Source organism: Lepeophtheirus salmonis, chromosome 8, assembly GCF_016086655.4.
Source record: "Lepeophtheirus salmonis chromosome 8, UVic_Lsal_1.4, whole genome shotgun sequence".
Lineage (NCBI taxonomy): Eukaryota > Metazoa > Arthropoda > Copepoda > Siphonostomatoida > Caligidae > Lepeophtheirus > Lepeophtheirus salmonis.
In genome coordinates this window covers 24,065,490-24,209,668 of record NC_052138.2, presented here as the reverse complement: position 1 = coordinate 24,209,668, position 144,179 = coordinate 24,065,490, and the positions used below count along the sequence as shown (strand labels likewise).

At 30.4% G+C, this 144,179-nt stretch overlaps 5 protein-coding genes across 5 annotated transcripts; 1 reads left to right on the top strand and 4 right to left on the bottom strand.

Annotated features, from left to right (window-relative positions):
• The first annotated feature begins 45,178 nt into the window (after positions 1-45,178).
• LOC121122371 (uncharacterized) lies at positions 45,179-90,937 on the top strand. Its single transcript, XM_040717343.2, has 4 exons — positions 45,179-45,480; positions 70,073-70,207; positions 88,302-88,518; positions 90,009-90,937. Exons 1-4 carry the CDS (start codon positions 45,421-45,423, stop codon positions 90,824-90,826), a joined length of 1,230 nt encoding a protein of 409 aa, XP_040573277.1. The 5' UTR covers positions 45,179-45,420; the 3' UTR covers positions 90,827-90,937.
• Positions 90,879-96,230, bottom strand: LOC121122370 (uncharacterized). Its single transcript, XM_040717342.2, has 3 exons — positions 93,656-96,230; positions 93,143-93,482; positions 90,879-91,512 (listed from the first exon to the last, which is right to left on the bottom strand). The coding sequence occupies exons 1-3, from the start codon at positions 94,089-94,091 to the stop codon at positions 91,026-91,028; spliced, it is 1,263 nt and encodes a 420-aa protein (XP_040573276.1). The 5' UTR covers positions 94,092-96,230; the 3' UTR covers positions 90,879-91,025.
• A 12,319-nt stretch (positions 96,231-108,549) lies between these two features.
• Positions 108,550-124,867, bottom strand: LOC121122369 (uncharacterized). Its single transcript, XM_040717339.2, has 3 exons — positions 124,423-124,867; positions 115,082-115,339; positions 108,550-108,917 (listed from the first exon to the last, which is right to left on the bottom strand). The coding sequence occupies exons 1-3, from the start codon at positions 124,522-124,524 to the stop codon at positions 108,831-108,833; spliced, it is 447 nt and encodes a 148-aa protein (XP_040573273.2). The 5' UTR covers positions 124,525-124,867; the 3' UTR covers positions 108,550-108,830.
• A 6,594-nt stretch (positions 124,868-131,461) lies between these two features.
• LOC121122535 (uncharacterized) lies at positions 131,462-134,704 on the bottom strand. The gene is made up of 2 exons (XM_040717553.2): positions 134,096-134,704; positions 131,462-132,449 (listed from the first exon to the last, which is right to left on the bottom strand). The coding sequence occupies exons 1-2, from the start codon at positions 134,178-134,180 to the stop codon at positions 131,677-131,679; spliced, it is 858 nt and encodes a 285-aa protein (XP_040573487.1). The 5' UTR covers positions 134,181-134,704; the 3' UTR covers positions 131,462-131,676.
• A 115-nt stretch (positions 134,705-134,819) lies between these two features.
• On the bottom strand, positions 134,820-138,830 carry LOC121122536 (insulin-like growth factor-binding protein-related protein 1). The gene is made up of 4 exons (XM_040717554.2): positions 138,536-138,830; positions 137,352-137,494; positions 136,655-136,955; positions 134,820-135,167 (listed from the first exon to the last, which is right to left on the bottom strand). The coding sequence occupies exons 1-4, from the start codon at positions 138,648-138,650 to the stop codon at positions 134,986-134,988; spliced, it is 741 nt and encodes a 246-aa protein (XP_040573488.1). The 5' UTR covers positions 138,651-138,830; the 3' UTR covers positions 134,820-134,985.
• Between the last annotated feature and the right edge of the window lie 5,349 nt (positions 138,831-144,179).

Sequence of the window (144,179 nt, the reverse complement as noted above, 5' to 3'; positions counted from 1 at the left end):
TCCTCGATTTTAAAATTTTCGGTAGATAATTAATAGTAATTGGTAGAAATAAGATAATTTATATATATTTTTACAGTTGCGATAGTATTACTAAATTACGAACAACGTGATTTTAATAAAATAGATAAAAGACAACGCAAAATCAATTTGTGAAATATTTAGAGGATATATTCTATATTCAATTTGTCCTCGTTCACAAGCAATAACAGGTTCGACAATCTCGTGAGCAAATTGGCAGGTCTTGATGATGAAGGCCGTGTCCATGAGGTATCATGCTGTCATGATGGCAGGTCATGGTGGATCACTATTTGGATGAGAGGTGAGGCATACATTCTTCTCTCAGACCCTACAAACTTCCAAGCCCAGGGGGTAGAGGTCAGGATTGGAGAAGGCTCAGATGGAGACAGACCAGAAGTAAGCCATATTGTTGCTGCAGAAGTTTTGGTACATCTTGGCTGAAGGGGCTATAATATACAAGGCAACTTTTATTCTTTACTCATCTTTATTATGTAAATTTTGAGTGGTTAAGAGTAATTTTTTTTAACAATGTTGCAATAAACAATGTTGTAGATGACATCATTAGCTATCGATTGTTCATAAAAATATTCTCCTAGTTGCCACCATAAGCACCCTAATTTGTGAAAAAATCGTAAAATTCTACAACTTTGGAGCCTTTGAGCCACCTCGAAATATTTCTTTAAACCGTTCAAAATTTATATACAATGTCTTTAGTCAAAAAACCAAACATTTCTGTCCAACGCATCTCAACATTTCTCAAATTAAAAAAAAAGAAGCTCAACCCAAGGAGCAAGCAAAACACCCTCCATGTGCGTCAACCACATGAAATAGGCCTACAAGAAAAAACCAAATTCCTCATTTGCTGACAAGTCCCTATCAGTGGTGTCCAGGGCTCTAAAAAAGGCAGTTGGAAAGTATTTGCTGCTTATTCTGCAGCCTTTGTTGACTTAACGGCTGAATAGGTCGTATGAAGCGTGCAAAAAAGATCTGGAATCACCTGAAGGTAACCTGGGGACACATTGTGATCTTTTCTGATGAGAAAACCTTTACTGTGGACTCTATCTTCAACAGTCAGAATGATCGCCTAGTTATATTCGACGATGTTGTAGAGGAGCGCCCATATCTCTCCACCGCCAGACACCCTGCTTCATTCATGATGTTATGCCTGATTGTTCTTACGGGAAGGCCATGGATCTCATGAATGGTTCCCTTTAGGATATAGGCTGAAGGCTGATGAGTACGTCAAAATTCTGGACAACGAAGTTCTCCAATGGATGATATTTATCGTTGGCAATTCTCACTGGGTGATCCAAAAAGATAGAGCACCTAGCTACACAACAAAGAAAATCCAAGTGTGGCTCCCCTCATCCCCAAAATTTTGAAAACAAAGTCTATAATCTACTCAAATATGTCTGTGAAATTATTGACTGTATGTATATATGAAGTAAAAGAACTTTGTAAATTATAACTTAAAATTGATATATTAAATAAACCAAACTTATTTACTATTGTCGATGCTTGTGAAATGAAATATATACCCATTACTTACTGTAGATCATAAATGCTAAGTTCTGTTATTAGTTTTTATCCATAAATTACCTATTTATAGTCCTACTTGCAAAACAAAACCATTAAACTTTTGAGATTATTTTTATAATTAGCACTATAAAATGGTTTTATAGGTATGTATGTACTATATGCAAATATTCAACGTCTTACCCTGAAGTATATTGTAAACAAAACAATAAATATATTTGCTTATAGTTTTTTTAATAATGAAGGGGTAATCTGGAATTAGTAGAATTGTCGATAAAGAGTGATACCCGGAGGTTACGCAAATTAAACTCTTACATTAATGACAAGGGTTAAAAATAGGAAGTTTGAAGATTGCACACTCTTTGTAATTGCTATCTAAAAATAAAAAAATAATTATAAGTGTAAGTCCTTGTTGGACTTGGAGTACAATTGAGGATCGACATCTCTGTCATTCCTGTTTATATTATTACTAGATACGGAGTAGGGTTTGTGTTTATTTCCTTCGCCTCATAGATACTCCCAGCTTATCAAATGAAACGTTTTGACGGCTAAGCTGCTCTCTATAAAAAAAAAAAAATTGTCAAGTTGATACCATTAATTTTCAGGTAAGGTTTTTAAATATAGCACCACTTCATATCATTTTAACCACTGATGGTAATCATAGAAATATAAAATACAGGAGCAATAGTTAATGAGAAATACATTTGCATTAATATGTTTGCCTAACGTTACTAACTGACAAGATTTTGAACTAATTGCTGTTTATCAAGCAATTCCACTTTTTCAGCAACTCTAGGGATTACGATCCTTGACTCTGCAAATAAATGTGCCAGAATCATAAGGACTTAGGTGTGATTACTCTTTCCATTTCTGAAAATTCTAGCCATCAAAAGTTGAGTTCATTATTTTATTATTTTAAAACTTTGTTACCCTTCTTCCAAACTAAAATGACTCTATTATAGAGGCTTTAATATCTTCATTGTAAAAATTATATACTCTCAAGCAGTGACATGTTCAGTGATACCTTGGTTAATATTCATATTCTTAATACTCATAGTATGGGCCAGCGTGTCTTAAACCTTGGGGCGAATCACTTAAAGAGAGTCTCGAAAATATTAAAATAAATAAAAATCTTTTTTTTTTTAAAATGGAAATGAGAGAATATAGATGTTTAAATGCTATTTGAGAGTAGTTTTAAGTTAAAAAGTTTAAAAAACACTGGAATGGACTAAAAAAACTAAAACGGCATAGGTAATAAGTTGTTTGAAATAATATAGAAATGAAAACACTAGAAACCTTGAGTATTACTCGATAACTAAGTACATAGTTTTCATGAATTAACCCTTTTATGTAAATTATGCAAACGGAAGGAAATGTTGTTGATAGAAAAAGGAAATTGACAAAAAAAAGAAAAGATAAAATGACGTCATCTGTGGTATAATTAATAAATACATCTTACATAGGAAAAAATATATCAGTACGACCATGAAGCTACTCATGTGTTTCGCTACTTTGTTGTAAAGCTATAGCCTAAGCCCTTAGCTTGGATTTAATGTTGAATTCATTAGTTATTAGCAACCTTGAATATTAATTGAAGTAAATATGTATAGTTCTGACCAAAATGATACATGCCCATAAAACCGTTTATTTGAGTTATTTAAAGTTATGAGTTATGATTTTAATTCTGTCTGTGCAAATTGAACACGCGGATAATCGAGGAAGCACTGCATCACAAATTGCTTTTAATATAAATAATGAATGCAATGCATAAAAAATAATTTTATTGTTTTCAAGGAGGTTCCTTAAGAATATTTATCTCTAATTACAAATTTGTCTGAAGTTCATGAAGAAAAATATACAACTAACTTATCCACAGCTAATTTTAATATTAATAGGTCTTTTATATATCACCGAAAACATGTTACGTCCCAATTATTGGTCTTTTTAAAAGGCAAATACTTTAAAGTGACATCTACAAATAATCATTTTCACTTATATAATAGTTGACTTTAACCCTATCTTTCATTCAAGTGTTTTCGACAAGGTATCGTTTTAATCAGTATTACTTTAAAATACATCAGTTTACCATTTGAATTAGTGTAGTAAACTTTAGGGATGTTTAAGACACGTGTATATTGTGCAATTATTCTTAAGTACTAGGCTGTAGTAATGAACAATTAAATAAACAAACTAATAACTCATAATAATACACGCAAGATCCCTGGGTATGTAAATAAACTACATATAAGTAAACAACGTTAATACCTCATTAGCTCAGTGTTTTCATGGACGTCAAAAATTCTTAATGGTTTTAGAATCTGATTTTGTGGGCATAAGAAATTGATGCAAGTAAGTTTTTAAGTCTAAATATTGTACCTTTAGTTTTCTAAATATTTGCAAAATCATTCAAGAAAGCACATTCTTGCATTTTGTAAATACATCCTTACTTTGATCTTGAACATTTTCCCAAATATCGTCAACTGACTTATAGTGATACTATCAGTATTGTCCCTAAATATTAGGTCCTCGGTATTACTCTTCGTTGTTCATGAGCTCACTCACCCTCAGTTAATCAATACATACATGATAGAGGTTCACCCCTAATTAATGAAACAATAATCATATGTTTCAGAGGAAATAGTTATACTGGGGTGTACTTTAGTCTGTATAGCTACGCACATTGGATGCCACATGAAAAGCTCCTGCAAAATACTATATATTTTGCTACTTTGTTATTTCTTAGATCAAAAATATGGATGTGATACACATCAGGGTGCATTATATTCTGTGCACCCTATACGGGATACACACAGTCGGTGCTACATGCACGGAAGAAATAAAGCCTGCGTTATGTTATCAATATGACTACATTCTTATTTCTTAGATAAAAAATATTAAGACATATAATATACATCCTGGAGCTCTATATACACTTTACCCTGTGACATTTCATTAATGAGAATTAATTTTTCTGTTTCTTTGGTAAAAAATATGCACAAGAATTGTGATATATTTCAAAAACATCGAAAATTTATTTTTTACTTACTTGATGGCTCTCAAGTTGAATCAATGTTACTTTTTTAATAACTTTAGCACATCAGTTATCTAGATTTTTTGCAAAGGAATATATATTTCACTTAATTTCGTCAAATTGTATCAACTCAATGAATCCTCAAATTCCTTAATTCTCTTAATGGGATATTGTTTCAGATTGAAACTGTAAGAGTTGATTTTCTTATATATACCCAGGAGTGAAACTTTGTTTTATTATTAAAATGATAAATAATTAATTTTGTATTTCATAATATTTGCGGTATTTCCATCCCAAATTAGGCAATCACTCATTGAAAATGTATAATTTTGGGTAATATTTCGACATACGAGTATTATGTTTATTAATTTTTTGTTTTTTATTTATTAATTAAGAATGTATTTATAGGTCATTTAAAGGTAATTATGTAATTTTTAATAATAAATATATTTTCCATATTAAGAATGAACAAAATAAATAAAAAAATGTATTTTCTTAAAAAAATACATTTTTGGCAAAGACTTCATCACCGCTGATTTGGCCCTCTCATACTTTGTGTAAAAACTTTGTGTAAGGATCACCTGTTTCAAGTGTCTCACTGCACTAAGTGTCCATATCAATTTTTCGAATTTAGGATTGTTACAAAACAGAAATTAAGAAACTATTTTAAGAGGTAGTATTTACCAAGTGGTAGCTTTTCAGTTTATCTTGCCTGACCGTTTAATGGAGGTTTTATTGTATGTCATTTGAAAAAGTTCGCTATTTTCTTAATCAAAATAAAATACAGGTTTTTATTCGATATGGTTGGGTATGCCCTTGTCAAAATGCCCCATTTTATTTTCAATGAAAATACTTACCAATCATTTTTGTACCTCCTAATTGGTGATTAATTTCTAGTTCGAACAAGAAAATGACATTGCCCTACAACCATTCTTACAAATCATAACATTAATTTATGACTTTGGCCCTCTATCGTTTACAAGAATACTTCTCAGAAATAATGATAAAAATGGATGGTATGTAAAGGGTTTTGGGGAGGGTAGATGGTTCGGAGATTGAAATACTAGGGCGTAAAAGGACTGAGGGTAGTCGTCCAGAGAGGTGGTTCTGTTCCCTGCGCCGGTATATTAGTGCAGCCATAACCTAATATCTCTTAATTTTAATTTGGAAAAAATAACGAAATAATTGATTAACTTGACTGTGGTTATCCCAACCAGAATTTTCACAAGTATATTAAGTACCTCCAAGTAGTATGTGGGGTTATTTGGTTATAAATATACATTGTACGCTTATGTACACATAAGTTTTATCATGTGTATTTTAAATAAATAACGAAGGAAATCTTGATAAGGCAATCAAGAAACGTATTCAAATGAAATATGAAAGTGGAACATTTGTAATTTATTCAATTATATATGTATGTACACATATTAATTCATTAACACATGTACTTCCGTGTAATTCATACTAATGAATAGTTATCATCAGTAAACAATAATGATTTAAAAAAACAAAATGGCCTCTTATGTAATACAAATTACAATTTTCTCACTATTACAAATCTGTGGTCAATGTGTAACTCCAATATGCAAAAAGAATCGAAAATACAACAAACTGTTAATCTAATACAGTAATACCTTGAGATACGAGTGCCAAGAAGTTTTTTGACATACCAGGTGGATGGCAAGAAAAAATTATTTTGACATCAATGCCGATGTAAGCAATACAGGTTAAAATAAATGTGCAAGGCTCTATTTTTCAAATGACTTTTTATATAGTTTTTTCTTTCAGCCAACCTTTTTGGTATAATATCTAAAGAATGTGGATATTCACAAACAATATGATTACTTAGGGAGGTGGTGGTAAGATCTAAAACCACTTTTATTCTGTTAGGGGAGGAGGGTTATAACTCAAAACCCAACAGACTTATATAATTAGCACATATGGCATAAATGACGTCATAGAGGAAACAAATTTTAGAAACACTTTAATCCTTATTATGGTGCTCCTCTTGACGCCAGAAAATCTCATGTACCCTTCATTGGCTGGAAATCAGATGGAGTCAGCAAAAATTTGGTGTTTCTGCATAAAACTAAAAATTTAAAAAATGGTACAAAAATAATTTCGACTTAATTTCTACTTAAATGTAAATTATTATACATTGATCAAAAATTATTTCTTAAGTGTTGTAAAATCCATTTTATTGACTCTTTAGCAGATAAATTGTGTCGTAGATTTCCCCTTAGAAATATCTATTTTCTTGAATTACCTATGTTCCAACATTTTGTTCTTGAAAATATAATGTTACCATCTTGTTATCAGATATGGTAAGTATATAAAAATAAACACTTTTCGGAAATACTTTATTTGATAAACATAGATTTTTGTGTGTGTGTTCTTAAAATAAGGTCATTTTATGTTTGGGGTGAGGAGTGGAGTTGGAAGTTACAAAAATCTCTACATGGTTCTAGGTGGAGATAAAGTAGAGAACCACTTAAGTCTACATGCGGGAACAAGGATAAGAACTATGTCAAAAAGGAAAATAACCAAGAATGACCCTAATTACTTCTTTTTTTAAGTTCCTTATTCACATTGTTGATGATATTTGTACATAGATTTGAAACAATATAAAATGTTACAAAGAATTTCGTAACTAAAAACATAAATAGACATTGTAGTTTAAAATTAGACCACCTCACCTAGACTTAACAATAATAAAAGTATCAAATACGATTAACTAATTAAGACCCAACAAATATAAAATAATGGATCGTTGATTTCATACTGCTGAACGATCCCCCTCGATGTAGTATAATTTCTTATGGAATCTGACATACAATACGTAATCAAATCAAGGGCATAATCCCAGGAGGAATTTGGGGATTTTTAGGGGAAATTCAGAACATATTGCAGAGGTAGATATAATTATTGCTCTCAAATCTTATGTACAAATTATTGCACCATTTACTTGCTTTGAAGCGATGAAAGCATTGGCACTTAAAGGAGGAAAATGTATTGTTCGACTTTCTTGGTATGATTTTCTCAATGGAAATTGTGGCTTTAATTTCCTTAATGTTCAATGGCAAGAAGTCTTGAAGTATTGCCATAAAAAGACATTCATTAAAAGAAATCCCTAACACTGTTAAAGAGCTTCCCATAGTATTTGCAAGGACTATTGAAAAAGAAGACAACCTGTTAAAATTTAGAATTGTGAAGTGAATTGATTTCCTTCCATTACTGCACGCACGGATTTCTTTATACTTATTAGGCAAGTCCCCAGTAGCTCTAATTCTACAATTACATTTTTTAGTTTTTTTTGAGAATGACCTTGTAGATAAATTGTGTAAATAATTCACTCTATTCAACGCGGGACCTGGTGCAAGTAACCCTAATTCCAGTCCTGATGATGTACGAATTGCTCGAGAGTTGATAAAGCGACGCGAATGCCGCTTTAATCATTATTTTTTATAATATACATTGCTTTGACTTATGAGCTTGGTTCAGCTACAAATTAAACTCGTATTCCAAGGTATTACTGAATACGAAATTATACTTTAAATGTGAAAAAAATAAAAATAAGGAATTATTGAACTCTGTCAATACAATTTACATTACGATGAATATTTGTTGAAAAATATTGTTATGCTTATTTTGATATAGGAATGTAATGAATTTATGGCTTGATCTATATATCATTTTCTGGTTAATGAACCCAAACGTTATTTGCTAGTTAAAAAAGAATTATAAATTACTGTAGCAATGCAGACACTCTGTCCAAGATTTTGAAGGATTACCAGTATATCCTATATTTTTTTCTGATAATTTACATAATGTAGATTTAGTTTTAGTTTTAAGATTACCAGTAGTCATTGGGTAGTTTTATTATCTTTCTTTTCATCCGAGTATTTTACTATCTGTATTTTCATTCCCTCAAATTTCCTCTACAGCAAATTCCATCCCCATATTATACATTCATTAAGATCCGAACAAAAGTTCCACCAAACAACGTTAAAAACACTAATAAAGAAAAGAGAATTAAAAAATCTACAGGTGATAAATAAATCATACATTAGCTACTCCTTTTTCTGTAGTGTGTCTTGTGACATTTCTATAAAAAAGAAAAAAAAGAAGTTTGTAGTTAAACTGTTCTTTATGTAATACCAAGGAATTGTTCATAGCTGAATAAGAGCTAATTCGAATTAAACCAATAAACGTTAAGTATTCTGATATGCGGGGTGGGGGAGGGTAGAAACATCGACAGCTGAACGCAAAAACAGTGTATATTAATGTGTTAGTTGAAAAATTCCTTGGAATAAACCAATTATTATTCAAATGATGTCAATAAATAGATGAAATTTTGTTTTCTAATTTATTACAAACTATTATTTTGTATCAATTGTAAAAATAACATGATTTTCCTCCTTAAAAAGGATATAATTAGTACATTTTTAAAAATATATGCATGTATTTTAAGATTTCATCATTAGGCTATATTGCTATTTCTTAGATCCAAATATGTATGTGATATACATCAAGGAGCATTTTTACGGTGTATCCTTTATACACGTTTGATGTTTCGGGAACAAGGTATGGAAAATTTAATTAATATTACTTGATAATTATTAATTAGGTCAAAATATGTATATGATTTAAATTAGGGTTCACTATATATAGTACACTATGTATATACGCACAAGCCTACTATACAAAACGTCCCCAAGAAGTTATTAATATGACTACAGGGTTGGACAGCAAAACGTAGACTCTCTAGCCTCCTGGCCTTCATAATCTCTTTCAGAAGGTAGTGTGGGGGTCTTGTGTATTAGGAAAACTCAAGGCCCCCCTCATGACCTTCTCGAAGGTCTTAGAATGCCATGGACAAGTAGGAAAAGTCCAAGCTAGACAGAAACTTGGGATCCCTTTTTAAGTTGTGCCCTCCACTTCCTGCTTTCCTGGAGAGGTCTTGTTCATCATTTTCAACTTTAACCAGCTGGAAAACCAGGCTCCTGAAGCACTTCACAATGTCCATAATCCTTGCTACCTCAACTTCTACATCTAGGAGATTTCAGATGTGCTTCCTTCTGGCTTTTGATGAAGAAATGATTATCATAGTTATTTATATACAAATAATGGCTGAGTAAGAATATCAAAATATAATCACTAAACCTACATGTATTTATGAGAAAATTATCGTTATTAACTGCCCACGTTTTGCTACCCAATCCTGTAAATTGTCTTATGTCAAAAATATGTAAATGATATACGTTAGTATATATATATATTCGATTATACATGCAAAACGCCTGCGATATTTCATTCATTTCACCAAACTCTTATTTCTTATTATCAAACATCTTTTTTCCTCTTAAAAATTATATAATTAGTCCAAGTATATTGTTAAAAAAATAAACATTTATGTAATATGAAAAGTATCACTCAAAAAAAGGTTTTTTTTTCTACCAATTATAATGTCAGTTGTTCCTTCTAAGAAGATAAAAAAATATAATTGATATCTCTTTTTTACAAATACTACATATTATGTATTTAAACGAACACACAAATATTATTTCCTGAATTATTCTTGTATAAAAAAAGCATATGTTTCTGAGATAAAACAAATATATTTTTAATCTTTTGCAGAGAATTACATAATTATAACTTACTCTAAATTTATTATTATTAAATAATTAATAACTTAGTTGAAAAAAGACTTAATTTTGTTATATTAATACTTTTATACATAATAAAAGTAGTTTTAAAATAATAGTAATTTGTGTTTAAATTTTCTTTTCTCGAAGAAAAAATAACGGTTTATGATGATTTCTTTTCTTTTGATCTTTCGAGAATATAAGAGTAAAGCTGGCATGGTATTTTAATCCTCCATTAGTGAATTGGGATATTATCCACCCCAAAATTTATAGAAATACGTCTTATTTTTTTGAATTTACCTTTTATCAGCAATATTTTTCAGTATTCTCCTGAAATGTTAAACATTATTAAATGCAATTCCTTAAATACCTTCTTTATTCTCTGTTTAAGATTTATACATATAAAAAAGCAATTTTTAATCGAGGTTTTGTGATTTGAATTTACTATTTGGCTTAAAAGGAGTTCATTTGTTTTTCCTTTTGATTTCTTGGATTCTTTTTTATTTAATGTGAGGGGTGAGGACTACAAAGGTAGCAACAAAAATGTAATATTGTAGCTGTTATTTTATTCAATACACACAACCTCATCAAAACTTATTGTTACTCAATAGGTTTCCAGTATTCGCTTAAAGTAATGAATATTTCATAAATTTTTTTAACTAATTTAACATTTTTACATCTTAAGAGAATAACAAATTATTACATTTCAACCCATAAACCAATTTTTTTTAAATGTATTCTATTCATACATGAGTTTCTTTTTATTTTATTTGATTTTTACGAGTGTAAAATATATGCAGTTGTTAAAGAAATGATTCAAATTTTAAATAATGTATTTTCAAATATTTTTAAGGTCATACAGATTGTATTCTTTATTTTGTTTACAAATACAATAATAAGCTATTTACATATAATGTGTGCATCGTCAAATCGGGATAAAAGAAAATGCTATTTTTCGGATGAAAAGTTGACTATACCTGGGTTTTTCATATATCCGAAGTATATTATACAATTCCACAATTTTTGGAAGTTTATGTAAATCAGTAATTTCGAAACTCCCCATTTCGAGGTAACTAATGTTTGATGAAATCATCATATGCATCTGTAATGATTGAAAAACCTTGTGAAATGATTTTAAATAGAAACATACAGAACAAAAATGTTGACGCCATGTTTCTTCTATTCGAAGTATTTCCGTTGTGGCAGCGGAATTAGCTGCAAGTGCATTTGATGTAGCCTTCTAATATGGCAGCCCATTGTTCTTTAAAATCATCAACTTTTGATTGTCGGATTTGCAGGCTTGGGACTGTACCTTTCCAGTATATTATAGTCAAAATTTTACTTTGCCACTGACAAAAATTAATATGTAATTGTGTTTAACAATCTCTTAAAGTACTCTGCGGATAATCAAAGTAGAATAAATTGCATAATAAAATCTATATATACTTGGAAATAAGGTTAATATGCTCTTTGGGATTATATTAAAACAGAAAACAAATGATTATAAGCACATTATTAATATAAATAATATACGAATATATTTCGTTTGAAAAGTCCGTGCAAAGTCTGAGAGATGGCGTGTGTTCTTCCAAGAGATCTTACTAACTAATCATAACCTCGATTCGCGCCAGTTGTGCCATCTTTCATACTGTGAACGTACTTTTCAAACGAAATATATTCGTATATTATTTATATTAATAATGTGCTTATAATCACTTTGCACGGACTTTTCAAACACCCCAGGTAAAAGGTAATTTATATGGAAAAAAAATCAGTGCTCGTTATTTTTGGTTACAATCTTAATTGTTTTATATCTGGAAACCTGAGACTATAAATAATTAATAAATTTAACAAATATCATTAATGTATATTGTTTTCGAACATATTCCTGTTCTAGACACTATGTAAAAGAATATTTTTACACATTCATGAACCTAGATAATGAGAATAGCAAGGTCCACGAAATAAATAAGGATGTGAAAATTGTCAAAATCCTTGTCAATTTATATTATAAAGATAAGTATATGTTGAAATCCTGCAAGATATTAGTTCGCATAATAACAATTTAATCTTCATTTTGAATATTCAAAAAGGATTAGAGAGCAAGACTCACTTTAATTTAATAGTTATCTTGCCAGCAGATATTTCGTGTATTAAAGTTGCCAAAACACAGGAAAGGACAGGAAAACGTGGACTCGAGAGATGGATTTGGAAATGCATCAATGATTTTATATTTTCAAAATTGGCAAAAAAATGATGTTAACAAAACCTGTAGACAATGTTTTTACAAAACTTTTTAACCTCAATATGGCAACCTTCATTACCAATCACAGCCTTGACACGTCATCTGAAGGTCATGCAGGAGTTGATGACAAACTCCTCTGATAAGTTGTTGTATGCAACTACTATGGAGGACCCCAGAGAGTCCACATTTTAGGTCTGAGGTCCTGTTGGTTTCCTTCTCAAAATTGCCCCATATACAAAAGTCCAGTGAGTTCCAATCTGGTGAGGAAGGGACCATATCACTTTGGACCCGAATTGAGCCATGTTGTCTGTGCATAACTTTTGGCACTTGACAGACGTGTGAGAAGGGTACCATCCTGAGTCCACACTTAGTTACCCTTAGTCTTCAGCCATAGCACGATGTTGTACTTAAGTGACTTACAGTAGGCCTCCTGTCTGATTTTCTGTCCATCCTTGAAAAAGAACGGAAGCATCTTCTTTCCACCAGAGGCCACAACACCAAGGACCGGCGTTGTTTTGGGTGGATATTTTGTGTGATAAGCTACTTAGACCTCTTCTTTTGTTTCCACAAGCCAGCGGTCGTTCCGGCGGTTGTAGAATAGATCAACTGGGAAAATCTTATTATTTGAGAAAAGTTAAAGAGGTGTAAGGTACATAGCAAAGAAACTAATCTCAAGTTGTACTATATAACCCTCCTGATGATCCTAGGAGTAACAAAGAAGTCATTGGCGTGGCGATTTATCCCCTTAGTGGGATCTTCTTCTTATAATCATCAACAAAATTAGTAAGAACTTCGTTAACCTCTTTAAATTATGCCCTCCCCTTTCTGACATCCTGGAGAGGTCTTCTCCATTTTCTCTTTTATCTTGGCCAACTTAAAAACCAGGCTCCTAGAACACTTAACAATATCTGTAATCTTCATCACATCAACTATACGTTGCCTTTATGTTTGCAGCTTGCTTATAATAATGAAAGTAAAAAATGATTTTTGAGTTTGTTAATGTAAAAGGACGGAGGAAACAGAATATCAAAAAATAATCACTAAACCTTTTATTAGTAAAGAGAAAAAAAACATTAGTTAACAGTCTACGTATTGCAGGCCGAAACAAGATATCTATTTCTTGTTCTATACAAAAGAATATTTAGAACATTTTCACATCCTTACTAATAAAGTTATACTGTAAAAAGTAAAATAGTAAAATGACGTCACTGAAGTGAGAAATTATGTTTATTTTTTAATGCAGAATATTGATTAGGAATGTAATATACAAAATATTCATTTGGGTAGACGAATATATTTAAATCTATTTTTACCCTAATAATCCTAAAATTGAAAATATATTCAGATATTTCCAACTTCTTACGGATGTCATTATATCGTAACACGAAATAACAAATTTGCTACACCTACTAAATGAATCATAGAATGATTGAAACCCCTTTAATTAGTAAATATTTTAATAAATACTATTGTATTTATCTTTCTTGTACCAAGAAATATTTACAATGCACCATTCAATTTTGATATTTTTCTTTAATCAGTAGTATCATTTTCCTTTTGAAATTTCTTATACTTATTACTTTCCGAAAACAATCCCTTTTTCTATAACAAAACTGACTATGAATACAATGTACACTTTCTCGTTCATAATCCTTTAGAGAGAGATATTTTTGATGTTTGGTTTATCCCCCTTTATTTATCAGTTCCATTTTCTTCAATCTGGATTAAAAAAAGATTTATGTGCGTATAAAATTGGATTGTATACGCCTTCCAAGATGGCTGACTTCAACCATTCTGATCTCACGTGAAAGTGCTCTATATCCGTATGGCTTAGGAAGTGAAAAAGTTCCATAGGAATACTACGACATCAAGAAACTAACAAAGAATTTATGGTCCAATATACTTGTATTCTACGTCTTGTAAACTAAAAACCAAGTAAAAATGTTTTTATCCAATTATGACATGAGGAAACTGACAAAAATGCATAGCTTCAAGATGGTAACCGAGATCCTTAGGCTATCCTGTAACAAACAACAAAGCAAATATTCTATAATTTAATAATATATTCACTAATTAACTCACAAAAACGAAGGATATCCCATTAGAAAACATAAATGTTACTTATATCTAATAGATTGAAAAATTATCGACGTGAAAAGAAAAAATATTGATGTGGAAGAAAAAATGTTCCTGAGAAAATATGATAATTTTTTAAAAACTTTTTTTCTTAAAATAGTTCATTTGATCAAACTGGCTGTGGAGCAAAAAATTAAATTTTTTGACATTAAACACTAATTAAAACTACCCCGCCCACCTTAAAAAATAAAAAAAATCCTGCATATACCCCTGAATATTATTAGGCAATTGAATTGAGTCTTATTGACTTATTGAATCATTAAAAGGGGAAAGTGCATCACACATGGGGAAAAAAAAAACACGTGGTTATGTTTTAAAATAATTTTTACCCCCCCCTTAATTTCTAAAATGAATATTTCATGTAATTTTTTTTTATTAAATATCAACTTTTTTTCAATATATGAATAACAAATTATATCTTTTTGAATCTTTTAGAAAAGAGCACTCGTTTTTCCGTTTATAATTATTTTTTAATCTGATCCGTATGACGTCATTTATGTCATCTTGTTATATTATTTGGATCTAAGAGGTTTTGCGTTGACCCCCTCCCCTTCCTTACCAACCTGGATAGACGTAGTATAGGCCTTACCCCCTAAATACCCACGTGGTTTTTGAATGTGAAATGTTTAAATTACTTAACTCTCCGTTAGTAAATATCATGTTTGTAACGCAATTAGTAAACTGAAAAAATTAAACCAAAAATAAAACGTATTTAATAAAATGATAAATTGTTGAACGGTTATATTAATCACGTTATTTAAATTTTGTATCAATTTGATAATTATTCCATCAATTTTTCCCTCGTAAATATCAATTAAAATGCTAAAAATAATTGTATGGATTAAAGACATCGTGAAATAATAAGTTTTTTTTTTTTTAAATAATGTTAATAACATAAATTTGCGTTTGAAAAAGATATAATTTGTTATTCTAACAGTAAAAAATTTACCTTTAGATTTTAATATAAATATATATTACATAAAATATAAATACAATATTATAATTTTGTAGCTACTGTTGTACACCTCAGTTCTCAAATTGAAAAAAAGTGGAATTCAAGACTTTGAAGCAAAACAGTTAATGAAATCTACTAAACCTCAATCAAAAATTTCTAAATATACAATTAAATCATTAACTAGGCATTATCAATAAAAAATAAAAAATTGCATATAATCTGATTGATTGTTTCAGGAGCATATGTTAAAGTATTGGCGATAAAAAGTTAATTCAAGGGAAATAAGAAACATTTGTAGGTCATTTTCATTGGCTGTAATGTTAATGATGTAGGAGAAAATCCAAAACGCCTAAAGGATAGACCTGGGAACTTTTTATGTCTCATTTTGTGCCTAACTATGGAACATGTATGTTATTTTATTGATTATATATTGAACAAGGCTATGTTGTGGCAATTCTTAGTTAACGACAAAATTGAAGATTTTAAGAGATTTGGAGGAGCTAAAAATAGTAAATAATGTTATTATAACGGAACAGGTATTGAGCTCATGTGCTTTATTTAAAGAACTATTGAAGAAATTGAGGCTGTGATGAGAGAAGAAGATGTCAAAATCGAAGACTACAAATCATACAAAATTATCATCAAACAATTTTTATATTTATATTATCAGTTATTATTATTTGTAATTTAAAATCTTATGATTTAAAGGATAAATCAATTATTTTGCTAAAATGCTATCAAAAAGTATTTTTATTTTACTAATGGAGGGTGAAAAAAAAAGAAACAGAAGGTATTGCCAAAGATGGTATTTTTATATTGTCATAATTCATTTGTAAAAATGAATTTCCAAATAACTTTTGTTCACCCTCTATTTACAATACGGATTGATTTAAAAGAACAATTCGATGTCTTTACCCTTAAGCTGGAAGACGTATTACACTTTCTTTAAAAACTAGAAATAGTGTTGATTTATTAATCATATACCTATGTGTAGGTTGTGAAATATGAAACTTTTTTTGGCGATGGATTAGGTATGATTTATTGTGTAATCAGAATTATACAATGGTGTCTTTGTATGTGTCTACCATTGAGGTCATTGAATTCCTGAGAAAAAATGACATGAAAAGGAAATATCTTAATTAAAAGACTTTTCAGGACAGGGGATTCTTTAGAGCATTGGCCGATTAATATATGATAAATTACCTCATGCTTGACTTTTTTTCTCGTACAAATTACAATCCGATTTAAGAGTTAATGTGATTCATATAGGGAGAAAGAAAAAAATTAATTGACACACTTTCTATTGTACTATAATTGAGTTTAAATAACGTTATAATTGAGTTTAGATAAAGTTTTAATTGAGTTTAGATAAAGTTTTAATTGAGCTTTTTTCCTTACGGCCATTTATACAATTATTCAGTAAAAACAGCTAGTTTTACAATATACGGTTAAATCACGTGGTCCTTCTGACTGTGATGACGCATTTTTTTGTACATAAATTAATCAAAATTTACAATTACATTGTAAGACCAATCCATACATAATTCTTCTTCAATTTGATCCAGACTGAACTACTTTAAAGCACAGAAGTATTTCGATCCACTCAAATCCTAACGATCTCAAACGAGTCTATAATTTCAGGACCAAAACTCAACAACAATAAATAAGATTATAGCATCAATTTGAAATCCTTTTATGTGCGAGAATTTTAGCTGGAAATAAGAAGTTAGGCCAAATCCTTGACGTTTTTAATTACCGCCATCATGCTAACAGAGCAGTCCTTGCCCAGTATTGAAATATACTTCGTTTCACACGTCTCAATTGCACTATTTAGTTCGCTCAGGAATGTCAAGGTCCTCTTTAAGTCGGTTTGAAGCTTTTGAGACCTCGTGGTGACTTATTTAAGTGCTTTAGAACATCGTAGATGGTCGTCTTATGGTACGGAGGATAATTGATGATAGGCCTAGTGCCGTTTCCTACTAGATATTGTTCAGCAATAGTCGTTGTTTGCGTTGCTTCTATGGTTCTATAGTGATGCCCTCGTTACTCATTTTGGTGAAGACAAACTATGTACGGATTTTTTTTTTGTTAGACCTTGTATATTGATTAGCGAAAAGGACATGAGCAAACTAACATTATATTCATAGCCACAAGATGGCGCAGATATTTGAATCCTAATAAGCAAACAACCTTCTAAATAACATTTATATCCTATGGAACTTTATATAATAAATCATTTTTATATATTTGCTTAGGTTTATTTACGTAGATTTTGATGGATGAATTTAAATATTACTAAGTATCTATCTTAATGATAGCCAATCCTACTTTGATGTGTAGTATGTATACATACATAATGAAGGAATGGAATATTCATTTTTGTGTGTCTAACTAAATCAAAATATATTTTACAGGGTGTACCACAAACTACTTTATATACTTTAAGTATATGGACTTCACACAAGACTCCTTGGTTTGATGGAGTAAATGTAATAATACTATCATGTTTACTTATACTCCATCAGTGCAACTCCATCTAACCTATTAAAGGAAAATTTAAATAAAAAAATGCCATGTGAAGAAATGAAAGTATCAGTATATTAAAATAAAACTTTGAAAATTGTACAAGATATACTAATGCACTTTCAAAATTTTCTTAAAGAGCCCTATGTATCAATTTAACGCTCCAACACTTTGTGAGAGACTCTAGAAATATCACATGTGAGGCTGGCATAGCCCTCTGTCAGTAAGCAAACTATTTATAACGCTGTAAATGTATAATTGGGTAAAATGGAAACCCCACAAATACAATAAACAGTTAATCGATTATTATAATTATTTTTAAATGAATATAAGACATTGATAAAAAATCAGTTCTTATTGTACAATAATCTTAATAACATAAGTTTGCAGATTTACCAAAATATAACTAGTTAGGCTCATAGTAAAAAAACATTAAATTTTTATTTGGATTACTATTTTGTAGAAATATTGATTACTTTATGCAATTTTTTTAAATTAAATAAGTAAACATCAGTTTTTCATGAGATTGGTTGTATTATATAAAATTACGGCTATAAGTTACATTTTTGTACCTACTGTCTCAGTCCTTATGTTGCAGCAGGAACATACTAAAATGTATTGGCGATGAAATATAGATTCAAAGGAATAAGACCGATTTTTATCAATATTGGGGTTGGTAATGCACCAGTTCACTAACGGAGGCTTAAGCAAGTTGAGGTTGAGTTGAGGGAAGCATTGACCTTTTCTTCAAGAACATCCAACTACAATTGTCCAACAAAAAGAAATATTTACTGTGGGCACATGATTTTTTTTTAAATCCACATTCTTTTCTATAATAGACGGATGCTTCTTTTTAACATAAACTTATAGCCCATGTCCTTCAAAGATCTTTGACTTGTGTCCTGTGACACATTTATCTTACTTGTGTGCTGTTTGCTTGAAATTTTGGGGTTAGCCCTGATCCTGGTCAATAAACTAGGAAATAAAATAATTATAATAGGCAAGCTCAACTTCTCATTTGTATCAGATATTGGATGCTAATATGAGGCTTAGTAAAAAGTTTGGAGCATTTTTCTCTAGATGTCTTTATTGAGTTATACTTCACGATAATTAACTTGCATAAAAAATCTTAAAGTATGCTTAAAAGTTAAGTGTACAATTTAAAAAATTAAATAACCTTTTTGTGTTCGGTGAAGCCAGTTGTGTGTTTCAGCATTCCAAAATGGAAGAAAAAAAAGAGAAAATTCGAAACATCTTTCAGTATCACTAGAGCCAATATGAAAAGGCAGAGTCGGAGGACAAAAAATGGGTGCTGTTTATCGAGATAATACAGGATCGAAAGCAACTGCAGAGTTGTGGTTCCAGAGATTCCGTTTCGGTAATATGGATGTCAAAAATGTCGATAAAATCATGGAAATGGTCGAGTTGGACCTATTGCCAGGAACTGAAGATTAGTCAAAAACCGTTTGGAAACATTTAAATGGTATAATCCCAACTATGTCAATTTTTTTGGAAGAATATAGCGAAAAAATTAGCCTAACTTTTTACTATATTTATTAGTCATTTTTATGCCATGTTTTTAAACCTATGCTACAAATGACGTTCTGTCATCTCTGCACTAAATTTTGGTCCCTTGCCAAAATCTTTATTGTGACTGAAATACGTTCTGCAGTTCAAATTTCAAGTCCCAAGAGCTTTGCAACTTTCTTTCATGGAATTTATCCTTAAAAAAGAACATCAACCTTTACGAGATTATTTTCTTACTGGCGCATTTTGGAATTAATTCTCTTTGAAACTAAAAAACCCAAAAAAAACCGTATTTTATTTATATGACTCAACCTCATATCGCTTAAAATAAGAACGTAAACAGAATTATTTCAACTTCTCTATTTTTGATTCTGATTTCTGTATACACTTAATACGAAATATCGAGACACAATGTATCGAATCATATACAAAGTAACTTTTATAATGTTTTCCGTTTCTCATTTTCCTCACTTTGCCTCAATCTCTAGAGGCATGAAAAAATGAAATCAATGTTAATGTGTATTGAAAATTATAAACAATGGTTTTTTAAGTACTAAATCCACTTATAATTCAACCATAACTTCCGCCTCTTCAAATTCTTTGAATAATTGTTTTTCAATACCATGAATAAGCTAATTAGTAAATAGAAAGTTAATTGTTACAAATTTATGTAACAATAATTAAGATTATCAAAATAGATATCTCACTTGGTACTTGATACTATATTGCCATATAAATAGCAATTTCACAGAAAAAGATAGGAATTTAGTGTAATTGCAACTGGAAACAGTTCCAATATGTTTTTGCCATCAGCTAATAGGCTCAAAATTAAATTTAAACTTTCTTAAATTTATCACAATATACAAAAAAAATCTTACCACACCCAATCGCCTCTTCTTCTGACACATTCCTTATTATTTAATTTATTGCATGTACTACTACGGTAAAGATTCGAACTACATTCGAATCACATGATTCTTTGCTGTGTTTACACAGTGATTATTAATGAATATAATTTAAAAAACAAAAAGATTTTTCGCCAAAATATCACCTACAAATTTATCTACATGTTCATATACAGCATATGAACAATAGCTATTTAGCATACAATCATTCTAAATTGAATTAAATATATCAGTATTTTAAATATGATTTTTTGACCAAATATCCGAAACAGTTTTTGCCGAAAATATTTCTGCCCAATTGTCCTAGAAACATATTTTACAGTTATATTGTAAATATTGTGGTGCTAGCTTTATATATGATGGAGAAAAATAACCGAACTGCGACTGTTTCTGGTCTCTCCCACTTAGCAAAATATTCATATTCTCAAATATACCAATGGGGAATTTAAAATTTGTAGCAGTATTTAATTACGGTTTTATATCCGTTATTTTAAATTAAAAAGGGCTCATTACACAACCAAACGACAATTGTAAGAAAAATGAAGATTTTTTTTTATCCCATGTCTCGAAATGTAAAAAATGTATACTATTTCTTCCTTCCGGAGTCAGTGCCAAAAGACTGCAGGGACATTGGTATCTCTATCCGGACTGCTTACAATATTAAGAAGTCCATTATAGCCCATACAGCCATGAATAAACAAAAGTTATACAGCAAAAATATGGCTAACTTTTGTCCTGTCTCCATGTGGCCTCCTCCAGGGATAATCACAACCCCTAAACTTAACATTTTCTTAGAGAAAAAATACTACTGCACTGCTCATCCAAATTTTGATTGGTTCCGAGCTGACATCATGCCAGCATGGTACACAATGAACGCGGCCTTCAGAGGTGCCAATCTACATATTCACCACCGTGTCGAGGCTGTTATTGCTTGTGAGTAAATACATATTGAATCGATTAAATATATAGTATTTGAAAATATCATAAATTGGTTTTGAGTTTTCTTTTCTTGATTCCATAAAAATGACTTTTTTCATAATTTAGTCATGTAAGTGCAAGTTTTGAGTCATCACCCTCTACAATGTACAAATATACAGCAAAATGTGTTATGAAAAGAATCTGTTTAAAGAACATATGTTTTTAAATTATGCTGCACTTTATTTTTCGCAAATAATTACAATGGTTACTATTTACCTGATCGTTTTTCATTAATTAATCATTTAGTTTCATGCATGCTTCATAGGTGGATAGGTATAATAATTCATCATTCCCTTCTTCATTATAATATTAAGTTATATATATATATAAATTGCATTAAAATGAAGATCACATTAATTTGAAACGAAGTACTAATTACATCAATTATTTCAAGATGTTTATTCAAAATGACTGATTTGACAAGTGTACATATAAAGATATATAATGTGCAATTGAAGCGTTTAATAATTATAAGTATATTTTATATTCAAAATAGGGTAAGTCGAATGCTCCGAATTTGACAAAAAAAATCAAATCTACTGTGTATGGATCTACGACAGCAGAATGTATTTATTTGTGAGTTCGAGGCCAAATTATAGTGACCGTTTACTTTATGAGTGTGGTATGAAAAGTTTTGGACCTCCACGAGAACATGCCAGCACTCGTAAATAAAAGCTAGGCATCTGTTGACTGTTACTCACCAAAATTTCAGCTATTTTTGACTCGTAGTCATTATACACAGTTCTTTGAGTGATTTGATGCGATTCCACTTGTGGAAATGGACCAAAAAAAAAATAAAGAAAAGTCATTGCCCGATTAGTTAAGGAAGTAAAGTTAGATACATCATTATACGCCTGAAACAAAAATAAAGTCCAAACAGTTGACTGCAAACATTTTCGCCATATGAGGAGTCAATCACCTTTCGTGAACAAACTTTTGCAGAGAAAAACATCGTGTATAAATAGGTGTATGTGTATGATAAACATTGGAGGGGAGGGGGGGTGCTTGAGCTAACAACGCCCCTGGCGAAGAACAAAATTGAACAAATAACATTTTCTATTGGAAAAGACAAATTGAAAAATTATATACTTCATTATTTACATTTAAAAGTTTTTAAACAATATGATAATTTTATATGACGCTAATTATAAATCAAGTTGGCCAATTTGGGGGATGTAGTGGCTTCTATGATTACAGCACCACTTGTATAGACCTAATAATGAATCTATCTGTTTAATTTCAATTATTAAATCAATATTTACATTTAGCACAGAGGTCATTCATTATATTTTTCAAGTAAAAGGACAAAAAAGTTTAAAAATTTGGATTTTTAAATTAAAAATACGGCTAACTTCTGGTCTGTCTCCATATCAACCTCCTCCAGGCATGACCTAAGCCCCCATGACTTTGCAGTTTTGGTTATCTAGAAGAAAAATATATAATGCGCCTCCCATTCAAATTTGGATTCGCTCCGGTCTACCATTATGACAGCGTGTTATGCAATGGAAACGGCTTCATCGTCAAGGGCTTTCAATCTATTTGCCTGCATGTTGAGGCTGTCAGTACTTGTGAATGAAGACATATTGAATTAAAATATATAACCATATATTTTATTGAAACATATCACAAATTCTTTTTGAGTTGTCTATTTTGATTTGATAAAAATTACGTTTTTCGTAATTTAGTCATGCACAATTTTTGGGTCCTCATTCTATATAATTTGTAAAAAATTATGAAGTACATTTAAAAACCCTGAAAAAGTGATATTTATAGTTGTTTGTCATTTTTCCAAAATTTGATGTTTCCATGTTAGATATTTTTTTAATCTTTATTCATATCATATATATGAAAAAAATTAATAGAATATGAAATTTCTCCGAAGAATTTTTTTTTTGTATTAACAAAAAAAAAAAAAAGATTTGTTCTTAAAATTAAAACTCCTAGCAAAGACCTACACCTAAAAACAATTAAACATTTATGTTGTCCCTCGATGAAATTGTTGATACCTCCCGACAATTGTTTTAAAGTAGTCCTATATGTAGTTGACTCTGACAATTTATATTTGAAAATGTCAATGGCATGGTCCAAGGATTCACCACCCATCCTTGGTATTTTCAATGAAACGCACCACTGCACACAAAGACTTCCCTTTCGTGTTAGTCCAAGATTCTGGTATCTTCAATTTTCTTAAGAAATGTTGACAAATCTTGTTCGATATATCAGCATATCAAGGCAAAAAAATCATCTTATAGTGCGGTACTGGATATAAATAATGTCTTCCAAATATTAATATACTTCAATAAAGTTAAACAGATGGGTTCATTAAGTGGCCCATTACCAAACAAAAGGCTAAGCATGTTACGTCAAAATTTAAGAATTTGTTAGAGATGAGTCTCACCCTAATGTACATAATATTCCAACCATATTTCAATAGGTTATTTAAATGTATGACTTCACATCTGGTCTACATGAGCATATTACAATACACTTATGTTAGTAAGTATTTATGCATGTAATGCTATCCCTTGTAAACAACTAACTCGTTGCCCTTTTCATTCCTAGAAGGAAGAAGAATTAAGCTTTGCATTCTTTCAACAATAAAAATAAATGGCAAACAGTGTCATTTAATACTTTTCGGATATTCATAGAACCTGATTGTTTGAATCCTCCATGGAGGTGGAAACGCCCATCCATTCACGTTTATAAATCCTGGAAAATGATGTATCGAATTCATTTAGAATCTTATTTATGGGTGGTACTTTTTTGTTTTTGTTTTTATGGGGATATTTAGTGTAACCTGGCTTAACGATCTCCTTATTTAAGTTTCTCTCAGCAGTAAGCAGTAGCATATAAAGGGTGATCTTTCAACTGTCAAGATGTGGTCACACAAATTATGACACTTGTATTACATAGGTTCATAGATTGACCGGCTTTTATCAGTCACATTTTTTTTGCTTATATAGACCGTTGAGTACAAAACAAAGAAAGAGTGATCGGATTTAGACTAATGAACCATCTATTGGTGAGTTAATAAATTAAAAATGAAGGTTGCATAATGTTTTCCTTTACACTTTAGTCATTCCCTACCACTTTAAAAAAAATAACTAAATAAATATAAATAATATTCATAGGTGAAGTAAAAAGGTCTGAGCGTTTTTCCGCTTTATTTTGACAATTAAATTAACATAGCTAGGATTATCCGATTTAGATGGTTCCATACGGATTTTTGGCTATTCTTCATTTTCTGGGTGATGGAATAAGTGCTCACATGCCGGTTCAGATTCAACTTGACGATTTCCATTATTTTATCGACATTTTCGACGTCCATATTACCAGAACGGAATTAATGGATCTGCCGCTTTTCTGTTGCATTTTATACTGTATTGGGTCCATAAACAGGACATATTTTTTTTGCCGCCTGCTCCACTTTTTCATCTTGGCCGTGGTAAAACGGAATAATGTATCGAATTTGCTCTTTTCTACTTCCATTTTGGTATCCTGTAAAAACAAAATTGGCTTCGTTTAAGATAAAACTGAAAATGAACTTTTTTTAAGCGTACGCTTAACCTTAAAGCATACTTTAAGCTTTTTTATGCAATGTATTAATTCTGAGATATAGATCCCTAAAGACATTGATCAAAAAACGCTCAGAACTTTTCACTTAATCTAATATCAAGTAAACAATGGAGTTTATATATATTATTTTATCAACCTTGAATTTATTTTTGTCCTCAAAGAATTACATTCAAATCGATATTGCAGCTGAACTAGATCTTCTAGAACTAAATAATATTTTAATTATTCATGCTTTAAGTAAATTCCTTTGTTTTAAAAACAATTGAAAACCTGAGGTTATATACAATTACAAAGAAAACCCTTAAAATATGGTGGTTTTACTCTTAAATTGTATTCTCTTAATATTGGATGATTATTCATAAAATATATGAACCTATTTAAATTAAACATACAATTGTTTAAAGAATATAATAATCTTCTTGTACATCATTGACTTTCCAATTTTAAAAAGTAGATTCAAAACCAATAAAAATGGTAAAAATATTCAAAAAAATTCAATCAAATATTCTGGCAACCCAATTTAGTACAAACCAAATAACTACTGATTCGAAATCAACGCGTCATATACTACTAGTATTAAATATAGAATTTAAATATTTATTAAAAGGTAAAATTTTGTAGACATGCGTTATTATTATTAATTCTGCATTAGATTGTAAATGGTTGTGGTTAGTACTTAAGTAATAAATTTGTACATCAGAACTAGGGCTCTATTTGTATATCAATTAATTCGGTCCATTTTAGGTATTCAAATAATAATCAGTTATCAGTCAAAATTATATAAATAGAAAAAAAAAGACAAAAATTAAAATACCAAAAAGACTTAATTTAAGAATGGCCATCATCTGCAAATGCAAAGTTAAGATTATTGATTGAACAATAAAAAATTGCTTTTAAAAGTGTTTTTTTTAAGGGTTAAATATATATTCATTTTAAACAACACAATTATAAAACAATGGAAATATTATTATCATGTATATTATACATTGTATTTTCGAGATGAGCCCCTCAATCTTCCACCTATCCTTATATCCTGAGGATGTTACAATGAGGCAATCCGAGGAACTTCATCTACCATGAAAATTTCTCTAGACTACTTCCTCCCTCATCTTAAAGTTTGGTTTAATTTTTAAACATTGGTAGAATAAACGAAAAGAGTTATCCAATTCTTTTTGGAAAAAATAACAATGCTTTCCTTAGGATCTTCGAGGGACTTGTTTATTTTGAATATACTATTGTAGTAGGACGAAAAGGATTTCAAGTTTTCAGGAGTCTTGGAGTCGATCCTTTGACTGAGGAATGAGACCAAAGAACATCACATCTCATTAAGTAAAGCACTACGCTTTTTCTTGTATCTACCAAAAACCATTACGTTATAATTACAGGATGAACTTAATAAGTATCATAGAGAGGAACTTCTATGTCATCAAATCATTAAATCCTGAAACAGAAAATTACTATAAACATACATGAATATAAATGTACCCTAAAAACTCCAATACTTGTATTACCCTACGTAAAAACTTATTTGAGCCATTGTGATCAATTTAGTCGAAAGATTCAATATCTCAGAGAAAAGTTGAAAAAGATTATTGATTTTGTCCGAAATATTCTGGATAATATTTTTTTATTTATGATGTAAAACTTAATAGTGTCTGAGAAAAAGGCATACTACAACTTTCTGTGTTCCAATTGTCCCGGGGTTCGTCCTCTCGCCGTTCAAATTACATCTATTATTAGTTATATTATCATATAGCTGATTGAATGAATGAATAATTGTTACAAATATTGATAAATGATTAAATATTTACATTAATAAAACATTTTCTCTTCTAAAGTAATGGAATTTAAATATTTGTATGTTTATTTGTTAGACTATTAACAATTATATTTCCAAATGATTGAGGGAAAAGTTAAATTTCATGATTTGTTTCTAAAGGGCAATCATCGACCTAATTATCCCATCATGATTATCTACAGCAATGTCTTCAATATTTATATTAGACTTGTTTCCCTCAAAGAAAAACAAACAAATGATGCAAAATGCATCACAAGTTACAAAATATATAAGGAAAAGAGACAAGTTCCTACATGTTTTTGCAAAGACAAGAATATCTATTCACAAGAACCGTTATGACGTTCACGCCCAATTGATAAATTTATAAAAGTATGATAAACTCAAAAAGTTCCGTCATATACTATATACATGTATACACGTACTAACCTATAATGGGTATAGTTATATATTATGCATGCCTTAAAAATATGTTGATTTTGGCATCAAACTATTACATTTTTTTTCATTTATTGTAAAGTGCATCCAGGTTCTACATCATACGGAAAAAAAAAAGTTTTATTAATGTATGTTGATCAAATATATATTAAAAATATAAAATTATGCAAATATGTCAGTATTCAGTCTGATTACAACAGGGAACACTTATTTTGTACAAATGAATTCAATCCGAAAAAGGAATTTATTTTTGAGATCAGGATCCCTAAAATGATCTCAGTTTTTCTCTCAGTCATCTGGAATTTTGTTTCATTTTGTATTTTTTATGTGATCCCATTTTGAAATTTTAAAATGATCTACTCTTCGTAAATGGACCGGTTTATCGTTTTAATCTTAGTATGTCATTCCCATTTGAGGTGTGAAAGTTTTTTTCGGATAAATTCTCATCCTGTTGTCACTCATAGAATTCTTAATCAGAATTCAAACACCTCTTGATATGGATGATCAAATTAGCATTATTTTCCTTTGATTGAATCATTCTTCCTTTTATTTGGCATGACGTCATAAAATTGGAAAAAAATATGATGATAATGTTAACTATTTGCTAGTATACACTCAATTTAAAAATGAGCTCTGTTAAATATAAAATGGAAAAAAAAATACTTTAAGATTATTTTTTAAATTGATTTTTTTTTTAAGTTATACATAAATATTTTTCTATAGTATAAGCTATGATATTTTATCACTAAGTATTTTGAATAAGTTATAAGGGTCTAAAGAAGAGAATTGTTTTTCTTCTTCATTTTTTTAGCCCAAAATATATAATATATCGAATTCAGAATAAGATACAGAATCAATAAAAACACTATAATATCATAAAAACACTTTTAAATAAGCTTTATTAATTTTACCTTTAACTTGGTGATTGTTTTAAGGCTAAAGAATGACTGAACGATAATAGTCCCGAATTACGATAATTCCAGATTGTCAGAATTTAGGTGACTGAGAAAAAAAAACTGAGATCAGTTGTGGATTCTGCGCTCATAGATATATTCGATTATTGTCTTCATTTATTTGTACAAAATCCTCCCCCCTAACTGTTTCCTTGTGTTATTGTCAATTTATAGTGTGGGAACTCTAAACTTGCAGTAGCATAAATAAATTACAAAAAACATGATTTTTATTGAATCAAGAAAAGACAGCTCAAAATCAATCTGTGATATATTTAAATAATATTTTCAACTATATGTTTCGTTCCATATTTCTTCCTTCACGGGCAATACCAGCCTTGATACGCCAGTGAATAGATTGGCAGCACTTGACGATTAAGGTCTGTGTCTGTTGCATACCACCCTATCATGATGGCAGCTTTGAGCAAATCGAAATTTGACTTAGAGGTGCGGCAGACATTATTAACCAAGACGCTCTAAACTAGCAAGTCCAACGTGTTGAGGTCAGGGCGGGAGTGACATGGAGGCAGGAAAGAAGTCTACCATACAACTGCTGCAGAAGTTTTGGTTCCTCTTGGCTGTATGATGCTCTAATAGTGTGATAGTGGAGGAAGTCCTAATAAAGATGCAAATGGGCTCAACAGTCTTCTTGTCACTGGCACCAGAGCAAAAGAGTTTGTACACGCGTTACCGTTTTTTAATTGTTGCTCGACATTTTTACACTGATCTAGAGACATGAGATAAAAAAGAAACTTGTTTACTATTGTAACAGCTTTTACTTAGTTGCGTAACGAAATCTCGTAAATAAAAATGACGGGATACCATCGTAATTAAATGCTATTGAAAGTATACAGTCTCCACTCTGTATATTTGATTATTATTTATTATGTACACTTGCCCAGTGATAAATAAAATATGACAGGCTGGTGTGTAAAAATAAAAGAAACCGAAAAATAACTTTGTAGTCCTGACAATTTTGAAGAAAAATTAAATATTTGAAATTTAAAGTATTAAATTTTTGATGAAGATTTTAAAAATCCTAAAAAAGTCAAACCAAAAAATTCAAATATTAAATTTTTTGGAAAAAAATTCAAAAATCAATAGCTATTTACAATTTTTTTAGTAAAAATCAAAAGTTCCTTAATTTGTAGGAGGCTACAGCCCCTCCAGTCCGCCCCCAGTGAACGCCTTTGACTTCAGAAAGACTCCAATCAATGTATATGAATACAATTACATCAAATAGCTAATAAGGATTTATCCCTTTATACCTTCATAAGGAAATATACTTGAGTTTTCACAATCATTCTGTTATATTGTTGGTAATATCAGAGCCATAATAGAATTACATATTCATATCTACCCACGATACTTTTGATAAAAGGATTATAAACAGCTATATTAGACTACGTAAATTGCCCCATCCAACTTTTTAATAATGTTTATTATGTACATTCATATCTCTCGGAATTTACAATTCAGATTAGATTAGTACTTTTATAGACCATAAATCATCGGTCAATAAAAAACATTAGGTGTATTCTTAATAATTTGTTTAAGTAGGTGCCCTGTGTTTTATAAAAAGATTATTTTTATATAAGGCTCCACATGGCGTACAGAAATCAAGGGATACTGTAAGTATTTATTAGTGTCCTTAATAAATCTTGTAAGCATTGAATTATATTAACTCGAAAAGGTTTCAAAAAATGATACAAGTTACAAGTATACTTTTGTAAATGTATATGATGCCCTCAACACAAATACAAGCTAGAATGATATTTCTCAAAAACTAATTTGGATCACATTTGTATTGTTTGACAAATTATCGTAAATTTCTGTCAACAAATAAGTCATATTCAGGGGCGTTTGCAGGAATATATATTATTTTTATTTCTTTGGGGTTGGGTTAGGAATTTTTTGCAAGAAAATCCAAAGATTTTTTTTGTATAAAAATTTAAAAATCCTCACTTTTTGACAAAAAATTGCAAAAATCTATAGCTATTTTCAAAAAATTAAATTTTTTCGATAAATATTTCAAAAATAAATTTCAAATATTAAATTTTTTTTAAATAAATTTCAAATATTACTTTTTATCGCATAAAATTTCAAAAATCCACAGTTATTCATAAAAAGTTTTATATACAGATTTATTTTCATTCATTTAAAAAATCAACAGCTATTCACTATAAGTTAAATATCTTTGAAAAATCAAATTTTTTGAAAAAAAAATTAAATAAGTTAAATTTCAAATATTAAATTTTCTAGAAAAATCAAAACTTCCTTAATTTGTGGGAGGGAGATACCACCCGCTGACACCCCTAAATATAAGCATATACTTTATGCCAAATGATTCTTTAAGTAGAAAACATTTATAGTCACTATAAAAGAATAATAATTGATAGATTTTTTTTTTAATTTTATATCTGGAGAAATATGTATTTTTCATGAAATGAAAGAAATCTAAAGGTAAAACTTTGTGCGACAACATAAGCGAAAATACTATAAAACGTTTTATAGATTAGAACAGTTGTATTTATAAAACTTGATAATAAAATTTCACATTTAAAGTTTTATTCTACACAGTTTTGAAAATGAAAGCATTGACCAAACTTCGGTAAATTAATAGCATGTTTTTTGTTTCATTTTTTGGTTTATCTTTAAATGTATTTTTATAGAAAGGTTTAAGAGTATAGCTATTATATACAAAAAAAAAATGGAAAAATTAAAGTTATGGAGGATTAGTTGATAAAACAATTAGTTATTCGCGATTCTACGAAGTTCCTAAAATTGTGGGTTTTTCCCGGAAAAAATCCGACTCCAATTAACCAACTTAAACAAATTGCAACAATTCACAATTTTTGCAAAACACCAGATTTGATTGCACTAATTCTACTTCATTAGCCTAATTATTTGCACTCAAAGAATGTTGAATTTTAAACGACTGAAAAAATTGTTTTTGTACCTTAAAAATTGAAGCAAAGAATTATTTTTGATAAATTGCTCCAATAAACCTAAAAATCTTAATTGGAATTACGTTAAATATGTAAAATATTCTATCAAGCCATTTTCAGAATTATTTTAGAGGACCAGCTCACGTTCCCCACTATTCCAACGCATGATAGCAACTGACTTTATTTACGAGAAAACTGTAGAATCTCCCCTGTACAATGAAACACTGTTCAGCTCTCTACTACTTCTATAGGCTGATTGCTTATGTATTATTAAAACAATCGGTTATGTTGCCGCACTTTGTATTAGGGTTGTATCTATCCTAAATATAGGACTTTAAGTAGGTCAAATTTCTGTTATCAGTCCTTCACAAAAGTCCCTTATCTTAAATACTAACTACAAGGCATATGTCTCACTAATATTGAATTAGTGAAGTAAGTTAATTTAACAAGTTTAGTAAAACTTTATGTATTTATGATGATTGCTGGTTTTATTAATTGTTTTTTATTCATTTAAGAATAATTTATCTATTTATTATTTCAATAAACATTGATTGAAATAAATTGATATGATGTCCTTTTGCAAGAAATTGTACTTTAGAAAATTGCCAGAAACCCAATTTCTAAGTTTGGAGATCCCAAAATGGTCAAAATAGATCTAAATCATTTAGCAAAAACAATTCCATGGAATGACTTTTGTGTCCTATTTGAATATGTCCATAAAACTTAGAAAGCGAGTCAGAATTTTCGGATTATTACTTCAAGGGTCTCAATTGTAGATATTAAATACTAAGAAATATAAGAATGTATATATATATATATTAGGGTCTACTGTAATGACAAAATTTGGGAATTTAGTATCGCCAAATATTTTTTTATTTTGTAATATATTCATCTAAACACGAAAATAACCATCAATTGTCCAAAAAAAATGGTCCTTCATGGACGCGTTATGATTTAAAAATCTGTAAAAGTTAATTATGGTGCCCTTTCATTAAAATTATCGATTTCAATCCAGTTACGGAATTTTTATTTCATTAAGTATTATAAATAAAACATTTTTTTTTGAAAATATACTTTCACAATATTTCTCTAATTTGCCTCAAAATATAAGTATTTTAGTTCTGAGATTGCTGCCAAAAAATAAAAAATATTATCTTTGGCTACTGGTCATAGCGCACATTTATTCAGACGTTTCTCTTCATTTTAACCACTTAAATCTCGTTGTTTTTGTATACCAAAAGTCTAATATATTATTATTGAATATACTTTTGTTGTTCAGTTATGAAAATAAGACATCTTATTTTAACAATTTATAATTTTGGACTACAGATTAGAATAAGTATAAATATGTTCCTCCTTCAACCATAATCAAGATACCTACTAAAACTAACTTGTTAATCCTCTTCCTCCTTCATTTACCTAATTCCCTTATTTGATTCGTATTCAATATATCGTTCCGTTACTATAATAGATCCTTTTTTTTGTGTGTACATCAAAAAAACTTTAAGATGGGAATCCATCTTGTTTTATGACAAAATTCAACTTATTAGCGGAAAAAAAACTTGCCTTCCAGGGCCCAGGAAGCTGATCAGAATGAAACATAGCCTTAAGTACGTAACTCATAATTTTACACAATTTTTATTTATGTCTAAAGTTCGTATCTGTCTACGTTTTTAAAATCCATTTTTATCAACGGATATACAACTATAATATTATATTAGAGTAGATTTGCAGAAATAATAAATTTTTGCCATGTCTTAAATACCTTTATGCTATCAATTTTCATGTTTATCATAATAAAATTATTGATATTATTGTTTTTTAAAGGCCTCGAGGTTCCTGTTTTTGTTTTGTTTTTAATTTCGTTACCTGATCTGACCTGCAGTAAAATAAGTAAATAATAAGTTATGAAAGAGCTAATTTTTGGTGAACAGGGGGTTGTTACAGTAAAATATAGATATAAAACGACCAGAAATCCCGGGAACCCGGAAGAGACATTCCTTGTTACATCTTTACCTTCCATATTTCATAAAAATAAGCAGCCTGATTGAATAATAAACTTCATGGGTGTCTACAGGATTTATTTTTTTTTTTTGGGGGAGGGTGTAGTTTGGACCAGATATGAATTTGATCAAATTACTTTTTTTTTAGAAAACAAAACTTCAAAAAATAATGTTTATCCGTTTCGACATTTCAACTATTGTTTTAGATAGAGATAACTTTTGTCTGGATTGGGGGCGGGCTAACTCCCATCCTGACCATCCGCTGATGATGCCCCTGAAGCTACTGTTCTGTCAAGTATTCAAACCTAGTGCAAAAATACATTCGTTTAAAGCAGTATTTCACGTGGCAAAAAATTAATGCTTTGCAAAGTTATTCAATTACTGTACTCATTTAACTGCGCTGTTATCTGTTTCTAATTTGATTCCAATATGCAAAGTATGAGTTGTAAATGAATATAGATAAATATATTTTTTTTTTTACTTATACAAAGACTTTTGTGTCTTTTTTGAAAAGACGGGCGTAAAATATTTTTGTTATAAATATTACTTTTTTCTTCTTTTTCTATCTAAAATGTATATCTATTGAAAATTTTAATAATATATATATATTATAATTATATAGATAATTTATATTAGGACTGTATTCGTCCCAAATAAGTAACATAAAAATACTTGTACCGGCTGCAAAATGTTATAAAGCAAGTTTTATAAATCAGAAAAGTCTTGTCTTTTTTCGCAAGGATAGTAAAAATTTCAGGTTGTTTTACTCAGTTTTAAAATCTCTTAACAGATAGATGAATTCCAATCACCGAAATACGGTAATTTATTATTCCATGATTTTTTTTTTTTGTGTTTTTGTTTCTCTTTCAATAACCTTTCATTAAGACATATTGGATGGATTGTTATTATATTTAAAAAGATATTAAATTGGAAAAGCAATACATCTTATGTGAAAGTTGTATATAATTGACTAATTAGTAATTGCCAATTTTGCAAAGATCTTAAAAGTGTTGGTTTTTTAGGAATAAACCCATTTCCAATTGCGTAATTTAGACAAATTGCTCTAATTTAGATTTTTGGAGCAACACCAAATCTGATGGTACCAATTATAGATATTTAACATCATTATCAAACTATGAAAATGGGATTTAAAAAATAGTAGTTTGTGTATTAGAAATTGAAGCAAATAACTGATTTTCATAAAACACGACCATAAAAACTCAGGAGCTTAATTACAATTGGTAAAATTTAATATCAAACCATTTTTAGGCAATATTTACTTTCGAAGACAAACACACGTATCTCACCACTCCAACGCATGACAGCAACTAAGTGTATGTCAAAGAAAAGATTGAAATCTTACCCCTAGAATAAAATCATGCTTACTCCACAACTACTTTTACAGTTTGATTGATACCCGTTTGAAAAAAGGAAGCTATATTTCATAAGCTTATTTTGGTCTCGGTTATTGGTTCTTGAAAAAGTAACAATTATAAAACACACCCTAAACTCAATAATGTAACTATGGAAAGGGAATAAGTACTTACAGCCCATGCCCCCACCCACCCTCTAGCTCAAATGTAACCATATCCATGATTTTACTATACTTGCGTAATTTTGAACACACATTAACATTTTTTGTTTAATTTATTCGTTTATTATGGAATGTGCACAGTCCAGACATAGGACTATTATGTATTATGTGTAATTATAACATAGATGTTCAATAAATTGTCTATCCTAAGCCAAAAATGTCACATTTTGCTCGTATAAAAAAAAAGAAAAACTAAATAAAAATGGCCTTTCAAGGCAGCCAACTAACAAAGAAAAATACTAGTGACGGCCTTGGGCCATCCTAGAATTTGGAGTCTTTCTTCTTAGATATAAGAACTGTCTACATAGCATCATTTTTACTCACATAGATTATTGTAAATGAATTCGTTATGTACCTCCCTACTTAAATATATTTACTTAATTAGTTAGTTTATTGATTAATGAACCTACTAACATCTCAAGTATTCAAAACCTAGTGCAAAAAAATTAAGATACACAGAGTTCTTAAAAAAAAATTGTTTCTAAATGCCAAAGTTTTTTATTTATTTTCCAAAACTGTTATCATTATTCTTAAATTTTAAGAGGAGATAATTAGTAGTATATTAGTCAATATTTAGGACCAGGGCCAGTTTGGTTTCATTAAATCTAGTTCCACTTACGGGTCGTTAAATAAAATAAACTTCATCCCTCGTGACGTCAACAAGAGTTTTTTTGACTTTTTTAGATTATTCCGTTTTATGAAAAAGAATAAATTATACAATGAACGTTGCTCAATGGACAACACGTCTGGAAGAAATTATTCTCTTGAACTCAATATGCGTAAGTTCGCACCCCGGTTGTTCCTAGAGAAAAAAATATACATTATTTTTATGGACTGCAAAGAAAATTCCTAGGTCAGATGGAAATATTGTAATACTGTCATGTTTACTAAATCAGTGCAACACCATCTGACCAATTAAAGTATCATTAAAAAAAACTTAGTAAAATTTCGTCAAAGGACAATTTGCTTAATGGACATTACGCAGGAGGACCATTTCTTAAAAAATAACACTAATTAATTTAGCTTATATTACATCTATAGCATATGAACAATACCTACTTATCATACTATCATTTAAATTGAATTGAAATATGCAATAGCATATTTCAATATATTAAGTATCATTTTTAGTGGAAATGTTCCAAAAGTTTCTTTGGTGAAATGTCTTTAGGGAAATTGTCCCTCCGCAAAAATGTTGTCGTCCAATTGTCTTAAAAACCATTATCATTATTCTGACATTTCAAGGGGAGAGAACATCTAAGTAAAAAGTAACTACAAGTACATACTCATGAAATGTGAGAGAGTAACCCACTGATGGCATGACAGCCAAACTACTCTCCTTCCAAACATTCATCAATGATCAGGGATACCTTGTTATTTTTTTTTCTACTTTTTTTTTTCTTAAAGGGTATATTTTTGACAACTCTAGCCATATAGTACGTTTTGATATTTCAGGAAAATAATGCACGTAGGAAACAAAAGAAACATTTGCAAAATTATTCAATTAATCTACTCACGTAATTGCACTCTTACCCGAATCTAGATAATTTGACTCCAATATGCAAGATAATATATATAAATGAATATATTGTTAAAATGTGGGTGTTGTTTTAGAAAAAAAAACATTAACAAATTGTACAATATATGACGATTGCTATACCGGTACATTACTGATCACAGAGTACTAACAATACAATACTAAATAAGTGTTAAAAATAGGGACTTTCATCGTCATTTATATATTTTTTAAATATTTATTTCAAGCAAACTAATAGCAAAATATAGAAAATAAATTAACAATAAAACTTATTAAAGCAGAACATAATTAACGTGATATCACAAATGTATTTTTATAAAATAAACTTTATTTATTAATTATTACTCTGATGATATAAAATTTATGGGTCATCCCAAAAAAAAGTGTTGTGTCAGTCCTTACTTACTCAGTCCACTCCAATATTATGACCAGTTGTATCAGTCCTTGGGATCGGTCCTTCAAATGTGTCAGAACTGGAACTGATTTAAAAAAAAGAAGAAATAAAGTTGAGTGACGTGATCAAGGAAAAGTTTTTAGGACTGGTATGCAAGACTGTGAGTCTTAAGTCGAAATATGGACAGATACAACACTAGTCCTTAAGATGTATTTCACATAATTCTTAAAATTCCCATTTTCATTTCATAATTTTATTCTAAAGAATCGCCCTTATTTTTTTTGTCGACTGAGGTAAAAAGGAAAATAAAAAAAGGAGTAATGTTTCATACACAGAGTATTCCTTGAATTATGTCGTAAAAATATTGGAGCAGTGATATTATAAGCACCCACTTTCTGAGCTTTACCTCAACTTCAAAAAAAAAATGTTATGTACAAAAAAAAAAAAAAATATTGAAAATATACATATATTAAAAATGATTCTTCAAATTTCAGAATGTGCATCCCATCTACCCGAAACAAACCAAGACACCCCTGTAAGTACATGTAAATTGTGCTTTCTAGATTTGAACTATAAGTCATAAAGATTCAGAGTGGAGACTCTCAACTTGAAGTAGAATTTAATTACAGTTTAATCCCATTTTTTTTTAATTGTAAGATTTCAATGTGCAGCCAAACGACAGTTGATACAAAAATAAACAAGTTTTGTTTTTAATCTCTTTTCTATAAGAGTAAAAATTTCAGACCAACACCTGTGCAATCTTCTCCACGCCTGTGTTATTGACGAGAAGGTCCCATTAACAGTTGGCATCTCTATCCGGTTTGACTACAACAAGAAGAAGTTCATTAACGATAGCAAGATTGATCTTCTTCCTATACAGCCAAGAAAACCCCAAACTTCTACAGTAACAATATGGCTGACTTCTGGTCTCCCTCCATGTGGCCCTCCTTTAGCTCTGACCTCAACCCTTTGGACTTTGCAGTTCGGGTCAACTTAGGGAGGAATGTTTATTGCATCTCTAATCCTAATTTGGATTTTCTCCAAGGTGCTGTTATGACAGTGTGGTACGCCATGGACACTGTCGTCATTGTCAAAAGATGCCAATCTGCTTGTTAGCGTGTCGATGCTGTTTTTAATTGTGGAGGAGTACTTATTGAATAAAAAAACACATATGTCAATACTGTATTTAAAGATAATAAAAATTAGTGTAGAGTTGTTTTTCTTTATTGCATTAACATCCCGTTTTTCGCAATTTAGTCATGCTACTGGGTAGTTCCATTATAGTTTAACTAATTTTCAAACAATTTCATATCCACTACGAACCACGAAATCAGTGATATATGTCTTTCAATATGTGAACGTCACCTAGTGGTTAATATTTTTAAAAGGATTATATCTCGCTTACCAGTTTGCCAATTTTAGATTTTTTTTTTTTGAAAGTGTACGTTTAACTGTATATATGCAATTTTGAAATATTTCCCACATAATTCAATTATGGGTATATTGTACATATTGAACTGTTATCAAAATACCCGACTGTAACTTTTGAGACCCCACTCTGAATGGAAAATATTGAAACACCTTTTTTGGTACCGGAGCCTGTAGGAAAATATTAGAATCATGACAACACTACAATATTTATAATAATAGAACACGGAGAGAGATCGTTTGAAATATAATTGTATTGGAATAAAAAAAAATGACAAAAGAATTCAAAGGTTCAACTTAATTATTCATTTTGATAAATGTCTTAAGCGTACTAACCTTGGAAAAAATTATTTCATATCAATGTTATGTGTATGACGAAAACAAAAATATTAGTCAAGCAACTCCTATAGATTGTTTCCCTGTTCATTGTTAAATGATTTTTTCTAGACTGATTTGTACTGATATTTCGGTTACCAACGTAATTAGAGACTCTAGCCCGAAATTTAATGTATTCTCAGCTGGTGAACCAAGTTTTTTTCGGTACCACTTTATACCAAACCAATTTTCTGAGGTAGGAAAAAATCCTGATACTTCAAGTCTAAGCCAAGTATTTAAGTCTTTGCTTGCAGTACAAAGTCCTTAAATATTTTTATAAAGTCTTCAGATGTATTTTGAGTTCATTTCATTTCCATAATTTTTTTCATAGTGTTAAGGTGTTTCTTGAGTTATCTTTAAAATAGCTTTCGAGTCCAAGTCTAGTTGCAAGTCTTAGCTATCGAGTCCATATCTATACCTCTGTTAATTTTCTTCCCATGCCAATTATATACGCTGTACACATACGAAACACTGTTATCTTCATATGACGTCATTGTATTGATGTTTGCAATTTGAAAAGAATGCCAATAACAATTCATCTGGTCGAGACTTATAATATGGAGAAAAAAAATAGATCGACTTTTTAGCCCGTTCTATACCAAACTCATTTAAAAGACCGAGTTCGTTCGATCCAAATAAACATAACACAGTCTCAGACCGGTGTAGGTTTTTCAAACCACAACTCAAAACTAGTATGTATAGAGGTCCAGAAAATATGACCTGGCGGTAGGCTAATAAAATGAAGACAAAAAATGGCATGACATCCCTCAAAATTTGAAAAAATGGTTGAGAAGAGAGAAGCTTGGATGTCCTAACGTTTTATTAGATTAGCTGCGATTATCTATGAGACCTAGGAAATAAACACAAATCTCATTCCGTATTTAGCCAGGACAGAGACTCGAATTACTCCAATATGCATCCTTAATTCTACTCTGATTCTAATAAATATTTAAGGTGGGTTATCGCATCTATCATACGTGCACACGTATGCGTGTATAGACAGTTTAGTTCTAACTACTATGCATATTGTAATCTTCAAACCTCAAAAACACACCCAAATCAAAATGAAGAGGTTACGTGATTTAAAATGTGTTGTGTTTTTAGGATTGAAAATGTCATGATAAATGATTTACGTAACATTTGATCTATCCCATCCAAGAAACATTTTAAATAACAGAGCCTTTTCATTTTGAATGGATAAATTGTAGAGGTTAGAAGAATACAATAAGGAAAGTTCTTAGAAATGAATTGCATGTACATGCACAATAGATGTGGTAACCTGCACTTACATGTATAACTACTAATAAATCATCAGTTTAACTCTCCGTCATTCATAAGCCCATGTACTAAACACTTCGATGTTCCCTCCTCATCAAAGCTATAAACCAAGTTGTTCATATAAAGTACACGTGAATAATATTTGTAGAAAGTAGTGGTGCCTGGGATACTTTTTTTGCTCCCTAGGGGCATTACTCTTTAACTCATTACAAGGCATCCATAAGTTCCTCCTTTTAAATGAATTAACAAGTTGAATTCTGCAAAGAGAAAAAAAAGTTGCATACACCATGGAGGAAAAAGAAAGAAAACACGTGGTTACCCTTATTGTATCACGTAACCTTTCCTCCAGAAATAAATAAAAAAAACACTGAAATCATTTAGTTATTAGTCGAATAAGTCAATCATTACCATTCCTATTTATTTCTTGAGTATTCCCAAACTATCATTGTCATATGATTTCTCCAAAATTTTATTATAACATGGGGTTAGTGCAAAAGTGACGTAGCTGACCATTTTCTCAATCTCAGATATGTTTATTAGAAGTTTTTTTTATTAATGTAAATAGAATCTATTTCGACGATTGTTATTATTTATCTCCAAAAGTCATGATACTCATCAATAATGTCCACAACACAAAAATTCAAAATGTTAATTAATTCAGGCCAAAGAGACACATATTCCTTCTGAATACTACCAATTAAAAATTACTGGGCCGGCTTATAAACACACCGGATTTACATTATTGAGCATAACTTATTACATTGTTTATTTATCAAAGATAATACATTACGAACGTATGCATGACGTATTAAGTAGGACGAAGGAAGCGACAGCTGAAAACTATATACATTAAGTATTTGTATGTTAACGAGGCAAGGCTGTGAAAATCAACAAATTGCCGTCATATATGTTATCATAAACAGCGACATCTTGAGCCAGAAAAAAAGATATTTGTATGTACTGGAATATATTTAACGTATTTTGCCATTTGTTTTAAAGATGTACTCCTAAAAATGAAGGAATAATGATATCAGCAAGGGATAATAAAAAAACACTATTCAAATTGCAACTACAAAAAGTAATTGCACACGTTTATGGTCATATTTCCTGCAACTTTAAGTATATATGTTTGTACATTCTAGGCCTACATCATTATTACGTTTATAAATAGTAGTTAGTGATTCTTTTTTCGCATATCCGGAACATACTCAACCACAAATATGCCACATATAACTATAGTAATAATAGACTCAACACAATTGATTTCTTTCTGTGTAGATATGACTCAAAAATATCTTTGTTCCTTTTGTGGGTAATTAGTATCAATTATCTTCATTAAAACTCGAGAATATAAACATAGAAGTATTATTAAATATACAAAAAGTATAATAGGTTGTATGTACATAGGCATGAATACAAGTTGTTAATGAAAAAAGTACATATTAGATTTTAATAAGAGTCACTCTCAAAGTAAACCTACTTGACAAAATTCTCATACATTTTGATGTCATGAAAGAAGGAAGGAAGGAAGATTAATTAAAACTGAAGAAAAGTGTAATTGATTCAAGATATACATACATATGTAGAACCTACATATTTTTGTCTTAGTTTTGGAAGCTATAAGGATGTAGTTCATGGCTAGTGAAGAAAATTATGTGTACTCCCGGCATGTTAAAAAAAAAGAGAAACCTAAAAACAACATGGCCACCCTGACAATTTGAAAAATGTGTTGGAGGAGAGGTGCTTAGCTGTCATTTGATCAACTGCGAGAATCTGTGAGATGAAGTAAATGAACGGAAATTTCAATCCTTATAGCGGCTAGTCAATTGAAAGAAAAAAACCTGAGATATTTAGCTCACGTACAAGTCGAGAAAATGACACTTGAACGGGATCCACGAATTTCCATTCGTGCACTCCAAGCAGTTGGAACCACTGTCTACGCTGTCATTAAGACCAAAACGTTTGTAGATGAAGAAGAGATCTATCAAAAAAAGTAAAATATCCTAGGCCAATCCCCTCAAATCCATGATTATTTCTTGTTGATGTTTATTTTTCAAAATGTTCATTTTTAGATAGACAAATAGGTATAGCAAGTACATAGAGACTGTAGTTACTCGTCAATTCTACTCAGAGTCCAACAAGGACTTATAACTAACTCTCCAAATAAATTCTCAGTGCTATTCTCAGTCATTCATGAGCACACACACTTTATTTTTCTGTTTAGTTATACAAATTTAGGGCACTTTGAGCATACTAAAAAAAAAAAAGAAATCGAAAATGAAAATGAATGTGGCCACTTTGACAATTTGAAGAATGTTTCGGAGGAGAGCAGCTTATCTGTTATGACGCTCCGTCAGATCAACTACAATCAGCTGTGACGAGGTAGGAGGGCGAGAAGGAAATAAAAATAACATTGGAAAGAATTTCTCTCATGTCTATCCTCAATTCTACTCTGAGTCCAACAAGGACTTAGAATTATAAATCTGCAACAGATCCCAAGGCTTACTTATATCCACTACACACAATCAGGCTTTGGATATAATTGAATGTAGTGGAAAAGGAATTTCACTCATCAGGAGTTGAATAATAATTATAACAGCTCAGAAAAAGAAAATGTATTCTCCAAGTTATAAATTCCATAAAAAAGGAGTGACCTAAAATTTACGTCACAATTCATAAATCGGACAAATTATTTTAACGCGAATAACTCCAAGGATACAAATGCTAGAGAACTAAAATTGATACTATCAAAAAAAAAAATGAATACCTCAGACATGGACGCTCACAGCTGCTCGACGGAGACCTTGAGCTAATTCAAACTTCGGTAAGAAGTAGCACAGGCTCTCTTATCAACTACGCCACAAATTGCGTACTGGGGAGGAGGGTGAACTGTTGACACATTATGCTTTAACTGAGTAAACCATTTATGGCCTCTCTTTACCCAGTTGGAATTGTTTGCTGTTCAAAGCAGTAGCTGATGTTGTATTTTTAAAAGGCCTTACCCAATCCTTCACATACATCGACACATTCCAATAACTGTCATTGAAAGCCTTGATATGCTGTCTATCGATTTGGCTGGAAAATCAATGTGTCCACATCCTTCATGATCCAGCGGCTACTGCTACCAAAGGACCTCTCAAGGCTCTGATCTGAAGTCACCATGCATTCAATTGTGTAAATAAGACTCTGGGAGCACCCTCGACACTTACCGGGGCGTGGAGTAAATTAGAAACCTCCTTTGTATTTTCCCCTCCATGCAGACATTTGAGGATTATTAAGAGTTTTTTATTATAGTTTAATAACCCGAATAGCCCCAACTTTGAATAACGCAAACTAGTATTTTAAAATATTCACTGTAAAGTCATTCAGATTGATTTAAAGTCAAGTACACAATTTAACCTCGCAAACTGTATATTAGTAGAAATAAGTTTGTTTGGATAAATATTTATTAATATTAATGAAATTGATCATCTTTTCAACACTTAAAGTTTTGGCTTTGCTCATATTTAATTTCATTCGTGAAGGATCTTGAATTAATTAAATGACTTACACTATAAAGTGAAAACATTCTTATTAAAAATGCATTTCCAGGCTTGCTATACATACTTGGTTGGTCATCATTTTTTGTCAATGCACATAGCACATCATTTTCATTGTAAGTTAAATCGTTAAAAGCTTTATCTGAAATGAATTACATAAGGAAAATTTATTCTATAGAACTATAATTTAATGTTATATTTCCCTATAAATATTTTTTCTCTGAAATTTTCCGTACGTGTAAAACCCCAAAATTTTTGCAAAATAAACTTTTTACACAAATATGCATCTCTAAACTCTGTATTTATTCGAGGAAAGGGGATTTTTCTAATTCTTCTTATTAAAATTCTGAATGTTGATTGGTTGAACTCAAATTAGCACTTATTAAGCAGTAAAAAATTCTCTTATTTTATTAAGGAATAATTAATTTCACAGCTGAGAAGAAGAATTGGCAAATTTCGGCTATTTTTTTATCCACATAATTAAGTGTACAATTAGAGATGATAAATAAATAAAGAATATTCAAATACTGTTTTTTCTAAACTTGTTCAATTCGATACGCGAGTAAAAATTTAATATTTCGAATAAAAAGTTACGTGAACCTAAAACAGTTATTACCTTATTCTAATTTTGGTACCGATACGACTCAGCAAATTGTATAATGATTCTTCCTCTGTATTATTAAGATCCTTTTTTGACTTGTTCCATTTTTATTTGTTGCTATGATACATCATAATTCTCTTGTACATTTTGCTTCAAAGCAAGTTAATCTTTGATTGGACAGTCTATAGAAATTTCACATTCGATCAGTGGTTCTTAATCTGGGTTCGATCGAACCCAAAGCGTTAGGTGGAATTCAAGACACAAATCTTACTTATATGATTTTTGATGACACGCTCTGCTTGATGAATCAAGAAGGATTTGGTGAGTATACATGTGAAACTTCTGGGATTCAGTACCTCGAACAAGGTTAATAACTACTCCATTAAATGGTTTGAGATATTAGTGAAAGATTGATCAATGAGAGATATTGCAAGTAGGCATAAGATCTTATGTTTGGAACTATTTTCTTCGGTACAAAGATAAGAAAAAGGCTAAAGAACTTAAATGTGATTAGACTTGTTTGAATTAAGGTCTTAAATGTGATCAAACTTGGTTGAATTAAGTCTAAAGTTCTGAAATTAAATTAAGGGTAGAGATGGCCTTTTTTGTAAAATTATTTGAGGTTGACTGACCATTCAAAAACTATTATATGATCGTTTAACGAAACTTAATAATTTACGATATCCGATCGTTTCATTTAAATGTAGATAAGTAAAATTTCTTTTTAGATCAACAAAAATTTGAAAATCACATTTCCATAATTATTTTTAAGTGTATTTTCTTTGTATGACATACACTATCCAGATTGTAAGTTCCTTGAAGGAAATAAGAATGTTGTGAAGGTTAAATTGTCAGTAGTTTACAATATATAAAGGTAATTGATCAAAATAAAATTGAATGGAAGCAAAAAGATTTCTTTAACAGGAAAATGTTGTATTGTATTAAATGCATATAATATCTTATTATACTTCTGCATACTAAACGATATGATCATTATTATTATATTCGCCGGGTGTAAAAAGTAACATGTACTCCCAAATGCTTGACAAGATTTTTACATAAAAAAATTAAACATTTTCATTAAGAACTTCCATGCATAGGTGACTAACTACGGATTTACGTATGGTCTACCTATGTTGTTGGTAATAGGAGGAACTTATGTATTGCACACGGGCGTGCTTTCATTAGTGAACCATCGGAGGAAAAAATGATTTGTTTTTAAGTTGAATAATATCAGTCTTGAACCATTCTCTACAAATACGAGGAACTATAAACTGTGAGAACCCCTCCTCCGCAACAAATCTCAATACTCATCATTTGATGAAGTGATACTTATGTTTTAGTTTTACATATTTTTATAAAACATATCCAAGTGACGACTATTTTTTCATTATTTTCATTACTAATAGTACTGCAACGACGCATCTCCCGAAAATAGAGCACAACTAACTCAAGAATCAAGATGCAATTTGCTACATATCTTCTATTGTCAACCATATTGTTTCACCAAAACCTTCTTAAGGTAAAAAACTACAAATTCAAAGTCTTACTTTTAAAAATAAAAAAAGGGATAATTAATTAATATCCTGATTTGGCAAATTTGATATATACCTTTGTAATTTTTGTTACACACATTTTTGTATAAGAAAAATAAAGTTTTATGGATTTAAAAACATAGGAGAGACAATTGCAACAGGTCTTCTTCCCTTTTTCTTGTACAAAAACTAAGCAATCATTACAAATGTACCATACATTTGTAAATATTTTGCAGATTTTCGATTATTTTTCTATCAGTATCTACAATTTTATAAAAATTCAAAAGTAATTGATTGAGGAACAATTTGACATATTGCCACCCTTTGTACGAAGAGGTACTTGCAATATGTGTTTCAATTTCCCTCGTATGTTATATCTTTTTTCAATTTATATCAATTTTGTATTACTCTTATATATTTAGACCTCACAGCAGGGATATTTTTTTAGCTGGAGTAGGGCTCTGTACAGGGTTGTGAGAGTGAATTTCTCCGATCTACATATACAACTGATCAGTGATCAATAATATATGTATGATTATATCCCAATCTGCTATAATATATTGTAAGTTAGTTATTCAACACCTTAAAAGATATATGTAGTTATATATATATAAAAAAACATTGGACATTTGCACCATTTGACAAGCTATATTCAGATGCATATTGTGGACAGTTAATAACTTACACCTTGAAAGGTCTAGTTTTTGTTTCTAAAAAAATATTATTTATTGTAGTCTAATTTTGATTATTTCTAGCGCAAACTCGATTATTTTAATTTTTATAACCGTATTTGTATTCGGGGGGGGTAGTTGCAACATTGGACAAATGCATTTTGTGGAAAGTTAATAACTTACATCTTGAAAGGTCTAGTTATTTAATCTTAAAAAATATTATGTAGTCTAACATTGTTAATTTATATCCCAAACTCAATTATTTTAATTTGATGTAACGGTGATTAATTATGGGGAGAGTTGCAACATTTGACAGGTTAAATTCTTTAAAGTTAATAGTTTAACTTTCCAGGAAAGGTCTAGTATTTTATTCCTTAAAAAATATCATAAAGTTGTTTTTTTTTCTTTTCTTGCGGAAACTCGATTGTTTTAATTTTTGTAATCATTCTTGGCTATGGGAGTAGTTGCAACAGTTGACAACTTGCATTTGATTGTAATTTTTGTTGATAAACTACTGAATTAAATCATTTTTAAACAGATGTTAGTATATTCCGTTAAATTTTGGTGTGCCTAATGCTAACTAAAGTGTTGCAACTAAACCCAGTCTCTCTCTACTTTAATATTGATCTATACTTACTCATTATTTTCGACAGTAGATAAGCTCATTGTATATCATTCACGTACAGGAAGGGACGTAAGGATCTCCCGTGACGTCATTGGCGTCAGTTATAAAATGGCGTCGGTCTCATTTTCTAAAGGGAAAAAAAAGGCAGGAAAATTGAAGAAAGAAAAAAAGAATTTTTTGTTTTTTTATTCAATCAACAATAAAACTGATTTCAATTTAATCAGGGTCGGGGTGGAGGGACTTTAAGGATTTTTGCTTTTTAAAATATTTTTTTCCAACAAATTTAATATTTCCTATTTTAATATCAATTTATTAACTAAGTTGTTCTTTTTGTCATTTGAACTCATTCACTCACAAACATATACCGGGTGATTCAAAACTTGTTTTTTTTTTTAATTACCTGGTATATGTATTGTCGGGCTTAAAATAGGCTGTGACGTCTGGTACGTCTATATTGTACATCGGTAAATCTTGAGTTTGAAAATCTATTATCAAAGTACAAAAGTACATTGTAGATACTATAGTATGTTTAAGTTAGGGGTAGTTTTTTTTTTTTTTCAATACTCCAAGAGGTAGATGATTCAGCTTTTTTTTACTTATCAAAATGGTTGAAGTAGGGGCAATTTTGTATGTATTTAACCATAAAGGTTCGATTTTCTCGCTTTTGTTTGTAAGTATAGAAAATAACTTTTCTACACAATGATGTCAAAAAATCTTGTTTAGAACACAATTAGATTTGTTAAAACTTTTTCGTATAATAAGGATGGAAAACTCTTCCATATGGATTTAATTATTTGTTAATTACTATCATTCTAATATATTAGTTATTATCATTTACTCGTTTTTGAATATAAAAAAAGATAATTACAAAGTAAAAACCTTGTTCTACAAATGTACAATAGTGTTAAAAATGGGGGGAAATTAGATCTGTTTATAATAAAAAAATTATTTTTTTACATTGCATTGAATAATGACTTTATAAATTCTTTAAACAGATAAAAGTCTATCATTTATTTCATGACGATTCGTTTCAGTATATATATTATATGGAAGTATTGTTGAAATATTGAATCTATTTTTCTATTGTAAAGTTTTAAAGAATCCTGGTTTCAGTTTTATATACAATAGTGTTGTTTGCATTCCCGGAATTATAGTAGTACCGAGATACTGACACATTTAAGACGTTACAACACTTCATTGATAGTGTAGTAAGTTCTTGCAGTGCCATTAATATATAAACAAATTCACCTACCAATGACGTGAACTCCCATATTACTGACCTAAAAGATTGCACTTTGTAAGAAATTAAAGTTCTGAGCCGGACCCCTTCCGACGTCCTCCTATGTGCATGTGAATTGCCCTTAACGACACTTTTAATATATATTTTTTCCCAAAAAAATATTAAAAATACCGATACTAACTTTTGAACCAGAACCGGACAAAATATGGGCATCATTACAATATTTTGCATTACTAGCAGACCGTAGAATAAAGAGCTTTGATTTTAAATTTTTTAGAATGCGAAAAAGTTTTCATATGGTCTGAAAATTACTAATAAAAAAGTATTATCCTACGAGCTCTTCTTTAGGTCATACATCTCGGTCAAAATATGAAAAGAGGCAAAAACTCTTTACTTTGTGAATATAGATCCAAAAAAGACATTTTTTGTTATTTTACATACAATAGATTTAATAGACATTTTTTTAAACTATAAAAAGTGTTTTATAAGTGTTTTTACTAAAATGGTCTAATGGAATAAAAAAAGGAGAAAAAAGTTAGGAAAGTTAGATGATCCGCTTATAACGCGCATCCTTTTTTCTACATCTTCAGAAAGAAACGCTCATAATTTTTGAATGTTATTCTCTCCTTTTGCTTCATAGTGTAGCTTTCATAGGTTGGAATAATATTTATCATAATTAGTTTACGCAAAATAATGCTCAATGCTGATTTTTTATTGACGAAGTAAATATCTGTTGTCTCCTTATAAATTTTGAACAAGAAGTGCTTCCTAAAGATGACATCTTAGAAAATGAAATTTTTCATATGCTTTTCCAAAGTAGTCATAATCGAAATTCAAAAAAAGTTGAAAAACAAACTGCCTTATTGTACAAGTTGTAGTACAAAAATGGGATATAACATAATAAATGTAATATTCGCAATGTATGTATGTGTGATGAGTATAATTAAATTTTGACTACTTTAATGACTATTTAATTTGGATTTTATGGACATTATATGGCCCACAGTTCCATCACTTTTTATTAAGTACGTATTCAAAAGTATCAGCACATAACTACAGTTCTTAACGCCAGGGGTGTCAGAACCAATTCATAAATGGATTTGGGAGAAGTGTTACAAAAAGGGCGTAACATATTAATACACACTATAATCCTACAACTTTACATTGCCATTTGTGGGGTAATTGACCCTTGGCTTCCTTTTGTTCCAGCGCCTATACCATAAACACACTCAAATGAGTCACCTTGGCATTATCTACAAATGTACCCAATCTGAAAATACATATTATTATATCGTGAAGGCATATATGTGGCGCTAAAGCAAGCTACTATGATTGTTCTCAAGTTTCAGTCAAGATTGCATTATTTGTATTCTTTGACGAATTATCGCCAATTTTATCAGGAAAATATTCTTATTATTCCTTTGAAAATTCCGCAAATTGCACATGAAGTAGCAAAAATGCATCGTAGCAGAGAATGAATTAGAAACTGATAGGTTTGATGTATTTAAAAGGTCATATTAGGACTAAATAAGTCTCATAAATCAAATGGAATTTCTAAATCAGGGATGTTCAACCTTTTAAGATTATGGGCTGCATTGCCATTTGAAATATTTTGATGGGCCACATAACCTATTACATTAAATTTCATAAAAAAATTTCATAAAACAAAACTATTTAATACTTATGTATTTCAAATTTAGGCCAAATATAAGAAAAAGGCCTGATCTAATTTTTCAAGGCCAATTTGGCAACACTGTACAAGGGAGTCTGCAGTATTATATATATTTTTTTTTTTCGGAGGCTTGGTGTATTGAATTTTTTTTAATTAAAATTTTTGCTCTGTTAAAAAATTATTCCCTTGAGCAATATTTTTTTTTTAATTCCTCTATTTAGGAATTATTCTTCAATTTTTGCACGTACTATGCACGTTTATGCCTTTTAATGATATTGTGACAATTTAAAAAAAATACTACTTTACTTGAAGTAAGAATTACTTAAACCGTTAAGCAGGCCACAAGTTGGACGTTCCTACTATAAGCTATAACTAACTTACTTAAGTATCTCCGCTTATTCTATAAATTTGAATACAATGTGTATCAATATTCAACACATTTTTCAAATTAAATTTTGGAGGACCTGCAAATTGCACTAGTAGGTAGCTAAAATTGATTTCACAATAAAAGAATTAGGAATTGATTGATTTAATTTCAAGGGGACTATAAGTATATAAAATCAAATAAAGGTTTTTAACTATACTAAAATTATTGGATATCTTAAATCATTCACTTTGAATACAAACTTAAAAAATTCACTCAAATATATCTATGAAATATTGAGCTGCATTAAATAAAAAATTACGTCGTCATTTTCTCCTTTTGTTGATCATTGATCAAGATTGTTTTTATGTTGATGCACTACATTTATATGATATAAAAATCAAATTAGATATTTTTTAAATTATGTTTGTTTGAAATGTATTTATAAAAATATTTAATGAAATTTAATATTTACTATTGTATGGAACATTCATTTGATATATGAAACTTTGTGGTTTGTTCTGGTATGACCTTTTCAATATGATTAATTTTATCTTTTTTTTACAAGTGATGAATAATTTTTACAATCTGTAAGAGTAATTTTTAGTTTTTACAAAATGGTTTATTGAGATAATTTATTTATAGAAATGTAAGGTAATTAGATTCAAAATAAAAATTTAATCCAGAGTCACTCTATAGGAATATTATCCTAGATTGTTTTGATACTGACAAGCTATATTAGTACATATCATTTATAGCACCTAATCTAATTAGAACATTTCACATTATAATTACCAACAATATATTGATATTATCACTTAATTTTGATCAGTAAAAAATTACTTAGTATTTAACTATGTATTTAAACTCTCTAAAGACATTTAAAAATTATACCATTAAAATATCATCCATTTAATGGAATTTCCACTATAGAGCCTTTTTACTGACATCATAAATTACATTATAATTGAAGAAAACGTCATCTTAGGTTCTCAAAGTTGATTATGTCTACTACATAAAATGTACTAATTTCCAATAAATCTTACTTAAACTCCATCAAATGGCTTTAAGAACAAAAAAAGACTACACTCTAGCATTAGTTTTTACTTTATGCTAATCATAAACAATAATATTTGAATTAAATCAAAGTTATATGTACTAAAAAATACATTAAATAGTTAAATTATTGTTATTTTCTTGATCGATTAGGGACTAGAAAAGTAGGATAATTAGAGAAAAATATATTATTCTTTCCAAAGTAATATTTCATTTTATCTAGAATATGGAAATAAGATTGTATCATAATGTAATTATATATTTTTATTAACTTTTAGTGTTAGATACATAATAAAACACGCCATTAGAGGGATAGATTGTTAATAGACTGAAAGGTTTAAGTCCTTTAATTTTAGGTCTCATTTTGACTTCCAATGGTCCGCTATTTTTTCCCTTAATATTAATGAAAAAAAGGGGTTTTATTATTATAAAACTTAGTTGTATATTGTATAGGCCTACAAAATGGCTGACATTAATCATGTTGACATCATATACATCTTAAAATTTTACACGACATGTAACTTAAAAAAATTTGTTTAAAATAAGTTAATAAAATAATGGGCCTTTTAAATTTATGAAGTAGAACAATATATTTATCAATTTCTTGATTATTGTTCAAGCCTTTTTTGCGTTGAAACATCACAAATTGTTACAGTTGTCTTGCAATTTCTTCACAAAATATGTGGATGATCAACATAATAGCACTCTGAAACAAAAAACAAGAAATCAAAATATCTTATTCTACTATTTTAATACATCTCAATATTTTATTAACATATTTGAGTCAATTAAACAATTTGTATTCAAATTTATGGGATGACTTAAGATACCCGAGAATTTTGGGGATTGTTTAAAACCTTTATTTGTTTTAAGAGTCTTATTTCGGTCCCTATATGATTCAATTTTGGCTACTTATAGTGTAGGTAGAGTGAGTTTCAAGGGGTCAATGAGAATAATTTATAGATATAAATTGACGATAATTATTCGTTGAAGAATACTTAAATAAATCTCTCTCAATTTTATAGAAAAATAATTCTAGCTTGATTTTGTGTTGACGAGCCACATGCTATATATGTGTTGAATATTCAAAAAATAAAAAGTATCTTCGGTTAATTTACCCACCTACATTTAGTAAATACATAAATACAATTCTGTGTTTTCTTTATTCATGACATTCATTTACAACTTCCTCCTGTTTGTGTAAAGCTCAAAACTTTACCGTTATTTCATTTCATTTCTATTACCTTCTTATTTTTTCGTGGGTATCTTTCTAAAAAAACAATTTTAAATCTTATTTACATAGACAAATAATTCAATTTAAATACTTATAAGTTGTTCTTAAATGCGTGTTTGTTCAATAACATTATTCTTATAGATTATTTTTATGCATATGATGAATTCGACTTTTCCCCGAAAAAATAAGATTTTGATAAAGGGCTTTTATATCGAATATAATATATACATATATTATTAACATCTGAACACTTTCTATTTTAAACTTTAACAAGATATAATTCACAATGGAATTTCAACAAAATTAATATAAATAGATGTGTATCTGAGCTCTAATAATCATTAATGTTATATCCCTTAACGACAATGATGGGTTCCAGGGGGAAGTGGAAGGCCTGGTACCCTCTGCAGATGTAATCCTCTGTTATATTGTCACAGTACTAGCAGACAGTGGGTTTGGGGCCATGGTATTTGGATGACAGATAATATATGCCTTCCCCGCAACATGCACCCAAATGTGTATTCAAGGGGGTAGGCATCAGGGTTTTAGAGGGGCCAAAAGTGTCAAAAAAGAGTTCAAAAGAACTCAAAAGAGTGTTGCAACGGAGGAGATGGGTTTCTTTCATTACTGCTGTCAAAAGAGGCCTCTCTACCTTCCTAACGCTCTTTTCAACCACTTTAATGATAGTTCTCTGGACAATCTGGTGTGAACCCCGAGATTTCTTGCAGGGGCCCTCATGGGCTTGACTGGATCGGCCTGGGCAGTATTTTTTGCTCTTCTAAGTCAAGTTTGGCCTTTCTGACAGATCCCCTCTTCCTCTCTAACGTTTCGGATTTGTTGACGACGTAGATGATGGCCCTGGGGACACCCAACTGCTTGGAGTACGCGAACTGAGATTTTTACGTAAGCAATGATTATTTGTTTATAAAATTTAAAAAAGGAGTTAGGTGGCTATGTATGTGGGTAGTTTTTCATTATTATTGGATCCCTCCATAGTGGATATTGATTTCCGGATCATCCCCATCATCTCTTGAGTAAATATTAAAAGATTACAATGAAATTGTATTTATGTGTGCATTACGTCCATACAAAGTGTTAAAAAAATAAGCGTTATTCATCAAAATTTAACAATTCGTTAGACATAAACTTCAACATAAGAAATACCCATTTGAATAATGTTTATATTAGCTATAGTGATTAAACTCCCACGTTGTTGCGTTTTAATATCTGTTTCTATATATATATTTTTTTTTTTTGCGATTCGTGGATGCTTAAATTTACGGATAATTACATATTAACTACGAAAATAAAAAAGTGTTTTCACTTTTGACCTCAAATGATTTTCACTCACTCTACAGAAGATATCTCATTTTTTCTCATATTCATTTCAAACTCAAATGATCATATCGAAATAAAATTGAATCAACAGGTTGCCCAAGCTACCTGTGCTGCGAAATTTTTTTTTTTTTCAAACGCAATTTTTCCTACGACTAGTATTCAGATTAAAATAATAGATAAGATTCTGTAAGCTTGATTGATTATTTTTTGGTTTTTTTTTTGTTTTTTTTAAATCACCTACAGACTCAATTACAGTTTCTATAAAAGGTGGAAAGCGCGAACAGGGCATTGCCACTTGGTTCCTTGGCAAATCCTTGAACTCCATCTTGATCCTACTGATAAGGTTTTCTTTGGTGTTGCAGGGGTTTGTTTGTTTTGTCATTTGATCGCACCCTAGACAAAAAAAAATCCATCGGATGTTTTTCCGGTGAGTTTTGAAGCCAAAAGTCCAGCGAAATAAAGTTGTCAAAATTGTCTGGGAATCATTTGACCTCATCCAACATTACTGTTGCCTCAAAATCATCTTTAGAGACCTCAAACACCCTCTTAACCTTGCAAACTAACGTCTCATTGAGTCCTAGAGGTCGATCTATTATTATGTCGAAACTCGCAGCGTGGATTCCAAGGAGGTCTGCATGTTTTTTCCAAATATTTGGGAAATAAATTCTCAATTGATTCCATTTTTTTCTAAGTGCTGCAAGTTTGAACAAGCTATCTGCCAAAAAAAAAAAAAAAAAAACAGCTGCTTCAGGGCTTGTATTTTTAAAGGAAAGTTCGCGAAAGTGGCGGCATAGATGGCATACACAACCTGTATGTACAATGTTCATGTTAACACAAAAATAATTTTGAATGTTGAAAAAAAAATCCAGAAATGTAGAAATAGACTATTTATATTGGAAAAGCATCAAATTGGACTTAAATTCGCCAAAAAAATTTGTCACATTAAAATAAGGAGAAATGGATATATTTTATTTGAAAGGGGTCATATTATGGCCAATGTCAGTATTTTCAATCAAATAATGGTTTTAAACCATAGTTCAAATTCTTTGATATATCTACTCAGCCCACAAACTTGAATACAAGGTCTATAATTGATTCAAATATATTTAACAAAATAATGGTATTTATTTATTGGGATTTTCTTTACTTTTGTTCAATAGTGTTTTTATGTTTGCTGCACTACATGTAAAAACAGCCCAATATTATATAGAAATAACTTTTTAAATATGTTAAATATATCAACTTCTATTTATTTTATCATGATTATGCATTTTTGTGACAATAAATGCAATTTGCGGCGCTTTGATAGGATTCATCAGACAAATTTGTTAATAGAGATATACGATAATTCGCAGAAAAATATTAATATTATCAATACTTCATTTTGAGAAAAATTATTTTAGTTTGTTTTTGTCTTGACTGGCTACATATATAAATTATTCTTATATACCGGATGGAGATTTAATAATGAATAATTATTATATATATATATATGGGGGGGCCTTTTGAAACGTTCTTATATTCTAAATGACAAATATTGCACCTAATATAAAGTTTGACGCTTAAAAAAGATTTGCTGTTTTAATGGTAACAAAGTATATTTGATAACATTTTTGTTCAAATGGATAGAAAGAGAAATATGAAAGCTGAAGAATTAAGAAATAAAGTCATGTCGCTTCTCATACACCGGATTTCCGATGGTGTGAAAATCAACAAGGAGGTATATTTAAATTTTTTTTATACAAGTCTATTCAGCGACATGGATCTGCAAACCCTTCCTTGCAAAGAGCTTTGCTTCAAAAAGGCTGTGAAATTTATTATTACATTCCCAACAATTAAAAATACATGAGTTTAGGGAAATATTTTACATCATAAATCAATATCAATATCAAAAAGAGTGAACATAATGAAATTAGAGAAAGAGAAGAAAAACAAAAGAACTTAAAATTCTCTCTTCTGGAGGATGAGCTTTTAATTTTATAAATTGGTGAATAGTTTTGCAGTTTCCATTGCATTTGTAAGTGGTGAATGGAAACATAAAATCAGAAAGACTTGTCTCTACTACATTTACACCCAGATTCACAAAAGTAACCTAATACACTTTAGGAAAAGAACAGCTGGTCTCTTCGTCACCAGATCAGAGCCCCCCGCAATTTTCAAGATGTAATGAGATGTGGACGATGTAGAAGATCTCGTCATAATTCATTGTCGTGTGAAAATGTGATGACACGCGATTTCTTGTGGCCTCCATCTCAGTTGGCCATAGTCTGATGAAGAATTGTTTGTTTTTATTACTCTACCAGTTGTATACCAGAAAAAAATCGGTAAATTATTTTGTAAGTCAATGAAATATTTCCACAGCTTCACTCACGATTTGCTGAGACACGTTGAACATAGATATGTGGATTGTTGTCAAATACTTAATCAAATCCAGATAAGAGTTCATTGATAAAGCAAGGGGTTCTTTTTCACATAATTTGTTCCTCCCTTCCCCTATCTAGACGATCGAGGTTTTAGAAAAATTGTTTTATTGTTAAACAAAACTTTTTTTAAAGCATTTTTTTACTTCTAATGATGTTCATTTTTTTATTTAAAGAAAAAAGTCGATCCTATTTTTATCTTTAAAAATGTGGGTCCTCTGTTACCTATCTTAGAAGCAACTTTTTCTAAGGCACAATTCTTTTTATGTATATCCGAATAATATCAACTTTTTTGTATTAAAAAAAGCAATTTCTCATATCCATATTTGACTGTATAATGTATATCCTAGATACTTTCTTGTCCTAAATATTTATATAAATATTATATTTTGATGTCTTAAAAAGTTTCACTTAGAAAATGGTGGATAAACTAATCACGTATGCTTGTGCCTTCTCACATGAGTATTACTTTGTAAATGTGGTTTGTCTGCAATTTTCTTTAAACGATTAAGGAAAGAATAGAGTCAAAGGGCTTTATCTACGTGCTTCTTGACTCAACCACATTTGTTTTGATAATTTTTATGTTTTATGATAGTTTTTTTAAGTTAGTTTCGTCCTGTATTTCGATTAAATGTGTTTTCATTTAGAAATCTTTTTTTTTTTTGTAAATACTCATATATATATCCCTAGAAGGACCATTGGAACATAATTGTTCCATTTCAAACAAATGTGGATATAAGCAGAAATAACTTGTTGAACAAAAGTTTTACAACTCGAGTATTAGCGATCTATTCCATATATTATCCCTCAATCAATCATTCAAAAAAAAGGCCTTTATAGATTCTTGCATTATTGTTTAAACTGTAAGAGTTCGAGGACAAGTTTATCTTACTCCCCTAATTTGTATACTTACTCCAATTTTGTGAACAAAAAAATAATAATAATAGGTAATAGTTTTCGACTTTTTTAGCCTGAGCTACTAATTGGTACGTATATGGGTCATTTGAAGGGAATATTTGTATCATCTATTCACAAATTTGTACACATACGTTACATTTCAATAAAAAGTGAATGATTTTGTTTTTGTTTTTTAATATTATATAAGACATGAGGGATATTAATGCTAAAAACATTGTAAAAAGTTTTAGAATTCGACAGAAAAAACATATATATCATTTTTCAAGGAAAAATGTACTTCTTTGTTTCCAAAAACACTTTTGAGTAATCTTTAAGATTAGATTTACGGCTAGTTATTAAGGAATAGCATTTATTATAATATTTCTAATAGGTCTAGTAAAAATAAATCCATTATTTTCCCAATAGATAGCTTTAGTAATGTGTAACTTGCATTGTATAAGTGGAAACAGTTAAAAGTAGATTGTGGTAAACAGATAAGATTTCGTACTTAAAAACTTATAAGACAATTTTGTGAGTGTTTGACTTAGTATTGTTTGAGCACCCGTCAAAGATGAACACAAATAAACAGAAAATACGTCATATTTTAAAATATTTATTCGAACAAGACGAAAACAAAAGCCCAGTGGCTAAAAATGTGAATAGTGTTAATGGTTTTGATACTGCAACAACCAATCACGCACAATTTTGGTTCGATCAATTCTGTTCCGCTAATTTTGATTTCAATGATGCATCACGGTCTGGCGGGCCAACTGTGAAAAATGTGGATAAAATAGTATAAATTGTCGAATCCAACCGTCATGTAAGCACTATTATGATAGCCAAGGAGATCAACTTTAATGTATATTTTTAAGTCCATTAAAAATAATAGATTTTTTTTTACAACACTTATTACAATAGTTATATTATATTAATTTGAAATCAAACATAAAAATGGTCCTTAATCTGTTTTTCGTAAAATTCCAACACTTGTCAGTGTCGGAACAAATAATAAAAATATTGTCGTTGGCTTTATTATATTTTCCTCTTTCCTCTTAGGCCTGAGTTCGTAGAAATGAAGCCCTGCATTGTTCTTCCTTTAGATGTTCCTTATTAGTAACATATAAAAAAATTATTTTAGTAAAAAGCCTTGTCTACTGAAGTGTATAACATCATACATAATTATAAATTAATTATAAGGTACGCAGGCCTCTTAATGTTGATAACTCCTACGTTTCATTACCATTTGTCCACAAAAATTTGTTGTCAATCTATTCATTTCTTTTGACAATCCCTTTCCCTGAAATTAATTTCTTTTAAATTAACAAGGAAGTGGAATCTTAAGATATTTCGAAAAAATATGTATAATCATCTGGAAGGAATTTTGTACTTGTTGTGAGGTTTCACTGTGTATATATATTCTACATAATGGCACAAGGCACACCCACTTAAGTAGTAAATAGATTTCAATAAGGAAGCATGAATTGAGACACTAAATTTTAAAAAAAGACAAATAAAACTAAAATGAATATGTACATAAATAAATATATTTGGTTTTTGTAGCATCTGTTAATGGAGTTCATTGAGTACATCAGGAATACAATTTTTTTAAATTTTATTTTTCCAAGTCTGTAGCTTAATTGTCTCCTACTAATCAAAGATGAAATTACATTGTTTGGTATGATGGAAATATATATATAACAATTATGTTTTTGACAGATAGTTTTTTTTTCTTTACATATGTATTTTTTTATTATACACTCAAACTAGATTGGTCCTAAAGCTAAAAAAAAGCAAGTGGTAAAACAAAGCCCCTTTGATGAATATTAGTCCGAATATAGATCTTTTTTATTGGCGTCATAAATTGCATTATAAATGAATGAGACTTCCTTTGGGGGACTATATGTTGATATTTTAACTACATTTAATAGACAAATTTCAAATAAACCTTGATTAAACTCCATCAAATGGCTGTATGCATTTAAAAAAGACTGAACACATGTGTTGAATACAACTTGATGCCAATAATATTTAAATATTATCAAAGTCATATGAAATCTATTGAAAATGTCTTAATTTGTACATTTTTTGATCGATTTAGAACGATGATAATTAAGATAAGAAGAGAAAAATATCGTATTCTTTCCACTGTAATAGTAAACTTATCGTCAGTAATATGGAAATAAGATTCTATAACGATGTAATATCATAATTTTAATAGATATTAAGGTTGAGATTTTTAATAAAAATAAATAATAGTGATTTAAACTTGATAGACAGTAAGGTATCAGTCCTTTTATTTTTTGATACCATTTTGACCTCCAAGAGTTTACTATTTTCCTTAATACAAAGTGAAAAAAAAAGGATTTTTTATTTTTTTTAAACTTGCTTCTTTAGATCCCCAAAATGCCTCACATCAACAATACTGACATGAAAACGCTTTATAGTTGTCTACACAACATTTCCAATTTTTATCTTCTAGTGGCATCGTTTTATATCAACAAACATGACACATAATTTACATATCATAAAGTGTAAAACACTTTTTTTTTTATGAAGTTGCCCTTATTTCACTTTTGAATTGATTTTGTCACCCCTGTCTAAAGTATTTAAATTATTTTAATTTTGAAAACTTTATTTACCAATAATATTAGGAAATTAGAAATTATATTTATGTAAAATTTTTGAAAACAACTCATTATGTATCATAAATTATATATTTTCTTGGGTTTGATCCCTCCAAGACTTTGTCTGTTCTTGATCTTGGATAGGTGGTCTTGACCACATATCTAGTCGGCATATTCAAGATGCTTAAACTGCAATTTAACCAAGGTTATTGACACCAATAAGGGTGGGCCAAGGGTAAATTTGTTCCCCACTTTTTGAAGGAAAATAACAATAAAAAGTTGTTTTATCATGTTGTCATCAATATATGACGTAATTTTTCTCAAAATGGTTATTGAAGTTATATTTTGAATTAGTCAATATTATAACTAATTGAGGCACTAAAGTGAAGCCCTCTTAGATAAAGGGACTGGATTTTATTTTTATTTGAATTGGTTTTGGCAACTTTTTACAAGGCAGAGGTGGTAAAAAGTCTTAGTACTCCAAATCCCAGTTGAGTCTTAAGTTTTTGCTCATAAATCTAAGTCCTTGTCTAATTTTATAGTCTTTTGGTTTCTTTTGAGTTCCTTTCATTTCCATAATTATAATATAGGATCCCCAGTGTTAAGCTGCTTTTCTTGAGTTCATTATACACTAACTTTTCGAGTCAAAGTAGAATTGTGAGTCTTAGCTATCAAAACGAGCCCTTGATCAAGTCATGTCAGAAGTACTCATGTCAATATGCAAGCCTCGAATCCAAGCCCCACCTCTGAAACAAGGTACACTATTATATTATAATTAGCAGAACTTGGTTTAACAAGAAAATTAGAAACTTTTTATATAAAAAGAAATTAAAAATCAACTCAGGATGGATTATAAAATATATATGTATTAGAAACATGGCCATGGAATCTCCATTTTTATTACTTGCACCAAAGAAGGATTCCACAACAGACGTTGCACGAATTGTAAGTAATAAAGTGCCATATAATAATCGAAATTTTGTAATAAAAAGTGAAAATATGTACTTTTTTAATTTATTTACTACTTAGATACGTATTAGTGTTGAGACTCGAAACAAGACCGAACTTTTTTTTGGTTTGGCCATGCCTGATTTTTCTAGACAACTTTGGACCGATATTTCCGTCCAGATGGTAGTCTAAGACCATACACCGAAATTTAATTGATTGCAAATCGTTGATCGATTTTGTTTCGGTAACAATCTATATACCGATTTTCTGTCCTTTCCTCATTTATGAGTTTTGCAAGTATGATTTATGCAACATATTGAACCTCATGTGACCTTCTTGTTTCAAAGTTCAAAGTTTTGAAACGCGCATGACGTCATCAACAATTCATGTATAGAATCAGTTAAGACAGAATTTGAAATCAGGCAATTTTTTTTGTATGACCGATCCACATAGAACTTCTTTAAAGGACCGAATTAGTTCGGTGCACTAAAAACCATAACGATCTCAGACCGATGTAGGATTTTCAAGCCGAAACTCAACAAGGATAAGTACATTTCGTATGACCTCAGCTGATGATTAAGAAGCTTTTGCTTCTCTTTTACAATATACATGTAAGACATTTGAGGGATTTGGGAAATTTCATCGTTTCAAAATCGTGGACCGATCTTTTTCGGTTGCAATTTTAAAACAAATTTTTTCCCTCATCCTCCTATATGAGTTGTAAAAATAAGAATTATGGAACAAATACAACTCAATATTACGTTATCGTTCGGATATTCACAATTTAGACAACACATTACGTCATAAAGAAGAATTAGTCTTGAAGAAATTTTGATTGAGACCGATTTTTTTTGTAAGACCGGTAAATACCACATTTTCTTTTGAAACCGTTCAAGATCAACTTTTTTTAAAAGTTCGAATTTGTTTGTAGTACTTAATGTCATACCGATCTCGGAACGCTCTAGGATTTTCAAATGAAACACAACACTGATAAGGACATTTCAATGTGGGTTGGCCTCTCAAGTGATAATGTGTTTTTTTTTTTTTTTCTCTTTTACAATATATATACAGGGTTTGAAAGCAAAATGCGGACTCAAAAGGTTACTTTAGAAATACTGTAATATCTTTTTATTTTCAAAAATAACAAAAAAAAATGACAAAAATTCTAAAGTAGGCCATTACAAACTTAGTCACTCAATATGGTAGCCTTCAGTTGCAGAAGGGCGTGTAAGAGTTGATGACAAACTCCACAGACAAATTGTCCCACACAGCTAGCTATGGTGGTTTTCGGTGAGTCTGCAATTGTGTGTCAAGTTTTGTTGGTTTCCCTCTCCAAAAATGCCACGGCAAAGTCCAGTGGGTTCAAATCTGGCGAGGAAGGGGCCACATCTCTTTTGGACCAGAATGCAGCTATGTTATTTTGGGAGAACTCTGGGAACTTGGCGGACGTGTGAGAGGAGGTACCTTCCTCAGTCCACATATACTTACCCTTCGGTTAGTTGGCTTTCAGCCATGGCAAGATGGTGTACTGTAACACTTTGTAGAAGGCATCCTAGCCAATTTCCTTCTTGCGCTTCTTCTGGACATCAGGGGCCAAGATGCCAAGGATCATTGTTTAGGATGTATGTTTGGTAGAGTACAACCCTTGGACGTTTTCTCTATCATTCTTCATTTAGACCCCCTTGAAAACCAGGCTCCTGGAGCACTTCCTAATGACCATAAACCTCGCCACCTTAATTTCAACATCTACAAGATCTGAGATGCAGTTTTTATCAGACATTTCAGGAATTTTGGAAATTCAACCATTTCCAAATGGTGGACCAATTTTTTTCTGTCTCAATCTAAAGACCAAATTTTTCCGGTATTTATGACTTATACAAATATGATTTTTGCAAAACATTTAACTTCACATAAATTTTGAAACACACATGACGTCATCAACCCTTAGAATTGTTCTAACCCGAATTTTAAATGAGACCGATACAGACTGATTTTTTTGTAAGACCCATCCAGGTATAATTTTTTTTTGACACAGTTCCAGAGCGAACTTCATAAAGCACGCTAAACTAAAAATCATAACAATCTTAGACCAAAACCCTCCACTAACTCTGGTATCTCAACAAATATTACCGAAAAAAAAATAATAAAAAAGCCTCAAAGGAAATATTGCATCAAACTACAACTGCTTAACTACTGTTTATCATTCGATGTGTGTTAAGACTTGTTTACAAGCCATCATTATAGTTCGTTGTTGTTGTTGGGATTCCTCCTCATGAGAGAGTTGCATAGTTAACAAGATTGAAATCTAATTTTGTTTCCTGCTGCCTACTGTGGAAGAAGAGTTTATTAAATAATTTATTTATTTTTTTCAGAAAAAACAAAAGTTGTGAGAACTTTTTTTTTTTGTCTTGATTTGTTTTTCTCTTCTTTTTTTTTTTTTTTTTTTTTTAAATACTTGGTAAAATAATGATGAAATTTTTGTTTGAAATTAACAAACAATGAATACATCTACCATTTATGTGCTCGATGCACATGCTTATTCATAAAAACTGGCATAGAAGTTGCAAAGTTGCAAATCCTCCATACATACAGAGTGTAGATCCAAAACTTGCAGTGGCGGGAATTATGACTAACGTGTTTTTTAAGGAGTCAAGAGACGACAACTCATAACCAATGTTTGATATGTTTTAATACTATATAAAGCTATATTTTTTATTCAATATGGCCTCCTTTACAAGCAGTAGCAGCCTTGCATGCCGGCGAACATATTGGCAGTTCTTGACGATGTAGGTCGTGTACATTGTGTACCGCGCTGTCATAATAGCAGACCGTAGCGAATCCAAATATGGATGAAAGGTACGGCAGACAGTCTTTTCCAAAAAATCCCAAACTGCAAAGCTCAGAAGTTTGAGGTTAGGGCTGGAGAAGGGTCACATTAAGGCAGGGCATCTACATCCAAATTGTTATTGCAGAAGTTGTGTTTCTCTTATTTGTATGGGACTGTGATTGACTTCTTGATGTTGAAGACATACCAAGATGCTAACGATGTCTGCAGCCTTCTCTGCACTGACACTGGTGCAAAATATATGGCACACGCGTTGCCTTTTTTATTGTTGTCTGACATTTTTATACTTAGAGACATGGGATACAAACAAAACTTGTTTTTTTTGTTTCAGCTGTTGTTTGATGGTTTAATGAAACCTTTTAATTTAAAAAAATGGCAATAAAGTTGTAATTAAATGCGATTTCAAGTTTTGGGTCAATATAACTCACTTAAATCTAATAAAGGTTCAAGAGTTATTGTGTATCTTAGATAATTCCACAAATTTGAATAATAAGCCAATGATTTACCGAAATATGCTTATGAACAATTTGCTACGTCTTAAAAAAATTCATCCGAATAATTTGTAAATAAAAATTAACGATAATTCATCAAATAATACAAATGTTATCTAAACTCAACTTTAAGAAAAACCATTCTAGCCTGCTTTTGCTTTAACAGACCACAAATCTTATTTCATACATAAATATTTCTTCTTTTCATTTTACACTTCTTAAATACATTGAAGAATAATATTTTGTTTTCTATTTCATCATAAATTATAATTTGCGGCTTCTTGTGAGATGAGGCAATAATGCCTTTACGTTTCAATATTTATTAATTTAGCAAATCAGCAAAAAAAAAAACACTTGGATATTAATTTATATATGTATACTGGTACTCTATTACAAGACCGATTTTAGAATGAGTGGATCCTGGGGAAAAGATGAATGTGTTAGGCCCTTTTTTTATTGTTTGTTTTAAAATTAGATTTTTTATTGGAAAAATGTTCATTGTCCTAACAAAAATAAATGAAGGCATTTTTTTCTTTTAATTTACATTTTTATAATGGAAAACAAAATGTTAAATTTTAATCAATGAATGATCATTTTTTTTTAAATCCCTAGATTTCTTCGGCATCTTTAAAATAATTTATGTGTTTACTTATCTAACTAATCAGTTTTTAGAAAATAATAATTATTTCTAGAACTATCTTTAAAAAAAAAGACGATCCTTCTTCTATTTTCATGTTGTTTTTATAAAAAATGTCTTCATTGTGCATAAATTTACAAATTATATCTAGCGCAGGGCCCTAATCAAGAGTGGGCCTGGAACAAGTTCTCTCCCCTTAAAACAGTCTTACTCTAGTGGTACACGAGTACTGGCATATTTAAAATTGAAATTATAAATGAAGAATTTACAACTAAACATGGACCTACTGCATGGCTAAATTACGAAAAACATTATTTTTATGGAACCATGAAAAGAAAACTCAAAACTAACTTGTTATTTGTTTCAATACTATATTCGGCTACATGTTTTTGTTTAAATATGTCTTCCTTCAAAACAATTGGCAGCTCTTGACAATGTCCGTGTCTATGGCACACCACAATGTCATGATGGCAGCTCTAAACTAATCCAAACCTGGATAAGATGTACAGCAGACATTCTTCTCCAAGAATCCCGAAACAACAAATTTTAGGGTGGTGAAGTCAAGGCTAGGATGAGGGCCACATGTAGGCAGGCCAAAAGTCAGCCATATTTATGCTTACATAAATATTGGATAATTAGATTCAGAATACAAATTTCTACAGTATTCCCATCCTTAGATGTTTGAATAGCCAATAACACTGTGATCTTTGACTGTTCTATTGAAACACTATTTTCTTTTTACTTAAGTAGATTCAAGAGCTCAAAGTTCGATCTCATGTAGATAAAAATATATATATTAGATAGCTTAAATAATACATTATTGAAAAAAAAATCATTTCTATTGTTTGTTACTTTGTAGAAAAACCCTAATTTAATGTAACTTTATTAAAATATCTTATTAGCATATTTGCTGTGTATATACTTTTTTGATTGAGTTACTCTATAAATAACAACTATTTATTTTGGATTTGAATTTTAACTCACTTTTGAATTTAATAGTTCATTATTTTTCTATTTTCTTATTTTTGTACTGAATAAATAGGACTAATGACATTCAAGTTCACCAAATATTTTCTTAGTCCTTTTCGTATAAATGAAATAAAGAAAAATAAGCTTTTTTTTTCCTTTAAAAATAACAATTATCCAATTTGGGTTTTAATTTTTAGTTAAATTGCTTTGCAGATATACAAATAAGTGAAAAGTTAACGAGGAAACTGTCATTTATCAAGTATAATTAACCTGAAAATACGCTCTTCTTATGATTTTAGTTTAACAGTGAATTATAACATTCTAATTGTACATTTGTGGTATGACAACATAAAATCAGCCATTAACAAAAATCTCTATTATATTTTCTAGTTCATATATATAGAGAGAGAGAGAGAACGAGAGAGAGTTTTATGTATAGTTTAGAGAAGTTGTTCCCAGCTTGTGGGTTGGTATTTTTTAGACATTCTCTTGCAAACACTTGAAATAGGTTGTTAATTGATTTTGAGACAATGTGAATATTTTATCAAACAAGGTGAAAAACATATCAATAGAGTTATAAAAATTCATACTATGACACTCATTGTAATAGTTCCTTAAGTCACTGAACTAACGTCTGAGCCTGTATTAAACATCCTAGATTTTTACTTTGTTTTGGTTGTGCCAACGCTATGTTGAAAAATAAAATAAATAATTCAGAGAATGTTTTCACAAAAAACCCTCACATTATTTCACTCAAACGACTGTTACATAACAACTGCGCTTCCAAGATGGCTGAAACTTTGGTGAGTAACTGTCAACAAATGTTAAATAGAAACAGCTATACTTCATTGACGGTTTTTGTCATCTGTAAGCTGAGGTCGGAAACTTTTCTGACTACCTCCGTAGTTGACTATAAACATATTTTTAAACTATCCGGATTTGATTGTTTATTAACTTTACTAAGTTTGTTTTTTTAATTTAAAACCAAGGTAGGTGATAATTTTTCTTTCAAAAAGAGTTGTTGACACCACGACCACCTATTAAATAAAAGCATAAAAGAGCAAATGATCCTACTGTTTCTCATTATTTAATCGCTAAACGGTGTTTTATATTTACGAAAATTCCAAACCCTAATTAAAACGTATTTACAATACTTCTACACTATATCCTTATTCGATAGTCCTTTTGTGAAATTTAGTAGTTCATTAGTTTTATTTTCACACGGAAAATATGTAACTCTTCGACAGACATATTATTCTCATTCATTAACTTTATGATTATTGCCTTTATTATGTAGACTGGACCGACTTCTTAGAAAGTAAAAGAAAAAAAAAGTTTGCAAATTTCTAAAAAGAAATAAAATATTTAAAGACACATAGATCACTTAAAAAACACATTTTTTTAAAGAAGGGAAAAAAAGTGAAAATTGACCAATTAAGGGATAAATTCTCTAATTTGGCATGTCAACCAAATGCACTATTTTGTATTTTTTAATTTACTATTTCAAAACAATGGTCTTGTGGTGAAAGTTTATGAAGATATATGTAGAAAGTTAACAACTCCAAAATGTGCACTAAAACATTTTTAATCATGTGGATATTTTATATACAAATCACATACGTAAAATAATAGCCTACATAGGTAATTGGACATGGATACTTATTGTCTTTTAGGATAGACAGGGGACAATTGCATAACTAATTTTTGTTTTTTGGCTCAGTTAATTGATTTGATCCCAAGGACACAATTGTTACCATGAAGTATGAGGGTGGAAACATTATGTCTTGGGAGTGTTTCTCTACTAAAGGATGCAGACAACTTTACCACATCGAAAGAGTATAGACGGGGGCCTTGTACCCCGGCAAACTTACAATATTTGCAATGGATCAAATAGTTATTTCCAACAAGGTATTTAGGGATTACATCAGTAAATAGTTTTTACACAAATTGCAAACCAATACGACCTATAAATTGTTTCAACTTGCCTATCAGCCAGGTCCTGAAGCAAGAGTTTTTAATAACTCATTTTTATTATTAAAAAAGAATTATTCTTTTCTTAAAATAATATTACATAGAAATATGTGGAAAATGAAAAAGAGATTAAGACCTCCAATTACATTAGTAGAACAAATTAATTGTATAAATATGGTTATAATAAAATTTTTACAATTATTTTAATTGTAGCCAATAGTATTTATTTGATATAGTTTCCATCCACTAAAAAATTAATCATCCAATATTATAAAAGCACTAACAAAACTTCATAATCATTCAACGGTTCGGTTCTCTTGAGACCCAACTTGGACTTGAAATATAAGTACTTTTTCCCTCTTCTGGGAAAATTATCTATTACAAATGTCTTCTGTACGTATTTCAGTTTTAAGCACTTGTGTAGAGTATTACAAACAAACATTGCAAAAACACGAAATTAATATTATATAAACGGAAGTCATTTAATTATGTATATAAATAGGACTAATGACATTCAAATTCAATAAATATTTTCATCATTTTCGTTTGTACTTTTCATATAAATAAATAAAGAAACGTTTTGAAGGATCTTACAAAAGCTGATTTCAATTATTCTTATATTTTATTATGTATGACAGCCTTGAAAAAGTAAGTCGAATCAAAAAGTATGCATATTGCAAAATGAAATACATGATATTCATATTGTTATACATATTCATACTTTTTATAGCCTGAGTGAGCAACAATGAGACGTAGAAATACAAGTGGCCTCGAAATATGTACAATGGGATTTGATTAAAAAATTCAAGGTTATGCTCACGACCTAAAACTTCTAAAGATACTCCAGTACAAGTAGTGATTTTGTACAATTTGTAATTTACAGACTATACAAGTACCAATTCCTACGTTTCATAGCGTCTTAAATAATAACATCCTCAGTCATTTTAATTATAAATTAGTAATATAAGCAATCACTTCATTTTGATATATAAATATTACTTAGCCTGCTAACAGTTCAATGCTCAACGCTAGCATGTAGCAAGCTAAAGTATACTCAACTTTTGAAAACTGTTTTATTAATATATATTTGATAGTGTTAAAACACTGAGCAAAAAAAGACTAACTACAGAGCTGGGGCCCAAAACTTGAAGGGGCATTTAATTACGATTTTATCACTATTATTTTTAATTATAAGGTTTCATTAGGCAATCAAACGACAGCTGAAACACAAATAAACAAGTTTTGTTTTTATACCATGTCTCTAATTTCCATGTGGGGTAACCTCTCTAGTGATGATGTTTTCATTATTTTTTTACACTATATAGATATACAGGGTTGATAACAAAACATGGACTCGTGGGGTTCCTTTAGAAATAATTCAACATATATATATATATATATGTATATATTTTCAAAAATAAAAGAATAAAATAATTTTGACGAAACTAAAAAAAAGGAGGCCCTTGCAAACTTGGTCTCTCAATATGGCAAACTTCCTCATCAATCAGAGCCGGAAGTCCTTGCATTAGTCGACAATAAACTCCACAAACAAGTTCTCACACACAGACACCATGGCAGCCTTCAGTGAGTCGATATTTGGGTGTGGAAGTTTGTTGGTTTTCCTCTCTAAAGTGCCCCACAAAGCAAATTCCAGTGGGTTCAAATTTGGCGAGGAAGGGTCACATTTCTTTACCTCTTTCCCTCTCGAGCCTCTGGCATTAATGGCCTCTGTCAGAAGGTGGTGTGGGATCCTAGTGTATGGGGATAATCCCCAGTCCCCCTTCACGGATCTCTGGATTGTGCTGGCAGCCACAGAGAAGTCGATGGCGAGACGATTCATCGATTTTTTGTTTTCCTCCTAGATCTTCTTCTCCAAGAAGGACAGGAACTCCAGATCCCTCTTTAAATTATGCCCTACACTTACTTCTTTTCTGCAGAGGTCGTCTCCATCATTTTTCATCCTGGCCACAAAGAAAACCCGGCTTCTGGAGTACTTAACATTTTCCATAATCCTTACCATCTCTACTTCAGCATCTAAGAGATCTGAGATGCTTGACTATGGCTTTATGCTCATTCATGATGACGAAATGATTATTTAGTTTGTTTATGCGCAAAGGATGACTGAACCAGAATTTCAAAAAATAATCACTAAACATTCTTATATTAATAGGAAAATTAACATTAATGAGCTATCCACGTTTTACGACAATTTGACTTACACCCCAGGTGATGTACTGCATACTCAGTTTTGGGAAAATTTACCTTATCTTATGAATGAGAACAATCAAATACAATGTCCAACACAGTTTTTACCCATGGAAATTAAAGATCAGCTCGTATAATTCACAAAGTAATACGTATATAGTTGGTCTATGTTATTTAAATTAGAAGGTGGAATTATATTTTATTGCGTCAATGTTTGAGGCCCTTCCTGTAAGATGCAGGATGTTACTAATTAGAGAATAATGTAAATTGTATGTGTACCATATAGGTATATAAAATGTTTATAAATGTATTCAAATGAATCCGAGTAACAAAATTATAACAAGTTGTATGTTTGTTTTTTCTTCATTGCAGATAGAAGCCAAAGAGTTTACTCGTGATTCAAAACGACTCGCAAGTCTACCCTTTCAGTTCAGGATCCCACGAACTGGCTTTACATGCAAGAATAGAGCTCCTGGATACTATGCTGATGTTGCTGCTAGTTGTGAGGTGAGTTGTTTTTCTTCAATTACAGTATTTTTGTCATTTGGTTCAGGATTTAGAGGCTTCTAAAGTTTTGGCCTCAACGCCACCTACCATATTTTTAAATCGCTGTATTTTGAAACCATTTAATAGATAATTGTTTTATTTTTTTGATTTGATTTTATTCTATAAACCAACTAAATTAGTTTTGACCCATAGGGTCATGAGGTCAATATTTTAACCTAAAAAAATCAAACATGTTCATTTCCAATTTCACTCAAATTTTTATATGTTAATTTGTAATACATCATAAACATATACAATAAGTTTTTAGAGATGCATTCGATTACACTCAAATACAACAAATGAAAATGTGTACGTAGGTAGAGTAAATTTCTGAAAATATGTACTAAATGTTATACTCGAGTTTTTATAATATATATGCTTGGTTTTTCGTCGTATATTTGGCATAACATGCCAACCCAATGCAATAACAACTCAGTTGGGTTAGTGCAGAGTCTCCTGTATCTATTCCTTTTGGCAACTTAATGCAATATCTTAAATACTGTATATACGCAGTGAATTTTGGGCTCAAATTATGAGTATTACCTTCTGCCAATGTCGTATACGTAAAATAAAACATTGAAAACAAATTTAAAGGGTTATTTTTATAAAACAAATTTCCCGATATTTCATTTACTTTGTAGTTAGGAATTGTTTTATTAACAAAGCTGATATTCCTAAGCGTGGAATATAATTTTCATTCCAGAACCAAACGATCTATTTAAATTATTGAGTAAAGTGCTTTGTGTCTTTGTGTTTTAATTATGATTAAACATATGGTCACTCAATACAGAGGTAAGCTAGAAGGATTATTCTCAAAATTGAGTCGTCATAGTATTTTTATTCTTCAAGAATTTATAGTCAATTCTATGCACAAATTATTCGATTAATCTTTTAAAGGTGTCTCAAATTGCACTTAAAGTAAAAAAACAACTCATTAATATGACGAACAAATATTATATTATTAATGACTTAATCTTAAGTACAATATGGGTTAGAATCATTTACTTCAGAATTCGCTGATTTTTCAACAGGATGCACATACTACTTTGGTATGATCATAATAAAAATTTGAAATCAATTTGTTCATTAATTCCAGAAATAAAGAAAGTGTTAAAGTTAGAAAAATTAAAAATATTTTTCTCAAAATAAGGCACCATAATTTGACTAGACTCTCATTCCTACAACTCCCTCAATATTTATACAATTATGTTAAAAATTAGTTAGTACAATAGACTATACGGGAAAAGGGAGTCATGTATATCAATCAAGAATGTTTTTTCTTATTTCTAATTCTGATTCGTCTAAAATTTGTATATGCGCTATTTTCATCTCTTGCACAGTTCATTGTTATCATGGTTTTTGACTAAGATTCATCTAATGTAATTTGATGGAAGTCAACGTTTCGAACAGGGTTATGTATTTTTCTTTAAAATAAGCCAGATACTTAAACCATTAATTAAAACCATAGTCATAGTATCTGAATCATAATTATGTTCTAACAAATAATCATAAAAGTTATTTTAAAACAAAAATATATAAGCCTAATCATCTACGAAGGCTATTTATATTCTATATTTTTCGATCGAGGTTACGTGAATCTTGAACATAATTCATATACAATGTTTTTGTTTGCTTTTTATTTGAACCATCTTGTCTCCTCTTTCCTTTTTCGTCTCTTTACAATAGACGAATTAAAAAATAGTCATACCACGAATGTAAATTCAATGTATGTTTAAGGAAGTGTTTTAGATGTACCTCAAAAAATAGTATGCAGTAATTTGGAACACAAATTTTCAAGGGCAATTTGAAGTATGTGGGAGAGCAGGGCAGAGATAGAAATTATATAATTTTCGAAAACTCAGCATACTCAGCTACACTATGACAAAAATAAATATTTTGGGATTTCAACCGCTAGAGTACTTATTACTAAAACAAAAAAATCCCTAACTCTGAAAACATGTGGTTAACTCGTGTGTTCGATTCAGAGTGAAATAACCCATATGTAGAGCACGATGAGAAGGAGGGAGCGAGAAATATGGTATTATTCAATTAAGACCATTGTTAATATCAGCTGCCTATAATAAGATCTTCAGGATAGAAAATGAATTACTGATATAAAGAGGAGAACCTTATAGATATTTAAAATACCATTAGTGGTGAGAAAATATCATAATTATATTTAAATTTATGAATATTTATTTGATTATGCATTACAGGTGCAGGGGAAATTCTTCTTTTAAAGGGAGATATTAACACCCCCAGGGCCTATTAAATAATGAACAAAAAAGAAGCACACTAATCCACACGTTTTTCCTTTTTTGAATCGCTGTACTCAGTTATTTCTTTACACAGATCCCTTCTTTGCTTGTATTTTATGTCAAGGTTCAACTACTCCCTTACTTTTAACTCCTAGATTGATATATTTGTGTCTACCTTCAAGTCATACAAATACTTTTTTCTCTCTATAGAGTTGTCTAGACAATACAACACATGAAATTTCAAGAGACCCGTTACAAGACATTATTTTTTTATATTTTCATCAAGTAGCATGAGTTTTTAAATTATTACTATTCTATAAAATGGACATATTTTAAGTCATTTAATCATTATTTTCGAACCAACCAACCAAATTAGGATTTAATGAGTTGGAATTTGTATGTACTGTACAAAGGTACATCCAAGCAAATACATAAGTACGTACTTATAACAGGGGGGAGATAATATAATCGTAAGTTATTCCAAGCAACATTTATTCATTATCTGTCACTATAAATATATATAAATACTTATGTATTAGTGTTAAGACGGAGTTCGACACTGATGTTCCCCTGGTTCAATCATAAATTTTTTTTTTGGTGCAAAACGTACTAGGGATACGACGGGTCTTGGATACGTATCCAAAGTACCCGGCTAAGGTATAAATAAACAAATATTCTCCGAAAAGATCCAAGACTCCCAACGGCTACGGGTACTTTTACAGATTTAAAAAAATGATTTGTTATATTTTCCAGATCTTTAAAAGATAATAGTATTGCCTAATACTTAGTCCTTCTCATAAAAAAAGTATTATCTATGTCGAACTTACACTTTATTTATCTTGATTAGTGCTAAGAGCGATATCTACATAAAGAGTTGTATCGAGGGACACTGATACGACACGGTGCTACTTGTATAGTATCACGTAACCTTTTGCCTGAAAACAAACAGAAAATAGGCCCAAAATCAGTTTGTAGTTATCCAATCCTTCCAGCCTGTGAAATATTGTTCAATGATTGTTGAGAATTATTCGGAATTTAAAAGGAGCTAAATTTTATCTCAATAAGTCAACGTTCAGATAACGGATTTTGAGAAAATAAGCAAAAAGATAAACAGCTGTCAATAATATTGAATGCATATTTTTGTTTTAGCGAGGTAACACACTGCTCACAAATATGCAAATCATGTACGCTGTATTTGGTTATCTGCTATTAAAGTTTATTTTTATTTTCCTCTGATCAGTATTCTTATCATTGATTGATTTTTTAAATAGACCGGTCCAGATTCAACTTCCATAAAGAACCGAATTATTTACGTCACTATAATGTCACCTTAATATATTTTAGCTTGCAATCTTTCACTCAAAAAGAAATAGAAAAAAAGTCTCATAATTAATTGGTAATTAGCTAATTATTCTCAACTACAGAATTATTATTTGAAGATTATTGTTGGGAGATTTCCACCGTTTGATAAGAGCTCAATCTAATTCAACTTTTACAAGATTGGTTAGAGGAAATAAGCAGACACATCGACAGCTATATACAAAATACAGTGTCAATTTTTGTGATAGTTGGTAAACGCAATTGCCTAAGCCGAATTTTAAATGAGAACAATTAATACCGGATTTTTTTCTTTTGGACCAATCCAGACCGACCTTTTATAGAGGAGCGAATAAATGTATTTGATCCAACAAAATTTATGATGGTCGCCAACCTGTATAGGTTTTACAAAATGCAGTGTCCCTTTTTGTGTTAGTAAGATCAATTCCGTGGTCTAAGCCAAATTTTAAATGATACCATTCAAAACTGAACTTCTATAACGGGGCGAATCAATTCATTTTGTGTCCCACAAAACTTATGACTCTTTCAAACCAGTATAGGATTTACAAAAAATAGTGTAAAATTTTGTATTAGTAAAGAATAATATTCTCAAACCGACTGTTCTTGGATTTCCATACCGAAGCACAACACTAATATTTATTTTGTATGTACATTGCTTCTGTTATTTAATACTTACCATACAATGACTTTGTGATTTTTCTTCTTTTTTTTTCTTTCATTTGTATCCATATAAATAAAAAAAAACTCAACGCTTGTTTTTAGAAAACGTCTTGCATGATAAGACAATTATCATTAACAAGCTCGTATTGATGTTTTTCTTATTTACCTTTTTTAGAATAAATAGAAGAAGAAAGATTAAAGTTTGATATATCATCATGGTTGATCCATAGTTGCATTGTAAATTTGTTATAATTAATCATATAAAAAATACGTAATAATTATGATAAAAGCCTCATCTATTTATTTGCTTGTGGACTAGACTCATGATATCTACGCCATCTTGCGCACTATTGAACAACATTCATTTCCTTCTTCATTACTTAGCTTATTTTTATTGTGCTGCAGTGACATTTTAAGCCCGGGGAACTAATCTAAAACCAATTGACAAAAGGACTTCCACATGATATTTTTTTTTTCCAAATGTCGTATGCTACAACATTGAGAGGATCGTGTAAAATGATGAAAATTGTTTGTATAATGAACATTTAAAAGAAAGAAAATCAACATTGTAACCCTGAAAATTTGAATAATATTTGGAAGGAGATCATCTAGAATCAGTTATGATAGGGAAGGAGGGGAGAAGGAATTAAGCAAGGACATTGGCAAGAATTAATCCGATGTCGATACCCAATTATATATTGCATCCAACCCGCACTTACAATTATAACTCCACAACAAATCTTCAAGCTTACTCTCCGTCTTTTATAAGAACAAATGAATGTTCAATGAGGTTTTGATTGAATCTATTTAGGAAGGGATATTCACTAATCAGGAATTATATAAAAAGGACAATGGCTAAGGAAAAGAAAGTTAATTCTTCAGATTACCAAATCCAAAAAGAAAAACGGACAACTAAAAAACACACATGATTGATATGACTAGTTATGTGTTAGTCTAGGTCTAACTAGGGTTCAATTTTTTTTAATGAAGAAACAAAGTTTAAAGATTAGGAAAATTACGGTCGTTGCATGTGTTTTTTCTTCAATTTTCCTGAATATTTAATAGGTCGTCGCAGTGTCAACTTTTTGCTCTGAAGAAAGAATCGAATATTCTTAAATTAAATTGTTTTTAATAATTCATAATAAATTAAATACGTATGAATTTAAATATAATTATAATATTTTCTCTGCATTAATGCTATTTGAAATGTAGAAGGTTCTCCTCCCAGGTGTATTATTTCATTTTTCCCACCAAAATTAACAAGATTTTTATTTTATACAAATATCTCACTCTAGCCATTTCTTTTTGTCCTTACAAAATTATCAACTATAGGTATAATCATGGAATTTTAAACACATGGAATAATAACTATCATACATGAAGAATTTATAAAAGAGATTTATATTTAAGAGATAGCAGAGATATTAAAAGAGAGTAAAATTGAGACTGGTCACTTTTTACTGTTTTATTTTCTAAAACCAGGGATACAGAAGCAAAAAAATATAGATCACTGCATTCCTTTTTATTGTATCGCAGGATTATCTTAATATGTTAATATTTTTCCACTTTGTCACTTTTTCATATTTTTTCTCATGTCATATATTAAATTAGCGTTTCTCAATTTTTTTTTCTGTCAGAACCCCATTCAAATGTGCTTAAAATCTCAAGGCACACCAGTTTAAAATATAAATAAAAATGCCACTGTATGGCCTAAATACAAATATCCTGTTTATTTAGACGAGACAATAATGCACAGAGCATAATACGAAATTAAAGTTATAAAAAGGTCACATTTGTTGAGAACTATCTCTGGGTTTGACCATTTTATTTCCCATATTTCTTCCATAAAGAAAGGGGACATGCTGCGTCCCCAGTACTGATGAAGACAAATTTGAGGTAACTGTCATTGTATGTCCTCTTCTTTGCCTTAATAGTATCTATCCTTGCAACCTTTGGTACAAACTCATAGCTTAGGGAAAACAGCTCTTATGAAGTAGGCTTAGACTTTATTACAAAGTCCAGTTCTTGTGGGGCTTTCTTTTTAGAAAAAGATCGATGATGATATCCCGTGTTCCTTACTCTTTGTGAAATCAAATGTATTTTCGCGGTTAAATGATGAAGCAATATGCTTCAAACTGAATCTGATAGTCTATTGCCATAACGCTTTATTCATAATGGGTACTTGAGACATATTTTTACAGTTAGTTCTAAATATTTATTTATCAAGGATTAATATATTATATACAAATTTATTTGACGTCTGATTTTTTTTTTTTTTAATTGGATGATAAAATACTTCCCTTTTTTGCAGCACCCCTGAAACGGTCAGGGCCCCCCTGTGTAGTACCGCAGTACCACTTTGAGAAATGCTGTATTAGAGAATAAATGTTATTTACTTGGTTAGACCATCTTGCAGCTATGAATGTTTTGTTACTCTTCTTAAAGGAAATCTATCTTTCCTTGGTAATTGAATGAAATGAACGAATAATCTTAACTTTTTATATTTTTATAGATTCATGTGTAAATATTACAATAATATAATTGATATCGAATCAATCTCTTTTAACTCACCCAATAATAATAAACCTACCTACTTAAGCAATATAATGAGTTTTTAATAGATGATAATAATAACCACTAACTGTATATAATATCCATCTTTTTTTATCTTACACCTAAGCACACAGGCTTTTAAATATAATTATCAATAATTAATATTTAAGAAAAATAAAAAAACAATTTTGTACCCTACAGATTTGTTGATTATATGAAGTTAATTTCATGGTAAGTTAATTGTAAACTCCATCGTCAATAGACAAGATTTACATTGAAGGATACACCATTTCTATTGTATAACAGTTCAAGTTAGAATTTGAATATATTTTATCATTTTAATGAATCAAACAAAGTTTCGCAATTGGGGATTCATAATAATATCAACTCTGACTTCCTTCAATCAAAAAGGATGTTTCATTTAAGGAATCAAGACATTTCATTATGTGACAATGAGATACAGCTTGAGTATTTAGTGAGTTGATACAATTTTACTAAATTCAGTTCTTCGGCAGAAATTCTGTCTAATTGTTGTTACAGAGTATTAAAAAAGTAACATTGATTCAACTTAAAGGCCATCTAGCGAGTAAAAAATAATGCATGGATGTTTATAAATATATCATATATATATTTTTGATCTTCGAAATAATTTTGTAGTCATACTAATGAAATCTCGATAGTAGGTATCCATTGAATATAGGATCGAGCTTGTATACAGGGTGCACTGCATATAATACTCCTTATATATATATATTTGATTTATGAAATAACAATGTAGTCACGTCAAAAAAAAAATGCAAGCGTTTTGCACGTAGCATCGATTCCTTTTCATAATTTGAAAATTGCACAATTCTTTACACTCAAATAACCCTGCAGATAAATATGTTATAGATCTAAAATTAATGCCTTCAGATCTGATGCCACAGAAAAATATTAAATTGGTGAGACTTTTCCAAATCCGGTAATTATAACCGTATATATTTCGGAAAGTAAGGCATTTTTAACACCTTCGCAGAATCGCAAATTACTAATTATTTAATCAATGAATCATCTACAACGATAAAGTAACATCTATTCTCTATAAAGTTTCAAATATGTAACATAATTATGAAAAAAAAAAAAAAAATCTGAAATATATAACTTCTTTTTTTGCGTTTTAGAAAAAGGAAATTAGGCATCTGCATCCTGTATTATAGAAAAGGGAAAAAAGGATTAAACAGGACTGGACAGGTGGAGTTTAATAAAGTCCATTTTAAAGACTGATACAATCCTTACTAACTGTCACGGATGTTATCTCTTTTTGATTGATAGGTTACGAGACATAATTAAAATGTGTACGTGTTTTATGTTAGTATGATGATGTCGTAACATTTTTTAAAAATGGCTAAAACTTAATAGCCATTTGGAATACTTGCATCAAGAATTTTTTTAGAGCTAGTTAGTGAAATATTTATAACAAATTAATTTTTAATTGTATATTCCCAATGTATAATTTCTACCATATACTTGTTTAACAAAAATAATTATTATTGCTAGTTTTGTGTCAAATTGAATCGAGTTGATCCATCGAATCTTACAAACACCCCCCCCACTTTGAAGAATAGGGGTTTAGGGGTACTTTTTTCTTTTCTAGACAGTCTCATGGATTTTTAATATTACTAGGCAATAGAACAAGTTTGGTCAGAGCAGCCTTAATGATATATTCAAGAGCTCTTAAGAAATTAAACCTTTATAGCTTTAAACCCTTAAATGTATGTATACGATTTTTAGCCCTTTGTTTTTGAAACTAACCCTTTTTAGAGCTATATATAGGCAATTTTGCTTCAACTCACCTAGCAACACTGGTCTTAGCCATCTTTTTATATAGTTAACTCCTAGCAAGGATTGAAGAAAATAGAAACGAAGAAAATAACTAATTATAGCTAGAACGTATATTATTTTTGTATATTACGTTCTAGCTACTCACCTCCTACTTTAAGCTTTTCTCTTTGATAAAAAAGATTATGATAAAACTCCAACACTTGAAACGATGTTGTTAGTAACGACGTCGTTTTAGCGGTTGTAGCTACCATAAAAGACCGATAAGGATAGGTCATAGGAGATACAAATTTTATTTGGACTGTAGTCTTCTTAGATTTGTAGACCGATCTAATGTTTTAATGGTCCTTATTTATCAGGTCTTGTCCAGTCCAGTCTTAGGACAGGTGGAGTTTTACTACTAGAACTGATAAGAAATAAAAAATAAAGTGAAGTAACGTCATCAAGGAAAGAAATTTGTAGGTTTTAAAATGGAAATTTAGGATTGAACTGGACTGGTCTGCGACTGAACTAGACGGGATTGCAAGGATCAGTCCTTAAATCAAATCGATACAACATTAATTAGAATGATTGTTGATACACGTTCCAAGGGCGAATTTGTTTTCTGTTAGGTATTAAGTATTTTTCTGAGACCGACAATAGATTTTTCTTAAAAAATAGTTATCCCCCATAGTATATTTTCTTAAAAAATGACATGCCACCGTACCAAAACAGATTTATTTTATTAGGGACGTTTGCAGTAATATATTTGGGAAATGGAGCTTCGTTTATGAATTTTTTTTTGAAAAAAAAACCAAATATTTTAAATATTTAATGTTTTTGAAAAAAATTTGTAGCTAATCAAAAAAAAATTTAATTTATGGCAAAAAAAATTTCCAATATTATTTTTTTTAAATTCAATTTCCCCAGCTATTCAGAAAAAAATTAATATATTAAATTTTTCCAAAAAAAAATTCAATAATACATATCTATTCAAAAAAAATTAAAAATCCATATGTTTTCACAAAAAAGTTCAATATTTTGGAAAAAAATCAATTATTTAATATTTTGTAAAAAAAATCAAAAATCTATAGCTGTTCACAAAAAAATAAATTTTTTCTATTGTAGCATAATTTGCCTGAGAGAAATAATTGAAATCTTTAAAAAAAAAATTTACCTCTATTTTTGTGTAAATTTTTTTTATTCTGACCAAAAAAATTCTAGTAAAAAACAAAAATCCCTTAATTTTGGAGAGGTTACAGCCCCTCCAGTCCACCCCTTGCGGGTGTTATTGTTTACAGAATGAGTTTTATTACTTTCCCGGTCTGGATTGAAGTCGGACCGAATTAGTTATAATAATAATTGTCTCAAATGGGTCTAAGATATTAATTAAAAAATATACCAACACTAATTAAAAGAACCCATGAATACAACTCATATGAAATATAAGAATCAATTATTAATAAAATATACCTTTTAGCTTATTAAAAAAAAAAATGTAAAAAACACATTTGATATTTGTTCTACTCAATTTGAAAATGTTAAAACATATGTATTGTAAAAAAAAAATTCTTTTGGTATTTATCTATAACCATAATTAATTGTCATATTTAATGATTCCTTAATCCATAAAACTTTTGTTAAAATGTATTAGAATTAAACACATTTGATATTTGATTTCATTTCAAAAACCTTATTGGACCAGCTAGAAAATTGTTAAAACATATGTGTGGTTGTGTCACACAACAATACAATATCAAGCTGTAATTAAGATTAAATGGTGTTGGTATTGCGTTAATTATAACAAAAAATTAGCGTGAGTAATCCTTTGAAAATGCAGCAAATTGCAGATGAAGTATTAAAAATGCATCGTCAAAAGGGAAAAATTATAAATTGACTGATTTTATTAGAAAAGCCATATCGGGGTTAAATTAAGTCTCATAAACCAAATAGAGTATTAAAATGATACCTAGAATTTTTAGATACCTCAAACTTATAACAGAAATTTGACTACACTGACTATAATTTGCCTGAAATATGCTTATGAAATCTTTGGTTCTATGATATATGATGTAAAAAAATTAATTGGCCCATTTTTCTCCTTTCTTTGATATTGATCGGTTTTGTATTAACTCACCACATATGTGATAATAGTATTGTTAACTAGTATACAAGTTATATTAATCAAAAGAAAACTTAAATTATCTTTATAATATCTTAAATGTCATCGTGGAAGTTACATTAAAAGTCGATTTACTTTCATAAATATTTTACAGTGTGTATCACCTAAAAAAAATTCAAATACCACCAGGCATAATTATGACCAAACCTAATATACAAATTAACGTATTTATGAAGTTCGTCTAGGCCCATGGTTCCCAAAGTAGGGGTTTCGATCCCTCTGGGGAAAAATTGTGGCATCAAAGTTTAAATAATGATGAATGTACATATTCTTTATATGTCTCTTCTGGATCATTTTAATATGTAATTTCCCAGAAGATAGTGATAGGCAAAAACATAGTTGTCCCTTTTAATACTACAATTAACCATTGGCCGTCCAACATAGAAGAAGTTCTTATCAATTTTCATATCAACAAACACTCAAAACAGATTTTGATTCTGAAACACCTGACGGATTTGGGATTTCTGTGATGAATGAGTACTCACTCCTCGCTGAAGCAGCTTTACATTTAATTATACCGTTTAGCTTAACTTATTTATGTGAGAAGATTTTTGTCGTATTAACTTGTATTCAAAGTAACTACATATTACGGTTGGCCAAGGAGGATGATCTTTGAGTTGTTTTGTCCAAAACTAAACTTAAAATAGAGCTGCATTGCTCAATGCACAGTGCATATACGTCTATTTAAGACCTTGATACGTTTATAAACCTCTTTGCACATCCAAAGCCTATAATGTTATTTTTTTGCAAGTCTCAATTTTGACTTTATTACCGCAAAAAAGAGAATTTATTTTTGAATTTGAATAGATTGAAAGTGATACATACCTATCCCAGATTTTGTACAATATATTCGATTATTTATTTGTTGTATTTCTTATATTTTACAATATATGTAGAATTGAAATCTTATTTGAATCAAATGCACTCCAAATTTTATACTGATTTTAAATTTATGGGGGTCACACACTGTTTAGCTACATATTTTAAAGTTCAAATTCAAAAAAAAATGAAAACCACTGCTCTAGACGACTAAAAGGAACTTACATACCAACATTATGATGGCGTTGAGATCATAACCCTGGTTAACAAGCTCCCAAGCAAAAATGTTCATATTCTAACAAGACATGAGCAAACCAACAAAATATTTATAGCCGCAAGATGGCGCTGAGAGTAAACAACAAGCACTAAATTCTAGAAATAAGTTAGAATAATCGGCCATACAGCTTAGCCTCTTTTTCTTTATTTCCCCTTTTGAAGGAATAGAGTAAAAAATGAGGTTGACTCTTTTTTTAAACCAATCACTTATTTTATATTCCCCTTATGTGGAAATAAATATTCTACGTGATTATTCAAGGTCTCTAGAATTCCATGACACCAACCAAGTAAAAAACTCAATGCTATCCAGATGCAACAATCTTGAAGGAAAAAGATGGTAGGGGGAGCAAGGTTAAGCCCTTAGTGGTCTTGAAGGTCTAACGGTTCAAGTGGTTCTGGTTCTTGAACCGCTAGAATTGGAACCGACAAAGTCGTACCGAGACCGGAACCGAAACAGCAATATATTGCTTATCGGTCTCGGTTCTTCTACTTTGTTCCTATATAGAATATATAAAGAAAATAAAATATGTATTATAAAAAATAAATTAGCTTTAATCAATAAGTCGATTTTCAGAGTTTTTGTTTTTTTCTGTGTGTGCAATTGCGCAAAGCCGTTTTTCAATGATTTCTTTGCGTTGCCAGGGTCTTACAATTGTATCTGATTTCCAAATAGCTTTTTCTCTATACCATTTAATATTTGAAATTTTTCTCCAAAAGTTTAAAATTTGAAAAAAAAATTCTAAAAATTTTAATATTGATATTTTTTCCCCAATCTTTTTTGGACAAATATATATTTAGATTTATTTTTTCTATAGAAACCTAATTTTTTGAGAATAGATATGGATTTTTCAAAATCAATAATTCAAAAAAAATAGTTTTTGTGAAGAAACTAAAGATTTTTTGAACTTTTTTACAAAAATTTCATTTTTTGCGAATACCTATGAACTTTGGAATTTTTTTTTCATAAACTTTAATGTTTTGAAAAAATTTCAAAAAAATTAATTTTTGAACTAGTTTTCCAGAAAATTTTAATTTTTGGATTTATTTTCAAAAAAATCCAAAAAACAAGCCCCTTCCCCTCCAAAATATAATCCTGTAGACGCCCTTGTCACTGAAGCTCAATATGGTTTCTTTTGGTAAGGCACCTACCTTAAATAAATAAGGTACACCCCTACTTTATAGCTCTTAAATAAAATTGTTTTTTTTGTAAGTCAACCTTAATTGACTATTTTCAGTAGTAATATGGATTAAGTAATCACTAATAGAAAAGAGATTCAGGTTATAAATGTCATTAGGATGGGTATCTTTGTATCCTTACTAGAAACGCTGTGGGATTTTTGTTTATTTAAAAGAGCTCATAGTTGCTTATAGCTAATCTAATGAAACCCCATGACAATTATGAATCATGCTTCTCTCCTCTCAAGCATTTTTTAAATTGTCAGGGTGACCACGATGATTTCTGGGTTGTTTTTTTTTATTTTTTTTAATCTATTAGAGTCCTTGTGTATGTTTGCTTGAACATTGAGAAAACTAACAAAATATTCATAGCTGCAAGATGGCGTAGAATGTAAAGAAACAAACAGGTAAATAGATTTATATCCAGGAGCAGAAATCTTGAAGGAAACAAAGGAACATATCTCTCCTTGCGATAAGCTGTCGCCCTATAATTATCGTAAGATCAGCCTAAACTTTTAAAAGCATCCTCCCCCAACTATGAAATAGGATCTCAGGCCAGCCCATACTCTTTTGAATTTTTACTGATTAAAAAGCAAGTATTACGAAGAATAGAAAAACATTATGTAAGTATATGGATCTGTGGCGCAAAACTGTAAAAAAAAAACATGTTGACCATTGGGCAGCATGTTGTTTTAAACTAGAGTGACTATATTTTAAATTAATTTCCACTAATGAGGACACATGGAATAAATGTTGAAAAGGCTTCTGATATTTTCAAAAGTTTATGTCTTTGATTTGGTCTTTCTCTCTTTATATTTTACTTATTTGAAAGTCGACATTCATATGTTTGTCCCAAAAAAATGCGACATTTCATGAATTGTATAAAAAAAGTCCGAGAAAAGGATATGAAAAAAGTACATGTCCTTGGAAAGAGAACGGTTTGTCGCCCTAAACCATTAAAACAAAAAAGGGGGAACGCTTTTGTTATTTTGAGTAGATTTCTTGTCTTACCGATACATTTTTATCACGCAAGATGTCGCTTTTTTATATCACAGAATCATATCACTTTATCATTGTCCTGTCCTTTTCCCTCGTGACGCATGCAACATTTTCTTCAAGTCACAGAATTAACCATGTTGATTCAGTTAAAAGGGTGAGTTAATGGAGGATTCGCTGTTGAGTGTTGAGTAACTTTCAAGTATACTCAACAACAGCTACATTTAAACAAAATACATTGGCAAAAACATTGCGCAAGTGATCTTCGTCTTGCCACTAGGGTTATAGCTTTTGATGCGTGATTAATTTTTAAGCTGTGGACAATTCCTTACAATTTTTGGATGTTAATTCCATAGTTGGCAAGAATTTTCCAACGACTTCCATCGGATTTTGTACATATTTTCTGTTTCTTTCGAAGAAAAGGTTCCGTGATACAATTAAGTATACCATTTAATATAACTCTTACTATAACTGTATTATAGAAAACTACTTTTCTTTAATAGATAATAATATTCTTTAAAGTATCTCATATTATTAAATTTTAATAAGGGAGAAGGAATGAAATACTACTTTGAATGCATTTGTCATTTAATGTAATTACATTATTACTTAAGCAATGGCTTATATAATTTCGAGTATAAATGCATAAATCATGTGTAATATAAAAGGGATTTGCGCAGATATAACGAGCAATACATATTTCACAATTATAGATTATTTTATTTGCATATGAGATAGGATTTTAGCATCATGGAACATTTATTATAGATTGCAAATAAAAGCCCTTATTTTTATATCCTCACTAATTTTTCAAGGTCTCAATCTCGACCTTTTAAAGCTTGTTCTTGGTCTCGACTCCAAAGTAATTAGATTATAACTACGAACAGATGTTGAGCTTTATTTATGCTTATTTTTGGAAGGAAAGGTTTTGATATAGGTACAATGTAGGGAACGACGTGTCTTACGTTAAAATAAATATTTGAGATGAAGATTTGATCTTTTAGAAATTAATATTTATAAATAACATTAATATATACAAGAACTAAAAATAATCTCGACTCGTTTTGCTTGTATATTTTTGCACAAGTTATAATATTTTTATTCATATTTTACTCATGATTTAGAAAAATTATCATTAAGGTTATTCATTATTTAGAAAAAAAAATTAATAAAATTATGTTATATTACAAAAGTCAAAAAGTGTGTTATCTCTATAGTAACATATATGCACTTAACAATTTCTTTTGATATAGTAAAATCTTGTAAGAAATTATTTAATCAAATACATATAGTTATAAAAAATATATAAACTTTTTATTAGTAGAATCAACGCCTTTTCATGAATATTAGTATTCCTCGTATACACAAAAGCAAGGGATAATTATTATTTTAACAAAACTATTTGGATGCCATTAAGTTTATTCTCTACCGAATTATCATCAATTCTTATGAGCAAATGACAGGTATAAATCCTTTGGAGTTGCCGTAAAAAGTGCTTAAAGTTGTAAACATTCATCGTCACAATGAAATAATAAGAAGTTGATTTATTTTATTTGAAATAAAGCATCATAAATCTAATGGAGCTTTGAAACTATATCTAAAATTCTTTTAGTATTTTCATGCCAACACCCTCGACCACACCTTTTGTGTACATGTCGAGAAAAAGGGCTGCAGTGTCCTTCATCCAAACGCTTAGACCCTCAAAGTCACTTTCATCCAGCACTGGGACGCCATGTGAGAGATTATATTTGCAGATGGTGCCAAGGCTTCCACCGCCGCCTGGAAGCCATATTGACTCTAAGGGAGGTTACATTAATGATTAAGAGAGCACAGACACATATATTTATACTATTAATTTTGATGAAATTCTATTGTTAAATTATTTCTTGTTGAAGTTTAAAATTCAAAGTGTTCAGATTTTAATTGACCACTCGGTATATTATGTTTTCCATTTAAGATGCACCTAATAAATTGATCACATTATCAAGACAAAACTTATTGCAGTATGAAAATGAATAGACTTGCATTGACATAAATTTTTTGTTAAAATTTATGAATGAGTAATCGTATATTTTATATTGCACGAGGAACGGTTTTACAATAAATCAAATTTAATATGAATTTATCTTTTACTATTCGAAAAATTGATATGAGTCGCATTTGTTACGAATAAAAGGAAACAACAGCTTAATTTATTTTCGTAATGAGTTATTCCACATCAAATTTAAAAACTAAGAATTTGATTAAATTTAGTACACTTGTTTATTTTTACATTTAAAATTAAACTCTAATTTTTGTTTCTAATTAGATAATTGGCTCCCGAAGTATAAAATCCTATATTTTTTCAATCAAAAGTAATACGAACTTCATTGTATTTCTACTCGTTTTAAGGTCACAAACATATATTAAGGCATTTAACTTTAAATTTGAACTTGGGGATCAAATTTTATCTTAAATAGCCCTGTGAACATAACGCAAAAATGAACAGCGTTCCATGGAACGTGCACTCAATGAACAGAACATATATATTTTTTTTTTTTAACGTTGAACTCTAAAAATAAGATTTTAGCGTTCCGTTCCAATAGCTCTTACATAAAAATCTAGAAATCAAAGTTTATATATTTTTTTTTACTTTTTTAAAAATGATTTAAAGGGATGATAAAGCAAAGACGAACGCCCGATTATTATATTAAAAAATCTTGAAATCTAGTTCTCAAATGAAGGCTCCATGAGACTATTTAAGTAGAAGTCGCGATGTACTGTCGTACAGTGTACCAAGACGTGCAAAATGGATGTACCACTAATCAATGTGAGTAAACTGTTGGTCCTCTTGAGTCTCAGTTAAGTCAGATGTGATAAATTACTTAAGTACATTTATTAAGCACACAATGACAGATATTATTTATGAATTTGATCTCCATTGATCTCAATGACAGCCTTCAAGCCGCCACCTACTTTGGCAAAGTAGTCATGAGCTTCCACTGCTTCTGTACAGAGGAATTCAGGTCAATGGATGGGATGCCCGTCCAACCGTCTTGGACACGTGGCGGAGGTCTTCAGAATAATCTTAAAAACAAACAAACCGATTGTTCTGCTCGTTGAAGACGGGGTCGACAGTGAATTTTTTTTTATCCAAGAAGAAGATCACACAGTTCCCATAATGCTTCAGGTTGTTAAGGAGGCGTTTGGTCCACTCCAAACGGATATCTTGTTACTGTCGAGTAATTAATTATCTTTCCACGTAACTCTTGGACTTTCCCTCTGGCGGGCTTGACCGCCCTGGACACGGTGGAGGGAGGTGCTAAATTCATTTTGGCAAATTTGGTCATAACAAAGTAAAATCAAACTCGTTTTTAAGCTATGAATGTTCCTACAAGTAATTAAACAATAGAAAGGATATAAAACTTCGTTTTGGCGATATTTTAATTTGAATTAATAATGAAATGCATTTTATTATACAAATAGTGTGAAACCTGATGGGATGAAAATGGTCTTCTTTTTTTTTTTTTTTTTAGCAATTTCATAAAAATGACACTTATTATAAATTTTCTTATCTTACAATCCAATCAACTTGAATAAATACAAAATTAGGGAATATCTCCCTAGCGCCGGAATGCATTTTAAAGTTGGGGGGGCAAATTATAAAATAGTGACGTCATAATTTTGTCCTCTTTACAGAATTTCTAAGAAATTTCTTTGTATAAGGGACAAAAAAAATTCCCAAAAATTTTAGATCTAAAATTTTTTGAAAGGTATAAAATTTGAACACATAATTATTTTTATGTTATTTCAGAAAATGATTATAGTCTGTGAAAATAGTTTTCAATATAATATGTTTCAAAGAAATACAAATGGTGGTCTATAATTCAGAGGAGTAATTTTAAAATAGAATGTTTGTTTATTTTTGCATTCCGTCTTAATTTTTTTGTTATATCATGATGTTAAGTAAGAATATATGATTTTAATAATTAAATGATATGATATATTGTTTCTCTCTTAGGTGTATCATATGTGTACGGAACGAGGAGGAAAACAATCCTTTCTTTGTCCTCCAAGAACAAGATTTAATCAAAAAACATTAGTTTGTGATTTCCGGAGGAAAGTTAAATGTACGGATTCTTCTGATTTTTTCCATAAAAATGTTGTGCTAGAAGAAAAGCCCAAGAAAAAAGTCGTCAAAAATACTCGCGGAAATAAGGGAAAGTTATTTAACTCACGTAAGAAAACATTGTTTACACATATTCTTTGAGCATTAGCAAAATAGGTGTTGTTGATTTTTTACATACTCGTTGATATGTTTTATTTTATTCAAAAATGAGGGGCTTCCGATGGTTGTTATTTAGGATGGGGTCTGCCTTTTGGAATTTTTTTGAAGGAAAATCTAATTTTTTGGGAAAAAATTGAATAATAAATTTTTTGGAAAAAAATGTAGAGAAGGATGTAGAAAGAGATACAAGGAGAAGAGGCGAGAGAGATACATATAATGAATGAAGGGAAAATAGATTTTATTTAAATCAAAAACAGTTTCTTAATGACCGAGGCCAAAAAATATTATAAAACATGGTTGGTTATTTTATACTTCTATTAGCTAATTTTCAGACTGATACGTTCGACTGTTTAGGATTCCATATGTGATAACACCAAAACTATCTTATAAATATATATAATATTCAATACTGGCAGATGTTGAATAGAAACAAAGAATGAAGGTAGAAGAAAAGAGAAAAGGGAGAGAGAGATAGAACAAGAAAAGGAAATTGAGATGTACTTTGGTCAAAAGCAGGCACATAATGACCTCAGAGGCCCAAAAAAAAATATCATATCAACATGCTTGTTTATTTTATACGTCTATTTGCTGAAATTTCAGACTGATATCTTCGACTGTTTTGGATTCCATGTGTGATAACATCAAAAACATACTTATAAATAAGATTAACCTATATTTGTAATTTCTAATGAAAAATGCATCGTGTAGAATGCATTTTTCCTTTTGACCTATAGATTTTTTTCTTCCCTGTGCTCAATTTACCTTCTTAATTCCTTTAGAAAAGGTATTATTGGAGGTTGTACAGTCATTAGTGTTGCTACGTTCCTTAATTAGGACTAAAGACCTTATCTAAACTATTCTGTTACATAATATGAATATGCCATTTTCTTAAAATTTGTCTCATATATCTTATTTGGCTTACTAAACCGTAGACATTATTAGGAAAAATTCAAGGACCCTGTTAGATCGACTGACATTCCTAAGGACAAATAAGACCGATCCTAAAACTTTCGAGGACTAGACCAAATAAACAAGGTCCTACACAACACTAAAAGTAATATTAATTGCAATCTTAATGTCTCTAGCGAGTAACAAAATTTTCATATTTGGAGAAATGTTGATCACGTGGTCTCCGTTTTGCCACTTGGTTTCAATGTACATATCTAATAATTAATTTCAAAATTATAATTCAGAATTGATAACAGGAAAAATACCAAAGGCTCTAGTTATACTCTCTTTTTTTGCTTTGTTTCCAAATTATTTAAATCCTTATTGAGTGTCGAGGTTGTAAGGATATAAAAAAGCTCGACGTCTAACTAATTTTCAATTTAATATTTTGTACGCTTCAAATGTCTTAACACATATTTTTTTTGTAAACTTTTCTGAGCATTAAATTCTTAATTTCTCTTACTAATATTGATGACAAATTTTTACTTCTAGGTGGAAGAAACATTCAAAAAAGACCTCGTCTCAACCGTCATTTTGAAAAATTAGGCCTTGTGGAGAAAAAGCCTCAGTACATTAAAACTCATGGAAATGGACAAATGAATTTCGCACCACTTTTCAAGGAGCGAAATCGCCATAACCTTGCACGAATCCTTGATGTGTCATCTACATTCAAACATACACAAACCAAGAAACAGGATTCATTTTCCATAAATGATCTTAAAAATCAGGAAGTCGCTCTCGACATTTCTAAAAAACAGAAGAAGCAGAATTCTCCAATAATACATGTAACGCCAGCCAAAAGCCCCAAATTACAATTACTTATCGCCCAAGATGCAGGCGAGTCTTTGGCTAAACTACGTCAGGATCCTGAACAACCCTCGCAGGAACTTTTACCTCCTCCCCCTCCATCTGTGAACCCATTTCAAATTGTGGGTCATGTTATGAGTTCAAAAGAGCTTATTTCATTTCCTGACTCTCCAATGGTCAATATATCAGTTACATCTGATGCTCATCTTGGGGGAGGAGATCCACTTCCAAGTGTTGTTGGAAATGGACGGGCATCAAACGAAGAGCCACATTTAGTTGGCAAAAATGCTTTAGGCTTACCTCTACAACTCAAAAAAGTTTCCCAAAACAGAAGTCCTCCTCTCATATGGGTCTCTCCTGCTAGTTTGGCCAGATCACCAATGGTGAGTTTGAGAAGGTTATGGGATCGAGATTTTCCTATTCGACGCACTCTTACTATGTCATTTCCTGACACAAAACGACGGGAAGTTCTTGGACTTGCATCCTCAAATAACTCCTTATAATTAGGAATATAAACATTGAAAGACTTATTCAAATAAAATGTGACCATAATGATTATATTATTTAGTATTAATGTCAAATACATTTATTTAAAGGTATGTTTAAATATTGAATACATGTTTGTTTTTTTAAATTTATAAAATTGACAACATGTAACATGAAATATGAGTTTTTATATTTAAAAAAAAAAAGAATTTTATTTTATAACGACTCCGTACTAATTGACCGCTTAAGTGACTCATTTTTATATCTCAGAGACTCTACTTCGTAGACAGGCTTATAATTTCGATTTAAACTATAAAAAACAGGATATTTTATATTAAAATCATAAGACTTTGTCCCTTTTTCTATTCGAGATAATGAACTAGAACTGACGAGGTCGACTATTGGGTCAACATGAATGGTATTTGATTTATCTGATCCCAGCGAAGAGAGTGAGTCCAGGCTTTTAGATCGCTTTAAATTTTTTTCCATGGAAAGTTGTTTGTTTGGATTAAGAACTTGCATTGGATCTGGCGGAGAATGAATGATCTCACTCTCTGAAGATGATGATACTCGGACACAGTGCTGTATTTTAGTATTGTTTCGTTGGTCAGAATTAGGTGGTAAATTTGTTATTCCATCATGTTCATCGGAATATTCTTCGGTACTTAGCTCTTGTATGGTATAAGGTATTATACGTTGATATCTGAAAAGATCAATAAGATTATTTGTAGTAGAGCTAGACTCATGGCCTTTGCCACGGGTGAGTGGGGTGCCTTTATTTCATATTTGATTACATAAAAGTTACTTTTTTTTTAAATAAAAGGCCGTTTCTAAAATAGAAAGAAATATTACTTTATAAAAAAGCCCCATAAAATTAGATATGGCACCATTAGTTAAAAAGGCTTGGCCTTTCCTAAAAAAAATCCTTCTAAAAATAAAATAAAGTAATTTGTCTAAAAATAAAACAAGGTATTTTTTCTAAAAATGAAACAAAAATGCTATTTCATAAATATTATTAAATTATTTATTTAGAAGTTCCAGATATATTATTTTCAAATCAAAATGTAATTTCATTTATAATTAGATAAATGGAATGTCCGACTGGAAACTTGGAAGAAAAAAGTATCCATCCCCTCCTTCCTGTATACACACAAAAAGAGAAATCTAAGCTACAGTTCTGATAACACTGTGTAACAAAATTTAGATCGTGTACAAAGTTAAAAGGTTAAATATAAAACATGGGATGAAAAGCTCGGACTTCACACATAGATGGCGCAATTTTTTATTATCTAACTCATTTTCTGTTAGTATTAACCGTCAAAAGATAGCTGTCGAAATTTTAGGTCAATCAGTTTTTTAGTTAGTTAGTTTTTGTGCTAAGTGCGACACTACCTTTGTTATTTTTAATTTTAGAATGTTTTTTGCTCGGGAGAAAATACCTTTTCAGCTAAGCAATGGCTTGAAAAGTGTTTTGTCGACTCTGCTCCATAAGGCAAATAAAAAGAAGAAGAATTATTTTCAAAAAAGCCAATTTTAAACAAAAAAAAAGTGTTTTTTTGTTAAGGCCCGGACTTTTCCGACCATATGTTAGCCTTCTTCATTCTACCTATTTTAAATCATTAGCTTCCAGGTTGAGATTTGTGTGCAGAAACTTCCTATTTTATATTGTGCGGTAATCAAGCTCTAGAACTAGTATCAAGGCGGGCGTTGTTTTGTTCAGAGGTGAGATATTAAAACTTTCTTAGAAATAGAGTCCATTGCTTTTATGCGTTGGAGTAGTGAGGAACGAGCGTTTGTGTCAAAAAATAAATAATGGCAAATAATTATTTGACATAATGTTTTATACAATTAAACTAATGGCAATTAGTTCTTATGGAGTTTTATGAGTGCCATTGGCTGAATGCCTTAGTTTTCAAAAAAATTGCAAAATTTCAAATAAACGCGAATAACTAAAGGGATAATGATGATAGAGAGCTAAAATCAGTGGCATAAGATTTGTTGCAATGTAATAATCCTTTAACCCCTTAAAAATCTTTTTGGAATTTGCAATAACTAGTTATGTAATCAAATTTAAATTTATAGATCTGTTATTTCATTCTCGAGGAGAGAACATCTAAGTAGAACGTGGCTCATGAAAAACAGAGTCTAAGAGTTAGGATTTATTTGGAAAAGTTATCTCCTATATTATCAATGTAATGTTCGTCTGTCTGTCGACGTATAAGAACCCCGAGTAATTCAGGGTACTACCGCTGGTTGTGTAATAAAGTTAATATCTCATATCTTAATACTAAAATGTAGGACTTTTGTTTTTGAATTAACAAAAAATAACTTACCCAGAGCTCAATGACATTTGCTTAGTAGTTCTTCCATTATCTTCTTCACTATCAACTTCACTCGAAGATGAAGTCGATGAGCTTTCACTAACGAAAGATACTTCCCTTAAAACTTGAGGGGCCATCATTTCATTAGTTATGTCTTTGTCCCATTCCACCAAAAACGTCTTTTTACGGATATTTGGAGGTGAAAATTTAAGACTAGGTAGTTCCTCAATGCTATCCGATGAAGAAGACTCAGCTCCTACAAGGATCTTTTTAGTATCTTTATTGTTCTTTGTTGAATCGCCATTTTCTTCTAATATGTTTTTGGATTTGATGCTCAGTTCTTGTATAGAATCTTTATCAAAATTTTGAAAATAGTAAGTCAAATTATGTAGATAATAATATCTTGTCTTGAGTGTGCAAAAATAGGTTCAAATTTAAATTCTAATATTTTTGTACTTAACTTTTTTTGTATAAATTTTTAATATAAAAAGGGCAAATCCAAATAGGATGCCCGACTTTCCCTACCTTTGGTTTCTTTCTCCTCGATTCTTGATTTTCCGAGGCTGTTATAATCATGCTCCATATATTTTAACCCACTTGCTTCATCTAAGGAATATTTTATATCCCTTGGAGCATTTATATCAACAGTCTTTATAAGTTTAAAATTGGAATGATCTGGAGTAGAATTCAATGTTTGTAAGGGTGATGTTTCCATTTGCATTTTAATTTGGGACAGAGGAACATATTTTGTTGACATTTTGGTTACATCCCTGTACATTTTCGGATAAGATAAGTTATCAACATGAGTGGGATTAGGTAGACTTTTGCTTTCAGTGCCAGGTTTTGTTTTTGAAACAAGTTTTGGGCTACTAGAGGAAGAATCGGATGACGAGGAACTAGACAGTGTTCTTGGAATACATTGTTTTATTTCAGTAGTAGAAAAATCATCCTTTAATTTCATTTCGGTAACGTGATTATTTGTTGCTTGGATATTTGTGAATGATTGAGGTGAAGTATCGTACTTTTTGGGTAAAGGTTTGGTGTCAATCTGAATTGGATGAGTTAGACTTCCGAATGAATGTACATTGTTTGTAGGGCTATTTTTGTTTTTGAAACAAGTTTTGGGCTGTCAGAGGAAGAATCGGATGATGAGGAACTAGAAAGTGTTCTTGGAATGCATTGCTTTATTTCAGTAGTAGAAAAATCATCGTTCAATTGGATTTCGTGAATGTTATTATTTATCGCTTGCATATTTGTGAATGATTGAGTTGCAGTATCGTTATTTTTGGGTAAAGGTTTGGTGTCGATCTGAATAGGATGAGTTAAACTTCCGAATGAATGTACATTGTTTGGAGGGCTACTTTTTGTTTTAAAACCAAGTTTTGGGCTGTCAGAAGAAGAATCGGATGATGAGGAACTAGAAAGTGTTCTTGGAATGCATTGCTTTATTTCAGTAGTAGAAAAATCATCATTCAATTGGATTTCGTGAATGTAATTATTTATCGCTTGCATATTTGTGAATGATTGAGGTGCAGTATCGTTATTTTTGGGTAAAGGTTTGGTGTCGATCTGAATAGGATGAGTTAAACTTCCGAATGAATGTACATTGTTTGGAGGGCTACTTTTTGTTTTCGAACCAAGTTTTGGGCTGTCAGAGGAAGAATCGGATGATGAAGAACTAGAAAGTGTTCTTGGAATACATTGCTTCATTTCAGTAGTAGAAAAATCATCTTTTGATATCATTTTTTTATTAATGAATTGTTTTGTCTGTTGGATATTTGTGAATGTTTGAGGTGTAGTGTCTTCATTTTTTGGTAGAGGTTGAGTGTCGATATGCGTAGAATTAGTTAGACTTTCAAATGAATGCACATTACTTGAAGGTATAATTTTTGTGTATAATGGGTATTTTTGGCTTTCATCTGACGAATCGGATGATGAGGAACTAGAAATTGTTACTGGAATAATTTGTTTTATTTCAGTTGTAGATAAAGTAGCATTTGTTTTCATTTCATATTTAGGATTTGCTGATATTTTTGGGTCTGATGGAGTATAGATTTTCTCGATGAATGATGAATCATTATTTGTATCCGAAGAATATCCAGGAATATATCCTATAGGTTCGTCGGTTTCGACTTTTTTGCTAACACTGCCTTCTTTAAAATTCTGAAAATGAATTGAATATGTGGATGTCTCAGAAATAATAGACATGTCTTTATTCAAATCGGAGATGTTTGTTACATTTTCCAGATCAGACATGTCCTTTTCAGTGTCGGTTGATGAATAGTAGTATACTGGTTTGCACATTTTTAACTTACCTTCAACTTTATTATAATTTTGATTACCATCCATTCGTGTACCAGAGATAATAGATTCATCTATACTATCATTGAAAGTATCTTTGTTGTCTCTCAGAGTAGAGGTTACCATTCCTTCATCTGTAATACTGAATCCACCATCCACACTCTCATATTTATTTTCAAGATTCCCTTTTTCATCAGGGTAATACTTTTTAATATTATTAGGGCTTGACATATCCTTGCTTTTAAAATTTAGGCGGACAAACTCAGGATCTCCAATGCTAGCTAAGTCACTCTCAGAGCTGTCTGAGTGCACAATTTTGATTTTTCTTGGAAGAGTATCTCGAGCAATAATAGTACGTTCACTCGTATCTGAATCCAGTCTTTTATTCAATTTTTTGTCATTAGAAACATCAGATAAACTAGATGCAGATGATATATTTAATTTATTCTTTGAACTTTCTGCAATTAAATCAGGTTCAATATTATTCAAAGGGGTTATTATTTCTGGAACATTTTTCAAATTCCGTTTTTGAGAAGGTTTCTGTAGTATTCCATATTCCAACAATTCATTCGACGAATTGGATAATGGGGTTGAATTCTTTGGATGGAATGGTTGATTGATTTGATTCATGTGGTTTTCGGAAGAAGTTGGATCATCATAAATAAATCCATCGGAAGGGGAAATACGGAGAACTTTTGCTTTAGATATCGACGGTGGTTTAGGAGCAACTTTCTTCTTTTTAAGATGGCTATTATCACTTATAGCATTAAAAAAATCCTGTTCTTCCTGAAGTCTTTCCCTGAAATATAAATTGGTAGATTTATTTATCAATTTTGTAAGTATGTATAATTAAAAGGTCAGTAATGTTATTACATATATAGAGCATTTTCAATGACTTCACAAATTTAACTATAATTGAAGGTTTGGGGATGAAATCATAGTAACAAATACTGAAAATCTCAATGAAATGGCTAAATTTGTATTTTTTTTTTTTTGTTAATTTATTTGGGCTGATAAAATAGAATAATTGAAGAGAAGTATTTTACCTTATAATTATATTACATAATAAATTTAAACCAAATTTTACTTGCTCAAAAAAATTATAATAGCTTAATCAGTTATAATATAGGTATGTCAAAAAATGTAGAGAAAAAAACTTGTAGGAGGCGTGTGCGGAAGTCTAAAATTGTTTTGGGATCTCCATAGAAATGCTGGATTTTCATTACTTAAGTTGGGAAATCAATGTGATGTCATTTATATTTAATGAAAATGAGTTCCTAATATTTCACTCATTGTAAAAGATTTTTAATAATTGTAATTGTTTAATCGCGCCATTTGCTGGAAAATAAGTAAACTCAATATATCTTTCGAAATCATAAATAGGGTGTAATGGATCAAGTAAAGTAAAAGTACATTAATTTTAAACCCATATTAACACTTTTAATCTTTATTTCTGCGCAATATGAAAGTAATTTGTTTTAATTTTCAAACTTTCCATTTTATTTTTTTTTTTCCAATAACTATCAATTAATGTCGGGAGAAAGTGGGAAGATATTCATATACTCAAATTTGATATTATACCATTCTATTGCAGGTATTTAAAGATATCATTCAATTCACTTGATGTTCCAGAAAGTTATGTTATTTTATGGAGTTACGATATTTTATTAGATCACAGATTTTGGTGTAGGTTATAACATAAACAATACGAAAAAAGGCGTGAAATTTCGATGATAAATTGGTCATAACGACCTTAATATTAAAGCGAGATACATGATTTTGGTATCAAAATGTCTTTTTTACCATTATCTATTAGATAAAACAGGTTCAAAACGGAGATTTTTTTAATTTTTTTTTTACATACCTACATATAAAATATAACTTGACGCACTGATTCCGAATCAATGTCGGATCTCGTTTTCGAGAATTTTCAATTTGAATATTTTGATTATTTTTAAAAATAGAGTTTAATCCAACTTTTGACGAAAGAAAAAAATCAGTAGTTTATATTGGTTATGAACAGAGATGCCACTCTGTGGGATTTATCCTAAGGTCTCGGGATATTAACGTTACTTTAGGAATCATTTGTATCTAAATGTGGAAATCTTGTGATTTTTTACATATAACGATAATTGATTACTTTTCTTTGATTATATTAATCATATATTCAAACTTTGTTTATCTAAAGCCTTAAGAGTTTACAACTCATTTAGTCTTTTTCAACTCGTTATCATTTTTACTGATTTTAACTGCGGCTAAATAATATATTAGAAAGAACGGTGTAACACGTTTGAACTGGCGACCACCTACAGTCTTAATAATCAAGCATGCACAGGGAATGTTGATCAGTGATACAAAGATATGCTTAGAACGCAAATATAAAAATATTATATATACTTATCAGCATATATTATTGAAGGTTTAAGAATAATATGAAATATAACCGATGTAATGTGAGTGTCAAATTATATTGATATTCTGTAAACTATGATTATTTTCATGGGATTTTAGTCTTGATTCTTGGGATTTGTAAAGAGAATCTAGGGATATTATAAAATCCTGAGAGGCATCCCCGCTTATAAGTATATTATTTGTAAGATTTTATGCAAATATAACATATGAGATAATATTTTTTAATGTGGGACAATCAAATACTGAGAAAATGCATTTAAATATTAAAAACATCATATTTTAAGTTTTTTGTTTGATGATTAATAACGCCTCGAGTTTTAAATTGTTTTCACGTCAAAGGAGTTTATTTACATTGTAAATAATTAAAATTTTATTTACAAAAGAACACTTGGTTCTAAAAGATCTAGTTAAACCGCAGTATTGATTTGATTGTAAATTTTTTGAGGCAGAAATGTATCTAGGTTATGTGATTCAATTTTTATAATTCCGAAAAAAATGAAAATAAATTAAATAATTAAGGAGTTTTTATATATTACTATAATATCAAACGGCGTTACCTCGCTAACACAAAGATCCCTACGTATTTTGTTGTCACCTGTGATTCCCTCGTCTTACTTGCTACGTCATGGCTATTTCATTATATATTCTGGTTGATAATAAACGAAGTAATAACATATATTATACATTTAATCCGTTTCCAAAAGTACAGAACACAATTTCTTGTTAATTCCTATTAGTCCTTTTATATTGAAATATAGTTCAGATATAAATAGCAGTTGATATGATTGACTTATTTGGCTAACTACCACATGATTTTGGCTCCTTTTTCGGTTTCTTTTTGGAGGAAAGGTTGCGTGGTATTTTGAAAGATAAATATGTTATGAATTTTTTCCTTTATAAAACTGAATAAATCAATATCGCAGCTGAACTAAATTTCTAAGAAGTAATCACCCTTTTGTAAATAAAACCTTAGTTATTTATGCTTTGACATGAAAACAATTGTAAACAAAGATAATAATATAAGCATACGCAAATGTTTTATCAGGTTTTGAATATAATTTAATGTAGTAAAAATTGGAACTTTATTACTCAGGAGCTCAATAATAATGACAACAGCTTCGGGTAGAAAAATTAATTCTTCAAATTATATATTTAAAAAAAAAATAGGCGAGCTAAAAAATACACTGGATTTTCCTCACTAGCGATTAGCTAACGTTTAAATTGCATTGAATCAGGGTTGGATGATCGTATATAAAATATAACCCCATGTATAAAATTAACATAATTTTTTACGATGAATATGATCATTTTTATGTTGATTTTTTTTTCTGACTCGAATGTTGGCTCAACCCTATAAAAAGTTTTAAAATACTCAAAAAATTCTGAAATACCATATATGATATAAACAAAAACTACATATTCCTAATCCATGCTAAAAGTATTTTAAGCATTGAATATGGAACTTAAAATATTTTTGATAAAGTAAAATTCTGTTAATTTATTGTGTAATTCACCATTTTTCTTAATCCAACTGAAAAAGGGTTTATATTTCCTATAGAACTTATATAATAAGGTTCCCGAGATGGCCGACATCAACAATTATGTATGAAGTCGCATAAAAACACTCTATCTTGAAATTACATGAATAAGTACTTTTATCTTCAAAGACTTGTGTGAGTTTCGCAACATATATTTCAAGATGAGATACATCGACAAATGTTGATATTATAATCAGTTTTATGATATATTGAACGTAGAATCATTCATATTTCATCACGAGATTATTTTTGAATGTTTATTATTCTCAATATTTTAATGTTTCCTCTGATAAATGTACTATTTCATTATTAAATATAAAAGATAAATAAAATTTTCTTATCTTTTATTGCGTCTTAGTCAAACAAAATATACAAATACCCTGTGTTCCAATATGTTACATATTATTTAAAAAAATTCCCTTCCATTTTATTCCGAAACAATTATAACAAGTGTATTCAACAAAACCTCATACATTTTTTTTATAAGTTCTCGACGGATTGCTTTTTCAAATAAACCCATATGTAGTGTTGTGTATTCTCTTTTCAGATTTTTTTAATTGATGTGCCGCGAGGTAAATATTATTGTTTGAGTATTTTTGAGTTTCTAAAAAGAAAACACTCGAGGAATTACGAGTTCTACTCGTTACTCACATGAATTGTTCCCTCACATGAATTCCCTTGAATACTTTTACTCACTCAGATATTTTTTGCTCGCTAAAAATTTCGTCACTCAAAAAAGTCATATTTTTTAAAGAATTATTGAAACAATGGAGAATTTTTTTCAGAGGTTGACAATTTCCCAATTTTGTGGTTCAAGTTGAGATTTGAAAAGATAAACAGGGCTGTAATAGTCATATAGGTCATAAACTTCACCATTATTTTCCTTATCATTAAAATTCTTAATGTCCAATGTATTATTACTATTTGTCAAATATGAATAGATGTTACAATTTTAATCAATAAATTCATTTCAAGATGTAACTATTATTTAAACAAAAAAGATAATGATAGCAACAATGTTAATAACCTAATCCTGAAATGCTGCAAGAGGAATTGAAATTTTGTTTAAGTTTAAATTTCAAGAGATACACCAAACGAATTTGTAGCTAGTAGAGTGAAAATCAGATTTGAACATTCGAATTTATCTGAGGATGACTTTAGAGTTTGTTCTTAATAAACTGAGTTATTCCAAGAAATGTAGAGTAATCTTGTTATCAAACAAAGATTACTTTTAAAACGAACTGTGATTAAGAGTACACAATTCACAAAAGTCAACATTGTGTTTCCTCTGGGAAAACATAAATTTTAAATTTAATAGAGAAAGGAAGTCAATTTACGAAGATTTACATGTTATAATGGGCTCGAAATAGAAAAAAAGATAATAGTTTTAACAAGTTCCAAGGTTTCGACGGGTTAGGAGGTTTTGACAAGTTCCGAGTTACACTTGGCTTCTTATACCCACGAGTCGAGTATTTTGTTTCTATTTTATTTACTTCACAAAACTGGAGTACAAATTGAAGAGTTTTGGTCGTGGCACATCAATATTAATTGTTATAATATTACTTTTTATTATTATATTTTTTGATATTACAAAGATTACTGTTTATCATTGGAAAATAATGTGAAAATAGTATAAATCTTAGTGAATATATATATACATATAAAAGTATATGTTGGTAACGTGCAAAATATTAGTGCTCTTATTTATTATTTATCCCTACTTTGAAAATTCAAACGTTTTGAACGAGGTAGCACTATACTTAATTTAGTGATCTTTTTAGTAACTAATTATGGATTCAAATCGTGTGTATTTTTGGGTTTAAAAAAAAAAATAGAAAATCAACATGGTCACCCAGACAATTTAATTTCGTTTTTAGAGAAAAAGGAGCTTAACTGTCATGACGCTTAATCAAATCACTAACAATCAGCTGTGACAAGGGAGGAGAGGGAGACGGAAATAAACAACGACATTGGTAAGAATTAATACGATGTAGATCCTCGATTCTACTCGCAGTCCAACAAGGATTTACAATTATAATTCTCAAGCCCACTCTCCGTCTTTCATGAATGTTTAATCAAGTTTTGAATATAATTGAATGCAGTAGAAAAAAGAAATTCACTTCTCAGGAGTTAAATAAAAATGACAACAGCAAGAGTAAAAGAAAATTAATTCTTCAGATTTCCAATTACAAAAAAAAACCCGGGAAAACTATAAAAAACAAAGGATTTTCATTACTATAGATAATATGTCGTTTATCAAAGTTGCCAACATATATTTTTTTATTTACACTCACGGGGATTTCGACAATTTTCCCATCCTTAAAAAGTGTTTTCATGCAGTATTCAATATATTTATTTATTCTGGGTTTTTTTCGACCAGCGGTGATAAACAAAGCCTATAAAGGTCGACTTATTTAATAAAATATAAAAATTATCTTTCTGTCACATACAAAAAGAATTTACTAAAAATCGCTTGAGGTCAGCCTCACTTCCCTGGCGAAAACAAAAAGGTATTTTGTTCCAAAGAATAGTATATACGTAATAGAAACTATGCTTTAAAATGTCAATCTTTGGTTTTGATAGGTAAATGGTGTTTTGAGTGGAGAGTCTCGTTTTGTGGAACAGATAGCATTTATTGAGTATCCAGGTTGGGGGAGATAGGCTAATCTTTTTGCTTAAAATTCGGTGTAGTGTAATCATATCTTTAATTGCACGTCTATGAGACAAAGTGATGATGTCATGTCTTTTGATTTTGCATTCGTAGTTCTCGTTATCTCTCCAACGAAGGAAAAAACGACACAAACCTGGGTTGCACCTTTTCTAAGGAATCAATCAAGTACTTTCTTGAAGGAATCCAGATTTCATATATGTGTGTAGTCTTTTTTTATCCCTAAACCCATTTGATATAATTTCATTAATATTGATTGGAAATGTGTACCCTTTAGAACTATAGGGCTTAAGATGGTGCTGCCTTCAATAATTTATTACGTCAGTAAAAACCCTCAATTGGAGACTTATATTGACATTTATTTTATCACGCAACCTTTCCTCCGAAAAGGAACAGAATAAAGGGTTACAATCACTTATTAATTAGGCAATTTAAGGTCAATTCTTCCCAATTATGGAACTATAATGCTATATTTGTTGGGAATAATTTACAACTTAAAAGGAACTTATCAACCAATCAACGTTCAGAACACTTATATGGAGAAAAAAAGCCAAAATATCAACAGCTGACAAAAATACTCAGTATATTTTTGTTTTAGCGAGGTAATGCCGTGTTGATGTTTATTTTACATAAATTGAACTCACAACAAATATCGATTAAACTTCCTTAAATTGCTTTAAAAATAAAAAATGATTTGTATTTAGATTAATTGATTCTCATGATAAATAAATTGGTGCTGAAAATCCCTATGAAATTATTTGTACAATCAATTTTAATCATTTTTTTGGATCGATTATGGACAAGAAAAATATTTTATTCTTTCTATTGTAATGTTTAATTTTTTTTTGTCTAGAACAGGGATGGGCAACATCCATGATAAAGAGGGCCAAAAAAATTAGTACTATCATTGCAGGGCCACGTGACCACCCACTTCAAATAACTTGATATGACAGACGCTACAAATGATTCTTAGTATGAACACTTAATATATATTGGTATTTGTACGTTTATTGTACCAACATACAACTATTTTCTGCATATAAATGCATTTTTACATGTACTTAATAAGCAACAAAGACAAAAGATTTGCTTAAAAAAAAGTATAAAAAGAAATGTTAAACTCCTCTATATAAAAAAGTTTATTAAAAAAACTTAGTTCAGACAGCTCACATTAAATTATGGCAACATTATTTAATCCTAATGAACATTAATGAAACAGATGATTATCGGCGTTTCTCTCTTTGGATTTTATTTACTTCATGTGCAGGCAGCACTGAGGAAGGTTGAGGGCCGTGAGTGGCCCCCGTGCCGCCAGTTGCACATCCCTGGTCTACAATATGGAAATAAGATTGTATACTGATATAATAACATATTTTTAATGCATATTAGGATCTGTTATATAATAAAACTAGGCAATAGAGAAATTTCATTTTAATAGGCATTTGAGGTTTAAGTCATATTATTTGTTGATCTCATTTTGTCATTCATTAATTGACTATTTTTCTCAATATTTATTAAAAATAAGGGTTTCATTGTTATAAAACTTGTTTGTTTGATCCCCAATAGGGGCATCCGTGGGGAGTGAGCTCCAGGGAATTAAATAATTTTACCTCCTTACTAGAAAATTTAATATTTCAATTTTGTACATAACAGTAGATTTTTTTAATTTTTGTGAATACTTATCAATTTTTTAAACTTTTTATGAATACTTATCAATTTCTGAAATTTTTTTCTAAAACATTAAATATTTGAACTAAAGAAATTTTGAAATTTTTTTCCAAAAATTTTTCCTGTAAAGGTGGTGATTTTTGTAATTTTATATGAATATCTAAGGATTTTTGAAATTTTTGCCTGAAAAATTTAAATTTTTGAATATGTGTAGATTTTTTGAAATTTTCGTTATAAAATTTAGTTTTTTGTTACTACGTTAAGATTTTTGAAATTTTCGTCAAGAAATATAATTTTCAAATTAGTGTAAAGCTGGTGATTTTTGTAATTTTTTATGAATACCTTTGGATTTTTGAAATTTTTTCCAAAAATTATAGTTTTTAAAATTTTTATGCAAAAATTTAATTTTTTATAATTAAAAAAAAACCCAAAAACCAAGCCCCATCCTCAAAGAAAATAAATATATATATAAAATCTTGCGGACGCTCTTGTGCAAATGACAAACTTCAACAACACTGACATCAACTTGAAAACGCTCTATAAATCATGAATAAATTGTATAAAATGTCTTTAAAAAAAGACCTCCATTAAATGAAGGTTAGCACCAATGATAAACAATGACATTTGAATTCAATTAAAGTAATTAAAGAAATATGTGCTGAAAATCCTAATGAGAGTGATAGATTTTTACGATTAACTTTCTTTGGGATCGATTAAATTAAGTGTACCTCTAAATAAGATCAACCTTCTACAAAGCAATATGGAAGTTCTCAAAATTCCTTAATATTAACAGAAGCATGATTTTTGTTCATATAAAACTTGGTTGTTTAGGTCTTCAAAATGCCCAAAATAAGCCATGCTGACGTCACAGGAGAACGCTTTATTGCGTTATTTTTTTCTTTATCTTGTTTTTGTTTTGTTTTTGAGGTATTGCTCATATTATAACATGATATGAACAAATATTTTTTTGGGCAATCATTTTCTTTAATAAAGTCGTGTTTATTTGTAATTCAAGCACCTGCATACAAAATTTAAATGAATTTAAGATTGTATTTCATTGTTTAGCCTGTTTATATTCTTATTATAAAAAGGATTTTTTTCTGGCCTCCTAGAATAAACTAGACATCCTTTCATCTACATGATATATTGTAGTTCTACACTTTATAATTTAAAAAATTATTCCTGTAGTTAAATGGTTGATACATAGATAATCAAACCGTTACTTTTATTGTATCACGCAACCTCTCTTCTGCGAAGAAGCCGAAAAAGATCCAAAATAAGGTGGTAGTCAGCCCATTATTCACATGTATGGAATTATAATTCAATAATTGTTGGGAATTGTTGACAGTTTTTATAAATTTTGACAGCTGACAATAAAATAAACTATATATTTTTGTACTAACAAGGTAGTTTTTAAAGTTAGCTTTAAATGAGATTCCTGATCTTACTATGTGACGACATCATTTTTATAACGTCATTTAAATGGACTCTCAACACGGCGTTACCTCACTATAGAAGGTTATTCTGACCGCAAAATTGCCGTAAAGTTGTGCTGTAGCAAGACAGCTGTTAACAATGACATCAGTAAATTTGTAAAAAAAAAAAAAAAGACAACAAGGTGCAGAAGGAAAATGTCCATGTGAGATGATGCCATGATGAAGTTGACTGTTTCAAGTTGTTTAGAAAAGGGGGCAAAATAAGTGTCGGCACTATTTCACATTTTTTTGTTTTATTTTGGAAATACATTCCTTTTCTGGCAAAAATAAGAAAATATTTCAGATGGTCTTCAACTTTTGCAAATGACTGAATATAAGTGTATTTATACATTAGTAAAATACATCACTAAAGCAACTTAATTGTCTACAAAACAGTGGCTCTCAAACTTTTTTTGAGTGTGTACAAGCTGAGAAAATATCAATATCTCCAACTATTACCATTTGAGAACCACTGATATAAAACTTGATAAGATTTTGTATCTACTATTGTAGGGAATGACGACTCATCATTATTAGATAGTCCGAAGAGCACAACATTAGAATTATATAATTGAATTATTTCACTAATCGATGGAGGCTTCCCTAATTAGTGTTGTCGAAAACAAAAGTTTTTTTTACAAATTAACGTCTACCTTTATATATATAATATGTTAGATATGAACATGTTAATTGAAGAGAGGGGAATACTTTGAGGTGCTGACAATCAAGACTTAAACAAAACTACAAAAAACATGCATTTAACAGAAGATTAAAAGTTTAAAAAAATACCTACAATTCTGAATAAAAATTGTAACATCAATTACATGTGTTGTGTGTTAGGGTGAAGCTCGTCTGAGTTCTTGGAATTTGACAGATAACTCTTACTTAACCTTTATTTAGTACTTTGCAAAAAGTTCATAAAATTTGAAAAAAAGTGACAAAAACTGTGAAAATACCTTGGTGATTCACCATCAAAAATATTGAACAAAAAAGGAGAAAATTATATTCATACAGGGACGTCTGCAGGATTATATATATATATATATCTTTTTTTTCTTTTTTTTTTTTTTTGGTGAGGGGCTTGTTTTTTGGAATTTAAAAAAAATATATATATATTTCAAAAATTGAATTTTAGTTGTGAAATTTTTTGAAAAATTTCAAATATTAAATTTTTGTGAAAAAAAAATTGAAAAATTCAATCAAATTTCAAATATTAAACTTTTTGAAAATAATATTAAATTTTTTAGTAAAAAACAAAAAATCCTTCATTTTTGGGAGAGATACAGCCCCTCCAGCCCCTCCCTCCAGATGAACCTGACATACAGCTAGGGTTGTGTGAGTCCTCAATTGATTTGTTCCAGTCCAGTATAAGAATAGGTCCTTTCGGTCCTTAATTGCACGTTCTCCCTTCATGTATTTAATTATAACTTATACAGTCATATTTAAGTATATTCAACGCCCCGAGTAAAAAAAGTGTCATTAAACAACTACTTTATACATATCCCCCGATTAAAAATATCGATTTCCCCATCTTTTCTAAAATTGATTATCGTTTATATTTAGTTTCTTCAAAAAAATCGGTTTCAGCGCTCCACCCCCAACCCCCCTAAAAACATCATGCGGAAGCCATTGTTGAAGTAACTATTATATCATTTGTCCCCCCACCACTTACAAATACTTTGAAGCCAGTATCAGGTAGTCTTCGTTTTACCACTTGATTTATTTAAGGCATTAGGACCACCCATAGAGAAACAAATTCATCACATTCATACATTACTAACACAAAAATATAATACGTATTTTATTCTCAGCTGTTGAAATTTCTGTAGTTTAAAATTTGAAAGGAGACAACAGTTTTTAACTTTGTCAATAATGATTAAAATATAGCATGAATCCTTATTTTACATTTATTCAAGATGACAGACATTATTCCAACATATAAAAAATATTAATAAAGATTTGATTTTTTTTTCTAAACCTACCCTAGGAGTGAATAATATAAGAAAATTTTGATCTTTCCTATATGAAAATGTAAAAAAATTATGCATGTTACGCACGGATCATCAAATAGGACATTTTTCTCTTTTTTTTTTTGTTTTGTTCCAAAGATCATTTTTAGACTTTAAACTTTATTCACACTTTTCAAAGGTTTCCATACTATATGACAACTTTTCCGCACGAGCCGCAATCGAAATTTGAAAAAAGTTGAAAATCAAACCGCTCAAGTCAACAATGTTGACGTCACATGAAAACGCTTTATATACTACCACCTCACTATGTCAAGCACCCAATCAAAATTCCTTTGTCACGTTTAGGTACTAGATTATCCGTTAAAATCTTAACACCTACTAATTCATTAATTAATAAAGGTTGAGTAATTAAAATTAACTCATATTTCGATATATTAAAGCAAAAACCATTCTGAGCTCTCTATCTTACGTACAAGTCGAGAAAATGACACTTGAACGTAATCCACGAATTTCCATTTGTGCACTCCAAGCAGTTGGCCGTCTCCAGGACCACCATCTACCCCTACAAAAAGTCCAAAATATTAAAGAGGAAGAAGGGATCTGTCAATAAGACCAAACTGGACCCGGAAGAGTTAAAGAAAACAGACTAAGCCAATCACCTCAAGTCCATGAGGGCTCAAGCAAGAGATCCCTGTGTTTCACACCAGATTGTAGAGAGAGTTATGAAAAAATTGGTTGGAAAGAGCCTTGTGAGGGTGGAGAGGCCACTTTTGAAACGAGCAAAGAAAGAAACCCATTTTTTCCGTTGCAGGACTCTTTTGAAATCTTTTTTGACACTTTTGGCTCCCCAAAATGCAAAATTCGTCGACTATATCTTTTGTGTGCATGTCGAGGGGAAGACCTGCAGTGTCCGTGATCCTAACACCGAGGCCCTCAAATCCACTGTCAGCCAGTACTAGGATGTCATGACAGAGGACTATATTCAGAACAGTACCAAGTCTTCTGCCACCACCTGGCACTAAGGGCGACTACATTAATGATTAAGAGAACTCAGACACACATCTATTTATAGTATTATTATTTTTTAAATTATATAGCTAATTAATTAACTATATCTTGCATAAGTTTGAAAAAACAAAGTGTTTAGATTTTAATGGACCACTCGTTATTAATTTATCTATACACAGTAGATCCAAGAAAAAGTTTGAGCTTTTTTGTACAAAATTGGTACATCAGCTTCACCTTAACATATCAAAATGTAAAGAAGTAAAAACAAAACATAAATAGATCAGGGAGGAAAGGTAATTTAACACACATAGCAACTCTGTTAGCACCTCATTACATTAATATTTCAGTAGTATATATAAATAAGAAAACCAGACAGAGAGAAAAACGATACGGCACTTTATTTGTAGTGTAGCATACCCAAGTTTGAAAAAGATAAATAGGATATAATTTGGGTATAATATGTAAAACGATAGAACAACATTCATAAACAATTACACAAAAATGATCACAGACAATTACCAAATTGTTTTTATGAAATAAAATACATACAGCACGACTACAAATAATGATATAAAATGATTATTAAAAAACTTTAAAATACAGAGACGATTTGACAAACGGATGATGATGAGGATATATTATTGTATAAGATAGTTTAATTTATCTTACATTTTTAGGGGAACTAGAACAAAGAGTCACTTCATCGTAGAGCGTATGAAAAGAATCACTTCTGACAGAGGCGAAATCCTGAAAGACATAAAAATAAGTAGAAAATTAACATTATGTATGTGCAAATCACACTCAAATTCAAAAAATAGAGTTTAATTTTAATGAGAAAATTTTTTAATGTTTATTAGATGAACTTTACTTGGGTATCAATTAGAAGTAAGGCTCATTAAATTCCTTTTAATATGGTTAATTTTTATAAGCATGTCCTAGCGAATCCTGAATGAAAGTTTAGAAAGAATTCAGTGACTTACTAAATAGATTACCGATTTTCGTACGTAATATTAAATGATCAAAAAATAAAAACAAATAATTTTTTAGAAACAACTTTCTTAAGAAGACCAAGGGCAACTGAGATGGATAACAAACAGAAATCGTGTGTCAGCGATTCTTTACGTAGGAATGAGCAATGGCGAGATCTCCCGCATCATCCCCTAATCCAAAGCTGAAAAATGACAATAAGACCCTTAAGAGGAATTTAGTGGGTAAAAAGCATGCTCAGCGTCCTTGGATCTGAAGGGAAGAGGATGCCACCTTATTGGTTTCTGAAGGGCTTGGTACAGTCATGTACTTAGAGGTCATGGAGACAATGGTATTCCCTGTTCGAATGCCAACTACCTTAAGGGCAAATATATTTTCCAGCAAGACTCTGCAAATTTATGCTCGTGGTCAATGTGACATCCTTCCTCGCCAGAATGCAACCCTCTTGACTAAGGAATCTGGAGCGCCATCAAGAGGAACGCCTGTTCCACCTTCCATTTCCATTCGTGGACTCCTAACAGTTGGGCGTCGCCAGTATCACTGTCTATCCCGGGAACAAGTCCGAAAAGCTAGAGAGGAAAAATGGATCTGCCTAAAAGCCCAAACTGGACAAGGATGAGTTAAAGAAAACAGCCCAGGTCAATCCCCTCAAGCCTATGAAGGCCCATGTAAGAGTTTCACACCAGATTGTCCGGAGAGCTATCAAACAAGTGGTTGGAAAGAGCCTTGTGAGAGTGGAAATGCCATTTTCGACACCAGCAAAGTAAGAAACCCATTTCTTCCTTTGCAAGACTCTTTTAAATTAGTCCTTTGATCTCCTTTTTTACACTTTTAGCACTACTACAACTCTGTTACCAACCCCTCCGACTACATATTTGGGGTGCATGTCGAGGGGAAAGAATGCAGTGTCCGTCATCCGCAAACTGAGGCCCTCAAAGACACTGGCATCTAGTACTGGGGTACCATGCCAGAGGACTCTACATCCCCAGCCGGTGCTAGGCATTCTGCCTCCACCTGGAAGCTACCATTGCGACTAAGGGCGTCTACATTTATTATTAAAAGTGAGCTCAGACACATAACTACTTAAAATATTTTGTTGAAATTCTATTTTTAAAATCTTGTCAAGTTTAAAATTGGAAGTGTTCAGATTTTAATTGATCACTTGATGCTTATACTTTTTGAGAATCTTGACGAAGTTGAGCTCAGGAAAGTTCGCTCATTATTCGCAGGGACACACTGTACAGTAAATTAAAGTAGATTAAATGTATTATACTAATATATTTTATAAAAATCATGGCTGGGAAAACTATATAATGTATCAGTTCAAAGTTATCAAGAAATGATTATTTTTCTTTTGGGAAAGTACAAAGTGGCAAAAAAATGACCCTGAGATCAAATGTTCCAAATTAAATTGGCTACAAAAATACTTTTTTGTCTGCTAGAGACGCTGAGAATATCATGAATAAAACTCTGTAACTAATCATGCAGCCATCATGAATTTACACTGTTATTTAAATTACATTATTTATTATTAAACACATTTTTTGATGTGTTTGTATAAGAGGTATAGCCTGTACCTGTTTTAAAAATGCTTAGTATCCATGAATTCTATGATTATGTTATTCACTAACTATCAACATTCAGTGGGAAACAAACATTATATATATTTATGTCAATATTTATATATATAATATTTTTTCCAACTTAATGTTGATAATTATTGAACAACATAATCAGAGAATTAATTGATATTAAGCAATTTTAAAATTCTTCCATATTGATGGCCATATCAATTTTCAAAATATGTAAAACGATATAATAACTTTCATAAACAATTACACAAAATGTTTCTTCCTTCCGACTACCTCAGAAATTTTTTGGGGAAGGCTGAGAGGTTTTTTCCCCCTGATGGCAAACAATTTATTTTATTGATTTTAAGTTAACTCTCCTCTCCACAACGAGGACAGAAGATGTTTTAGGCCAGATCCCTCCTATCTGACCGTGTGTTTTGGGAATGCCCTCAATTTATATGCCCAAAAATGCCCCAAGAATTCCTTCTCGTAATCCAGAGTTTCAATTTGTGATGCTTCAAGACAAAAACAATTTTGAACAAAAATTCAAATAAGATATATTTTTTAATTTTTTTAAATGGTTAATGGCTGAAATGTTAAGAGTATTCCTTTCTATAGCAATTATACATTTCCTCCCTCCAAAATCATATAATAGTATATGTATATGTAAGTATCGCACCCGCCTTCTCCTCGCGCTCTACGAAATATTCCTAACTAGTTATTAAAAATAAAGATGGACAAATTTTTCAAAAAGAAAAATAAAACCTTCGGAAAAATAAAACAAACGACGTTAAAAATAAGAAAAAGGAAACTGTTGCAGAGTTTCAAATTAATACTAAAGAAAAACCGTGATACTGGAACAAAATCAAAGTATGTAATAGGTGGTCTGTGATATAATTGAAATAAAGAGAGATATATTTTGTGTCAATTTTAACGTAAGAAATAGAGACACGCACATTGTACATTATTTTGTTAAAAAAATTAAGAACATTCCCAATACATTTGCATAATGTTAGATTTTAGCAGAGGGTACTGAGAAGGAAGAGAAGAAGAGAGATATTTAAAGATTAAATAACAAAAGGGATTTATTGCGGTCAAAAACAGCCTCTTAATGACCTCAGAAGACCCCAAAAAAATAGCATAAGAACATGCTTGGTTATTTTATACGTCTAATTCCTAAATTTCAGACTGATCTGTTAGACCGTTCTGTATTCCTTGTGTGATAACATAAAAAACTGACTGACAAATATATTATACTAGCAGAGGGTGTAGAAGAAAACAAACAAAGAATGAATGTAGAAGAAAAGAGAAGAGGATAGAGGCAGAGAGGAGAGAAATATAGAAAGAAAGAAGGGAAATAAGGTTTAATCTCGGTCAAAAACGCCCTCTTAATGACTTCGGTGCCCTAAAAACTTATTTTATAAGTATACTTGCTAAATTTCAGACTGACTTGTTTGACCGTGGGGGATTCTGTATGTGATAACAACAAAGGAATATATATGAGATATGTCAAAAAGTGAAATAAATATATAAATGTCATATTTGACATTTATAAAAAAAATTGTGTTAAATTTTGTATTAAAACCAACAAAGTTACGCCAAATTTCTCCTGAAAAAAAGAATGACACCTCGGTAAAGCAAGATTTCTGAGCCTTCGTATCACTGTTTTGATATAGGAGGGACCATGGATGACTCATCATAATAAAGGTAAATAAATATTAATATTGCAACCAAAAATTGGGTGAACAGGCCCTTTGTGGAGATTACGGCCCCTAGATAATCAATCTTTCTCTGAAAGATAATCCTAGAAACGCTCCTGAAAGGTATCTGTATTTGTCTTGTCAGTGTTTATTATACCAGTCATGATTATTAGTTAATGGTAAATTAGTTAAGCCTTTATATTTGTCAGTACAATTATGACACCTCAATTGACGACAATGAGATGTTTTTTTATAAAATTTGGTTTTATAAAGGCATTCAAAATGATGATGTTTGATGAGCGCTAAGTAGATATTCTTATCAATACTTCATAGGAGAGCCTACTAATTTAATCTCTTAATGTGTCCTTCATGATCCAAATTCCATCCTAAAATAAAGATTTAAGTATTTATTAAGTAAATAATCAATAAAATATTTGAAGAGGAGTTATAAAATCTAATGTGTCATATAAAGATGAAGATAAGAAAATTTAGATTATATAAAAAGTGTTATTTTTTACTCTACGAAATATCTCGAAAAGACCTACATTTAAAAATACTAACAATTAGGGATTTATTGGTCTAAGATTTTTTACATCCAATACAAATTTTAAGAACGCCGGATGCAAAAGTCCCCCCCGAAATTCAGGATTTTTTTTCTTTTTAATAAGCTTTTTCGAAAAATCCGAAGATGACGATGACGGACTTGGCAAAAAAGTGGTCTATGAGTCGTTTACAGTGTCTAATACTTTTTAAAAAAAAGCTGGTGCAAGTCTCTCCGATATATTTAAAGACCCTTGCTTACTCAACAAGAACAACAATTACGATTTGAACGGTGCAAAAAGCTTTACAATGATCTGAGGTAACACGGAAATCGAATTTTGTTCTTCTCGGACGATAAGACATTTATAGTGGATCCCGTGCACAATAAACAAAATGATCGAGTCGTATGTTTTGGTGAAGTCAACCGTAAACTCCGTGAAGTGTCCACCACCAATCATCTAGCCTTAGTAATGGTGCTCGGCATTGTTTCATCTGAATGTCGCAAAATGGATTCCCCGTTGGATACAGATTGACTAGCAAGCATTACTTGATGATTTTCCTAACAAAAGTACTTCCTTAGGTTCCCCAGATCACAAAGCAATAAAAAAAAGCCGAGTATTGCTTTCAAAAGGACAGGACTCCTGAAAATACGGCAAAAATCGTGCAGGATTGGATGTCCAAAAAATTGAAGTTCTGCCGAAGGACTTCTGGCCACCGCAGATTCCCGAACTAAATCCCCTTGATTACAGTATCTGGAGGCAAATTGAAGGCAATGCCTGTAGACAACGTCACAGTAGTATTGAGTCCCTAAAGCAACCGGTTGAGAAAGAGTGGCGACCAATGTCGAAGAACTACGTTGTCAACGTATTCAAAGCGTTTCGGAGTCGTGTGGAGCGTGTGATCGAGGCCGAGATACTCAAATTCAAAAATATGTAATCTAATGAGCAATAAAAAACTTCCAATTTTTAAAAATTCTGTAGAATTTAATTGAAAGCCGCTAGGTGTAATTAATTTTCAACGTTCATGAGACGTTCCAAGACTTTCTGACGGCCTATCTCTAATATCAATTCTCTTTTTTGCAATAGATAAAGTCAAAATTGAGACTAACGAACAAATAAAATTACAGGCTGTGGATGTGATATTAAGTTTATAAGCGAATCAAGGTCTTAATGTGACGGATGGGCACTGTGCATTGAGAAAAGCAGATATATTCTAGCTCTAATTTTGGAAATAATTCTTATATATGGAAATCATTTAGCAACCCCTCTGAGATATTTGACTGTAGAATTAGTGAAAAATTAGTCTTGTTGAGGGCTCTCTAAAATTTTATACGTCTTAAAGGACGGAAGTTAGGGATGGAACAGAACTGGACTCAGGGACGTGCTTAACTATTGCCGGAACTTATGCAAAAGGGGTTGTACGGAGGCCAAACGATAATTTTGTGAGGGACAACAACAAGAACGAAGGGATCCGTCTGAAGGAAAAACTAAGTACAGCAATTAGAAAATGAAAATGTTTTGATGCGTGTGCTCTTTTTTCTTTTTTATTCATTATTTAATCAGTTTTGGGGATGTAAACATCTCTCTCTAAATGAAAAATTATCGCTTATCTTCGGTGCAAATTGATTTAAAAATATATATGTAATTATAATACTTTTCCTGTACTAATGCTATTTGAAATGTAGAAGATTCTCTGGTTTAAAGCAGTATTTCATGTTCTCCACCAAAATTATACAATAGCAGCTGATATTAACAAGGGTCTTAATTCAGTTATACCATGTGCCCAGCTCCCTCTTTCTCTTTGCGTTCTTACACAAATCCCATCTCGAATAATAACTAAGGCAAGGGTCGTATTTTTAGCGTGTTCAAGATCTGAGGCAAAGATAAATGTGCAAGTCTCCTTTTTATTATTTCCTTTTGATAATTTGAATTTAATTTCAAATTCTTTTGTTTAGAAAATAAATATCTTTCTTTTTCTTTTTTTTAAACCACGCTCATAGATCACATTGCTCTGAAATTGGCTCTGAATAGACAGGGCCGATTATAAATCCCGCATTAAGGACAGATACAATTCATCTATAACAGTCAACATAATAAAAATATTGAACACTTACCTCGTTATAATTATCTACAACAGATTTAAAGCTAGCGAGACTTTCTTCTCCTCGACTGATATTGCGTTGTCTTTGAACTTCATATTCCACAGTAGATATTTCAGGATGAAATGATTGCTCATTTATTTGATTATTTGGTCTTTTTTGAGTCGCATTCGAAACAAATATAACAGGATTATCCTCTTGAAAGGATTTGTTTTCATGATAAGGTAACTGATGTGGAGGATTGCGACTATTCTTCTGGGAATCCCTTGATTTCTGAAATAATAAGAAAAATTATAAATACTAAAAAATACAAAGTATATCATAATTACGCATAACAAAAAAATTCTGGATACTGAAAATGGCTACCGTAGGGTAGACCAGGGAAAGTTACAGCACAAGACGGATGCACTAGCCTATATTTCTCAAACATCAAACCAGCTACTGCTGTATGAGTATTTTTTTTTTTTTTTTTTTTGCAACAACGCAGTGAGTTTTTCATTGTTTATCAGTAACTTACATGATTCGAATTATTGATTTTCTTTTTTTAGAGTGAATATAGTTTTATCAAAATTCAAAACTCCCTCATTGAGGACATTTTGAGATTTTGTATTTGTTAGTACAAAGGGATAAATTGCAACCACTATTGCAATTTTCCTAGGATTAGGCATTATTAATGATTAAAATAATTAATAAAGCAAAGTGTCCCCCCTGGGTATTTATAATAGCAACAACTCTTGCTTCCTTCAATATAAAAGTATGTTGCATTAAAGGAATTAGTGGATTTCAGTATGAGACTATAAGATGCAATTTGTGTATTCAGGGGGTTGATACAATTTGACTAATTAAATGTTAATTAAAACTGAATGATCTGGTCTTTTGCAAAAAATCTTGCTTATTGTATTTAAAAACAAAGTATTTAAAAAGTAACATTGATTCAACTTCAGAGCCACCTAGCCAGTAAAAAAATGTAATTATATCATATTCATCAACATATTTTTGATCTAAGAAAGAAAAATGCAGTCATATTAGTGAAATTTTTACAAGACTTCTGCATGCAGCATCGAGCGTATATACAGGATGCACAGTAAATAGTACACCCTGATGTATATCATATTCATATTTTTGATCTAAAAAATAACAAGGTAGTCATCGAAGCCGTTTTGCATGTAGCATTGAGCGTGGATAAAGACATCTTAGGATATTAATGTGTTTCATGGATATAGCAAGAGATGAAAATAACATGATCTTCCAGTAGGCTAAAGAAACTGAAAATTTAAAGAGTGTTTGAGAAAAGAGCACCTTAGCTGTCATGACGTTTAATTAAATTAGCTGCGAGCAGCTATGAGATGAAGGAAATAAAAAAAAAGCCAATTCCATATCTATCAACGATATATGCAGGAATAACCCAATGTAGATCCTTAATTTTACTCCGAGTCTAACAAGGACTTAAACTTATAACTATGCAACAAAACCTAAATGTATGTAACTTTTCCTCATGGAAGCACTAGTTACTACTTTATATTGATATGTTCAAGAATAAATAACAGCTATGGAAAATGAAAAGGTTCCATTATTATATTTTTCCCATCCCAATAGTCCACATAAAGAGTTATAAAATATATATTTGTCATCATATTAGTTGGGCTATTAAAATATTACATAATAGTTTGTAACTTATTTGGTGGCCTTCTCAAAATATTTTTATGACCATTATATTTATTACATATTAAAACAATTGATATTTGGATTTAAAAACAAAGGATGACACTATAAGCCTTATGCGACTATGTCATAAAAGAAAGATTAAGTGTTTATAAAAAGATGGATGAGTAGTAAGACTTGATCACCATTGACTCATAAGAACCTATAATAAAAATATATTTTTTTATCAATTTAATGATGACTGGGCTTAAAATTGCTCATTTTTTTATCATGATAAAAGGTAAATTACATAATAGGCCAGCACAAAGTGAAAATATCAAAGAAATATAATTTGAATTTAGTGTCCTGATGACTCAATAAATTATTCACTTTTTGTAATTCTACTTGAGTTGTTAATTTTTCTATTTGACTCACGTTTTTTTAAATTGAAAAACCCAGAGTGGACTTTAAATTTTTTTAAGTCGCTTCGATATTAAATATATCAACCTCAGCAAATAATTATTAAGTACTTGAAGCTTCAATTCAAAATCCTTTCAATATTTTATTTTATGATCCTTAATGATTCAGATCAGACATAATCTTTTGCAAAAATTGTGATATTTTTGTATAATATGTTTAAAAAAGTACAATATGGAATGCCCATATTGGGATCCAGGCAAGTTGGCACACGGGGTACGTTGATACTCTTCAATGTTTAGCAAGTTTCTTTCAGTTGTGTAACAGCACTTTCATGGAATAACCACATCTTAATGCTTCTTAGCTACGACTCTCGTAAGTTACAGATCGAATTTAATCAAACTTGATCCAAAGATTATTTATGTTCACAGTAAGAGTCCATAAAAATTTTAGAGGTCAAGGCCAAAGGTCAAGGTAACACAAAACGTAAAAAAATGCATAATCCACCATAACTTTGGAACAAATTGAGATACATAATTTCATTTGATTTTAGGGGGAGGTTTTGTGTTCTACCGAGTGGCAATCAAGTTTTCTTCTGACACCCAAGTATCACTATAAATTTGTAAAGCCTTTATACGAAAACTCAAATGTCTCCCCCCGGGAAAACCCAAGTCATATTTATTTTCTTCGTTTGACATTTAGAAATTTCGTTAATCATGAAGCGATATAAAATTTATCACAGATTGCAAATTATCCAATTATTATCAAAATAACCGTTCACTTTTCGCAACTTAAGAACATTAGGGCCATTTTACGGTCCGTTCAAAAATGATAACTGATTTTTTTTTTGGGTCCTAATTTTAAAAAAAAACCCGAGGTTTCAACGCGCAGCTTGTCACACAGCAAACGTTATAATCGATTTATTGCAAAGCAAATTTGGTGAAATGGATCACTTGATTGATGTTTACACTAGAGAAGAACTGATTATTTACCCTGGTATTTCAATACATGTAAGTCAATTGTATCTACATAACTTTAAATGCTCAGAGCCTTCAACGCTATAGTCTAATTCACTAATATAACTAAGTTACTGATGATTGATAACAATAGGGAAACAAAAAGTATTTGAAACTTTTAGAAAGACAGTAATTTTTAGTGAAAAGTTGTTTGATTATGTTTTCATGAATATATGAAAGCCACTTTTGGTTTGGTTACGGAGACCCTGATGATGGAGTGAAGAAAGAACCCCATTTCTAACCATATGTGACGTGAGCGTAAACATTTCTTGCTAAATTTTAAAGACCGAGGATGACGTCACAAAAAAATATGAATAATTTAATTTTCTGAGTCATACCTTTTGTATATACATAATTACTCATATAAAAGAGAAATAATGATAAATCTATACCCGTCTAAAAACGGGTACTCCCCAATTAATAAGGATTTGACTACTTTTTTATAATTTTAACCCCAAACGAGTAATTAAACGCAGGGTATTCGTTTTTGCAGTTAATACACCGGATATTATTTTAAGTTGAATTACCGGGTACGAGTCCAGGAGTATTACCCTGACCAATTACTCAGTAAAAACTCTATAGAGATTGTTTACAAATGATTAAATACGTATTGAAGATGTCTCAATACAATATTTAACAACTCTACACCATTTAAAAATACAATCAAATCAGGATGTAAGAAAAATACGTTTATATTATCAAGGTTCTCTCAAATAACAATTTATTTAATAAATAAAATACTTCGAATTCAAAAATCATGAAGTAAGAAATCCTCTTAAAATCAACTTTTTTTTTTTTTTGCTATCAACTTCATATGAATTCATAAGAATTAATCATTCCTATGAAGATTTTTCCTTTTTATTGGTACAAATTCTAAGGTGGCACCATCATTTTTTTTACGCTATGTTTCTTTTAAAATTCATTTCACGTTGTGTTTAGTAGTCCCAAAAAAACACTTTCCGTGAAAGATAGGCTGAAAATCATCAAAAATCCGTCAAAAACAGGATCCACATAATCAAATAGTAGTGTCCTTTCCCCGAATTTGACTGAATGTTTTTCGAACAAAGAATATTCGAAAAATAGTCTATCCTAGTTGATTCTATTCGATCCATGGATTATATAATTTAATATTTCGATGATCGAATTCAAACATTCATATAAATAAATAAATTTTTTCTTAAAAAAAAGATATCATTTGTATAAAAAAATATTTTTTTTTTTTTTTAAACGGTCATTTGAAAAAATAAAAAGGTTATTCGAAACTTTTCAATTTTGTTCGACATAACTTGAATATTTAATTGTTGAATATTTTTTAAACTGGATAATTGAATATCTCCAACTCCATTAAATCGATTCAAGTCTACACAACAATATTTGAGGATTTGTATCTAATCCTTTGAACTTAATTCCTTATATGAATATGTCGTAAGAGATATTGATAAGGAAGGAGTTCTAAGTAGGAACATTTATATATCGATACAGATTAGGTCATGAAGCACTTTTACCTTCAACTTATCATAAACAAATACAAAATCTTGTAGGAAACACAACAACGAAAATGTTACTTTTTGTATCAAAGTACTGATTCAATCATTTATCGAAAATAACATAAAAATAAATCAACTATGTCTATTTAAGTAAATTGAAGATTAAGCAGAAAAAAAAATATCTGTACACAATCTCCAACTTTAAAAAGAGAAAAACGTTGCATATGCTACGACATAAAAATGATTAAGTGACGTCATTTGTGGTACATCATTAAAGGGGCCATCTTGCAAGGAGTTTAGTTTAGGAGCAAGTTTGTTTAGTCAACTAAAGTGAGATAAAAATTGATCAGGTTGTCTTCGTTTTGCTTTAAAAATGAAAGGAGAAAGGGAAATAAATTAACAATTGAGCGGCTGAACGGAATAAATTGGAATAAAAGTTAAAGCCTATTATGTATGTTTATAATTAGATTTCAAAATTTCCTAATCAAATCAAATCAATACTAACAAAAAAGTTGAATATGTACATATATATGAATGTACATTTGGAAGTTCGTAATTACACCTGGGTAATTCCAGGTAGAAAAGATATTTGTACATGATTTATTTTCATAGATAAAGCTTCAGATGTATATAATATAATATTATGAAGTTTAAACCAATGAAATGGAATCTTCCCATTGAACTTGATTAAAAGCCATCATACTTTGCTACAAATGAATGCTTTTATTGACAATAAAATGTCATTAATCATGTAGATCAATACCTTTTTTTTCTTCATCAGAGACTAGAATTTGAGTTCTTTTTACTCCAGGTGAAGATGGTAATAATATAACAGACGTATGTTTTTTTCAGATTGTTTATTGAATCACAAACAAACACTGTTCACCTGTAAAGGTGGATCACCACATTTAAAGATACTTTAACATATCAATGAGGGGAAAAATTATTACCTAGAATTCTGATAGGTTTAAAATTGATTACTCAAGATATCTTCATCTTTTTACTTGCATAATTGTTAGAGATGGGATTGTGCAGGTAAATTGGGACATTTTTTAAAGCGCTATAACATAAAGAAATTTAATTTTAAAGGTTTGTTTTTTTTAATGTGAGATTGGGTGTTCAGTTTAAGCACAATAAGTTTTGTTCAAATAGGTAATCAAACAAACATGGAGCTAGGGAAAAGGTTGGCCGTAGTCGAAATGATTCGCGCGGGTACAAGCATCACGTGATTGCTAAGACGCTATGGTATCCCAGGTCGACGGTTTGCAGGATCTACGACAAGTGGAAGCTAACAGGCCTGTCCGAACGGAAGTTCCACAAGGCAAGAAGCGATAAGAAGAGGAATCACACGTTTTTGGCGGCCCTCAAACGATTAATTGAGGCAAACCAGCAAAAAAAAAAATACAGCGAAGAAACCACACATTGAGTGAATATTTTTTTATATTAAAAAAAAAAGATCTATTTAAAAAATATGCATCTGAACATTTTATATGGGGGTGTTCTAGCAAGTAGTCAACATTATGATCGTATTTTTTCCGATTTAAACGTCAATTTCATGATGGCATGCCTATTAAAAGGAAGATCGAGGCAATCGAAGGAAGATACTTCTAACTTAATGATCCATCTCAAGAGATGTTCGAATTTAGATTCCAAATTCTACGTGGGATGAAGGGAGTGAATTCATCAGAGGAAAACTACCAGACCTCATAAGGGAGTAGAGTGAACTCCTTCCTTGGGAAGGAGATACCGGGATCATAACAATAAAGCGATCCATTCACGATGAGTAGATAATTTTAATAATTCAAAATAAGATCACTTAAAAAAATGTAAAATGGAACAAAATCCTAGGAGATCCGTATTATTTAAATGGATCTTCTTTAAAATAATATATTGAATATTTTTCTATAATATGAGCTAAAATATTTATCATCACTATAAATTATGAATAAATTATAAGGGTATAAAGGAAAGTGGTGTTACCGTCATTTTTCAGTCTAAAAATGGAGATAAATCGAGTTCAGAACAAGATACAGAATTAAAAAAACACTTTGTAATCATAAAAACACTTTTACACAAGTTTTATTAATCCCACATTAGATTGGAGGACTTTTTTAAGGGTAAAAAATGACTGAACAATAATAGTCCCAAATTATTATAATCTCAGATATTTCATAATTCAGATGACTGAGATAAAATCTGACATCCATTTTGGATTCTGCGCTCTAAGATAAATTCTTTTTTTTTTTTACTTTAATTCATTTGTACAAAATGATTGTTCTCCTATGTTATTGATGTTCTACGATTGAGCAGAATAGGCATTCAAAAATTTATCATGTAGAGACGTAAAATATGCATTTAATATTACTCTACCTTTGGAAATAGCTATAAAAATACTCACTCAACACTTATTTTTAGAAAAACCCGTACATTATGAGAACAACCATTTGACAATAATGTGAGTGCATCTTTTTGTGAGCGTGGGTATAATTTATATACATTGCATACGTTTCAGTTTTGATATAACATAGTCTCATCACTGACAGTGTCTTTTGGAGTGTCTCATAATAAAAGCAAAAGTAAGAGTTTTCAAATTCAAAAAATGTATTCCTAATCAGACGTATCCGTTAATTAATTCCTGATGAATAATAATAAGGTTTTCAATAATATGTAGGGGAGACAGGAACTGTTCCAACACTTTTTTATTTTTGTCCCAATTACTCAAAGATAGTTTTACTAAAAAAAACCCTAAGGAAATACGCAACAATATCAATGAGGAGAAAAATTATCATCTTGAATTCTGACATAATTAAGGTTAGAGTTGTATTGATCCTTATTTAGGACTGAAGACTACAGTCTCGTCCAGTATCCCAAGGACTGGTCCTAAGATTGGACTGCACCGAATACATAAAGACTCACACATCACTACTTAGGTACATGTTTCTTTGTGTTTAATTATCATTTGAACAGTCTTGTTTCTAATTTTCCTTTAGTTTTAATCATACTCTCCAAATTTTAACAAAACATACTTAAATATGTTTGCAACTGTTTGAATATACTTAATAATTATGTCTAGTCAATAGTTTTTTTTGACGAATTTCACAAGGAATGTTTTCAACAGTTAAAAAATATCGAATTTGAGTTATAAATTAAAAAAAAAATAACAAAATAAAATTTTTTGATGAATAAATATTTGAATTATTACATTTCTATGTATTATACCATAATAGATTTAAATTTCATAAGGTTTGCAATATAAATCACTAATTAGTTTATAAATTTGGAGAAGTTGACTCTCAAGAAAGTCTTCCGGGCACTGTTCTAACTAAAAAAACATGTTTGATGTGAAGTGTAATTATATAAAATATTATAGAAGAATAAATTATAATGCGAGGAAAATTGGGCAATTGTTGCAATTTTCTCCTTAGTACAAAGAGTTACAATATCTCAAATATATTCTCACTGAGTGAGTTTTGAACTTAGATAAATTCCTATCAAATGATAGCAAAATAATCATTAATTCAAATGGGATAATTTACAGCAAATAGAATTAAAAACTGACTGCATTATTGCAAAACTAAAGTTCTTCAAAAACAGTTTTAATCTAATATCCCTAAGAGAAGTGGGCAAAAAGTATTGATTTTTTCCACAATATTCTGCATTAGGAGTGTTGCTAACTTTCATTATTTGGTGGGGCCTATCCACTAAAAATATCCTATTAATTATATAAATTAAGTTCATACAGTCAAATCGGGATATAAATAATTCGGATATGATAACAATAGGCTTATAGTCAATGCTTAGTATTGGTGAAACAAAATTTATTATTCAAGCAAAAAATCCGCTATAAATTAACTTTTTCTTCCCCTCCAAAGAAACAAATCGTAAGCTGGCGTCAATATTTTTGTTCTGTATGTTTCTTTTTAAATTCATTTTAAACAGCTTTTCAATCAATACGCATACATATCATGAGTGCCCTAAAAAACAGTTTTGCTGAAATACATGCTAAGAATTATTGATGATCTATAACAAAATAGAATCTAATCAAACACAGGTTGCCTCGAAATAGGAAGTTTCAAAATGACATATTTACAGAAGTATCAAAAATTTGGTTTTTCATATATACTCAAAAATAACTGTTTTCCTTATCAAGATTTGAGTGTTTTTATAATTATAAAAAAACTTGAGGTGGGGCAGCAGAAACACCATTATTCTGCATTATATTTTGCCATAGTGATACTAATTTTATGGCTGTAACTTTTAGATGTTTGCAAAAAAGTGACTGTTGCAACTATTGTTGTGGCTGTACTTATTTAGTACTGAATACTGCAGTCCCGTCCAGTTCAGTCTCGATCAGGTCCAGTTCCTTCCTGCATATCAGTCCTAAAAATTATAGAATTCGCTCCTTCATGACGTCACTCCACTTTGTTTCTTTTTGGGAATCAGTTTTACCACTGAAAGTCCTAAGGACTGACTGTCTTATCGACCAATCCCAAGAATTGATAGGATCAGTCCTAAGGGTGGGTCAGACCGAATAAATAAGGACTGAAGACTGCAAGTTCTGTTCAGTCTCAGTCCTAAAACTTATCAATTTTGATCTTTGATAACGTCATTCAACTTTATTTATTTTTTTTAACTCAGTTGTTAAGGACCGGCCCCAAGGACTAATAATACCAGTTGGACTGACACAACACTAGTTGCAACTTTTCCGGTCTCCCCTATGTTGTTGTGGGGTTAGCGAAAAACTCAAATGGAAATATTATAAAATTACTTAAATAAAGTTCTGGAATGTTCATACCTTTCTTCGATATAGGAGCAAGAGTACAACAAGAAGAACAGTTATAAGGACGGAGTAGAGGACAAAAAAGATCAAGGAGCCTTCAGCAGGAGATAGAGCCATATTTTTTAGAATAATGATAAATTTGTCATAACTTCATTAATAGAAGAAATATTGATAACTGATGTCACTGAAGTGATACGTTAAGATTAAGACACAGAAACGGAGGATTGAATTATGATTATAAATAATATCGTCGATAAAAATTGTTGTGTCTAAAGATAAGATTAATTCTTCTCTTTCCTTCTCTCTTTATCCAACCTCACGACATACATAGTGTCAAGACAAGAAAAACGAACTAATAATAATAATAATATCTTCTTAATACTAGGAATACAAAAAGAAACAACGCCTCACTCTGGGGGCTCGCGGATAAAGGACTGCTTTAGACTACAACTTCAGTACTGTGTACTAAAATGTTTATTTCTCCTTCAACCATTAACAGAACAAAAAGAATCTCCCTCTTGCACGCCGGTTATGTGTTGCAAGGAAAATGAGTGACTTAATGACTTGCATTCAGCATTAATTTGAGTCAAGCTATTCTTCAAAATATATATGTAACCTACCTTCAATAAAATTTACGTGTGTGCAGTACGTGGTTGAGTAGTTGTTTAGATGGAGTTAGTAAATGCAATCCTCGAATGCAGGGGCATAGATCGTTAAGGGATCGATCCACGTCCGTCAGTAGAATTTCCTTTGGCAAAAGGGGAAATTTAAAAAAACATTGGAATATCTTTTATTTAAGAAAATACTTATTTATGTATTATAGTTTTTGAAAAGATGAAAAGACTCTTCTTTATAAAAGCAGAGCAGTCGGATTCCGAGCTTTTCTAGGTAAAGTCGAAATCAGGAGTGGGAAAATTTGTATTTCCGGCTATATAAATTATTGTAATTTTTGAAAATAATACTTATTAAAATCAAAGGCTTACATTGAGTCTTTGTACAGTTTTTTTTATTTTCTCAATGGTTATAAATAATAAGTATTACTTATTAAGTACTATTAATTTATTAAACTTGAAAGTTGAAACTAATTAATGAGTTTATATTACTAATTTCAAACGAGCTCTACAATACTCGTAGTTTATACAGTCATAATTCCTGAACATCTTTTATGTCTATACTATTAAGTTGGGTAGAGATGAGTTCAAACCATGCTAGTTTATTACTTAGTCTTGTAAATAGTTAATGTCATCAGTAGTGATGTATATCCCTTGGATATTTGTTAGCTGGCCCGGTTATTTTTTATTATTTGCTTTGTTTTTTATTAAAACATGGAATTGGTAACCAAAAGAATGTATCTATCTCCCTTAGCAGATATCATTATTATTCCATTCCTGATGGAAAATCTTTTCCTAAATAGATTCAATCATATTCAAAACCTTATGAAACATTTGTGTGTGCTTATAAAAGACAGAGCTTAACCTTGAAGATTAATTGGGGAGTTATATTTGTAAGTTGATGTTGGACTAAGAATAGAATTTGCGATCAATATCGGAGTAATTCTGGACAATGCCCTTGTTTATTTCCTTCCCTCCCTCTTCCCTTGTCACAGCTGATTGTAGCTGATCTCCTCCAAAACATTATTCAAATTGTCAGGGTTACCATGTCAATTTTTTTTAATATGTCCATTATACACAAGATTTTCATCACTGGTCATCTGTTTCAATTGTAACATCGCAGTGAGAGGTTGTTTGTATTGTTTTTCCTCGGTTACAAGTACATAAATTAAGTTCAAAACATATTAGCTATAGATATAAGTCATATAACTTTTGATTCATTTCATTTGTTGTTCATCATTTTAAATATCTTCTATTCCAAATATTTTCTTTATAACTTACAAAATTATTTACTATTTATAACTAATAACTACTTATAGCTATAAATTAAATATATATTAAAAGTCTCTACACTCCAATGACTCAATAGTACTTATTTAGGCTGTAAAATATATTATTGTAAATTATGTGTTAGAGTCGTTGTTGGTGACTTTCAAAATACTAGAGTAGGAGTTGGAGTCAGACATTTTATGTACCAACTCCGCAGCCCTGTATAAAAGACTTTTTCCCTCTTATTATGTCTTTTAAATTTTGGCGATAAGAGCTGCCCTTTACACATAAGGTTACAAATTTTACATACATAAATATCCTACTGATATCTGCTATTTTTCCGACTGACATATTTATAGCAGCAGTCCCTCGCTAGGATGTTTTTTTCATAGTGGATCAGAACTTCCAAAAATTTGTGACAGAAACAATCATTTGGGATGAGATTGCCACGCCCCTCCCCATGCACTTCCATAGCAGCAGATCTGAATGTATCTCCATTTTACCAGGAAGGAGGGAGGAAGATACGGTTTAATAGAGCATACATGGGACTAAGTCACCGATGGTCCATGTGCATTATGTAAGTAACATGTAAGTCTCAAACAGGGCTGGGCATAACTATTATGGTGCCCTATACGAAACGGATTGCATGGGGCCAAAATCTCAATCTGTGTAGGAATGGCCAGAAATTTAATTTCCAATCTTATTTTCTTCTTAGAAAAATACTTTTCTAATGAAAACATTATAAATTAAATTCGTTTTTCTAAAATGACTCAGAATTTAAAAATTGAAGGAAACTTTTACCTTTTTTTTAGAGAATAACATTTCTTATTTCTTTCTTAAAAAAAAGGCCATTTAAGGCTTCAGAGTTTCTTTTTAAAACAGTCATTTTCTAAATTTAGTTGCTGTTTTTTTTTAACTTTTTTACCCATGCACAGGGGCATATCTGAAGCATTCTCATTGCATCGGTAGTGGACTAAGGCTGGTACAAGTATCAAGTGTTATTTTTTTGCACAAGTCAAATGTGACTAATCAGAGTATCCGAATCTTATTATAACAGGTTAAGGAAATTTAAGTATATCTTGTATGTTCTAAGTCAAGTCTTAAGTAAATGAATTATAATTCAAATAAAGCCTCAAGTCATAAAAACAACTCAAGTTCATCGAAGCATCAAGAATATAAATTTGCTCTCATGTACGGCAGATATCATCATGAGAACTGTGTGGCGTTTCTTGTGTTGCTAACAGCAACAGACTGACAAATTTCCATACTAATCAGCTGATTTGGCTCAAGGTTAGTATTCAATGTTGTCCTTGAATTACTAGCTGACAAACTCACGACTCAAATATCACTCTACACCCTTTACATTGACCCTTGGGCACTTATTTAATTATGGATGTTTTCTAACTGGTAAAACACATATTAGTTTGATTGATGTACGTATGTAATAGATTTCAGAATATATATTGTTTTTGAAAAATTAAGTCAACTTTTGGAGTGTCATTTGAATTAGGGAGGCCATTTTGTTTTATTCATGGGGGTTTTAGTGGTTTTTTCAAGCTTTGGGAAATACAGCTATATATACATGGGATATATGAAGTATAAATCTATAAATATTTTATATACTTATCTAATATTTCATTCATAGAAAATAAGAATACAGCTTAATTTATACAATATAAAAATTATTACAAATAAGTTAAGTATACGCCACAACGTTTCATCAAACGATATTGAAAAATACATTTAAGAGGATCTGAATTAGTGTTGTATTCATGTTATAACTATCGATTTTGAGTAATTATATAGTGAGTCAATGTAAATTCAAGTTTTTGAGCATTGAGTCAAGTTGAATTTCTATTAAACCAAAGACATCTGGAAAAGAAAAATATTTTTTCATTCAATTGATAAAATCTCAGTTCAACAATTATGTCAATTTGAGTATTTCAGTCAGGTAGTGAAAAAATAGGTAGCAATGAATCTGAAGTAAAATGTCCCATCAAAAATGTGACAAGGAAATATATAAGAAACTACATTGGGCACTTGATAGAATGCAAACCTCGGCCTAAAATTATTTTCCCTAGAAATTAACATTTATTTCAGCTGTGTGATATTTGTTAAAAGTTTGGAATGTTCAACAGCTCAAGGTCATAGTTATGGTCGATTATACATTTATTTTTGACCTTGACATTTGACCTTGACTTATCAATATTCAATAGTAATCCTGCTTAGAAATTGACAAACAAACGGAAGCGATTATTTAACCTCTGTCCAAATTCGTTGGTGGAGCTAATTATTCAATAAAAATGCAGAAACAGCTAGAGATGAGGTTAATCTATAGTCGATTATTTCAAATTTTGTTCAGTCAAGTTCTTAAAATATATTTTTTTTAGTTTGAGTAATACTCGAATCCAACACTAGTCTGAATAAATAATACCCATTAATAAAGAAAAGTATATATATATGTGTCGATAATATAAAAGCTAGCTGGGATACTTTTCTCAATATTGCGACAGTATGATAAATGTATCCGTTGATATGAGTACTATAATTTATATTATTTTAAAAAAGTGATTAAGTCCCTAGGAGCCGCGGTTTTGAAGGTTAACTGAACCTGATAAAAATTGGTTATTTTGTAAGACTGATCATAAAAGATTCTGAGACGTCATGACATGAAAATTATTTTTAAAGAAGAGTGTATAAGTATTATATTATCATTGCGTTACGAGAATAATAAATAGAAGAAAGAGATTAGCTGGTTAAGAATATGCCTCACCAATTGAAATTGATTATATTGATGATATCGAAATTCGGTTTAAAGTTCAAATACCGCACAATCAAATTAACTGAACTTGTATAATATGTACATGTAAAAATTGAAACAAATATCTATCATATTAAAAACTTGTTGGACAGCTTTTCAATGGTTTAGTTTTGTATTTCTTCGGCTTTTTATTGAAGTAAAAAACTTACAATGCGATTTTCTCTGTTTCATCAAGAAAAATCCCAGCTTGCTCTTATAGGGATAGTACTTTGCCGAAACAGTCATAAATTTAATAGGTTGATTTCTCTGACCGGATTTCAACTAGTATACCAAATGCAACAGCTGTATTAAACGTCTCAAAATTAGAATATTTATTATCTATCAACCTAATTATGCCAAACAGCCAAGAAATAATCCTTATCACCTCTATATTTTTCTTTCGGTATGATAATCAGTGTTGCTAATAGGGCATAATTTCTATATACCTTGCTCTTCTTCTGTTAAGCTGCTATAATTATTATCTTATTATTTTTCTACGACGTACAAGTTATCATTGATGTATAGGGACTGTTAAATGTCCGGTACGACTTATCTGCAGATGGACGGCACAAGTAGTACCGCCAAACTCAATTATATATTTTTCAACGATCATTATGAGTTAAAACACTATGAAATGTGTAAAATCCAAGCTGAATGTTAAGTATATATCACAAGAAAATAATTTGATTTTTCGATAGAAATTCAACTTCCTCTTACTCCTTAAAATTTGAGATCCTGTCAAGTTTTGATTAGATAGAGGAAGCCCCTCCCCCCTCGTAACAGCTGTTTGTAGCTGATCCAATGAAAAGTGATAACAACAAGTGGTGTGTCGGTCCTTTTGTAGGACCGAAAACTGCTGCCCAGTCCAGTCCCACTTGTCGGTTCTAAAAGAAGGTAAAATCAATCCTTTGTGACGTCAACGAGGGTGTTTTTCCTCTTTCTATTAATCCGTTATATAATAGAATAAACTCTATAACCAACTATATATATGATATGTTCGTATTATATTGCAATATAATTAATTTAATTATATTTTTACAAGATATCTGCAATAATCTTAGTACATTTCTTATAAGTATATCTTATTTGGCAATAACCCATTGATATTTTTATGAAAAATTCCCAGGACCAAATGAACGGTTCTAACATTGGGATGTACCGAACAAATAAAGATCAACACAACATTAATAACAGCTAAGCTGATTTCCTCCAATACATTATTCAAATTGTCAGAATTACTATGTTATTTTTGGTTTCTTTTTTTAAAATGCCCGAAATACTACCGACTAGCATAATTGATTATTCTTAGATTTGAAAAATAACTAAGCCATTACATGGCACAACGTTACCTCACTAACACAAAAATTCCCTTATGCTCCATTTCCAAAAGTACTGGAATAAGATTTATTGTTGATCGCTCGTCATTTATATATTATATATATTGGGCATTTTAATATTTCTGTGGATAAATTTTGGCTATTTCTTTAGAGAGGTAATATAATAACCATTCTTTTAATAAATTATTACTCAGCAATATTATAATATAGTATTGAATAAAATACAATGTAGATTTTAATAATATATAATTCATTTAAAAATGATGAAGGAATAATGAGTAGTATAATATAATAGACTTGACAGTTGGTATGATTATCTTATTTGGCTAACTACCAGATGATTTTGAGCCTCTTTTCTGTTTCTTTTTGGAATACGATTTATTGACGTACACATGATTGATATATTTATACAATCAAAATTTTAAAACTTCGTCTTTGGCTATTCAAAATGTTTTTTTAGTTCATGGATTGTACTAATTGAGTATAATTTTGCAAATGAGTTCTATGGATTCTCTCCTTTAACTCAGTTCTAAAATATATTTACTCCATATTAATAATAATTCATCAAATAACAGTTTTGCTCAAATATTTTTCTTTTCATGTTGTATATCTGTATATGTATTGAGATTATAGCAATTATTTTTTCGTCAAAATGTTTATTTATATTAAAAGAAATAAAAATGACAGCGTGTGTTGAGAAATCTTTTACTAGGTTTTTTCCTGGAACAGTTCACGAAGACACCTTTGAAATCTTGTACCCTTTGGAATTTCATGGATTGTCCTTTGATCTTCTATCGCAATATAATCGTCTAACACAAGAAACATCTATAACTATTTCATCATCCGAGTCACGGGGGCAAACCTACTATTATAAACTATTCGTGATTTATCGTGAAAATAACCGTAGTTCTATCATAGTTGAAGGAGAATTGGATCAAAGTGGTAAAGCAAAAATACTTAAGATTCCAAGAACGCGCTCTCCAATTACTATTTGCTTAAAACTATTTTTTCCCATTGACGAAAAAGATACTAATTAATTAATAATTGTATAATATTTATTATTAAGTACATGTAGACACATTGAATGTATTTTATGTTAATAATGGTAATTATGAAATGAAAATAAATAGATACATCAAGGCAACAGAGTAGTTGTGAATGCACACGTAATAACTTATAATAATTAATGAATTATAATAACTTAAAGTAACTAAAGTAAAAATAAAAATAAAAGATGTAGGATGCTTCAAATTTAATCAGACTTGTTTATACTATCGACGGATGTTCGGAAATTTTCATTATTCATTTCCCGAACTGCTCCTCCGCGATACCCTCCGTAACTTCCTTGGCCATAGAATCCATTATTTTTTGAGCAGACCATAGTATTGCCGTAGTAAGAGGGATTGGAGGATCCACAGGTAGGTCGGATTTTACAAGATGAACGACATGAAGGACGGCATCCGTACATATAGTTATTGTATCCACAGCTGGGTCTACAACGGTTAAAGCAGCCATTGGAAACAGGAGTGTAAGATTTTCTCCAATTAGGGGTTCCAGGATAAAATCCGTTATCATAATCAGTGTAAGTCGTAGCAGATAGATTGTCTTCATCCCCATATTGCGACTGCACATTATTACTTTCCATTGCACTTGGGTAAGCAGGTTGCCAAGAGGAGCCTCCTGAGGATTGCCAAGAGTTGGTAGAAGGCATTTGCCAAGAATTACCAGGTTGTTGCCATGCGGGCATATTGTATACAAGCGGCTGTTGTTGACTGTAACTAGGATAGTTGCCCATTCCTTGTCCCCAATTGTTATACATGGGTCGTGTATAGGTGGGATATCTCCAAGTGGGCTTGTTGTAGCCTGATTGCATTGGAGTATAGCCATGTTGTGGTTTCATTCTGTTCACAGTGTTGACATTGTTGTTACTAGTGCTGTCAGGATTGAGGGTTTCATACGTAGGCTGAATTCCAGTGAACAATTTATTTTCCTCATTTTCTGTCATCATCTCATCAGAGGTTGTACCTAAAAGAAACAAATTTTTTAATGGAGATAAAAATATTTTTAAATTAGATATGATCTATATAGATCATTGATTCCTAACCAGGTCGCCTTTGAGCCCCTTCATGCCATAAAGGGCTCCACGAGTGATTATAGTAATACTAATAAACAAATTAGTTTGGGCATATTTTATAAGTCAAAATATTTTCACAGTGATATATAGTGTTTTTTTTGTTGATGTCTGCCATCTTGGAGGATGTCTAAATAATCGAAAATTAAAATGTGGGACCATAGATGACATTGTATTTTAATGTCAAAATGGGACAGACAGACAAAGGGATTAAACTTGTCATTGCTATCAAAAATATATCCCTCTAATTATTTTCTTTATTATGCATATACTATATACATATCCGATCCGAATATGTATTCAAAATACGTTATTCTAGCATTATACAATCTTATATCCGTAGTTTAAATATGAATTAACTATTACATTTGCTAGTATGGGATATTTTTCTCTAATAATCCTATAATTTTCTCTTCCCTAATCGATGCTAAACAAAGTTAAAAATCTAGCCTTTTTCATTGGGATGTTCAGCAGTTAATACTTTAATTTATGTATAATGCCATTATTTATCATTGTTACCAAGTTATATTCAATACAACTATTTTTTTTAAAGCCACTTTTCTTCATGATTTATAGAGCTATCCAAGAGGACGTCAGTACTGTTGATGTCTGATATTTGTGGGCCGGGCTTTAACAACCAAGTGTTTTATAAATTAATCCCTTATTTTAATGAATATTAAGGGAAATTGTGAACCATTGAAAGTCAAAATGATACAAACAAATAAGATGCCTTAAACCTCACTGTCTATGAAAATGGTATCCATGTATTGTTTTTAGTTTTATTATATATCTGACCGTAAAATGTATTAATAATAAGTCATTACAAAATATATTATCTTATGCCCATATTATAGACAATAATAAACAATTTATTACAATTACAATCGAAAGAATAAGAAAGTTTCAGTGAATTATCTTACTTTTATCGTCCCTAATCGATCAAAAAAAAAAAAATGTCCAAATCAAGCCATTTAAGGCATTTTTAGTACATATTACTTTGAACTAATTCAAGTATCAGTATTTATCATGGGCATCAAGTAGTTTTTAATACAGTTGTAAAGGTTTTTTTTTTAATATTCCTAAAGCCATTTGATAGAAAATTACCAAGATTGATTTGAAATTTCCTCATTTTATGTTCTAAATATATCAACTTGGACCCCCAAAATAGTATTTCCATCAATTATGCAATTTAGGATGTGAATGAAAATACTCTATTGTAAGTTTGTCCGTTTAATTAAAATATAAATATCAACTATGAGCCCCCAAGACATTTTCAATTATGATGGGTCTTTACACTCATGAAAACATTGCAAATCATTGATCTAGATTTATAAATATCAATATGTCATCACATTCACATGTTCCCATTGCTTAATAAAAATAAAGAGTGTGTACATTACAAGTTGCTCTTTTTAATTTAATTTTTTGCACATGTGAATTCTGAGGAATTCATGTACTCATCATTTCGCTAAAACTAAACCTAACTCCGAACGAATGATTATAATTAATGAAAGTTATAAAAAGGATCTGTTTACATTACCTTCGACTTTTGATACGCTAAAGGAACTTAATAGGAGCAGAAGTAAACTTGTTGTAGCCATTCTGTGAAACATTTTGGTGAACATCTAGGTAGGTTATATGTGAGTGTTTAGTGTTGATCTTAGTTACTTTATGTTCAAACTATACTGTTGCTTCTCCTTGAACAGAACAAATTATAATGATTTCAAATTGAGTAAAAACTTCCGAAGATAATTTTTGACGCCAAAAAAAAAAAAAAAATCATTCTTCGAAGAAATAGTTGATATTTAACAGAGTTGTACGTAAGAAGTAGAGGGGGGAAAGCCATAGTCTGTAAATATCTTTCTTGCATTCATAGAAAAAATACAAAATAATTTGTTTATATACTTCTTAGCGCTGTTCAATGCTCATTTAATCATTAATATTTTAAACCAGATGTGCATATTACACTATACAAAGGTGTTAAATACTTTAAAGGATCATGTTCATACAAGGTATAATATTTATTTATGTTAAATAAGGTAATCAACACTAAGCACATTATTATTTTTAATTATTCTCGCAACCTCTCAAGTGAAAAGAAACCGGAAAAGGCCCAAAATCAACTCCGTAATTACTGTTCAATAATTGAGAGGAATAATCGTTCACAGTACCTTTACAAGAGCTAAATATAATTCAAACAATCAGCACTACGAACAACACTTATTAGGAGAAACGAACCAGAAAAATCGACAGCTGACAACGGAAACAGTGTACATTTTTTTGTATTTGTATTTACATATTATAACAATCAGATAGAAAAATACTCTTATAATTAATTGTAACACAATGAAAAAAAAAATAGTAATAAAAAAGTTGCTTCCCTCCCCATCTTTCTTATTAATTCATAAAACTAATTATTGGCAGTACTAATTAAAACTCATTCTTGTAGACACCAACTTGCGCAAAGTTATAGGCTTGTCCTTCAGAATTGGAAGCAATGCAATGATACACTCCTGTGTAACTGGGATCTAGAGATGCAATTTGAGCATAGCCCGTTACCATGAGGGGTTCAGGACCTCCACGCATTTGAATTGATACTCCTTGGTCATCACCTAAAAATAATAAAATAGAAATTATAAGTATATTAAGTTGTATAATCAGGTGGAATTAATGATGGTACACGTTTCATAAGGGCACAAGGTCAGTTTATGTGAGCAGGATTTGAGGGAAATTTAAAGTACGGTAATCTATGTATTATTAAAAATGCATCCAATTTTTGGGGCCATCATTTTGTTACGTTCAAGTCCTAAACATCCAGAGCAAATTCTCTTAAAACTGAATCGGGAGTAGGAATTTGTAAGAGAGAAAAAATTAAGCCCAAGCCGCACCTTTGTATTGGATCGGTCCTAGGAAGGATTTCCTAATCATCCCCCCCCCCCTTACAGTCTTTTTTATCAGTTCTATCTTTTTAACCATTCAACGGTTCTTAAGACCAATTAGTCGGTCGTCCTAGCTAACTTTTTATTTTGTTAACTCATAGCTAAGATTGAAGAATATAAGAACAAAGCAAATAATGAATGATAGCTTGAATGTATAATAATGCATTCTAGTAACACATCCCCTACAGGTATAACGTCTCTTTAAAAGAAGTTATGATGAAACTTTAGCAACTCAAATGGCATAGTTAGTAGTAACTATGTCATTTCAGCTTTTGTAGTTTCTATAAAAGACTCATAAGGACCAATCCTTGGACTGACAAATTTTATTAGGACCAGACTGATAGGATTGCAGTCGTTTTAGTTTTTTTAGACCGATCGACACTAACCTTCAGGTATCTTGTCTCTTTGTAAGAGGTTAAGATATTCAAGAGCTGAAATGACGTAGTTAATAACTAAAGATATTATGTTGGTAGTTAAAAAGAATCAAAAACAAGTGAGTGAAAAGTGAGCTTCTTCCTTCTCCACTCTGAACAATCACTACTACATTTCTTTATGGTCTTAAGCTTTTGCTGAAAAGTAAATACTATTTATCTTTATTTTTTGATTTTTTCCAGGCCATCTCTGGATAGCATCAAGAAGACTATGCAACCAGGCATAGCTTGTGTGTCTTTGACCATTTTGACAAAAAAATAAATAAAAATAGAAATATGAAAGAGTGATCATCATTTCAAAAATAACAATAAGTTATCAGCTCTTTTTGTTTTTCTAATCATAAAAATGTATTTTTCTCTAGAAGAGGAGCAACCCTAGGGATAGACAATATCCTCCAATGAAAACAATCATTAGATTAAACTGTTACTTTTCAAACAAATTTATGGATATTTTTGTGACTTATGGACTACTTACTTTGATTAAAGTAGTCGGAAATTCAAATATATAAATTCACACTTACACAATTTTAAAATGATTATTTAAAAACAATTTCAAGTGTCTCATTCTAAGAAAAGAACAATGTAGAGGGCGGCTGGGTATTGAGTACATATTTGAATCCATTTTTTTAAATCAACACTGATAAATCAGTGATACTTTACGTACTTGTCACAATATTACAAAAGATTCATAATCTAAATCCTGCCCCGTTAAATTAGATAGTAACTCACTTGGCAAAGATATAGTCTTTTCCTCGACTGAAACAAATTTCCATGAAATGACTGGAGCAGGAAACCCTCTTACTTCACATGAGAGAGTCAAATTAGCTCCTAGTGGGCCAGTTACATCCTTTGGAGGAGTTATTATGACAGGGCCTTCCTTACATGGACCCCAGTGCTCAATTGTAAGTTGAGGATTATATTTGTCAGGCTCTCCACGACGAATGGTTTCTTCATTAAGGGAGCAAATGGTTGAATATGTTTTTCCGTCCGAGCCACAAACCATGTCCTTAACTTGACAAAGGCATATGGCCTAATTTTATTAAAGAAAGATGGAAAAAAAGCTTGAATCAAATATATGTAAATAAATAATAATTTTTTTATTGGCATTTTGAGGAGTAAATAAATAATTAATTGATTAACACGCCCAAACATGGAAAAAATAGCAGTACATCTTGTTTATATAAAGGAGTAGTGAGAAATGATAGATACAAGATGTATGTATTTGCTTAATATCAGGCCATTAGTCATCTTGAGTTTGAAGAAAAGAGCAAATGTTTTTTGTTATTTTAGTTCGAATTTATATGTATTTAAGTTTGTTATGTAATTAATCTATTGAATGATGTGTTTAATTATTATATTTTTATTTGGCATCCATTGCTTTTTTGGAGCATTATATTATAGGTGTAAATAATCAATTATAGCTTACTTCATGATTACTTCCATCCTTTCGTTTCACACAATCCAAATTTTCACCGCATTGACCATATTTAAATTTAGCTTCCAAGTCACAAAGCTCTCCCTCTGATCGTGCGCAAATTTTACAACATCCACATCGATCATCAATCAAACCTTTTTATTATTTAAAGAATAATTTATTAAATAGAACTAATCATTGCAGATAATAGATAATTGTGGTGGAAAATGGGAATCAAGGGAAAATGCTCTTTTTTTTTTACATCTGATATAAAATTTATAAGTCTGTTTTTGATGTAATCCCTCATGAAATCTAAAACATTAGCAAAAATCAGTCTGAAATTTAGCAAGTAGACGTATAAAATAATAAGGGATGTTCCTATGATATTTTTTTGGGACTCCGAGGTCATTAACAGTCTGTTTTTGACCGAAATAAAAAATATAGTTATATCTCTTTCCTTCTTTCTGTCTCGACCCTCTTCTTCTCTCTTCTTCTACCTTCATTCTTTGTTTTTATTGAACCCAGGAACGGGGACACCCTCTGATAGTCATATATAAATATAAACCAATTATTCATATATATTTATATTAATTATCGCCTTTATATTCAAATTTCTGGGAGAAATTAAGATACCCAAGAAAGTTAAGAAAGGTTTAGAATCTTCATTTGATGTAAGAGACGCAATTTGTCCATGATATGCGCCTTTCAAATACATAACATCTATTAATGTATAACTATTTCAGTATGACTATGAATTTATTTACTCTAAGTACAATTTGGGGGTCTTCTAAAGAACTAATTTGTCGATAGAAATGAACGATTACTATTAGATAAAGTAAAGAAGATATATAATCTGTACTCAATATTGAGAAAGATCATTCTAGCTTGCGTTTGTGTTGTCAGGTCACATATGTTGTACTAGATTGTGAAACAATTTATCATCTATTAATGATTCATTTCATACACTCTGATTACTTTGTCCTTACTAATAACAGTGATTATAATTAAACTATCCAACTATCTTTTATTCCAGCTGATTTTCTAAACATTATTATTAATCTGTTATCACGTATAAATAAATAAAATAAATCATTTTTCATACAAAAAAACTTCTCAGGTCATGGACTTTGCTCAAACTCCATAATATATCAAACAATTTGTCTTTTAAAATAATTAATAATGATTATGGAACTCACCTGCAACACATCCGTTTGGAGGTGGACAATCCTCGTTGTTGCAAGCCTCACAATGCTCCTCTCCATGTGTAAAAGATATGAAAAAAACGAAGATAACGACGTTTCTGATCCACATCTTTGTTCCAAGTTTTTGCGGAATAAACTATTTTAAATAAATATAAATGTTGGATGTATGACAGGATTTGCTTCTCGCTGTGACATATGTATATATGGGGTTAAAGTTAGGCATGTTCTTTTTTCTTCATCTTTGATATAAAAACCAGATGTGTAAGATGAACGTATTTCAATCAGTTATTATTTAATGAAAATCATATTTATTTTAAGACTTGCTTACATTATCATGAGTGCACACAATTATTCAGACCTTGAAAATATTTAGTGTATTATTATATGTACGTAGTCATAATTAATTTAGGTATTAAATGATGTGAATAGAAGAAAACACGAAGAATATTTTTTAACAACTGACAAAGAAAAGTAATTTTCTAAAAAAAACGAAACAATTTGGTGCGGTACAAATCACAGGTAAAATGAGGACTCCACATTTTCTCGGATCTGGGCCGGTATGGAACTAAATACTTGGTTAAATTTCTGGTGCCAAACTTTTGGGTACAGATCCGAAACTTAAGTTAGACGGATACTTATCTCGAGTTTTATAAGCATTTACATTTTTACTGATTACTGATGCCGAAACAATAAATAACCTAATGTTATTTCTAATAGAACATACTCATTAGTTATTGTTAGAATTATTTTTATAATAATATTGGACGCGGCATTACCTTCATTGTATCTCGCAACCTCTCATATATATATATATATATATATAAACACATAATAAGGCCCAAAATGTGTTGGTAGTTGGCCAATCCTTCGAATTATGGAATTATTATTGAATACTACTTAATGACTATTCAGAGCAAAATCAGAACTAGAGATGGGACGATTAATCGGAATCGGAGAATCGGATGATTTTTCTTGAATTGGAATCAGCATCAGGAAAATAATGTTTAATTTATTATTCTGATTCTTATTTATTATTATTTTTTAGTGGTATTTAACTATTATTACTGCATCTTGTAAAGCTTGCCTTTGGAAAATTAGCCTTGAAAAATTTTACTACGGGATTATTCGCCCTGGGAAAACTCGCCTTGGCTCACCGGACAGAGGAATCGCCTCCCTTTATTTAGTGTTTATATTATTTACATTAAATAAAGAAAGGCAATTTATATTATGAATTGACAGGAAAATGGTATTTTTTGACTACTATTTAAAATATTAAAGAATGGGGAATTTTTACTAGAATCGACCCATTACTTCAATCAATGTTAAGAAAACTGATAAGAGAGAAAAAAAGGAAAAAACCTGGACAGTTAACAACCAAATACAGTTTACATTTTAGTATTTGTGTGCATGGTGTTACCTCGTTAATACAAAAATATAGAAATTATTTTGTGTATCAGCTGTAGATGTTTTTGATTTTTCTCCAAATCAGTTTCATATAATAATAACCAAGAAATGCAACCGTACTCCGGTCGCATATCAAGATAAAAAGAGTTTACGTTCTATGTAGATAAAATCTTTTTGTATAACTAGAATTCAGTAAAAAGCAATACTTTTATAAGCTTTTTAAATATCTGGAGAATGCATCGATGGTTTTTTTATAACCCGTCAAAGTTCAAGCAACCGAAGCAGGTTTCTCTTTGGGATCATGGATTTTACGGATAATGCAAGTTTACATATACTCTACAAGGGTACTTCAGATCCGGGTCCAAGCCCCGTCCTATTTCTAATCATAGTATTTTATCTGCACAAATAACTGATCTAATGTTATTTTTAGTTATGTGCCACGAGCTGAATTTTGCTGCTCGAGTATTTTCGAGTTTTTAAAAATAATTTCGAGGAATTACGAGCTATACCTGTTACTCCCTTGAATACTCACTCACAACCTGGTCAGTCAAATTGTTTTATTTTTAAAGGACTAATTGAAAACTCTATATTTAAAAATGATATTTCCCTTGCATAATAAATAATAAGTCAAAATAAGATTACCATTAGATCAATCAAATGAAATACATAGATTTATGACCCTCTGCAATAGCAAAAGAAGTTATTTGGTTTTGCGACAGCTGATGAGAGGAAAAAGATAGTGACCAAAACAATCGAAAACATAGCTTTTTCCGCTATAAGCTCCAACAATTTTATAGTATTACTTTACCCATTAAAAAAAATAATTAAGTTTTTCAACATATTAATCATGTCTTTGATTCATCTCCTGAATTAAACCATTTATTCAAACAAATTGTTTATATTTCAAAATGTCATGTTGACATAAAATTATATCATTTGAATAAACGTATAAGTGAGAGGATTCTAGGGTTAAAAAAATGTACATATACACTAATCTGATTCAATTTAAGAATAAATTGATTCTTGTTGGTACTGAACTTGGGGTCAGTTTAAGATCTGTTCAGAGATAGTGGGCAGTGCACAAGCGAGGAGATAGTAAGAAGACAAGCCAATTCCAGGTCGTCCCCTTCAATCTCCCCAATTGCCAAGCAAGTCATCTCATTGAGTATTAGGAAAAAAGACAGCAATCCACGCGAAAACTGTCAGCTAGGCTGACTACAAAGGGTTACAAGGTGTCTAAAGAGACTGTAAGACTTAAAAAAATATGTTGGTGCTAAGGCCTACAAGCTGCCTTCCAAGCCCCGTCTGACATACTAGAAGAAAAAGAGGATTTCATTTACCAAGGACAAGCTGGGATGGCGTCTGAATGACTGTAAACGTATTGTCTGGTCAGATAAAAGCTTCTTTCAAATCATAGGCACAAAAAAATTGCAAAAATATCGTGTATATGCCATTTTACTTAATAAAATTCAAGTACCAATTGAAAAGCTTTGCTCGTGGACATCACCAGTTAAATTAATTAAACATTCTGTATTAATGACCTATAGATACATAATGTTTTTTGTAAGAGCGCGAGGAGATGGCAGTTACGAGGCATATGGTACACCTGAATTAAGACCTTCGTTAATATCAAATGCCTATATTGATTTTATTTTGCTGGGAGAAAATGAATTACTACTACAAAGAGGAAACCTTCAACATTTATAATTAGGCCAGGCAAAATATTATTCTTATATTTAAACTATAATATATTAATTTTATTATACATTTTCAAAACAATTTACACCAAAGATAGGGGATATTTTTTTTTTTTTAGATGGAGATGTTTACACATCCACGACTTATTAAATAATGAACAAAAAAGAAGAAAGAGCACACGCATCAACCGTATTTCCTTTTCTAATTTCTAAGCTTAGTTTTTTCTTTACACATATTTACTCTTTACCGATGGACGCCCTAACATAATAGGGCATTAACAAATTTAAAGAAACAGCAATATCTGCAAGATAGCGCATATGTAATTTATAAATAAGTCACGTATACCTTGTTTGTACCACGCAAACTTTATTCCAAAAAGATACCAAAAAATAGCCAAGCCCATGTGGTAGTTAGCCAATTCTTTCCAACCATGGCACTATTGTTCAATGATTTTATATATTTTTGAAAGCGGGTCATTTTTATCCTGAGATAACGAGGTTATATAAAAATTAAAGACCACACAAAGGGTCAATCTGTAACGCCAATAAGAATAATTCGTTGTCAGAATTTTTTTATTCCAAAAAAATCAGAATTATTTTCCATTTCTTATAACAAAAATGTGTTTTTGTATTTTTAAATAAGTCAGAAACAAAGATTTCTGATATTTTTAAAATATAGGTTTTTGATTAAAAAATTGACCATTTTATTTTATGCAAAGTACCATACTTGTTGTTGACTGTTCTTGTTGATGTTTACCGGGTGGTCTATGGAAATCTGAACACTTACTAATTCAGTAATTAATGAAGGTTGAGTAATGGAAATTAATTATTATTTCGATATATAAAGCATAGACAATTAGTTAGAAAACGAAACAAAACTTAGCTTTCTAGCTTACGTACCAGTGGATAAAATAACACTTGAACGTGTTCGACGAATTTTCATTCGCGTACTCCTTTACGCTAAGCGTCTCCAGTACCACAGTCTACACCGTCAGCAAGTCCAAAACGTTGGAAAGGAAGAAGGGCCTCTCTCATAAAGCCAAGCTGAGCCCGGCGGAGTTAAAGAAAACAGCCGAAGCTAATCCCCTTATGTCAAGAGATCTTGGGATTTCCCACGAGATTATCCAGAGAACTATTAAAAAAGTGGGTGGAGAGGCCACTTTTGGCCCCAGCAATGAAAGAATGAATCCATCTCCTCCATCGCAAGACCTTTTTGAATGAGTCTTTTGAGTTCTTTTAAACTATTTTAGTCACTTTTGGCCCCCTTATAGCCTTGATGTGAACCCCCTCGACTACACATGTTGAGGGGAAGGCCTGCAGTGTTTGTCATCCAACCCCCGATGCCCTCAAAACAACTATCGCCGGCGTTGGGGCACTATGACAGAGGACTACATCTGCAGATGGTGCCAGGCCTTGAAGCTATTATTGACGCTAAGGTTGACTATGTTAATGATTAAGAGAGCTTGGAAACACATCAATTTAAGCAATTAATTTTGTTGAAATTATATTGGTAATTAATGAATAATATCTTGTTGAAGTTTAAAATTCAAAGTTTTCAAATTTTATTGTACCACTCCCTATAAAAAAAGATGATTGATTTTTTTATTAAACACCTTCAATTATTATATATCTGTAATCACATCTATGAATTTTTTTGAGCCACATAATCGTAAAACTACTCAACGGAAGAATTCCAATCACCATATATCAAAGATAACTTTATATTGTTAATTGTCAGTTCAAGTCAAGTATCAAGTATTCCGTAATTAATAGTCCCAAGGTCGTTATAGGAGACATCTTCATTACTCTGAAGTGAAGAGATTTTTCTACCGAATGAAATAATCGGACTATTTGTGAATAAATCGAGAGAGAGAAATTGGAGGATGACGAGAAATATTATACTATATAATATAAGTAAACAACTCTCATGCCCCTTTGTTGGCATCTAATAAAAGGAAATAAAATACGCCATTTTTATTCTTATAAATGGTGTAAGAATGTATATTTAAGAACAATTTGAATTTAAAAACGATATAGCGTTAAATTTGATTTAGATATTGAGATGCTTATTACTTACTATGAACAACTGATAATGTTTGGTAAATATGATTCATTTGCATTGTTACAAAATTATAGGATTATGTAAAATACATACATGGATACTTTTTTCAATATTGAATATTATCATAAATTATAATTGGACTGTCATTTCGGATATATTATAATGAGACATTAATCAATTATCATCAGGAATATCACCAGTAATTACCGACTTATCTTTAATTAATCAATGCACTAATATAAATTATATACAGACTTTGATGAGATGATATTTATAGATATAATGTTGTTGAAGTACATATTTATTCGGTCCAGTCTTATAACCGCTCCTATCATTCCGTGAGGCCGGTCCTTAAGACTATCAGTCTTTCAGACTGTCAGTACTAGAACTTATTAAAAAAAGCAGAAATAAAGTTTAATGTAGCACGGAACTTTTTAAGTTTTAAGACTGATATGCATGACTGAACTGGACTGGC

What these genes read in the sequence shown, in the direction of transcription:
- LOC121122371 (XM_040717343.2), top strand. Translation starts at nt 45,421, where the DNA reads ATGCAATTTGCTACATATCTTCTATTGTCAACCATATTGTTTCACCAA. An exon ending in ATGTTGCTGCTAGTTGTGAG is followed by an intron (nt 70,208 to 88,301) that starts GTGAGTTGTTTT and finishes TTTCTCTCTTAG; the next exon opens with GTGTATCATATGTGTACGGA. An exon ending in GGGAAAGTTATTTAACTCAC is followed by an intron (nt 88,519 to 90,008) that starts GTAAGAAAACAT and finishes TTTTACTTCTAG; the next exon opens with GTGGAAGAAACATTCAAAAA.
- LOC121122370 (XM_040717342.2), bottom strand. Translation starts at nt 94,091, where the DNA reads ATGAAATTAAAGGATGATTTTTCTACTACTGAAATAAAACAATGTATT. An exon ending in CGAGGAGAAAGAAACCAAAG is followed by an intron (nt 93,483 to 93,655) that starts GTAGGGAAAGTC and finishes ATTTTGATAAAG; the next exon opens with ATTCTATACAAGAACTGAGC. An exon ending in CAAATGTCATTGAGCTCTGG is followed by an intron (nt 91,513 to 93,142) that starts GTAAGTTATTTT and finishes TGATCTTTTCAG; the next exon opens with ATATCAACGTATAATACCTT.
- LOC121122369 (XM_040717339.2), bottom strand. Translation starts at nt 124,524, where the DNA reads ATGGCTCTATCTCCTGCTGAAGGCTCCTTGATCTTTTTTGTCCTCTAC. An exon ending in TGCTCCTATATCGAAGAAAG is followed by an intron (nt 115,340 to 124,422) that starts GTATGAACATTC and finishes TTATTATTTCAG; the next exon opens with AAATCAAGGGATTCCCAGAA. An exon ending in TTGTAGATAATTATAACGAG is followed by an intron (nt 108,918 to 115,081) that starts GTAAGTGTTCAA and finishes TATGTCTTTCAG; the next exon opens with GATTTCGCCTCTGTCAGAAG.
- LOC121122535 (XM_040717553.2), bottom strand. Translation starts at nt 134,180, where the DNA reads ATGTTCACCAAAATGTTTCACAGAATGGCTACAACAAGTTTACTTCTG. An exon ending in TAGCGTATCAAAAGTCGAAG is followed by an intron (nt 132,450 to 134,095) that starts GTAATGTAAACA and finishes TGTTTCTTTTAG; the next exon opens with GTACAACCTCTGATGAGATG.
- LOC121122536 (XM_040717554.2), bottom strand. Translation starts at nt 138,650, where the DNA reads ATGTGGATCAGAAACGTCGTTATCTTCGTTTTTTTCATATCTTTTACA. An exon ending in AGGATGGAAGTAATCATGAA is followed by an intron (nt 136,956 to 137,351) that starts GTAAGCTATAAT and finishes TAATAAAATTAG; the next exon opens with GCCATATGCCTTTGTCAAGT. An exon ending in AAAGACTATATCTTTGCCAA is followed by an intron (nt 135,168 to 136,654) that starts GTGAGTTACTAT and finishes TATTATTTTTAG; the next exon opens with GTGATGACCAAGGAGTATCA.